This window comes from Prionailurus bengalensis, chromosome A1, assembly GCF_016509475.1.
Source record: "Prionailurus bengalensis isolate Pbe53 chromosome A1, Fcat_Pben_1.1_paternal_pri, whole genome shotgun sequence".
Classification (NCBI taxonomy): Eukaryota; Metazoa; Chordata; class Mammalia; order Carnivora; family Felidae; genus Prionailurus; species Prionailurus bengalensis.
Genome location: NC_057343.1, coordinates 222174965 through 222319143, shown reverse-complemented (window position 1 = coordinate 222319143; position 144179 = coordinate 222174965).

Genomic DNA, 144179 nt, shown 5'->3' with positions numbered 1-144179 from the left:
CCATTCCTTATTTCTTCCTATACTTATTTCACATTTTATCTAAAATACTATGCTCAACATCTGTTAAATATGTAAAAAAAAAAAAGACTTCATAGGACTTGTTTTTTATCCAAATCATTACTTATGTTCCATATTAAATTTCTAATTCTTATTAGGATTCTTAATGTATCAAATGTGAAATCATGAGAATTCTTAAGAAAACTCAGGCCATTATTAAGTCTTTCAACTTGGTGATTCTAATTGTTCTTCTTACTTGCTTTTTCCATTTCCTATTGATGCTGTCTCTTCTCTGATATCCTTCCTCTGCTTCCTCCATCAAAGTGGGCATTTCGCTGGGCAGCAGCACTTGGCTAATGATTAACAGTGGAGAAACACTGATATGTGCCTTTAGGGTCCTGCTTTTAAAATCCAGAAAGCACGCCTCCTTCCTTCCTGGAGGGGGATACTCCCACAGGTAACTTCTCTTCTCCCCGCAGGATGGAGGGTAGGATCTGGGCTCCCAGACCACAGGAGAAGATGAAGACAGCACACCATGAGCCCTGGACCACAGTCTTTGGAACGGCTGTATCTAAGGTATTATTTACGCTGTTTAAATCTTCAAATTGGAGACCTGCAGGAGAGTATTTATCTTGATTAACTGTTTTGGTGGGGTTTTTTGTTGTTGTTGCCATTGTTACAGCAGCTTAGAATTTATATCAACTATTTCCTTGGTGAAGAAAACATAACCCCTAGCGTTCAGGATTAGATCACTTTGATTCACGGTCATATTGATTCACGGTCATATTGCTTCACTTTTCGGAAGAAATTGGTAATGGTTAGTTATGAGTAGTATAAAAAGGTCTTGGTGATTATCAAGTTGTCTTATTAAATACCTTATTAATTAAATTAATTTTCAGATTAAAAATCTGCTATTTTTGTATGTTCAAGTATAAATTCCAAAACACAGAATCTTTCATTAAAACAATTAAAAACTGGGATGCCTGGGTGGCTCAGTCAGTTAAGTATTCAGACTGGCTCAGGTCATGATCTCACAGTTCCTGAGTTCAAGCCTCTCATCAGGCTGTCTGCTGTCAGCAGAGAACTCACTTCAGATACTCTGTCCCCCTCTCTCTCTGCCCTGCTCATGTTCCTGCTCGCTCACCTCTGTCTCTGTCTCTCCTCTCAAAAATAAATAAACATTTAAAAAATAAAATAAAATGAAATAATAAAAACTACTGGGACACCTGAGTGGCTCAGTCGGTTAAGCATCTGATTTCACCTCAGGTCGTGATCTCATGGTTCATGAGTTCAAGCCCCGCATCGGGCTCTGTGCTGACAGCTCAGAGCCTGGAGCCTGCTTCGGATTCAGTGGCTCCCTCTCCCTCTCCCTCTGGCCCTCCCCTGTTCATGCACCCTCTCTCAAAAAAAAAGGGGGGGGGGCGCCTGGGTGGCGCAGTGGGTTAAGCGTCAGACTTCAGCCAGGTCACGATCTCGCTGTCCGTGAGTTCGAGCCCCGCGTCGGGCTCTGGGCTGATGGCTCAGAGCCTGTAGCCTGTTTCCGATTCTGTGTCTCCCTCTCTCTCTGCCCCTCCCCCGTTCATGCTCTGTCTCTCTCTGTCCCAAAACTAAAATAAAAACGTTGAAAAAAAATTAAAAAAAAAATTTAAAAAACATTTTAAAAAGCATCCGACTGTTGATTTCAGCTCAGGGCAGGATCTCATGGTTTGTGAGATTGAGCCGCATGTGGGGCTCTGCACGAACAGTGAGAAGCCTGCTTGGGATTCTATCTCTCACTCTCTCTCTGCCCCTCCTACACCCATGCGCTTGTGCGTGCATGTGTCCACGCTCTTTCTCTCAAAATAAATAAACTTAAAAAATAACAATAAATAAAAACCACCAACATATACTGATATATTTATCTATCTGTTATTTATCTTTCCAGTACTCCACATGCCTTTTTCAGGTACACAATTTTGAACAATTAACTACTAAAATTTATAATTCGTTTGTAGGTTTTCCAATAATCCTTAGTGACCTTGGATTTTCAGCTTTGTCAACTTCTCAATAACCACTGATAAAAGTCAGAAGAAAGAATCGGTCCCTCACGAAATCCCTTAAATGAAGTAAATTTTAAAATCCTTTCATGCATTACACTGCCAATCACTGTGGCTAATCCCATTCAAGCTCCATAATTAGTATCCCAAGGTAGGGATTCCCACCTGTACCATGTTGTACAACATCACGAAATGGGGAGGGGGATATGAAAGAAAGGCTCCCAGCAGACCTCTACATGACAGAATGTGTGAATCAATTTTCATTAATTCTGCCTCTTTAAATCTGTCCGCTCTTTAGGAGAGATTGCTCTCTGCCTCAGACACTATCGCAAGATAATTAACAGAACCACTGCTGGAGACCGATGATAGCACAGGCAGCAGCTGATACCTGTGGCAGGAACTCCCTGCCATCCCAGTGCCATCGAACTGTGAAGGAAAAGGACACGCAGTGCTGTGCAACACTAATTTTACTAAACAAGTGCATTATTTATAGCAGGCATTACAGGGCTGTATGTATCTATCACATAACAGAAATAAAGCAAATGGTTTCTAAAACACTTTCAACTCTTCTGGCAACTATTTTAGACTCTGTGACAAAGTATCTCTAAATAAAATCACCCAGGGTCCCTATGAGCAGCTAGAATAGTGTGCATATTGACTTGAATGCCACCACACAGAAATACTCGAATTCGCTATCACTTTTCCAATTGCAAAGATCTGCTCATCCGTTCAATGACTAAATTTTCATAGTCACAGGAGCCTGATATCTATTTACTTACTTATTTACTTATAGTGGCCAATGGAAGGGCTACACCACTGTAGATTAAACTATCATGATAAAGGTAGCCTCAAATAATCATCTCTATATTCAAGACGCTTCAGTCACTACTTCTTGAGAAATCTATTATTGTCTAGTGTGTCCTAAATTTTCTTTTCCATCATCATTAGATCAGACAACCTCTGAGGAATCTCATACTTACTACATATTCTCCATTTTTTATTATTTATTCAGGAAATAACAGGATTTTAAAATTGAATAAGATCCTGGCCAGGATCCCATACGGAAAGTCAAGAAACTCAAAGATGTTAAAAGACTTACGAAGTCCTTCAGTTAGTGAGACGTGGAATCAGAACTGGCAACCGGGATTTCTGACTTGTGACCCAGCACGTAATTCACTAATGAGACTCCTTTGCAATATCAGAAATAAATACTTATATTGATTTCAAAGAGGCCACCACGAATGGATTCTTGCTGCCAAAGTCTTGTTGGACGCTTCTATTCTCGAACATCTTGTATACACACATAAACTTTAGAAGTGAAATGACATACTTTCCTGTCCTAGTTCTAAACAATTCTGGAAAAACTTTTTTTCCCCTGTTTTTATGCAACAACAAAAAGCCCTGAGATTAGGCAAAATAACTTCACTGCTGCTTCCTGGAGATATTTCCTCCTTGAAGACTTTGAACCAACTGAAATTATGTACCTATTGGGACTAGCAAGTGGCCTATCAGTACCTGCCTCGACTATACCTCCATCAATCCAGAGCTGTTGAGCCATAACCTCTTCCCATTCCAAACAAGCCCCTTGAATTGCAGGACTTGTTTAAAATTATTCAGATTAAGAAATCATTTTTAATGTGATGCTATACATATCTGTCCCTGATTTCTCCCTTCCAAGATGTTCTTTAACCTCCGTCAAGATGGTGTTATCGCTTGTACTGGTCAGGGTCTCTAGAGAAACAAAATCAATAGAATGTGTATTTATATACAGAGAGAGAGATTTATTTTAAGAAGTGGGCTCATGTGACTGGGAAGGCTGCCAAGTCTTAAAACGTCCTGGATGAGCTGCTAGGCTAGAAACCCAGGGAAGAATGATGTTGCAATTCCAGTCCAGAGGCATTCTGCTGGCAGAATTTCCCCTTCCTCAGAGGAGAAAAATCTTTTTTCTTAAACTCTTTAACTGTTTGGGTGAGGCCCACCCACATAATGGAGCCTAATCTGCTCACTCAAAGTCTCCTAATTAAAATGTTAATTGCGTTAAAATACCTTTATAGCAACATTCATAAGTCAACATGTGTCTGGGCACTGTGGCCTCGCCAAATTGACACATAAATTTAACATTACATGCCTTGTAGCAGCCAATTACATACAAGCCTACATCATTTTATTGTGTTTCATGTTATTGCCGTTTGCATATATGGTATGTTTTACAAGTTGACAGTTTGCAAGAACCCTGCACTAAGCAATTCCATCGGCACCATTTTCCAACAGGATCGGTTCACTTTGTGTCTGTGCATCATATTTTGGTAATTCTTTTAACAGTTCAAACAGTTTCATTACTATTGCATGTGTTTTGTTAACTTGTGATCCATAATCTTTGATGTTACTACTGTAATTGTTTTGGGGTGCCATGAACCGTACCCATATAAAACGGCGTACTTAAATGATAAACACAGTATGTGATCTGACCGCTCCACTGACCAATCATTCCCCCATCTCTCTCCCTCTCCTCAGGCCTCCCTATTCCCTCAGATGCAACAATACTGAAATTAGGCCAATTATTAATCTTAAAATGACCACTAAGTACTCAAGTGAAAGGAAGAGTCACACATCTCTCACTTTAAATCAAAAGCTAGAAATGATTAAGTTTAGTGAAGAAGACATACAAAAACCAAGATAGGCCAAAAGCTAGGCTTCTGGCATCACACAAATTAGCTAAGTTGGGAATGCCAAGGAAAAGTTCTTGTAGGAAATGAAAAGTACCAGTCCAGTGAACACAAGAACGATGAGGGAAACAGCCTTTCCGATGATGTGGAAAAGGTTTGACTGGTCTGGATAGAAGTTCAAACCATCCACAACATTCCCAACATTAAGCCAAAACCCAATGCAGAGCAAGGCCCCAACCCTCTTCAATTCTACGAAGGCTGAAAAGACAAGAAAACTACAGGAGAAAAGTCTGAAGTCAGCAGAGGTAGGTTTATGAGGTTGAAGGAAAGAAGCCCATCTCCAGAACATACAGGTTCAGGGTGAAGCAGCAAGTGCTGATGTAGAACCTACAGCAAGTGACCCAGAAGGTCTAGCACAGATAATCAAAGAAGGTTGCTACACTAAACAACCAATGTTCAATGTACATGAAACAGCCTCCTACTGGGCGAAGACACCGTCTAGAACTTTCACAGCTGGAGATGAAATGTCAATGCCTGGCTTCAAAGCTTCAAAGGGCAAACTGACTGTATTGCTGGGGCTAATGCAGCTGGTGACTTTCAGTTGAAGGCAGTGAGCGTGTATTATTCTGGAAGTCCTAGGGCCCTCAAGAATTATGCTAAATCTATTCTGTCTGCTCTATAAATGGAACAACAAAGCCTGGGTGACAACACATCTGTTTACAACATGGTTTACTGAATATTTTAAACCCACCATTGAGATCTACTGATCAGGAAAGATTCTTCTCAAAATATTACTGCTCACTGACAATGTGCCTAGCTACCCAAGAGCTCTGATGGAGATGTACAATGAGATTAATGTTGTTCTCATGTCTGCTAACACAGCATCCATTCCATAGCCCATGAATCAAGGGGTAATTTTGATTTTCAAGCATTGTTATTTAAGAAATGCATTTCACAAAGCTTCAGCTGCCATAGATAGTGGTTTCTCTGATGTATCTGAACAAAGTCAATTGAATAACTTCTGGAAACAAGTCACCATTATAGGTGTCATTAAGAATATTCGTGATTCGTGAAAAGAGACGAAAATGTCAGCATTAATAGCAGTTTGGAAGAAGCTGACTCCAATCCTCCTGGGCAACTTTGAGGGCTTTGAGACTTCAGTGGAGGAAGTAAGTGTAGATGCAAGAGAACTAGATCAGAAATGGAGCCTGAAGATGTGACTGAGTTGCTGCAATTTCATGATAAAACTTTAATGGATGAGAAGTTACTTCCTCTAGGTGAGCAAAGGAAGTGTTTTCTTTGGATGGAATATGCTTCTGGTGAAGATGCTGTGAATATTACTGGAATAACCACAAAGGATTTAAAATATTACAATTTAGTTGATAAAGCAGTGGCAGAGTTTGAGATGACTCAATTTTGAAAGAAATTCTACTCTGGTTAAAATGCTATTGAACAGCATCACATGCTACAGAGAAATTATTTGTGAAAGGAAGAGTCAATTGATGCCAGAAACTTCACTATTGTCCTATTTTAAGAGATTGCCACAGCTACCCCAACCTTCAACAACCACCACCCTGATCAGTCAGCAGCTATCAACATCAAGTCAAGACTCTCCACCAGTAAAAAGATTAGGACTTGCTAAAAGCTCACAAGATAGCTAGCATTATTAAGCAGTAAAATATTTTTTAACTAAGGTCTGTACATTCCTTAGACATAATGATACTGCACGCACACTTAACAGACTACAGTATAAACATAACTTTTATATGCACTAGGAAACCAAAACCTTTATTTGACTCACATTATTGCAATATTCACTTTACTGTGCTGGTATGGAACTGAACCAGCAATATCTCTGAGATATGGCTGTAAACTCAGTTTTGCCTTGATCAAAAATTTTTCCAGTGGTCCTCTGGAAAACTGACAGCTGACACATCCTTTTCAGAAATGCAAACATGCAGAAGTGTCACAGCTGATAAGCCAACCCACTGTCTTAACTCTAAAATCTACTATAAATGTTAAGATTCAGGACGCCTGGGTGGCTCAGTTGGTTGAGGATCCGACTTTGGCTCAGGTCATGATCTCACAGTTCATGCGTTCAAGCCCCGCATCAGGCTCTGTGCTGACAGCTCGGAGCCTGGAGTCTGCTTTGGATTCTCTGTCTCCCTCTCTCTCCGTCCCTCCCCCACTTGCACTCGCTCTTCTCTGTCAAAAATAAACATCAAAAATTTTTTTTAAAAAAAGATAAGATCCCCAAGGGAAAGGAATCTTGTAATATCCTCAGTGCCTAAAACAAAGAGTAACAAACAGCAAGTAACTAACTGAAAAACAGATGAGTGAAAACATAAATTAATAATTCATATATTCTGCTAGATCATTTGCAGAGAAGGAAAACATTGTATTTTCAAAATGATCTCATTATCTAAAAATTACATACTGTAGAAACTCTCTTGCATTTCAGTAATTGAAATTCAATATGTACAAGACATATAATTATAGCATCGTCCTCTATGTGTGTAAAACAAATATCTAGACCCACAAAACAGACAGAAGGCACTCAATATTTTTTACGATGATTGACAATAATTGTGTTCCACACGAGAAATTAAATTTTCAAAATTCTTTTCTTTATTCATGCAAATATCAGTTGCTTTAGTGATTTGGTTTGCATTCTTATATTTCACAAAGAGCTCAAACATGCTGTTATGCCTTAAATATAATATTTTGTTGCCATACTTCTCTTCAATATTTCTATTCATTTCTTAATTAATGACCTTTTAAAGATTGCAGACTTATCATGTGTGTTTACAGGTCTCCATCTCAAAAAGCTCCAGGTGACACAGATAATGGACCACCAGGTTGATATCATTTTGCTCAGGAAGATTGAAGAAGTATTCTGCTTCTTGATTTATATCCCAGGCTTTATATTCACAGCATTTCATCTTTAAAAGATTTTTCACATATGTCATTCTTAAATCTTTATAAAGATTGTTGAAAGCAACCCATTTTTCTTATTTCAGTTAAGAACTGAAACTCCCTGGAAAAGTGGTGCATAGTTTTATAAAGGACAGGCATCCCAAGGCAGGCCATCTAGGACTCCAGGACTCTGGGATGACATGTGAATTATGATCTACAACATTAAGTGCTATGTAAATATTTGTCAAACTGAACTAAATGTCCTAGGAAACATCTTAGAAGATTCACTGTACTAAAAGCTTCTCTACTTTTGACTACACAAGGAAATACTATTTTTCTGGATTCATCCATCTTCCATTCTGGACATTAAGAAGTTCTAGAGAGAGGTTCATGATACAAATGTAAACAATAATTATTCTATGTAGCTTATTGTCAAATGTCCTATGACATTACCAGTCAGAATAGGCTTTACTATTTATACCTGGCATTAGACACGTGTAGCAACTAATAAATATGTTACACTTTGATTGAGGAAATTTGTGGAAACCAATTTATCTACACCTAGACTTTGCTCATCAGAAAAAGCAATGCTTCTATCAGTAAAACTGATGCCTTAATTGGTCATTAAAAATGTCTGCATTATTCTTATGTTAAATTTATAGTTAACTAGAAAATGTGAAGAAATCACCAAAGGGAAAAGGAGTGTTTTTTTTTTTCCATAAAGCTGTTAAAATGCAAACAAAACTTTTTTGTGACCATGTCCTACCTCATATTCTACAGAATTCCAGAATTTGAAATTTTTCAAACACACCACACACACACATACACACACGCATGCATAATCTAGCCTTATAAAATCATGAGGGTAAAAAAGGAACCTTAAAGATTATAGATTTCAATGCCCTAATTTAATTTTTTTTTCAATGTTTATTTATTTTTGGGACAGAGAGAGACAGAGCATGAACGGGGGAGGGGCAGAAAGAGAGGGAGTCACAGAATCGGAAACAGGCTCCAGGCTCTGAGTCATCAGCCCAGAGCCCGACGCGGGGCTGGAACTCATGGACCGCGAGATCGTGACCTGGCTGAAGTCGGACGCTTAACCGACTGCGCCACCCAGGCGCCCCTCAACGCCCTAATTTTAAAGATAGAAAAAAATGGTGTTCTCGGAGAAGTGAATTAGTCAATCACCTAATCCATGGTTAAACTCATACTGAAACTCCAAAACCCAGACTATGCTTCAACAATTCTTATGTGCATCTGTGCGCCTGCAAGTACGTATGCACATGTGTTTAAACTAAATTATTTTGATATATGTATATAAAGAAAATCAGGTTTTTTTAAGTACATGGTTCTTATGTAGAAGGAGCAATAATAATTGTAGGAATAGATTCTTACTAACAGATCTTTCCTTTGGTGTTAGAAGAGAGGAAATTCAATTTTAGCATGCAAATTTACTGGCATTTAGGTTTGCTTCTCAGGCAATGGTTCTTAAAAAAGAGTATTACATCATTGTGTTTTTTTTTTATAAATAATTTGATAGAATAGCACTTTTCATTTAAAATAACACTGGTGAATAATTCATTTTATGTTAAAAATTAGAGTTATTCATCACTCTCAATGATCTAGATTCCAATATCATTTCCTGAGTGAGGCAGAAAGTTATATCATCAATTTCTTATCAAGGGACTCATTTATAACCTTGAATATTGACATGAGACCACTTGAATATACATAGCTTAATGACCAGGATTGAGAACTGAGATCATGTGTATCAAATTGACATAATTATTTGTCCAGAACATTCCTTTCTAGAAAGATAAAGGTGTAAATTAATAATTGTACTGTTTACTTCAGGAAATTCCTATAAACAAATTTATCTGGACAAAGAGTTTATCCATCTAGGCAAACAAGTCTTTTATTAGCACATCAGTTATCTTACCTGAGCAAACAATTTTCTTTTCAAACAACAGCTTGGTTATAATGACTTGCTTTAAGATTCATGCTTTTTCCTGCACACTGTTTGTTATAAACTTTAGTCAATTGCAACCACTTCCTTCTCCCTATGTAAATATCTTCTTTAAACCACTGAAGCCCACATCCCGGAACACCAAAGAGCTAGAACATTAAAAAACATCTATGTTTGTATCTATACTTCCAAGGCACTAATAAGAATCTTCACATTGTTATTCTACTTTCCTGCTGTAAGTATAGTAAACTTAGCTTTACTTTCTGTTTGTGTATGTGTGTGCTTTTTTATAGTCAGGAGTTGACAACTTACTGACTTTTTATCTGTGTTGCAACCTAATAATATAAAAATGTTTTTTTGAAATGTGTTGAAAATTTGAACATTCTTATAACTTAAGTATGTCTCATTAAAGAACAAAAGTCTTGAGAACTGCTTCTCTAGACCTTTATCTATAAAATGATAAAAATATGCCTTATGCTTTATGTAACCCAGTGAGATATATTTCATTTTACCTCCAGTTTAGGTAACACAGTGTTATATTGCTTTAAGGTGTACAATACAGTGATACAGTAATGCATCACTCAGTGCTCATTGTCACAAGTGCCCTCCTTACTCCCCGTCACCCATTTCACCCATTCTCCCACCTAACTCTGCTCTAACAACCATCAGTGAGTTCTCTATAGTTAAGAGTATGTTTCTTGGTTTGTCTCTTTTTTTTCCTTTACTCGTTTGTTTTGTTTCTAAAATTCTACATATGAGTGAAGTCATATGGTATTTGTTTTTCTTGGACTGACTTATTTTGCTTAGTATTATACTCTCTAGCTCACTCCATGTCATTACAATTGGCAAGATTTCACTTTTTTATTATGGCTGAATAATATTCCATTGTGTGTGTGTATACACACATATAGGTATACACACACATGCACACAATTGCACCCACACACCCCCACACCTTCTTTATCCATTCATCTATCAATGGACATTTGGACCACTTCCATAATTTGGCTATTATAAATAATGCTGCAATAAACACAGGGGTGTGTATATCCTTTTGAATTAATGTTTCTCTATTCTTTGGGAAAATACCCGGTAGTGCAATTATTGAATCATAGAGTAGTTCTTTTTTTTTTTTTTTTAACTTTTTGAGGAACCTCCAGTCTGTTTTCCATAGTTGCTGTACCGGTTTGCATTCCCACCAACTGTGCACAAGGGTTTGTCTCTACATCCTCCTTGCCAAAACTTGTTTCTTGTTTGTTGTTGTTGTTGTTCCTTTGTTTTGTCATCATTCTGACAGGCATGAGGTGATATCTCATTGTATTTTGATTTGTATTTCCCCGATGAATGATATTGAGCATCTTTTCATATGTCTATTATCCATCTGTATGTCTTCTTCAGAAAAATGTCTATTCATGTCTTCTGTCCATTTTTTACTTGGATTATTTGGTTTGGCGGTGTTGACTTTTGTAAGTTCTTTATATATTTTGGATACTAATCCTTTATCAGAAAGGTCATCTGCAAATGTCTTTTCCCATTCCATAAACTGCCATTTAGTTTTGTTGATTGTTTCCTTCGTCATGCAGAAGGTTTTGATTTTGATGAAGTCCCAATAGTTTATTTTTGCTTTTGTTTCCATTGCCTCAGGATATATATCAAGTAAGAAGCTGCTACACTTGATGCCAAAGAGGAGCCTGCCTGTGTTCTCCTCTAGGATTTTCATGAAATTGGTCTCACATTTAAGTCTTTAAATCCATTTTGAGTTTGTGTATGTAAGAAATGGTCTAGTATGTAAGTGTATGTAAGAAGTGGTCTAGTTTCAATCTTTTGCATGTGGCTGGCAGGTTTCCCAACACAATCAGTTTAAGAGACTGTCTTTTTCCTACTGGCTATTTTTTACCTACTTTGTCAAAGACTAAGTGACCAAACAATCATGGGTTTATTTCTGGACCTTCTATTCTATTCTGTTGATCGTGTGTCTCTTTTTATGCCAGTACCAAATGTTTTGATCACTACAGCTTTGTAATAGCTTTGTCTAGAATTGTGATACCCCAGCTTTACTTTTTTTTTTTAATTTTTTAACATATATTTATTTTTGAGAGATAGAGACAGAGCACGAGCAGGGGGAGGGGCAGAGAGAGAGAGGGAGACACAGAATCTGAAGCAGGCTACAGGCTCTGAACTGTCAGCACAGAGCCCATCATGGGGCTCAAACCCACAAACTGTGAGATCATGATGTGAGCCTAAGTTGGCACTTAACCAACTGAGCCACCCAGGTGCCCTTTGGTTTTCTTTTTCAAAACTGATTTGCCTATTTGGGGTCTTTTGTGGTTCCACATAAATTTTAGGATTTTTTGTTCTAGTTCTTTGAAAAATGCTGTTGTGATTTTGATAGGGATCACGTTATATCTGTAGATTGTTTTGGGTAGTATAGGCATTTTAACAATATTTGTTCTTCAAATCCATGAGCATGGAATATCTTTCCATTTCTTTGTATCATCTTCAATTCTTTTATAGATTATAGTGTCTTATAGTTTTCAAAGTGTAGATCTTTCACCTCTCTGGTTAGGTTTATTCCTAGGTATCTGAATATTTCTGGTGTAACTATAAATGGGATTATTTTCTGAATTTCTCTTTCTGCTGCCTCATCATTAACAAATACTCTTTATTACTCGGTTGCATAGACATGCAACATATTTCTGCACATTGACTTTGTACCCTGCAACTTTACTGAAATCATGTATCAGTTCTAGTTTTTTGGTGGAGGTTTTAGAGTTTTAGAGATTTAGACTTTTCTATGTATAGTATCATGTCATCTGCAAATAGTTAGTTTTACCTCTTTGTTACCAATTTGGATGACTTTAATTTCTTTTTGTCCTCTGATTGCTGTGACTAGGATGTCCAGTACTACATTGAATAAAAGTGGTGAGAGTAGACATTCTTGCCTTGTTCCTGACCTTAGGGTAAAAACTCTCAGGTTTTCCCCATTGAGAATGATGTTTACTATTGGTTTTTCATATGTAGCCTTTACTATGTTGAAGCCAAAGTCCACACTTAACCAATTGAGCCACCTGGGTGCCCCGATTAACTCTTCTTTAAATGTTTAGTAGAATATGCCTGTGAAGTTGTTGGTACTTGACTTTAGTGTGTTGGGAGTTTTTTGATTAGTGATCCAATATCCTTGCTGGTCTGTTCAAATTTTCTATTTTTCCTTCTTCAGTTTTGGTAGGTTCTGTTTCTAGGAATTTACCCAGTTTTTCTAGGTTGTCTAATTTGTTGGCACATAGTTTTTCATAATATTTTCTTATAATTATTTGTATTTCTGTGGTGTATTTCTCCTCTTTTGCAATATTGTTTATATGAGTCCTTGTTGTGTGTGTGTGTGTGTTTGTGGGTCTGTGTTCTTTTTTTCGGAGTCTGGCTAGTGGGTTATTAATTTTGTTGATCTTTTCAAAGAACTAGCTCCTGGTTTCATTGATCTGTTTTATTGGTTTTTTTGTTTGTTTTTTAGTTTCTATATCATTTATTTCCTTTTTTTATTTTTGTTTTTATTATTTTTTTTATTATTTCCCTTCTACTGGTTTTGAGTTTTGGGTTTTGTTCTTTTTCTAGATCCTTTAGTTGTGAGGTTAGGCTGTTTGAGATTTTTCTTTCTTCTTGAGATAGGCCTGTATTGCTATAAACTTCCCCCTTAGAAGGACTTTTGCTGCATCCCAAAGGTTTTGGACCATTGTGTTTTCATTTCTGTTTATTTCCACGTACCTTTTAATTTCTTCTTTGATTTCTTGGTTGACCCATTCATTGTTTAATAGCGTGTTATTTAACCTCCATGTATTTGTGCTTTTTCCATATTTTTTCTTGGGTTTGATTTCTACTTTCATGGCATTGTGGTCAGAAAAGATGCATGGTATGACTTCAACATTTTGAACTTGTTGAGGCTTCTTTTGTGGCCTAATATGAAATCTATTTCTGGTAAATGTTCTGTGTGCAGTTAAAAAGAATGTTTATTCTACTGTTTTAGGATGGAATTTTCTGAATATATCTGTTTTAAGTCCATCCGGTCCAGGATGTCATTCAAAGCCACTGTTTCCTTGGTTTTCTGTTTGGATGGTCAGTCCATTGATGTAAGTGGCACATTTAAGTCCCTTATTGTATTACTAGTGATTAGTTCTTTTATGCTTATTAACTGTTTTATCTGTTTGGGTGCTTTCATGTTGGGTGCATGTATATTTGTAATTGTTATATCTTCTTGTTGGATTCCCCTCATTACATAGTGTCTTTCTTTGTCTCTTTATAGACTCCATAGTCTCTTTTGACCAATATAAGTATTGCTACTCCAGCTTTCTTTTGACATCCATTTACATGATAAATGTTTCTCTGTCCCCTCACTTTCAATCTGCATGTGTCTTTAGGTCTTCAATGAGACTCCTGTAGGCAGCATATAGATGGGTCTTATTTGTTTGTTTGTTTGTTTGTTTAACCACTCTGTCATCCTATGTCTCTTAATTGGTACATTTAGTCCATTTACACTCAAAGTAATCATTCATAGATATGTATTTATTGCCATTTTGTTACTTGTTTTGTGGTTGTTTTTGTAGTTTTCCTCTGATCCCTTCTTGTCCTTCTTCTATGGTTTGCAGGTTTTCTTTAGTGATATACTTGGATTCCTTACTCTTTACTTTTGCATATCTATTACTGTTTTTTTGATTTGTGGTTACTATTCAGTTTACATATAACATTTTCTGCATATAGCAGTCTATATTACGCTGATGGTTACTTAATATAGAGCTCATTCTTTACTACTCTCGCCTCCAACTTTTGGATATTTGGTATCATATTTTACATCCTTTTATCATGTGCTTCTCTTGACTGAATTTTATCTATTTTAATCTATTCTATTTTTTAATTTCATTTGTTGAGTTATTCACCTCTGATATGTTATCTTTCATCTCTTTGTCAAGGGTCTCACTGATGTCCTCCACCCTTTGCTGAAGTCCAGTGAGTCTCTTTATGATCATTATTTTACATTCTGTATCAAGGTATATTACTTACTTCTGTTTTGCATAGATGGCCTGTGATTTCGTGCTTTCATTTGGGACACATTTCTCTGTCTCCTCATTTTGTCTACCTCTCAGTGTCTGCTTCTGTATTTTAGGAAAGCTAGCTATGTCTTGTGCTCTTAAAAGTAGTGGCTTTATGAGGAAGAGGTCCTGGGGTGCCCTGCAGTGCAGTGTCCCTTGTTTTCTGGAACCTGGAGCTTCAGAGGAGCCTCTTATGTGTGTTGCTTGCATCCTGCTCTGTGTCTGAGTCGCTTTTTCTTTCAGTTCAGATGTCTCACTCTCTGTGGCGTTAGTGAGACCCAAGCATGCCAGTCCTGAGGGGCATGACTTAGAGGGCCAGGGGCTGGGGTGACAGTGTTTGCAAAATTTGCACTGAGCCCCAAGTCCTAGGCCACATACCCCAAAGGCAAAGGTTCAGCCAGGGATAGGCAGTGTCTGTGTGTGTGGTGGCTGAGAAGGGCATGTGCTGTGTGGACAAAATATGTGCTGAGCCAGGGCCCAGGCCAGCAGGCTTGGAATGGGCTAGTTCTCAGGAGAACACAGGGGCCAGGGAACCTGCTAGCAAGTTAAGTAGCAAGTGTCTGCGCAGGACTGCCTCCTGCCAGTAGCTCTGTGTTTACGCGGGTGGGGTAAGGGCACCTGCCAGCTCCTTTGTACCTGGAGAAGTCCCCCAACATGCTCCAAAATCAGTATAAACAGATCTTCCTCCCATGCACAGTGCAAACTCTAGCTTCTGTGTTTCATCTCCAAAGGCTACAGTCTTTCTCGGGGTAAGGACCCAGCCCTCACTGGCCCTCCTTGCTCATCCAATGATGAGTCAGCTGACTTTTAAAGCTCCAGGCTCCAAACACCACTGGTTAAACAAACTGAGGGAATTCAGCCTCTCTGGTTTTCAAAGCCAGTCATTTTGGGGATTTGTCTTCCCTGTGTGGGCTCCCTGGTGCAAGGGACCATTTCTTTCCTCTCTCCATGCCTGCAGCTCCTTCCCTCCTGCAGGCAGTTCCCAACCACCTTTCCGCCCTTCTTAACCTCTCAGAAGTGGCTTCTTCTCTACATTTAGTTGTGCAGTTTGCTCTCCAGTCTTTGGATCACTGTTTATTTACATGGATATGAGTAATATCTAGTTATTAATGGGGGACAGAGTGAGATTAGGGTCCTCCTACTCTACCATTTTCCCCGACACTGCAAGTCAACAATTTTTTCAAGATAATATATTTTTGCATGACATATTTTCTTTTAGTTCAAATAACACAATTGATCCAAAGCTATCGTTAGCAAAATATAAAGGGAAGAACAATACACTTTTGTATCTTCCCATTTGGATTATGATATTAATTTGTGAAATAATGTGAAAGAAAATGGTTATCATAAAGTCATAATTTAATCATGCCACAAGAATGGTAAGCCACTGGCTAAAATGTTCCAAATTTAGATAAAATATTATTATTGTGTTTCTGATCATGAGTGATCTTTTCATTTCTAAATATTAGCTACATTTAATTACCATGTAAAATTCAGTGAACTCTACTTACACAACACAGTATCTAAGAACCACAAAGGACACATAGTGTTTGGGAGTAGACAATGACTAAGATATAGAATGAGTATAAATATAAACATAAATATAAATATAAGTATGTAAGAAAAGTTTTTCCCTTACAGTAGAATTCTAATAAATGTAGAATGAATTGCTAAAGTACACAATGAACCTAGAGGGTAAAAATGAACAATGTGATATTATATAATCTCAAGTAATCTCCCCCTTAATTACTTTTTAAATATAAAGGAAAATACTGACTCCATATTGAAAAATTAATCAAGGACTATCTTAATCACGTTGATGAAGGATCAAAGTGGAGATCACCACTAATGGGACAAACTTTCACCACATTCCTCCTGATATGTTGCCCTGAGAAGGGTACAACCTCATTTCTATGATATTCCTGCCTAAAATGCTTAACCTGAAACTATGAGAAAGTATTTGGAAAACTTGAATTGTGGGTAATTCTACCAAATATCTTGCCTGTGTGCTTCACAAGCATCAAGATCATGAAAGCCAAAGAAGTCTGAGAAATTGGTACAGATTAAAAGATATTAAAAATACATGACAACTGAAGGCACGAATCCTGGGGAGGAATTAGCATATATTTTGTATGCATACTATAAAAACTAACACTAAGGTAATTCTGCTTGTCTTTTTGCTTAAACCAACTAAAAGAAAGTATCATTAATAAAAACAGTGCAAAAGATCCATGGCAATCAAACTTGAATTAAAGAATAACCGTTTTATTTATTATTCTCATGAATAATAACAATGGCTAAGTATAGGTTCACTCTGCTCACCTAATCACTAAGTCTTAGACTGCTTCACGTTCCCCACTATTAAAGGAATCCCACACAAAAAGCACACACCTGAGAAACCAAAGCAGCTGAATGCCACTGATGATACACTAAGGAGTTAATTTTGAAATGTCTGCTAACTACAGAATTTAAGTGCCAGTGGATATGACCATCGTAGAGAAGAATGATATGTCTAGTCTACCACAGTAATTAATTATGTAAGAAAGTCTTCATTCGTATAGATCTAGTGGAGAGAGTCAATCATCTGTTCAAATATGAAAGTTTGCTGTTTTGGACCTGCATAATCCACGAGATTATGAAAGACTGTGAAAGACCATTTGACATGAGTTAGTGAATATTACCAGTATCTTCTAGGGTAGATCATTTTTACCAGTTAAAGTACAGGAAATCTGTCAGCCTGACTACTTTTTGGCTGTCATTCAAACACCTAGCTTTTTGAAAATAGCTTGGTTTTCACTTTGGGTGTGTGTATGCATAACTTCCATTTTACATGGTTAAGCCAGGTAAAATTTATAGGTCAGAGAGGACTGGTTTTGAGGTCTGAGTCTCTTGACACATAAATCTTATAGAAATTATATTTTAAACATTGCATTCAATAGGTTCATCATCACCAAAACACACCACACACACACACACACACACACACACACACACACAAAGCTACTTTATTGTATGCGCATTAAAGTATTAAATATTTTACTAACATGTTTAATCATTTTAAAATCTGTGATGAATGCACTAGGAACTGAATACATCACATATCACAGATTTCTTGTACAAAATTTTATAAGACAATTCCACCTGTAATAGGTTTTTAAAATCTATTTTTGCAATTATATACCACTAAAATAAAGATCTATGTGCATAAAAGCAAATTTTCAAAACTTTTAGAAGCAAAGATAATATATCTATGTCCTTAGAGTATGCATAATTCTTTGTCAAGATACACATATCATGAAGCATAAAAAAATCTCATAAAGTCATCTAAGGTTTAAACATTAAAATAAGGGATTATTAAACTGAGTAAGGGATTTCTCCAAATTTAAAATGAAACATTTGAAAATAAAGTTGAAAAAAATGGGCAAAGAGTATAATAAGGTAATTTAAGAAAGGGGAACCAAAATGGCCAATAAACTTCTGAGAAAATGCTGAATCTTATAATAGTCAGGGAAAGTAAAAATCACAAAAGGATGCAGTTTAACTATCATCAGGGCAAAACAAAAACAAGATAAAACAAAACAAAACAAAAAACACCTGGTTTCCAAGTACTAGCAAGATGTAGAACAATGGGGACTCTTAAACAATGTGAATGAGTGTATCAATTGCCATACCTAATTTAGAGAGTAATTTTAATATATATGCATTTAAAAATGTGCATATCAAGGGCACATGGCTGGATCAGTCCACAGAGCATCTGGACTCTTGATCTCAGGGTCCTGAGTTCAAGCCCCAAGTTGGGCTTGGAGCCTACTTTAAAAATGTACCCATCAGGGTCACCTGGGTGGCTCCACTGGTTAAACGTCCTACTTCAGCTCAGATCATGATCTCACGGCTCCTGGGTTTGAGCCCCAAGTCCGGCCCGTGATGACAGTTCAGAGCCTGGAGCCTGCTTAGGAGTCTGTGTTTACCTCTCTCTCCTTCTGCCCTTCCCCTGCTTGCGCTCTGTCTCTATCTCAAAAATAAACATTAAAAAATATTTTAATAAAATAAAAAAATTTAATGTGCATACCATATATACATAATGCTACTTCTAGGTATCCTAAAAAATGCTTGTACAGATACAGAAAGATATGTGTAAGAACCTTTATAGCAGTTTCATTTGCAGTTAGAAATAAATCAGCAAGTGAATGGCTAAATACCATAATGCATACAATGGAAGTATCCAACAGTCAAAATGTATAAAATTGAACTGCATGTGTAAAATGGATAAATTACTAGAATATTATATTGAATGATAAATCCAGTTTGAAGAAGGATGGGAAAATTAAAAATCCATTTTGTAAACTTTAATATGTTTAAAACAGGAATCTAGAAATGCATTCTGATGGAAAGGGAAGGAGAACATGTAATATGCACTTAGGAGACTTCAACTTAGTATGTAGTATTTTATTCCTTAAGACAGGTGGTGGGTATACAGTACTCATTAAATGTATTTGTATAATTTTATATACACAAGAAATTTCAGAATACACTTACATATTTTTATGCATATCGCATGTATTTGACTACAATTGGAATGTTGAAAAAAACAGACTATGCTGTATCCAGTGTTTGTGGATTTTAAAAAATCCATTTTTTCTAGGAATTGATTTTTTAAGTCATTTTTTTAAATATTTATTTTTGAGAGAGAGAGATTGAGAGCACATGAGTGGTGGAGGGGCAGAGAGAGACACCCACACACAGAATCCGAGGCAGGCTCCGGCTCAGAGCTGTCAGCACAGAGCCCGACGCTGGGCTCGAACCAGGCACCCCTAGGAGTTGATGTTTAATGTAATTTGTATAGAAACACAAGACCTTTTGAATACTAAGTTATTGCATATAAAAAAGACAAAATGAATACCCCATTTTTTTGAAGTCTATAAATGCATCTAAGACTGAAATTAGCTTGGATTCTGAATGTCATTTAGTTGGATATAAACATTAGACTATTAATCAATAGTCATTTTAGGCTGACTCCTTTACAATGGCACTTCAACATGAACACATTATGTTTTTCACTTGATGGAACTATCGTATTTGCATTTTCAACTAAACCTGAAAAAAAATGAATTAAGTCAAAATGCAGCTTCTCAAGAGAATAGTAGATCCACTCAGGGGTAAAATAGATTATTCCAACAGCAACTTTTGTTGTTGTTGTTGTTTATCCATTTTGAGAGAGAGACAGAGAGTGTACACATATACACAAGTGGTGGAGGGGCAGAGAGAGAAAGGGAGAAAGAGGATCCCAAGAAGGCTCCACACCGTCAGCACAGAGCCCAACGCAGGGCTGGATCCCACGAACTGTGACATCATGACCTGAGCGAAACAAAGAGTCAGATGTTTAACCACCTGAGCCACCCAGGCACCCCAAGAATAACCCATTTAAATCACAGTTTATTTTTTTAAAGGAACATTTTATAATACAATAATCACCTAAAGTCTGAAGTGCACAATCACTGTGGAACATTTATTTACCGATCTTTAACGTACCTATCCTGCTTTTTGCAAGGAGCTGTGAATCAAAATTAATAACACTAATTATATCCAGCCACCTGTGATGAGTAGCATTAAACAAAATTATACCTACAATTTCTTTAAAAATATATTGTTTGGAGCCTGGGGAATGACAATCTACTACATTTAAAGAAAATATTATTTTCCTCTTGTATCAAAGCTTTATATAAAAATTTACCTGGGGCTTTAGAATATTGCCATTTTTAAAGGCAGTATTTCTCTTTGACTTCACATTTTCTATATGGAACATAGTCATTTAAACTATGGCCTATGATTTTAAAAAGGAAAGTATTTTTAACAGGCCAATCATATAATTCAATGTGATTATCAGGTAACACAGTTATAAATTTAGTGAATAAATTCCATAAAAATTTGATCTCAGTATTTGGAATTATTATCTAATTGTGCTCTCTATTTCAAGGAGACAACAAAAAGACTGAACTCAAATCAATAGGATAACCACTTAATCTCAGGTTGTGTTTTGCATAAGCCATAGAATTCATATTATCTATTTTCTTCTATAATTTTTAGTCAGGACAACATCAGAAAAGGAAAAATCTTAATTCAATTCTAAGCAAAATGTATTTAGATAATTCTATCACCTAGAAACTAAATATGTACCATAATGTATTCTGAAATAAATAGAACGGACTTTGAATTTTAAAAATCCATTCAAAAACATTGTTATTGAGTGTTTATCATGTTCTAGGAACGGAGCCAAGACAGAAGGACACAATTTTGAAAAGATATGGAAACAACCCTGAAGCATTTACAATCCAAATGGGTTGAAAGTATAGAATGTGATTTTTTCCATATGGTAGTGACTTTATATTAGTATAGTTGTAGAGTAAAGAAAGTTGATGTCTTTTTTTTTTCCTGAGAAGTAAAGGTGATTGGAATTCAGAATACAAACATTTTAGTAGAAACTAAGAGAAGCTGTATTCAGTTAACTTCACCTATTAAGGAAAGAGGGAAAATATTTAGAATATTTGGAAGGGATCACGTGAGATCTAACCTAGTCTTTGCTGTTGACATTCTGTTTGGTCATGAACAATCACTTATATTCCCTGGGCTTCATTTTCTGTTTAAGTGTCTACAAATAAACTGAGGAAGATGAATAAGATAACTGGTTATCCTAGAATTACAAGAAAACCTAATCCCAGTGTAAAATCACAGAATTCAACACAGCTAATTAAGTATTCTTTCTCTAAATCAGTATTTTTAGTAAGATTAAAAATTATAGAAAGAATAAAACTAAAATATTTGAAATATAACTTATTTAAAAGAACTATATACTCTTTTTGCTTAGATTTTTTAAATGTCAGAATTCAATATGATCTTTTGTAGCACTCCCCTCCCCAACCCCCCCCCCCAAAAAATACCTTAAGGATTTCTTTAAACAAAAAATGTTTTTTTCTCATTACCACTAATTTCCATAGGCATGAAGGTATACCTTTCTGGTTTCTCTTTGGAGGAGGAAAATGAAGAGCTAAATAGGTAATATTATGAGGAAATTCCTTAGATTCATGCTTGCCAAATGAGCAGGTTTTGGGACAGAGATAATGAGTAATCAAAAACATTTTAGTATTTTCTTACACTACTCTATGGAAATCCAACAAAGGGTTCTTGATAATTTTTATTGTGTAAAGAACACCCAGTAATCCAATAATTTGTATATTTACTGGATCTTTACTTTGGCTTATATTTCCGCCAGCTGAAAGCCATGGTCTTTCAAAAACTTCTTTGCCTGGATAGACACACACACACACACACACACACACACACAGACAACTTTTTATAACAGAACCCATACAAAATATGTTATACATACTGCATTGTACTGTTGTTTCTTTTCATTTGTCTCAAGATAATTAATACACGTTAATCCTCCATGAGTCACAGGTGTTCGCATGACCACAAGAATGGACTGTTAAAATATTCCAAACTCCTCACAACCATGTGAAGTCTAAAAGCTGATCTTAAAAGGGCCCTTCCCTGGGACTGATAAACAGTATTGGGAGAAAGAAAGCCTAAACCCTCTGTTTCTCATAGACATGTGTGCATGAGGTCTACAAAATAACAATAAGGTAAAGAAAGCAAAAACAGTTAACATACAGGAAAAGAAGGCTTATAGCACTGAATGTTTGACTTTCTATTTTTATCATTTTGATCCTACAAACCTCTGGTGATTGAGAATATACACATTTATTTTAGTCTTCACTTGGCTATAACTGGTGGTTTTGTCCATTCCAACTGTAAAACACAAATGAATAGACTGGTATTTCCATACGGCACATCGCACTGACATCATGCTAATACTGACATATCCTTAGATTAAATAAAAACATTAAAAACAATTTCTGGGACGCCTGGGTGGCTCAGTCGGTTAATCAACCAACTTTGGCTCCTGTCATGATCTCACGATTCATGGGTTTGAGCCCCGCGTCTGGTTCTGTGCTGACAGCTCAGAGCCTGGAGCCTGCTTCAGATTCTGTGTCTCCCTCTCTCTTTGCCCCTCCCCTGCTCACACTGTCTCTCTCTCTCAAAAAATAAAATAAAAATAAAAAAATTATTTAAAGACAATGTCTATTTACTTCCTTTAGTCACACAGTGTCATTTAATGAAAATTTCTAAAACATATCCATACAAGGTACAATTAATGATATTGTAGCAATTTGTTATCAGCTTTAGATTCTATTCTCTATTCTATTTTCTAGTCTTATTATCCAGTTTAACTGACCCTATTTTATTTACTATTATATCGTATTTGATAATTGATGAGTTCATTTCTAAACTTCATATAGATATTTATTACGTGCCTACCACGGGTCATGTGCTTTACCTATATTTTATCTTTAAATATTTCCAGCAACCTTACGTTACTATAATGATAAATTTAAAAAACGATAAAATTTTAAAAAATCATAAAGTAAAAAATGTTCATCTATAAGAGGGAACTTTTCCAATGGGACTGCACCATAGTTGTAAAATAGATAAACTGTGCCATACTAAGTTATAGTGTCTATCACAGGTTATCTAAACTCAAAGTCAACACACAAATTGATAACACTAGCTGATTCAGAGCATAAAGATATTAAGAAAATGTATATAAAACTAACTCCAAATGAGCCCATCTGATATAATGATAATACCTCTTGACTGTTCCAAAAACTCCATGCTTTTTTTCTGTCAAATCCTTGGCAAGATAACTCCATGACTCATTCCATGTCCTGACTCGTACAAATAGTCTACACTAACAACCCCTACTTTCTGAGAAACCCAATGTTTTCTGGGGGTGTAGTCTCCCTTAAGGCAGCAAATAATAAACCCAAATTTGCCAAGTGTATTCCTCAAGGTCTTTAGCTGATGGGATTGATGATAATTATTACACACATTTTATAGTAAAATTATAGCAAAACTGAAAGAAGAAACTGTTTACATAAAAGACTATTATATCCTATTTTTAAGAAATAAAGGGGCGCCTGGACGGCTCAGTCGGTTAAGCGTCCGACTTCGGCTCAGGTCATGATCTCGCAGTCCGTGAGTCTGAGCCCTGCGTCGGGCTCTGTGCTGACAGCTCAGAGCCTGGAGCCTGTTTCAGATTCTGTGTCTCCCTCTCTCTGACCCTCCCCCATTCATGCTCTGTCTCTCTCTGTCTCAAAAATAAATAAACGTTAAAAAAAATTTAAGAAATAAAGGTAATCTAGTTCTTTCTTTCAGTATATAGAAACAACAGATGAAAAGGGAAAATAAGTTACTTGATCTAATTTCAGTTTTTGATTACCGTTAAAGTTTGAATGAGAAACATTTTATCCTATTCTTTTAATTTCTGTTTATAATATAAAATGCTATTGTCACAATAAATATATCAGAAATATCATCAATTTGTATCTGAAGGAACTACAACCTAATTATAATAAAAATTATTTAAGTTGATACAGAAATATTTCAACTTTTGGGGTGCCTGGGTGGCTCAGTTACTTAAATGTCCAACTCTTGATTTTGGCTCAGGTCATGATCTCACAATTTGAGAGCTCGAGCCCCACATCGGGCTCTCTGCTGTCAGCACAGAGCCTGTTTCAGATCCTCTGTCCCCCTCTCTCTCTGATCTTCCTCCGCTGGCTCTCCCTGTTTCTGTCTCAAAAATAATAAACTTTAAAAAAATAGGGGAGCCTGGGTGGCTCAGTCGGTTAACCGGTCTACTTCGGCTCAGGTCATGATCTCGCGGTCCGTGGGTTCAAGCCCCGCATCGGGCTCTGTGCTGGCAGCTCGGAGCCTGGAGCCTGTTTCAGATTCTGTGTCTCCCTCTCTCTGACCCTCCCCCATTCATGCTCTTTCTCTGTCTCAAAAATAAATAAACGTTAAAAAAAATTTAAAATAAATAAATATTCCCACTTTTAATCACTTTTATTTCTTATTTACCAGAACAAAACAGACTCTTACACAATATATCCATATACACCCTTATCAGAAATTAGACCAGTTTTTGTATGGTCTTCGGACTGTCTTTGGATTCAAGCTGCAAATTCAAGTCCCTGGTTATCCAACCTACTAGTCTACCGTCTAGATTTTGAGATGTGGGCCACCAGAATCAAGTAAGCCAATTCCTTAAATCCCTTCCCTTCCTCACCCTTACCTTCTCTTCCCTTCCCTCCCCTCACCTCCCATTCTCTATTTTTCTCTTTCTCTCTTTCTCACACATACATGCACAACGCACACACAGATTCTTTTGTTGTTGTTGTTGTTGTTGTTGTTGTTGCTGTTGTTTGGAAAACTCTGAATTATACAGGGGAAACAAGTGATTAGCTCCAGAGTCACATAAAACTAACAGGTAAACACATCCTTATACAAACATAATTTCAAATGACAGATAAGAAACTAGTGATAGATAAGATATAATAAGAAAGTAGACATAAGGGGATGATGTGTGATATGGTATGGTAGGGGTGCTACTTTAGGTAGGGTAACTGGAGAAAGTCAATTTTAAAAAGTGATCGTTTAGTAGAAACCTGAAAAAACAAATGGAATTGCATAGGAAGTGCTGAGGGATCATTCTGGCACAGGGAACTATGTACAAAGTACAAAATCCCTGAGTCATGTGTATTTAAGGAACAGCAAGAAGGCCCCTGTGATTTGATAAGATGTTTTTTAAAAATGAGAGGGAATAAATTTGGAGAGGAAAGCAGGATAGGCAGTTATTAATAATGCATTCCATCAAGTAAATAGGATGGCCTTTAGCAACAGCGCATGAGGAAGACGGACTCCCAAGTGGTCTCTAATTCTACAGTTATGGGAAATAAACCTGGTGTCTCTAAAATTTACCCCATTAAAAAAGACCACCCAGAAGAACAAGTTGTCTTCAAAAGTGTAGTGGATTGCCAGAAGCCAGGGGTTGAGGCTGAAGAGTTTGGTTGAAATGATCAAATGAGCAAAGCAATGAATTATAAAAGCTGTGGACTCTCCATTGATTTCACTCAAGGGTAAAATGATCAACCCTAAAAATTTGTGGATGGAGAAGTCCCACTGGAAAGGAAAAACAAAGTTTATTTCTGTTTGTATTTGACAAATCCTAGGTCTTTTAATAAACCAGTTACAAATATTCTGTGATAATCTGAACTTAAATTTAGCTGAAAGGGAGAACCACATGTGAGTGAAAAATGCCATGCAAGGTGGGCAGAAATCATGCCTGATTAATATGGATTAAAGATTCATAGTACATCTGCAAAAGTTTATTTAAAGTTATTCATAGATTTAAATAGATTTAAATAATATTTAAATAAAGCTATTTAAAATTTATTTAGTCCTAATGTATTTCACAGCTCAATCCCAAAATACTTCAGGTAGTACTATGAATGATGTTTGATGATGACTTATAAAAATACTAGTACCTAGTAAAAACCCTAATGACATTTAAAGATGCCTGTTTTATTTTTTTTAATATTTTTTTTTAATTTTTATTTATTTTTAAGAGAGAGACAGACAGAGACAGAGTGCCAGGGGTAGAGGTGCAGACAGAGAGAGAGGCACAGAATCTGAAGCATGCTCCAGGCTCTGAGCTGTCAGCACAGAGCCCAATGCAGGGCTTGAACTCAAGAACTGTGAGATCATGACCCGGACTGTGAGGTTGGATGCTTAACTGACTGAACCACCCAGGTGCCCCTAAAGATGCTTGTTTTTAATAACATTGTGGATTGAAAGGGAAATTCAGGCTCAAAATCTGTATACAGGTAAAAATATCAAAAACTAATTGCATTGTGCATTAATTATGCATTGTACACACACACACACACACACACACACACAAATATGTATAGATACTATGCAAATTATGTACATATGTAGATAATATGAATATATATGTATATTTTCCCCATGGGCATTTATTTATTTATTTATTTATTTATTTATTTATTTATTCCCCCCATGGGCAATTATAACTCCAATGTAATAAAGTTATTGTAAATAATATAAATAATGTAAATGTAAATGATATATACAATTGTAATTATATATTACAATGTAAATTACATATAGATATTTAGATATATAATATATAAATATATATATTTATTTCCCCATAGGTAATTATAGCTCCAATGTAATAATGTAATTTTTGTAAATAATGTAAATAATGTAAATGTAAATAATATATATAACTGTAATATATATATCAATGTATATATACATATGTAATATATATGTAATGTGTGTGTGTATATATTTCCCCCCCCATGGGTTATTACAACTCCAATGAATTAAATTGAAAAAGCACAGTTTTCCACAAGGTAAGGAGAAAGCCTTTCTTGGTTGTGTATGGATGGATTAGCCTTGACAACAGGAGGTACATTATAACCTTAAAATTTATCATTGTTACATAGAAGTTACAGGTTAAAGGATGCCACAATCAAAACTAGATTTGTGCCATTTCTGAAATCAATACATCACTGACACAAAATCACAGTCCACAACATTACCTTGGGGTCATCGTGGCTCACAATGATATACTTGAAAATCGCATTTCAAGAACATGGAAGATGCTGGAGTCTGCCATGCCACTAAGCCAAACTGAAAATTATATTTTAAGCAGTCTAATACATTCATTCTAACATATTCATGTTGATTGAATTTAGAGAATTAGAATACCAAAATAATTAAAAGAGTGATTTTAGACTAAAACCAATATATTTGGACAACAGGAAATATTAGTAATATTGAGGTAAATATTACACTTTTTTCTTTTTACTGAATGCATTGTAGACATTGGCTTCATGAGATCTGTGCAGAGGCTGAAAGGAAAAAAGAAAGGCAACTGAAAGGTAAGTAGCATAGTCTACATGCTGAGTATTTTTATCTCATAATTATCCTGAGGATTCATTATCTCTCAATCGGCTTAGCAAGTTCAAGGACACTCAGCAAGTACACAAAATAGCTAAAATATTTATACAGATTTTGGACTAGTTAAAAACCAATAAGCAATAAGCCAACAAATGCACTGCAAATAAATAAATATATAATAACAATAAAGCTCCTCACACTCTACCACTTTACATTATTACATCTCTTGATCCTTTTTATTGTGTAATACAACAAAATCAATATTTAGCATCTACTACTTAAGAAATACTAGTAACACAGGAATAAAGGATCCATTCCCATCCCACAAAGAGCTCACAGCCTCTGTATATATGCGTATGTGCTCACGTGTGTGGAATCAAGAGAGCTGGCAGAGTACGATCTGTTTTCCCTTATGATAATGACTACACAGAGCTTGGTAGGCATCTCAGGACATATTTCTAACCACACTCGGAGACCAGAAGGATTTTCAGAGAGAAGTAGAGTCTAAATTTAGAGGAACAGGATTTTTCTAGGGAAAAAAAAAAGGTGATATGGGGGTTGTGAGATATTTTAGAGCTGTGGGGCGGGAAAAGAATATTTAAAATCAGGAAAATAATTTGTAACCTAGGTGTTAAATGCATGTGTGTGTGTGTGTGTGTGTGTGTGTGTGTGTGTATTACAAATTTACCATAGTGTCCAGTTTATAACTTTATGCCAGAATAGATGTTGTTTTTGCACCTGCTTTTTCATCAAAAACATACTAAATTAGGGGCACCTGGGTAGCTCAGTCACTTAAGATTCCAATTCTTGATTTCAGCTTATGTCATGATCCCATGGTCATGGGATTGAGTCCCGCATCAGGCTCCACACTAAACATGGAAGCCTGCTTAAGATTCTCTGTTCCTCTCTCTTTCTGCCCCTCCCCCCACCACACGCATGCTCTCTCTCTCTAAAATACAAAAAAAAAAAAAAAAAGCTTAAATACTAAATTAACAAACTAAAAGTAGTGATATTTTGACATTATATTTTCAGCCAAAGGCACAACCACCAATTAAGATTGCCAGTTAGAAATACCACATGGAACACATCTGAATTTTGCATCACCCTATTCATATAATCCTAAACACGTGACTTAGCATACACAGGTGGACCAAGTAAAGAGGGTGCAGACTGACATCTCCTACCACACCTTAGTCTTTTGTGTATATGCAAGACTTCCATGTTTCCACCTATTCTAGTCTTTAGCTTTTGTGTTGTCCTAAAGGTGTCTGGTGTGATAACTTTATGTTCAGGTGTAGTGTAAGTGCTAGACAGCCATGAGTTACCCCATTGTCTAGAAACAGAAAAAAAAAAGTGATGAAGGAAATAGTACAGAAAGAGAAAAAATCTTCTAAACAATGATTCTCTCCCAACTTTTTCCACCAACTACTACCCATCATGTCTTCTCTTCATCATGACTAGTATAAACTGTGAATGCTTTACATTTAATGTATCATCACTATTAATTATTAATTTGTCTATCACTTACAGAAACTTTTTTTTTTGCTCAACAGATAATATTTTTCTATAGAGATTGTTCAGGTGTTTTGGTTGAGACAGACACAATTTTTCTCATTAGAATTACTGTTATATTCTTTTACTGAATTGTTTCTCATTTAGTATCAGGACTTTGGGGTGAGTCATTATTAAGGAACAGACATGTATACTAGTTAAGCATGACTTTATTTGAATTATTTGAATCACTGAATTAAATTTCCAATGTCTATGCACGAACACCTTTCATTGGCTTATTGACTGTGTGTGTGAGAAATGTCTGTTTATGTTATTTACTCTTTTTCCTGGTGGTAGAGACTCGGAATGATTTGGCAGAAATTCTTGGATATGAGGAAATTATTCATTCTTTTTTTTTCAGGAAATCATTAATCCTATGTGAGTCAAAAATCTGTTTTCAACTGATCATTTTCCCCTTAAATTTATTTACTTTTTTTGTCATAATAATATTAAATATTTTCCTTTATGATACTAATTACATGTCTGGAAAATTTTTCACATTTGCAAAATTTTAGTAACCTGTATACATGTTTTCACTCAGTTTTGTGTTATTGTGATTTGATTCATGTAACTTCGGTCTTCCAGTTTTGCTGGCTTACATACTGCCATTAATCAACACCCACATTAATAGTCACTGGAAGAATTCACAAAATGGTGGCCCCTTCTCCTGGGGACTGGTTCTTCACAGCATACAAAAAGAGAATTTACATTTGCTAGCAGCAGATATATTTATAAAACAAAGTGAGGAAATGGCTGAAAGGCTGAGACAGCATCCTTTACACTTTTCCACCTTTGGGTCATTCTTGTCCACCCCTGTATTATTCTTTCTTTGTTAGGAAGTGAAAGTAGGCAGGAAGTCAGGATTGTTATTTCAAAGAAGTCCAGATCCACAGAGAAGGACTTGATATTCCTCTCAGTTTTTTTTTAACGTTTATTCATTTTTGAGAGACAGAGAGAGACAGATCACAAGTGGAGGTGGGACAGAGAGAGAGGGAGACACAGAATCTGAAGCAGGCTCTTGAGCTGTCAGCACAGAGCCCCACACAGGGCTTGAACTCACCAACCATGAGTTCATGACCTGAGCCAAAGTTGGTCACCTAACTGACTAAGCCACCCAGGAGCCCCCCCCCCTCCCCAACAAATTAACATACAATGAAAGTGAATAAAAATTAGAAGTGGATTGAGTTATATAGTGTGCTTGGCTTCAATCAAGTATAATATGTAAGTGAAAATATTTGTCACCTTTAAATTTCTTTAATTTTTATTCTTACTCAAGAAGATAGGCCATTTTTAATCAGTATGTAAAACCAATCTCTACTCCTAAATCACTTTCACAGATTGAAAATTTTTAATCATTCTCTAGAGAGCTTGCATTTTAACAGATTTTGCTGAATTGAAATAATTTGGTTACAATATCATTTTCCCAAAGGGAACAAATGTTCCAAAACTGAAGTACTTAAAAGTACATTTCTAAATCCGTTCTTCCGATTTTCTTACTTTCAATTATTGAATGGACACTAAACTACAATTTTACGTTTAGAACAAAAACATTTTTAAAAAAGCATATCTTCAAAGCCAAAGACAGAAAGCTAGTGCATAATTCCTTCTCATTAAACTAATATAGTACACTGATAATTTAAAAAAATATATGCATTTTGGAGGTTTGTCTTATGGTTATAGTTTTCAATGATTTGTATATGCTTCAATTCTTGAGTAAGTTTGTACAAATAAATTACTGTCTACCTTGGGATCTAAATGATTCTACCTCTTTAGCAGCAGCACTTTGATGTTTATCAAAGCCTTCTAGTTGAGAAACAATGAACAAAAAATGCAGAAATGGCTGTCTCCAAATTATTTATATTTAAATATGTTTCAGACATACAGCAGACAATGTTTTCACTGTAAACACATACACTTCACAAGGGACATTTCCTATGTTTGACAATAAATTAAGTGGAGAGTTAGGTCATATGTACTTAGTTTCACAAACTAATAAAACATTGAATTACTTTTTTTATTCTGGGTTGCCCATTTGATGAGAGAACTTCATCAAAACATTAAAAAATCATTATCACAACTTGGGATGATAATTAACCCTATAAATAAAGCCAGGTAAAAGGGTTTTTTTTGTCTTTGTATATCAAGTGTCTCACCTAGAAATTGGATCCTTGCATATAATATACAATCAATACATTTTAAGTTATTGTATTTACATAGTCAAAATCTATCTTATCTATTTCCAAAGTAAAAATTGCTTATAGAAGAATTATAATGGTGGCTTTGGCTTTAAAATATATGATCCATGGACAAATATGTATTTATAACTTTTATAAAGGCGTTTTTCCATAACATTTTAGCAGAAATACTTGCTTTCACAGCTTGTAAACTGTAATTTTAGGAGTAATAGAAACAGTTCACTGTCAGCTTAAACACAATCACAACTGATACAATAAGACTTCTTTGGGCAAAGCAAATACTATGTAACTTTATTCATTCCTATAAATCCTTTCTCTTCCCTATAAATGTGACACACTGATGAAAAGAGTGAATATTTGGATGAACTGTGCATGATCAAGGATCAGTCAGCTGATTATTTCAAATACTCAAGTCGTTCCATTTTTAAATATATTTTGAATTCTCTATAAATATACAGTGTGCATTCCAATTTTGTATGATGTTATGCAAAGTACTGTGCTCCAAAAAGGAAAAAAAAACTGAAGCCGTTTTTTTCTAAGCAGAGCTTTGCTGCTCAAAACTGTGGCAAGAAGAGTGGTCACATTCAATATCATTAATCATTCCAAAGATTAAATATTTTTACATGGCCTGGAATTGATACAAATCTTCTGGTGTAGTACCAAGAATTGAAACTGGAAAGTGCTTAGAGCACAGGGTGAGTGTAATTCATATGCTGAAGCTTTTGCACATGTATTCTTTCTTCCTCCTTCTAGTCCATTTCTTTTCTTTGGCTCTGCAGTTACTAAACTGACATTCTTCAAATCTCTTCCCACCAACCAACTCTTCCTTTCTCATTTCTTCCCTTACCCTGACCTATTTTCCTCCATTTTGACTCCAACCTATCACTGAAGAGCTTTGTCAACGGCTCTTCTCAGCAGCAATGAGCAGCTTTCCCTTGGAAATAACTGCGATTGTGTCTTCATAGACTCTGTACTATTTAGTCTAGGGTAATTGAACCTATTAATGCGCCCTGCTTCTTGGGCCATAATGCGTTTGCAAGGAAAGGATGGTGAGGTGAAGGGGAGTCATATTCTAGGACTATTCTTGAATGTCGGGACATGGATTGAAGAAGATGATGAAATGATTTGTTGGGAAGACTACGTTGGAAGAAATGGTTTTCTTTGAACCTTTAGATATTTACCTATGATCTAGGCTACCTATTCCCTGACACTACACAATCTGAATGCTATTTGATTATATCCTTCTATGAAATATAAAGTTCTAGAATTTCCATTTGTGTGCTTGTGTTTCACCTGCTCTTAACTGGATAGTTCACATGGACCTGTGGACTAGATGTGGTGGAGCGGGATGTGTAGACCATGTGTTATAAGGCATACTTGAAGCCTTCATTCAGTACAAAACAAACCTATGGGTCCAATCATGGAGTGTTAGTTCACATGAGTCCAGTAGGAACTCTCAGTTACATATTCTGTGAACTTCTCTCCAGCAACATTCACTTACATTAAAAAAAGGATTATATCTGGATCTTTTCAGTTGTTGAGGATAAAAAGAATCAAATTGAGGTAAATTTAGATGTTGTGTTCCCATGCTTTAAAAAATAATGAATACCACTTTGCTATTCATAATATGACGTAAATATATAATATAATGTAATATAATATAATGTAAATTAATATAATGTAAAAATAATATATATTTTACATAATATAATGTAAAAATTAAATCTAAGAAATAATTTCATATGAAAATGGATAGATTTTTTTCATTTAGCACAAAATTTCAAAATTAAACCCACATTTTGGACCTTTTAAAAAGTTGAAACAATTCATAAATATATATCTGCCACATTGTCTTATCAAGAGTAAGGTTCATAAAATACCATGGAAAAGTTCATTTCTGTTTATGAATATATGACAGACACTATCCCAGTGAATTTTATCATGAAGTAAAGGTAAAGCTGTGAATAACTAGAGTTTAATAGAAACAAGTTCAACTCAGTTCCTTCATATCTTTGCGGAGTTCCATGACTCATTCAGGTTTTGTTAACCCATGTAGAAAACTGGGTTAGGCAGCCCTCACTGAAGTCAGATGATTCACTGAAAACAAGTTGTCTCACGTAAAGGAATTAAAAATCATAATGTTAATAAAAGTGTTCTCTAGTTACAAAATTGCTACTCAGTACTCTAGAGGGTAAAGGCGGGTGATATCATTCCAGAAATTACTTGGGAAAATATAAAGTACAATATGAAAATGACATATGTTGTGGCTATTGTTAATAATCTTTTAAGCTCGAAGCCTGGAGCTTTCCTCAGATTCTGTGTCTCCCCTCTCTCTCCACCCCTCCCCCACTCATGCTCTGTTTCTTTCTCTCAAAAATAAACACTAAAAATTTTTAATAAAAATATTAATTTAATATTAGAATTTTACGCATATATGCCTGATTCGCTAAAAAAAAAAAAAAAAAAAAAAAAAAAAAAAAGGCACCCGGGGTGACTAGTCCTGGTCCAAAGGAATCATTTTCAAACAATACATGTGCCTGTGAAATAATCTGAAGCAAATGACTTCTTCAGAACCTCAGCTGGAGTCTTCAAATCTCATCTGACTAAGCAAAGTATGTGTCCACACAGCAGTGACATCATCTTGTTGTTTTATAGTGTTCCTCCTCCCTGGTCTGTCCATAGGAATAGAGCAAATCCTCTCACAATAAATCACCCCAAAGGCTTTTAAAATCCCAAGTATATATTTATATGCCATTTACTGCATGATTTTCTCCTGTTTTTGTATATTGGGTACGATAACTTTTTTTCTATATATTTTATTAAGAAATATTTACCTATCTCATGTATTGTCAATATATCTATTGGTATTTATGTTCCTCTTGTTGCAAAAAATTCAACATCTAATTTTTGTGAAAACTTACTACATATAGACCAAGATACTTCTCTTTATTCATCTTCCTATACAAATAGTGTTATAGCAGCAGCAGATTTATGGCTATGATTTACAACCTACCTGCTTCTCTCTACAGTCTAGTATTTTTCTTGATTCTGCAAGCCTCTGTCCTGACTCCAAAACCTTTTCTTCCATTGTATCACTATATTTTGCCACATTCGAGTTCATATTTATACTTTCTTTTTCTTAGCTTCCTTCACTTCTTACATTTCCTACTCAGTTACAGATTCCTTTAGACAACCACTCCCCTCCCTTGCTCACCAACCCACCCTAATTAAATTAGTCACCACTGGGGGCTACGAATTATTCCTCAAACTGTTACTAAAACTGTTTTGATAGACTGTCATCATATCTTAAGCCGGATAAAAAAGCCACTGTCCACTAGCCCATCCTATTTCATTCTCCTCCTCTTCTTCGTCCAAGACCCATTATAATGCATTTTCCTGCTGTACCAAAAAGCAGGTGTTCCGTGTCCCAGGCACTAGCAGGCAGCAATACGTAATTAAAAAATTTAAATACTGCTTCAGTGTACACATTTTGGGGTACACTTTCTAAGTCTGGTGATAAAAATGTAAGTAAATAGTTAGGATGGCATGCCGTTTGTGAAGTACAGGCATGTGAGATAAATTCCATAATCTTTTGCATAGAACAGCTTTTCATTATTCTCTTTGCTCCAGGAAGGGCTTATTCTTACCTTCAGAAAAGTTCTAATTCTCAAGAGTTAATCGGTGTTGTCACTAACTATAACTCTGATCTGTACTTTCAATCTTTTTTTTTATTACATATAAGGTGACAGTGATAGGTGAAAACCTTCTTGGTTCTCAGTGAGCCCATCAGGATTAAAATTTCATTCTAAGAAATCTGTTATTTTCTACTACTGTTTATGTCTGCCAAATAATTTTCTGACATTGGATTAATAGAATTTCTGAGAAAATAATTCTTAACAGATCATTAGTAATTTCCTCCTAATATCTATTTCTTATGATGACAGTGTAAAGGCTGCTGATATTAGATTTTAGGTTTAGAGAAGGCTTAAGTCAATACTACACAAAAGAGTGATTAATATTAATATTAATATTTCTGGGGAAGCTTTGAGAGAAAGAAATGTCATTATATCAAATGGCTTGACAAAGTATCTATGAGAAAAACAAATAACAGTACTGGAATAAAATTTTATTATCAACTGTCATATCTATTTCTTTTATCAATCTTTCATTATCTGAGTATGTTGAATAATTTATTCAAGATTTGAGCAAGCCATTCTTTTTTAACTCAGGGGGTGGCAATTTTGTTCAGTAATGCTTTTGGCTTTGCAAGCCATGAAGTCTCAATTCCAACGACTCAACTCTGGCTGATTGCTAAAACAGCTATTGCCAATACATAAACAAATGGGAGTGGCCATGTTCCATTAAAGCTTTATTTACAAAATTAGTCAAATGGTCCAAATTTACCCACAAGCCACAGTTTGCCAATACCTAGTCAAAGGGAAGGCCTATGTGATGATGCTGTCTGCTCTAAGAGCGCGTTGGGCAGATGAGTATAATGCCTATCGTCACAGAGCACAGGTTATCAAGGCAGGAAGAGTGAAGTCCATGGTAACCGTAAGAATAAGGGCTGTAAGATTCTAACACTGTCACTTATCAACGTGTACATAATTTCATGCAGAAGTTCAGAAACTGAGAAAAACTTCAGAGGTGAAAGATGGACTGATTCTTAAAGAGCAGATAGTATTAAGGGTGTTTTCATTTCAGACCTGATACGAAGAGAAGGGCTGCTGTTGTAGAATATGCAAATATACACATACTGTGCAGGAAAGCATGAGCAGAGAGCACGCCTGACGTTGCTAGCTTCCACAGAGCCCATCCGGGGGCTGGGCTGGCCTTTGGCTGGCAGCTGGGAGCCTAGCTGTTTTACCAGCCTGGGCTGCTCAACACCTCATTTCCTTTCTTGAAGTTTGCAATTCTAACAGTGGTGTTTGGTTGTTGCTCCTACATGACTAGTCCCCAATAAAAAGCTTGGACTCTGAGTGTCAAGCAGGCTCTCCTGGGCTGCACACGTGTTGCTCCCCTTTGCTACTGGAGTAGCTACTGGAGGACTGGAGGAGTGTGTCCTGCGTGACTTCTCTCTGTGGGTGGAGAGAGAGTGGGGGTCTAGATGAACACATGAAGTCTGTGCCTGGATCACTCCAGACTCAGCCTAGTCCATCTGTTCTCCTTGCTGACTGTGTTTATAAAACATGGATGGGAGTACAACTGTCTCTCAGTACTGAGAGTCCTTCCAGCAAATCCCTGAACGTGCACATGTTCTTAGGACCTCTAACACACTCATGCACACACCCAATACTTCCCTGATTACTTCCAAAACAAGCAGATACTTTCTATTGTTTTCTGTCATTTTTTTCCATTCTATCCTAATACATTTAATCTTAATGTAATCAATTCCACTAATGTCAATTAAAAGCCATTTTTATCCTACTATATGATTTCCTGATCCATTCATGGAACACTGCTCTCGGTAGCCTAATGAGCCTAATCTATCTACCTTATATATTTCACCATCATTTGCAAAAAGCACATAGAATCTTTCCTTTTTAAGGACTTCAGTGCTAATCAATGACATGAAAGATATATAGCAGTAGTGTGTTACTTATCCATTACTATATACCAAATTATCCCAAAACTTAGTGGCTTAAAACAAAAAATATTTATTATTTCATAATTTCTATGAGCCCAGGGTCTCTGTCACTAGGTAGGCTGCAATCAGGCATCAGCTGTTATCTACAGAAACTGGAAAATGTGCTCCCAAGTTGATTCACATGGTTTCAGGCATATCCTCACCGGCTACTGTCCAGGGTTATTAGTCCTGCCATCTGGACATCTCTCTAGGGCAGTTAAAAACATGGCTGGTGACTTTTCCCAGGACAGGCAAGACAGGAAAAGAGTACAAGCAATGCAGAAGCCGGAGTCTTTTCTATAACCTAATCTTGGAAATAACACATCAACATTTGTACTGTATTGTACTCATTAGAAGCAAATTAGTAAATTCATCCACAGCTCAAGTAATGGGGATTTACAAGGGCACAAATGGTAGGAGTATCTTTGAGAGCCAACTTAGAATCTGCCCACCATGATAGAAGAAAGAAAATAAACATGATGAAGTTGAAACACTTGTAAGATGTTTCCAGGACACATGGTAAATTTCCCTGTTATTTTAATTTCTCTATACATTCCCATTTCCTTTCTCACAAGATTATTAGCATGTCTCACCTGCAGTAGTCTTTCTATAAAAGATTCATGGTGACTGCCAGTTTATTTTGAAGGCAGCTATTAGCTTTGAAAGCCATTTTAATGTGCCCTAAAGTCATGAACATTTTTTGCTATAATTAACTTGCTTTTCGATCACAAAGGCAAATTTATATATACTCTTATGCAATACAACTTTATTAATGTGCTTGGAACTATGAAGGAGAAAGAGGAAGAACAGGAGAAAGTGGAAAAGGAGGAGCAACCAAAAACTCACAGAGGGGAAACAGGGTGGAAGAAGAGAAGAGAGAGGTGAAGTTGAAGGAAAAAAAGGTCATTATCATAAAATGCAGTGAATACTCAATATACTATTCCAACCACACATACTTATCTAAGTGTATACATACACAAAGATGCATATAACAAAATTATATATATATTATATATACGCACATTCTTCTTTTGAGGAAGGTAATACTACTATTCTTAAGCTACACATATGGAAACTGAACATGGATAAGGTTAAGTTCATCCTGTCAGAACTAGAATTTCAGCCCAGGGTGTCTGGTAATGACCACATTTCTAACTCCTCAATGCTTCCCTACATGGCTCAATCATTGAATCAAGGCTACAACATTTTGGAGGCACCTGGATGGCTCAGCTGGTTAAGCATCTATTGATTTCGCCTCCGGTTATGAACTCATGGTTCATGAGATCAAACCCCTGTCGGGCTTCCCACTGACAGCACGGAGTCTGCTTGGGATTTTGTCTCCCTTTATCTCTGCCCCTCCCCCCACCTCTCTCTCAAAACAAACAAACAAACAAACAAAGAATACAACATTCCTTCCAACTTAATACACACTTTTTTAAAAACACAAGTAAGGGGCTAGCTCTTCAGTGTACATGTTAAGTAATCAACAAATATTTGTTGGCTGAATAAGTAAATATCATAGTTGGAGTTTTCTGCAAATTGGCCTAAAATAATTTTTTAAATGTCAAAATTTAAAGACTTAGTTTGTATATGAGAGAGATAAAAAGAAAAAAGACAAAAGAAAAAAATTACAAAACTTGGGAAGGAATTTTGGAGGAAGAAAAAGAGAAAGGAAGGAATGAAAGAAAAGGGAAAGAGGAAATAAAACTTTAGAGAATGTTAGTTTTAATTTGATATTCCAGTTAAAGAATCAGGATGTGTTTTATGCCAGTTGTATGTCACATATAGTATACAGTTAAATCACAGAACAATGGGATACTTTGAAGTTTAAGAAACAAAATGGTATAATAAAGAACAAAAAGTTTGTACTCTAAGATATGATGTAATTGTACACGGTTCAGGAAAACAAGATTTGTAAATACAAATTAATCACATTTAGATTTTTAAAATGGGGTAGTACTGTGTACTAAAACTTATCAGCATACAAATGTTAATATGAATATTTCTTTTTAGTTAAAAGAGGCAAATTTATAGTTATTTCACTAATGTCTGCAGGGTTCTGAAACAAAGCAACTTACTGGATTTAATATATTTCTCATAAAAGTGTCTCAGAAGTATTAATTTCATGCTTGACACAACTTTTCACAGGCTTTGTGATTTTATATCTCTGATTTACAACAGGCTAGTTTTGTTGGATGATAAACTCTCAAATTGCAGAAATTTTAAAACTGAAAGATTTCTTTTTTAAATATAACAAGGAAGTTTGTTTGATTCAATATGAAAAACGAACCTTTAACTGAGTTCATCCTACCAGTGATAATGTAACTAGAATGGTTGTATATTCATTTGTGAGAATAAAAAAAATATTAGTCTTTTTCAATTTTATACTTATTTCACATATGGACTTATTTGAAAGAGACTAAAGCTTCAGACAGTGAAGTAATCAACAATTTAGGAATCCTTACCTTTTCTATCAGATACAGATCCAAAAATGACACAAAATAGACATTTGTTGGTTGGTGCAACAGCAGTTCCTAAGCTTTTAACAAACACATCACCCATAGAGGCAACAGCCTGATAAGTGACCACTTAAGTAGCCCATTAAGAGAGGTATATCTTCCCAAAGAATTAATATTACAAATGATGCTAAAACTGTTGTAAAGTGATCATTCATTGCATTGCGTTGCATTCTGCTGGGGCAGGTGACAGGTAAGAGAGGAAAAGTTTTCCACTAAAAAAAAAGCACCAGGATGGGGGGAATCTTGTTAAAGTAGGATAGTGACAGCAATTAACAATTAACAAAACGGATAACAGAATCAAGGATGGGTGAAAGATGAATTTGATATTCTTAACATCTGAGAAGGAAAGAATCCATTACAAACCAGTAGTCCTTACAATTCTCCAAAGGTATTCTGTTTGCTAGCCTATACACAGGTCTGTCCGCATAAAAAAATCAGAACTTACAAGTTAGAAAGATAAACTAGCAAAACGATCCATGTAACTTCCATCCTATGAAAACTCTTCCATAGCTGTAATCCCCACACCTAAAACACTGATTACTACATACTGATGCTTAGTACATATGCTATCTGAAACTTAAAACCCCTTTATCGAATTGATCTTGAGATCATCACGTCCAAAAATAGTATTCACTACCACGGCAGATCACTACGTCACTGAGAATTTTAGCTTGTAAATTTCCTTTTTACATAAATTAAGCTTTGGTCTTTAAAAGAAAATCTATCAAATGGTTTCATATTACTCCCTGGAAATACGTGGAATAAAAGTGAATCCCTCCTCTGCTTGGCAAACTTTCAAGTATTTGAAGAAAGATATCTTACAGAAATATTGCAGAGATACTAGCTTATGATTTCTCTTTATCAGGTCTCTGACCCCCTTCACCCCACAATCTGTTTCACAACACTCGTCAGACTTTTGTGGGTAAGGACGTTTGCAGGGCCAAATAAAATTTACCAGAACATACTATCACTTTTCTTCTGTGAAACATCTAAATTAATTAAGCCATTATATGAAATGTCAGAGGCCACGGCCCCCTGCCGGGGGGCAATGACTATTGAGTGTGAACAGGAAGAGACTCACATATCTGCTGGGGCTGGAAGAAAACATCACCTGCCTTGGGGAATCGCAACAGCTTCTCGTAAGAGGCTATGTATGGCAACCATGATGAACTAAATGGAAAATACCTTCCACTCTTCAACAGGTATCACATAAGTATGTCATATTCTTACACGACCCTAAGGAGAAAGCCCCAGTTATGCTCAACATTGGTTTTCCTTCAATCCTTTGGGATGGTGGCTAGATCTGAATTAACCTTAGTCAAGGAACAAAGAAACATGAGCTACCTTGTCCATTTCATTGAAACAATATATTATCAATGACATAGCTACTACAGTATCTTTAAAACAGTGAAACCAGAAGTCTAAGCTTCGCTTGACTCTCCTCCTTGCCTGCTAATCTACAGAGCAAGGAGAGGGAGTCTACTGCCAAAAGAAAAACACATTGTGAAGATCCTTTACCTGAGTCTCAGCGCTTACAGGTATAAAACAGAGTAATGCTATGAGGCACTATTTAGGGGAACGACTATAGAGCTTCTACACCAAAGAACAGGTAGGCAAATAACTCTGCCAGCATGTTTGATCTGTCTTTAATACTGTACAGCAGAGAGGTGGATGGACCCTTTAATAGGAAGAGATATTTCTTCAGGCTGGCAGGACTATATGCAACCTATCTCATCAATTCTAGGACACATCATTTTATTCACATGGCAACATTTCTAAAATTGAGAAGCATCTTCTCATCAATGGTATGTCAGAATTAATCGCGGACATTTTCTTCATTTCAATCATATAAACAGTGGTGTGGTGCCCATAGAAGCACCTTTTAGAAGTGAGGATGGCAGAAATCAGGGCTTTTATTTATAGTTTTATGTCAAATCTACACCCATTAAGGTAATGGATGCATCAAGTTGCCTTCTGATTGCAATTTGGCGTATCATGTGGACAGCGGCAAAATATGCTGTACTGGCCCCTTATCATAAGCCCTTATCAGTTTTAGTTTTGGCTGCTGTTGAAGTAGTGTGGTTTTCTCCCCCTCAGAACGTTTTTTTTTTTAAGTTTAGTTACTTATTCTGAGGCAGAGAGAGCGAACATGTGCAGGTGGGGGAGGGACAGAGAGAGACAGAGACAGAGAATCCCAGACTCCTCACTGAAAGCACGGAGCCCAGTGCAGGGCTGGAACCCACAAATTGTGAGATCCTGTGACCTGAACCCAAGCCGGATGCTTAACTGACTGAGCCACCCAGGTGCCCCTCCCCCTCAGACCTATCAAACTGCCCAAATGGGTAAAATCTGACTTTATGCGTTTGGTGAACTTGAATCAGCCCTGAAAATTATATCCATTGTTGTGATCAAATCCAATCTCTGGCACAGTATGGGGTCAGGAACTAGGTCCTGGATCATCAGCATAACTATCAAAGAGGCCGCTCTGCTGACAAGCAGGTAACTTTGCCTGATGGCACCTATAGATATTTCATGATCAACTACGTCAAGTTTTGTTTTTGTTTTGTTTTTCTGTTTTTTTGTTTTTTTGTTTTTGAGATAAAGGAAGTATCTTCTGAAAAGCAGTTATGAAGTGTTAGGTACCTAAGGGCCCTCAGTAACAATTATTTTCATTCCATGGCTGTCATTCTCCTAATTTAATCTAATCTCACCAAGCACCTCTGGGATGCTACCCAGAACTGAAAAGACTCCTGCATGGCCTAGCTATCATTTCTTCAGTATGGCTACTCTATTTCCTTTTATGAAATAGAAGATCCCATTAGCTCTGTGGGAGCTAATCACACTACTGATTCATAGTGATCTCCCCACCAATTACAATCTGAAATATCTCTGACACATGTTATTGCTAAGTGATCCTACCCTTTGTACAGTTGGCTTTTTTGACCTGGGGACAATACTTTATGTTTACCACTTAAAAATGTTTATTAGTTTTGGTCCTTTACTCTGTTGTGGATTCTTGGGGCACCTGGGTGACGCAGGTCATGATCTCAACCTTTCGTGAGTTCGAGCCCCACACCAGGTTCTGTGCTGACACTTCACAGCCTGCTTGGGATTCTCTCTCTCCCCCTCTGTCTCTGCCACTCCCTCACTTGCACTGTCTCTCTTTCAAAAGCAATCTTTTTTTTAAGAAGGCAAAGATTTTGGATTCTTTATTCTGTAATGTAATGAACCAAGCCTCTCTGCTTTTTGTCACACTGAAATCTGGTGGTTATGACAACCTTATGACAACCAACTTCACTGGTTACAACGACTGAGCTGAAATGTACAGGACTGAACCGAGATCCTGAAGGAATGTGCTAGAAGCCTCCCTTTAGGTAACTGACACTACTGAGTATTTTCTCTCACCTAGTTATAAATCCATATCGTTTACCATCTCGTTCACATGTTTGTGTCTTAGTCACCAAAATCTTAAGAGTAATGCTTTGGTCGAAATCAATCAACTACATTCCTTCGATCAATTTGTCTAACATTTGTGTTTAAAAGGAGGGTAAACTGTTATGGCTTAGTTTTTAAAAATGCTTGTTGAATTCTAAGAAACGTATAAAATCTTAACTCATTTTGTGCCCTCACACTTTAACTGCTTTCCTCGTACATTTCCAATCCCCATTTAGAGAACTAATTGAAAACAGGCAAAAAAAGTTACTGAAACCCCTCCTTCCTTCAGAGGCACTAACTCTATCCTGGCAATGTCTCTTCTTAACAAGTTGTTACACTGAGTACAACGTGTTTCCTATTGCTATTAATGCACTGATTTGATCATTTGCATTTATTTTAACTACTATCACTTTTTTTTTCTAACTGGACTTAATGCCTCTCTCTTATGGTGCATGATTTAAATACTATCATCAGGGGTGCCTAGGTGGCTCATTCGCCGAGCGTCAGACTTCAGCTCCTGGGTTCAAACCCTGCATCCGGCTCTCTGAGGTCAGCGTGGAACCTGCTTTGGATCCTAGGTCTCCTTCTCTCTCTGCCCCTCCCCCACTAGTGTTCACTCTCTCCCCCACCTCCAAAAATAAACATTAAAAAATTACCATCTCCAGGGTGCTGCTAGAATACCCCATCTTTTTAGTTCTAATTCCTGTACCTCTCAAACTCTCCATATCTGGCTTGCCACAATCACCTACATTCCAAAGGACAACCGTACCAAACAGTTCATGTGTCCCAGAAAGTTCCAGACTATTCATGCATCCTTGTTTCCCTCCATGCCCTTTTTTCTGCTTGAAAGCTTCCCCATCAAATCAATCCTCATTTCCGGAGGCAACTGTACAAACAGATAAGGAGGTAACTGGCCAGTCTCGTTAACAAAAGCAAACAAATAAACAAAACAAACAACAACAAAAAAAGTTCTAGTAAAGAATCCACTGGACTCTGAATGTCTGTCCTATCCACAGCTCCGTCAAAAGAAAGTAGCCAATGTAATTTTGCATACAGGTTAACATGCTTTGCATCATTATGGCCTATCAACTGTAACATAGCTGAACCAGGGCCTGGGATCTGAGTCAAGTGAGTCTTCTGTAAGATGAATGAACCATTGAGAGAAATCCACCTAATAATGAGAACAATAAGGAAAGGCCTTGTCTATTTAAAAAAAAAAAGAATCTTTTTTTTTTTTTAAACACAAGACTCACAGAAAGGGACAAAAATTTACAGAGAATTAAAAAAAAAACAGCTATGGAAAAACACAGATAAGGGTGTGGTAAACAGAAAAATCTTACACACACACACACACACACACACACACACACACACACACACACACAGATATCCATGTCCTAATACCCTGAGCCTGCGAATGTGACCTTACAGAGCAAGAGGGACTTTGCAGATGTAATTGAGGTAAGGATCTTGAGATGGGCAGAGTATCCTGGTAACTCCACAGAATCATCAGGGCCCCTAATAAGAGGGAGGTCAGAGAGTCAAAACAAAAGAGAAGAAAAAGAAGGCAGAAAGGGAGTCCAAACTTTGAGGGAGGAGGAAAGGGACACAAACAAAGGAATGCAGATGCCTCCAGAAGCTGAAAAAGACAAGGACATGGATTCTCCACTGGACTCAGAAAGAATGAAACCTTGATTTGAGAATTCTGACCTGCCAGAATACTGGCATATGTATCTTAGGACTTCTGACCTGAAGAAAGTTAGGTGTTGTTTGATGTTAGACGTTACATGTGTGTTGTTTAAGCCACGAGGAAAGTAACAAAGAGGGTTATATTTAAAATCCGAATGGGGTGAAGTCATTTTCACCAGCTCAGACACCAGCTTCATCTCAAAATGCAATACGTACAAAAAAATTGGTCTAACCACACAGGAAGACACTGGCTGACTAGCAACCTTGCTAGAGAAAATAATACAGGAAGGTGTTGCTAGTAGGTAGATAGAGCAGAAGCTAGAAGGTGGGGAAAAAAAGGCAAATCAAAGACTGAGAGATATAAGACACACACGTTACAGCATCTCTGCAAGTATATTTTTCTAAGCACATTTTAACAATTGCATGCAGTCTTGATTTCCTCACCAACATGAAATTGGGATTTAATTCTGAGAAAATATATTTGACACGCATCACATTTTTATAGATTTCCATGGATGTACTTCTTGCTCATATTTATTTATTTTTACTCTTTATCTGTTTTAATGTTTTATTTATTTTTGAGAGAGAAAGAGAGAAGGAGAGAGAGTGTGAGCGGGGGAGGGGAAGAGAAAGAGGGAGACACAGAATGTGAAGCAGGCTCCAGACTCTGAGCTGTGAGCACAGAGCCAGATGAAGGGCTTGAACCCATGAACCACAAGATCTAAGCCAAAGTCTGAAGCTTCAGCTGACTGAGCCACCCAGGTACCTCTTAACTCTTTATTTTAAATTACATTGTCTCGGCTTGTAATTCCCATGCTATTCTTTATGTCTTAAGTGTATGTGAAATAGTAAGGACACATATCTGAGAAGAAACAAGTCTTGGAAGAAAATACTATTTATGTAAAACTGACCTTGTGTCTAATCACACAATGCATTGCAAAGAGTGAAAAAAGCATGCAATCATCCACGCCCGACACAGAAAACAAGAGAGGCCTACTGGGGCAACAGGAAACTATTAGTAGGTGATATCCCAGAGGGACTATGTTCCCTTTTCACCAAGCAAGAAATGTTTGGTCTATATTAATGGGCTTTGGGGTCTAATAATGAAAGATTGCATGAGTAAAGTTAAGAGCTCAGAGAATATTAAACTTGAAATATATTCCTAAAAGCAGAACAAGAAATAAGAATTAAAAAAAAATACATTTCTGGAAGTCATCAGAGAAAAATTTGAGAAGGAATTACCATATGTATAGAAATAAAATATTCTCAGCAGCACTTACAATCAGGAAAATTTCCTTTAGCTTAAATATTAGAGGATTTTACTATTTTATTTCATTTAACTTTTAAGCCTCTGCTTTCACTGGAATATAAGCTCTAGTTAGAGATGGAAATGCCTGGTTTGAAATTTTGAGTTCTTTACTATTTGTGTGAGTTTTAGAAAATGTGAGTCTTTGTTCTTTCATATACAAAATGGGAATAATAGTCATGGATCATAGAGTTGCTTCTGAGGAATAAATAACATAATACATTTTCTCAATACAGTGCTGGACACATTGTTATTTCATCACTCTTAGTTGAACAGTGAACATTTTCCCAGCAGCTTTGTTCAGGAAGCCATAGGCAAACCTATTGGGGGGCGGGGGAAGACTTTTTTCTACCCGCCTACTTTCTCCTAGTTTGGTTTAATGTTACACTTTTATATTCATTTTATCCCCTCCCTCAAAAAAAAAAAAATCCACAGGTCATTCATGCACGCTCAGTTTCACTCTGTTTAATCTAGTAATGTCTTTTTCAGAGAATTCCCCTATATTCAGTCTTCCTACTCTTCAATTTCAATCAAAACCTGGCTACCTTAACATCTTATTTCCTCTGAGATCTACTGGTTATCCTCTGATAATGAATTGGATGAATTGGGTATCACTGGTATCATGCTACTTAAAAACCATAATACCTTATGGGACACCTAGATGGCTCAGTCAGTTGAATGTCCAACTCATGATTTCAGCTCAGGTCATGATCCCAGGGTCATGGGATCAAACCCTGTGTCAGGCTCTGCACTGAGTAAGAAGCCTGCTTAGGATCCTCACTCTCTCTCTCTGGTATCTCCCCCACTCACACTCTCTCAAAAGAACAAAAAAAGTTACAATAGTTTATAAACATTAATTTATTGTTGGACTGTTTAAAATCCAAATATTTATCTACATCCATACATAATCATATGTGCATTTACACATACATATATACACACTTTGAACTTGATTTTTATCATAAAGTATGTTTCTGAATAATATTAGGGATATAAATCTGATACCAGGCCCATCCTAACAACCTCAAAAGTATTCACAATAAGGCGAATACAACACGTATTTAAATGTTAATTTTACACTATCACACAGGTTGTCAGTTTTACATATTCTATATAAATATTTTTATTATAACAATGAAACCTTTCTCAAATAATTAGTGTCTTCTAAATTCCTTCTGTTTGTTGTTCAGTTAAAATTTTCATGAAATGATAAAAATAAACTGTTTACATACGTTAGGTTCATTGAATCAGTAGCTTAAACATTTCTTCTCTCTGAAGAAAATGAATTTGTAATGAGAATGATTATTAGCATTTGATAAAGCATTTAGGGTATACACCATGAAAACAAAAAGATAGGAACATTAAAATCATACAGTAATAAATTATGTTCTTCCCTAAGATGAATAGACTAGTTCAGAGGTTGCTGATGTAAAGGTATTGTAAATAACTTGTAATTTCTATCTTCATAATATATAGTGTTTTCAATATTTTATTTTAATATATAAACATGTTTATATTAATTTGTTAGAATTAATGGATTGGAAACTAATACACTAAAGTGGGGAGACAGGAATATCTATTATTCTTTCATTTTCAAATAGGGGTGATGAGGTATTACAATTAAAAAACTTTCAAGTGAAACACCTTTTAAAAATATCTCTACGCTTTAATTGACTTATTGCAATTCCAAACAACTATCTTCCTGAAAACTCCAACAGGTAATTATACCCATTAATCATAAAGTACTCCCATATATTCATTTAATGAATATTTATTGAACACTTTGAACACTTATTTTATGCTAGAAAATACGTGTGTATATACTCACGTTTTGAAGTACTAAAATACATAGGCATTTGCAAATTACAAGAAAACACAAACATATTAATAAGCATAATTTCTGCTTTCAAAGTTCTATCCCTGGAAATCCTAATAAAAAATGTTTAAACTAAAAGACTACTTAATAATGCATATGTATTTATTGTTAAGAAATTTAATGTAATCATATTTGATTCATAATAATACTTGGATGGATTTTACTGTCAGACACAGTGCATACACTGGTAAATGCACAATAACATAATAACATAAGTATTAGGAGAGAGGTCTGGTGAAAAGGCTTGTTCATCACTGACAGCATAGTAGCTAATTCAACTGTGAGGACTCAAGAATTCAAAACTTGTTGGAGAAGCTATATTTGTACTTGGTAAACTGCCTGCTATAAATATTACTATAAACATAATTTCAGTCTTGACTTATATGTTGTTAGCTGCTGTTAATGATATGGGAAAAGTATCCGCAGCAACAACGACCAATATACTATTGGTCACACTAACCTGAAGTTTCTTGATTAAAAGAAAACTGTTCTTTTTCATACTGTTTAGAACTGGACAAGGTCAGGTTTCTCTTGTTTTTTGATCTCCATAGACTTTTAGTTGCAATACTTCAGTACATCAGAGGACCTAGCCTCTTGGGCCAAACATATTAATTAACAACACAGCCTTCATCAACGAAGCAACGTGCCCGGTTTGGGAAGCCTTTGAAAAGAATTCAGGTCATCAACTTCTAAAAAGAGGTTTGGTTTTGTTTTAAGTCAGTGAATATTTTATGTCCATTTTATATGGCTTTCTAGTTCTCTTTGATTTCCTCTGGCTGCTAAGTTTATTGTCTTTCAATATCCTGTTGATACCCTGTTTCTGCTTTTAATCTTAGCAAACAGTATTTCACTTTCTGGATAGCATTTATAAATAGAATTACCTTCCACAATGTTTATCTATCTATCTTATCTACTGACTTTGTTTAATGGAAAGAGACCTATGATTCCAAATGTTATTCCTGCCTTTTAAAAAAGAGAAGTTTCAAATACTAATGCTCTATGTTTTTTATATATATTAAATATAAATTATTGTCAAATTGGCTTCCATACAACACCCAGTGCTCATCCCAACAGGTGTCCTCCTCAATGCCCATCACCCACTTTCCCCTCTCCCCCACCTCCCAACAACCCTCAGTTTGTTGTCAGTATTTAAGAGTCTCTTATGGTTTGCCTCGCTCCCTATGTGTAACTTCCCCCCCCTTCCCCTCCCCCGGGGTCTTCAGCCCTTCTGGAAAACACAGTGGAGGTTCCTCAAAAAACTAAAAATAGATCCACCCTATGACCCAGCAATAGCACTACTAGGAATTTGTCCAAGGGATATAGGAGTTCTGATGCATAGGGGCACTTGTACCCCAATGTGTATAGCAGCACTTTCAACAATAGCCAAATTATGGAAAGAGCCTAAATGTCCATCAACTGATGAATGGATAAAGAAGTTGTGGTTTATATATACAATGGAATACTACTTGGCAACGAGAAAGAATGAAATCTGGCCATTTGTAGCAATGCGGATGGAACTAGAGGGTATCATGCTATGGTTTTGTTTTGGTTTTGGTTTGGTTTGTTTTTTTTTTTTTTACATGAATATGTTTTTGAAAGCGGGGCAGTTGAGAAAGATAGGAGAAAGTGAGAAACATATTAATGTTAATGTTAATGAAACTTTTGATTTTACTGTTGTTTTAAATACACATCACTTGATTATATTTACCTGTTGTGCATTTATCAGTTCTGCTCACAAAACCATCAGGAATCCTTTATTTCTTTTTTCACCATTTAGTTTTTGCAATTTTGTAACATATCTTTTAATAGCTTTTTCACTTAAGATCAAGTGTAACTTTGCTCAGAATTTTATATTTAAACAGTTTGTTTCATTCTCTAGTCTTAATAATTCTTTGTCAATGAATACTAACCTTTTGCCAATTAATTACTTTTCACATTCTGAAAATAGTTTTCATTTACCCGTGCTGCAACTGCTACTATGGAGAAGGCTGTTGTCATTCTCATGGTCATTCTGTGTATATTATGCATTATTATTAGTTATTAACTGATACTTGGTGTTCTTTTTGTACTTCTGCATTATCTGAGGTTTAAATTTTTTTAATATTTATTTTTTAGAGACCAAGGGACAGAGCATGAGCAGGGGAGAGGCAGAGAGGCACAGAATCAGAGGCAGGTTCCAGGCTCTGAGCTGTCAGCATAGAGGCAGACATAGAGCTCGAACCCATGAATGGTGAGATCATGACCTGAGCCAAAGTCTGACGCTCAACCAACTGAGCCACCCAGGCACCCCTGCATTATCTGACATTTAGATGTGTATTTATTTTAATTCACTCAGCTTAGGCCATTTTTAAAACAATTTCTAAGAAATCCTTGTTCATTTACTCTATCTATACTACCTCTAATTTCCTTGAAATTTTCATCCTGAAATTTCTATTAAATATGTGCATACAGCTGAATTCTCTAATATCTCTTACCTTTTCCATGTCTTAATCTTGCAAGACAGCATTATAAAAGTCATTTCTTAGGATTACTTTTTCTAAATCACTGATACTCTCTTCATCCATGTCTAATTGTACAAGTCAAAATGAATATTAAATTCTAATTCTAAAGACTGTTATTATTTCAAGTTGTTTTATCATAAATTAGATTATTTCTATTTATTGCATCATGGACCATCAGTTACATAAGAAATGTTCTCCTATGCTCATGTGTTTGTCATTTTGAATTATGAGGCAATATTTAATCTGGGAGCAGTCCCTAGATGACAGATTGAGGCTTATATTTTTAGAGTGCCTTTCCCTTTCATTAGAGCAGGTATTTCAGGAATATAATCAATTCTAGATTAATTCTATGTTAATTTCTCATTTTGATGGCTACCAGACCAATAAGCAGTGTAAATTAGGATCCCTACTACACAACAAATAGAAATCTAAGGTCTGAGTTCTCAAGATAAATGTTTTCTTTTCTCCGTAAGCAAAGCTTATGGGGGACAAAAAGTTTGGAATTTTACTCTAGAGAGTACTTTTCAAAAATTTATTTCTAGTCCATGGTTTCATTTAATTTGTTAGCTGCTTCAAGACCACACATTTATGTATAACTTGAAATGGAAACTCATCAAAAATATCCAAGGATTTGGCCTCAAGTGGGCATGAAATCCCAAGTCTCCAGATTTCAAACATCAGCATTTCCTCCCAACCCCCTACTACAGGAAGCTCCATCAACAACTTTCTCACTTATCCCCCTAAATGGTTTTTTATAAGCAGGGAAGCGTTTCTCCCCTCTCAAGTTCTTCTCTGCACTCATAACATTATTTTGTGTTAAATGATTGCATTTACAAAAGTTTCCATCAGGCATCATTTCAAAGTATTTAGTCTGCCAGATTTCCAGAAACAGAAGCTACAATTTTATCTAAAGAATCAATTGGTAGAATTTCACTCTTTTAAACGGTACCTGTGAATGTGAATGTTCTACTACTGATAAAAATATGCACTATAAATTCAGCAAAATTTCCAAAAACTTGGCAAGCACTTTAGTACTACAATTACTCCAGAGAAGCTAAGGCTACAGGAATTATTGATAGTGAAAACCCCTTTAAAATAAATTACAATGGCTTCATCCTATGCTTACTTCCTATATTATGTATGTAATAAAGAGGGCTCTATTAGATTTTATGTTGGACTGTTAGGAGCTCTTAATCCTTATCCCTCCCTCTTCTCCTTGTGCCCCATGACTAAAGAGCTGATAAGAAAGCTGGGACACTACCCTCTTTAGCATTTGCTGGAAATTCAAACTACCTAAGATAAGCCACACTCTGGACATACTGTGTAACCACCACCAACACACACACACACACACACACACACACACACACACACACACGTCTCACTTCCCTGTTCTCCTAAGCCATTTTGGATGTGCTTGGGAGACCCCCTACTGTCCCCAGAAAGTGATAAACCTCTCAAACCCCTTTTGGGTATATACGTGGTATCATCAGTCCTATCATCCAGATAAAATCTGGCGTAGAAGTCTATACAATTTCTGTGTGACAGCTATACAACAGCAGAGTATTTACTTGGCAAAACACTAGAAGATGTAAAACTTGATATGACTTTTTGAGAGTTATTATCAGTCCATATGTTTTTAACAGCAAAAATAATCAAGAGCTATTATCATTTTATATTAAAAATGAAATAAAACCTGCTTGCACATTCTGAATAATGAAATCTATTCAAGCATAGAAAACTAAAAGAGCAATTGCTATATTGTGAAATTTCTATGACCCGATTGAAATTCATCCTATTTCAGAAAGGCTTTTTTTTGGGGCGCCTGGGTGGCGCAGTCGGTTAAGCGTCCGACTTCAGCCAGGTCACGATCTCGCGGTCCGTGAGTTCGAGCCCCGCGTCGGGCTCTGGGCTGATGGCTCAGAGCCTGGAGCCTGTTTCCGATTCTGTGTCTCCCTCTCTCTCTGCCCCTCCCCCATTCATGCTCTGTCTCTCTCTGTCCCAAAAATAAATAAAAACGTTGAAAAAAAAATTAAAAAAAAAAAAGAAAGGCTTTTTTTTAATTCCTGATAATCCAGTGACATTAAATGTGAAACAAAATAGTTACAGCAAAACTGAGAAATATGTTTTAATTTCTACATTTGAATTTGTTGAATAGAAAAAAAGTAAAGTGTGTGGTGTGTGTGTGTGTGTGTGTGTGAGAGAGAGAGAGAGAGAGAGAGAGAGAGAGAGAGAAAGAAGGAGGAGGAGGAGGAGGAGGAGGAGGAGGAGGAGAGAAAGGAAGAGAAAAAAAGATTTTAAGGATTGGTCCATACATCTGGGGGCTGGCAAATCTGAAATCTGTAGTCCAAGCTAGGAGGCTAGAGACTAAGGAAGGAGTGATGTTGCAATCCTGAGTCCAAAATTCAGTCTGTAGGGCAGGCTGGCCTACTGGAAACTCAGGCATTTGATACTGCAGTCGTGAGACAGAATTTCTTCTCTGCGAAACCTGGTTTTGCTCTTAAGACCTTCAACTGACTGGATGAGGCCCACACAAATTATCAAAGGTAGTCTTCTTAAAGTTAACTGAGTATAGATGTTAACTACATCCACAAAACACCTTCTCAAGAAACAACTAAATTAATGACTGACGAAATAATTGGGTATTACAGCCTAGGCAGGTTGATACCCAAAACTAGCATAAGTGGCATACAATTAAGTGCTGTAATTGTGAAATTGTACTACTTGCTTGCTCTTGTTTGCAACACTGAACCTCAGTATGTTGCCTAGAAGTGATTAAAGCTATCAAGTATGGGCAAGAATATGAAGCAGTAAGGATGCTCTACCCTGCCAGTAGGAAGCAGAAATGTAAAATGCTGTGAAAACTTGAGAAAGCAATATAGTGTTACCTGAAACATGTTAAGATGTGCAAATTCATGATGTAACAACTTCCACTCCTAGAAAATCTTTGAATGTATACAGTATCACAGCATTAGGCTAATAGAAAAGGATGTAAATTGACAGAATAGCAGATACACTGAGGCATATCTGTATAATAGTGAACTATACAGTATGAAGTTGAATATGCTATAGCTTCCATGTGTCAATGTTGTTAACCTCCCAATCAGATTATTTGTAACATGATCCCATATATGCAAAAGTGTACTCAAGAGTTAACTAATATAACTTAAGAAAGAAATAAACACCAGAATGGATTATTTAAAAATCAGAATACTAATAACTACATCTAAAGGGGGGGGGGATCTAGAATGCAATTGAGAAATGGCATGACCAAAGTTCCTAAGGCATTTGTCGATTTTCCATCTTTAATGTGAGTTCTGGGTATGTGGTTGGTTAATTTGTGATCATCATATATTCATTTTATATTGTTACATCCTTTTGGACATGGCTTATATATTTCAAAATGAATTTAAAAAAAATAGCAGTTACATTAATTTTACTAAAATGACTTTTTGTGTTTAAAGTAAAGCACTAAGGTAAGTCATGAGCAAAAAGAGTTAAGCATAAGAATATATAGTAGTCTAATTCCAAATCTGTTAAATATTTAATTACCAAATGCATAGGTGAAATAATACAGAGACATTATATGAAAATCTCAAGAGTGATTAACTGGGTGATATAATGACAGGTGGCATTTATTTCACTTTCTGAAATTTCAAACATTCTTCAAAGTACATACATGCACATATTAATATTTATCTATTTTTAGACTATTAACTCACACATGGTATACAGTTAAATAAATCTCAAATATAAGAAATAATAATGGAGGGAGTTTCTTCTTTGGTGCCGATTTTTAAACCATAATGGATGAAAAAAATCCTGCCCTGTGTATACATAACACAATCTTAAAATCACTGCATTAGATAAAAGACGCCACACAATTGTTTAGAGTGATTCACATTATCTAAATAAGGAATTCATTTGAATGTTATAAGAATTAATCACATTCATGCTATCTACTCCATGGTTTCCCTATTCAATACTGAATCGTCTAGTAAACACAATGAAGTCATTTCAAGCAGAGGTAAATGATACTTTAGAGACCAAACTCTGCTTTACAAACTACCTTATTACATACTATAATGGATTCAAATCATGCTTGATGAATAAGAAAGGTGAATGATATCCTTATGGTCCTTTTCCAGAAGTCTTAAAAGGCTCACATTGATGAACATTAAAAAATAGAGTTAAATGAGATTTTAATGGACTTACTTTAAAAGCAAGCGACTTGTTTTAGCATATTTTTTTATTATTACATGTTATGGAACTAGGAATAAGGGAAACAGCCTGCAATGTAGTTACTTTGTTTTAAATATCATAAACTTACAAAGATATGCTAGCAGGCAAATGTTCACAATATTCAACTCCAGGCTGAGGCACATATGGAATATATTAACTTTGGTAATTTTTTGAAGCATATAGTGGTACTGAGAAACAGGTCTTAAAGACCATAAATGTCTAAACAATAGTAATGTAGGGTATATAGTTCAGCCATCTGATGTGCCAAGAAACTGTGTGAAAAAAAATTCTGAGGATCCCATACCTATGTCATTTGATATTTGAGATTAAGATATTGTAACCTGAAGTACAGTCTTTTAAATATACTTAATAAATTGTAATATTTTGTTCATTAAGGCAGATCAGCTGTTAGTTGTTATTCTGAAGTTATTACAAGTTTACCTTTTTCTAAGAAGAGTCAATTATGTGACATAAGACACAAGTATATTTTGACTTCTGAATATAGAATAATTCTGTGTTTTTTTCTCAGTCAAGCCTAACCATGTGATCTAATGTAAAAATGCAAAATAGGGGGATCTTATAAAAGATATATTCTAGAAAGAAATATATGTATGTAAATAAGATCTATCCCTCAAATAAAACAATTTTAAATTTACGTGTATATATATTTTAGAATTATAGATATTCATGTATTCTATGTTCAACCTAAATAAAACATGAAGCAAAATTGAATATAGGCAGACTGATACATATAAAAATATCTAGTACTGGCTCGCCTCGGTGGCTCAGTCAGTTAAGCATCCAACTCTTACTTTTGGCTCAGGTCATGATCTAATGACTCAGGAGATCAGATGCCCCAAGTCCCTCGGGCTCTGCACTGACATCAGGGAGGCGGCTTGGGATTCCCTCTCTCCCTACCCCTCCCCTGTTCTCACAGGGGCTCTCTCTCAAAAATAAATAAATAAACTTTTAAAAAAAGTACTATTATTAAAAAGAAAAAGCTGAAAAAAATTGAAACATTTAGTAGACCAAAATTTAGAACTTATGGCTCTAGTTTGCTGAAAATAAAAAGTTACAGGGAAGCATTTGCGTAGGAACTACAGAAGTGGGGGGTACCTGAGTGGCTCAGGCAATTAAGCTTCCAACTCTTGATTTCAGCGCTGGTCATGACCTCACAGTTTTTGGTTTCGGATTCTCTTTCTCCCTCTCTCTCTGCTCCTTCCCCCCTCAAAATAAACATTTCAGAAAAAAGAACTAGAGAAGTAAATCTTGTTCTTTGAAGAGGATTAATTCTGATATTTGAGAAAATATGACCCGCTTTTTTAAAGTCCAAAAACATGCTCCCAAAGATTTTTAATTATTTGCTGTCTTTTACCAGAGTAGAGATGGAAAATATTTACATGAAATTACCAATGAAATTATTTATTGTTAAGAACAGTTAAAATGTTCTGTGAAAAGCTGATCAAGGTAAACATGTCAATTCATGAACATCTAGAATAGATTTCTTAAATTAACATTTATACTGTTATAGTTTTTTTGGTATTATAAAACTTATTTACGTTGATAGATGGAATTAACACCAGTATTATTTATAATGGATATTTTAAAACAGTATATATTACACTCCTGTATCTTTAATTTAACATAGACAGGATAAACTATATGAGGTTTGTATTTCCCGAATCATTAGCTTTTATTTATTCAACAGCAGTAGACAAAGAAAATGTTGAAACCCAAAAGTAAAGAACTGCCTTTGGGACAAGCTCCAGATTTTAGTGATGAGAAATCTCTGATAATCTTTCTGGTATCTTTTATTCAACAAAGATTTATTAAGCATACCCAAAGGTCAACACGCTGTGTTAATTCCTCAGTATGCATAGATGAATAAAACACAGTCCTAAGCCTCAAGCAGTTTCAGGGCTAATGGTAAAGCTAAAATGTAGAAATTTGCATTGGTGATTATTAATATGAATGTTATTTCTCCCATCTTTTACTTTTTTGAAAAACTCTCATATTCCAAGGGACATTTTCACTCTCACAGTGAACACTAAAACTGAAACAAAAATTCAAAGAACACTTCAACCTAATTGAGAGATGGGGAGTCATTCTTACTCAACAGTATTTTCCCTTTTAAAACCTAAACAAGAGAAGAGAAAAGACAAAAGCAATTAGAAACAGAAGGGGCAGGTTTATTTGAAGAGTTATAAAGTACAAAACCTGGAAAAGAAGAAGAGATTTTTTAGATATAGAGGAAGAGGAGGAGAGGGGAATGGGCTTAAGATTTCAGGTCTTAAATATCTTCCATTCATTGTTCTTGATCCCTTATAAATGCCCAAACTGATGTCACGGGCCACAGACATACATGGGTATTGGTTGTAGAAAGGGATAACATAGGAATCTGCCTAGAATAGATCAGAATCAGTGGGAGTTTCAGAGCTGGGGGATTAATAGACCCACTACTACTGTTACCATGATTTATGGTAACTATTTACTCAGGGATAAAATAGAGGCATATGTGAGGAACTCAACTGAAACAAAGATGGAGATGCAATCTCCTACCTGATAGGAATGAAGGATGTACCTAAGTCAAAAAGCCCACAAGGAGCTGAATGCTGCTGATAACTATGTGAGATTAGAACTAGATCCTTCCCCAGTCGAACTTCAAATGAGACTGAAGCCCCAACCAACACCTTGATTGAAGTTTTGTGAGACCCTAGAGCAGAGAACCCAGATAAGTGTTACCCTAGCTCCTGACTCACAGAACCTGTGAGAAAATACGTGTGTGTTAAGTGTCTAAATCTGTTGTAATACTATTAAGGAACAAAGAGATAATAGATATGATGTCAGAATCCCATTCTCCTAAATATATATATTTACACACACATAAAAGATATATATATGTATATGTATACATATATTCAGTGTGTGTATATATATATATATATATGTATGTATACATATATTTATATATACACACACATATATTCAATAAAAGGCCATTTTTCTGCATTAAACTGTTTGCAGAGATTTTAAGTAATGCTTGAACAGTTGCTCATTTTGCCATTAAAAATAAAGTATGTCTGCAGGGCGCCTGGATGGCTCAGTTGGTTAGGCAACTGACTTCGGCTCAGGTCATGATCTCACAGTTTGTGAGTTCGAGCCCCGCGTCGGGCTCTGGGATGACAGCTCAGTGCCTGGAGCCTGCTTCTGATTCTGTGTCTTTCCCTCTCTCTACACCTCCCCTGCTCACATTCTGTGTCTCTCTCTCAATAATAAATAAATGTCAAAAAAAATTTTTTTTAAATAAAGTATGTCTGGGAACAAAGACTGTTTATTTCCTTACATAACCTAAGTAAATGAATTATTATAAACACTTGGCCCACAGAAAGTACCAGACATAAATCGACCCAGAGATTACTCCATCCGTCAACTTGGAATGTCAAAAATAAACATATGCTTTAGTCACACATTAAAATGCCTCACCTGCCTCACCAAGATAATTTAAATCTAAAATGAAATTTTCATAAGAACTATGTTTTAAATAGACAAATAGTTACTAAGAATTCATTATGTGCCATTTCAATCATTACAGGAATACATGTAAGAAAATTACAAAAAGATTCATGGGATTATGAGTATCTCTGCTTTGACATTTACAAGACAATTCATAAAAACTACTGTGCATTTATTAACTGAACTCTTGCTTTGCAAAGTTTCTTATTTCAATAGATATAAAATCATTCTTTTAAAACAACCTAAGAGAAGGTAAAAACAAATTGTAAGAAAAAAAAAAAGTCTGAAGTTGGTTTAGTTTTAATCACAGCTAAGCATAATTATTTCCTTTTTTTTTTTTTTAAGTTTCTTGTAATTATTACTGCGTTTTCACTTTTCACTCTGTTCTCAGATTTTTTCCACTGGATGTAACTGCAGAATTTTAGTGTTTAATTTGATAGGTCTAACTTAACAGTATACTGTCACAAAGATTAGATCATTTCAACATACAAATAAAATAAATTTTATGTATAAGAGTGGTATTTATGAACAAGACAGGTTTTTTGTTGTTGTTGTTATCTGAGACAGAGAGAGAGTGCAGGGAAGGGGGCAGAGGGAGAGAGAGAGGGAGTGAGAGAGAATCCCAAGCAGGTTCTGTGATGTCAACACAGAGTCCAAACTGGGGCTTGAACCCACAGTGAGATCATGACCTGAGCTGAAATCAAGAGCCAGGCACTTAATCAGGTGCCTAACCAGCTGAGCCACACAGGCGCCCCAAAGGCAGTTTTTTTCCTACAGATTAATAAAATAAAAACCCTACAAATTATACATGATCTTCTGCCAGATGATTTTTAGGAGAGGGATAAAAGGATACAGAAATAAAATATTGGAAGTTGTCAGGCTTGTCAGAAGTATTAACTGTCCAAGTAGGGTTTCTGGCATTGAGAAGAGGGGTCTGACTTCTGCTGAAGAAGGAGAAAATGAGGGGCACCTGGGTGGCTCAGCCGGTTAGGCACCTGATTCTTGGCTTTGGCTCAGATCATGGTTTCACAGTTCGCGGGATTGAGCCCCGTGTGGGGCTCTGTGCTGATAGCGTGGAGCCTGCTTAGGATTCCCTCTCTCCCTCTCTCTCTCTCTCTCTGCCCCTGCTTCCCCCCACCTTTAAAAAATTTAATTAAAAAAAAAAAAGGAGGAGAAAATGAAAGCCAAGTAGAGATGGGTTGGCATTAAATGCTAAAATAATTTGGCGACAATCACATTCACCTTCTGCTCCAGCTAGGACGGACTAACACAAGTGGAGCTGGTTGCACAGAGGGGAACCTATTAATCAGTGGTGAAATTTAACAATTTCTAATGTAGTAGTTGAATAGATTATTCTTCCTTTTGCCACTCTTATATTTCTGGGTCTATCATCTGAGAGGTTTCAGCAGAGAAACTAGAGTTGCTAAAATGAAAATGACTTACGGAGTCTTTTCCTTTATTTAAATTATATTAGAGGAGATACAGATTTCAATGAGTAATTATAATTAAGAATAATGAAGATTATGAGAAGGGAAATAGGGAGATCTAACAGAACAAAGTATATGGAGATGTTCTACTGGAGAGGGAATCTCTAAGGGGAAAACCTGATTGTGCTGTGACTGAAAGAAACTAGGGGGTGCCTGGGTGATTCAGTCAATGAAGCATCCTACTCTTGATCAGGTCATGATCTCACAGTTCCTGAGTTCGAGCCCCACATTAGGCTCCAAGCTAACAGTGCGGAACCTGTTTAGAATTCTCTCTCTCTCAAAATAAATAAACTTTAAAAAAATTAGGATGGTTATAGTATTAGGGGAGAAACAAACTATATTCTAGGCTTGGGGGAAAAAAAGATGTGAAAGTTGTCAATAAGTCCTATATGGTCAGAATGTACAACAGGAAGGGGAGGGAGAAATCTTTCCTCTGAAATAAAATCAGCTTCAGCCCTAGCACCATGCTTCCAGAAGTAAACTCCAGGTTCCTCCCTTGCTAACATTTCTTGAAAGCTCATTTCGAATCTTAAAATGTGTTTAAAGTTGAGAAACTTGAATAAAATTGAATTTTAATGCTTTGTGATGGTGTGGTTCTGTTATTATCCCAAATTAACAGAAGAAAAAACTAAGGATTAGGGAAGTCAATCAACTCTCCTGAGGAAGTCATTCTGACAAGATTCAAACCAGGGACTTGCCCATAAAATTATAGGGTTCTTTCTTCCCGGAGTGCCAAATTCCTTTTCACAAGCTTTATAATAGCTACACTTCTTAGGAGCAGAGAGCTTGCCTAATTAGTGAGGCTGAAAAAGCAAATGAGAATATTTCAGCCAACAGTCCAGGAAAGATCAATTTGTCAGTTTTGACATGAACCATGGAGGAAAACATCTACTTTTCCTGGATGATTAATCCAATATAGCTACTATTGAGTAAAACCACTTACTTGCTGCCATGCAAAATATATAAATTAACATACTAATTTTTCAAACACTTTTAGCATTGATTAGATGTGCCCAGGACAACAAATTGACAACATTTTACCTACCACAGCTATGGCAGAGCCTTCCTCAGCCCGAGTCCCTGAGCGGACTCACTCAGTCCACTCTAATCCACATTTGGAGTCAACGGGGGTAAACTTCTGTCACATCAATGCTCTGATATCTGGGGGAAAGGTGTTCTTTTGTAACAGCAAACTAATATAAAAGGCAGGCATATCTCTCACTAGTTGCCACATAAATAGGAAACAGACAGATATGATGAATGATTCCTCTGAGGAGGATATTTTCATGTCAAATTTTAATCACTTATTTTCTTCTGCCTGATCAACACTGCTACCTGGAGGAACATTTTTCTTTTAAGATGAAACTTACCAAATTCACATCCAAATTGTTATCTCCCTAACTCCCAACAGCCTCTCCCTCGAGTGGTGTCTATACAAAGGAAAATGCTACTACAAGACATAATATTTCTGCTCAAGTGTCCAAATTAATTTTATTCACACTAGACACCTGTGACGTAATGAACTTCCTTATTTACTATTTAAAGCTTTGAAAATAAAACAATGTAATTAAATTTGAAAGACCAAGTATTTCTTGGTCTTTAAATTCAGAGACACCTTTATTGTCAAACAAAAAATTTCAAAAATTTGGCTAATATCTCAATTACATGAAAAAATAATTAAAACATCTGTTACTTATAAAAATGTAGATGACAAATATTTGTCAGTTAAAATTTTAATTGTAGCTTTATGTGTATTCATTTAATTTTTACAAGATATATTGATTTGATTATTTAGCTGGTTTATCTTTGACTCTAGTCAAAAATCTAAATATCATTTCAACTTTCAATGTCTTTCATTGATAAGTTATAAAAACTGTGTGTCATGATTTAAACACAAATCCTTAGTTCTACTCAAGGCAATAATAATTTGACTTAATACACAAGGGCTGTGAAAATTAAAGGGTTTGAAATCTTTAGGACTCCCCAAGGCATTATTGCAGAGATACAGTATCTGCAGTAATAAATGACCAAAAATTCCATATGTAAAAATTACATAACACATCAGACGGCAAATACTTTGGATGTGAAATATTCGTATTTTCCTTCAAATGTATCCTGTTACTTTATCCATGCACACATTTGGTGGTATCAGCGATGGATCCGTGTATAATGTTGGTAGGACTTTAGGATATAGCTTATTAAGTGCTGCATTAATGTTAATGACCATTGTGTTTCAGGGCAGGGACAGCCCTATGAATTTTATGTAAACTGTCAAAGTTTGTTGAACCCATTCATTGACAGAAAAGTTTCAAGGACTGGGCTAACATTCACCAACCCAAAGCAATAAGAATAAAAAATATGTATTGGTAGAAATTTTGCCTAACACTTCTGTGAATTCTGTGACGCCTATCAATAATCTGAAAAAAAAAATCTTGATTTTGAAGTGGTAAACATCCTTTCTCTTTAACACAGTTATGATATCTTATAATTATAAAAACATACCATATCATATGATAGACAGAAACAAATACAAAAATTACAACCCTACTTTATCAAATGTATTTAATAAGTATTCATATTTAAACAAATATTATTAACCAATAACATACATATTAATCTATGCTAGGTGCTATTCCTTACTTTTACATTTTAGTTTGTTTATTTATTTTGAGAGAGAGAGAGTGTGAGAGAGACAGAGCTTGAGCCAGGGAAGGGCAGAGACAGAGAGGGAGAGACAGGATCCAAAGTCAGCTCCAGACTCCAAGCTGCCTGCACAGAGCCCGACATGGGGCTCAAACTCATGAGGCGTGAGATCATGACCTGAGCAGAAGTTGGATGTTTAACCAACTGAGCCACTCAGGGGCCCCTTTTACTTACTTTTAAGGAGTTCATCATCTTAGAGGAGTACCTATATATTTGTTGCTGAAAAACTTATTAAAAAAACAGAAATGCTGAGTCAAACTAACGTGTTTCAAATAGTTTTAATCAAAATAATTTTAACATTTTTATGTATACATTGGTTCAGAAAATTCTGGATGTTACTGCATTCTCTTAAGCAGTAAAAATCTATTTCAATTCTAATAAGATAAACCAGAAGTCCACAGGTCGTGTTTTATATTCTTTTTAAGTCATATGATCTTAATAAACTTACAACTGAGAAGAAATAACCATATATAATGCTGAACACGTTCCTTGTAAGTATAGTTTATTAAGCATCTATCCTATAGAAATGTAAAACTGTATTGCCTAATATCATAACTCATGTATAATAGGAATTGTGAAGCACAAATTTGGTATTCTTGAATTTTAGGACTGTTCATCTTAAATTCACGGGAGGCACGCCGCTAGTTATGTTCCAAGTAAACCCTGAAATAGATTTTGTGGACCATGGAAAGTGAAAGGTATTGAAGAATGAATAGTGAAAGGATTGCGTAGTATGTGGGTTGTGCTTTAAAATAGAACATAAAAATCAAACCGCAGCAAAGCGTGGTATATATTCAACAATGCCTTTTAAATATCAGGAAACTAGACCAGAATCAAAGACCTTCTGTAAATAGCAGTAGCCCCTCCGAAGTCGCATTTTCAATTCAGACAGACACCGCTGTCCCAGTGAAGCTGTAGGAATACACTGTAGGGGCAGCCATTCAAACTCACTGCAAAGTCCAGACTCGGTGTCTTTTTCTCACTCTCTCACAGTCCCAACCAGCTCCATAGACTGTAAGATTTGATTCTACCATAGTTTTATGAGCAAATCGTTCCATTTACTTCACATGGTCTACTATACTTCAGAGTCCCTGCAACCCACCATCACGGCCATGCATTCATTCTCAACCTCTTTCTATCCTTTTCTCTCCCTACAAGAAGTGCTCTTTATTGAAACAGCTCTGCTTAATATCCCTAGGTCTCATATGACTATGTGTGTGCATGTGAGTGTCTGAATGTGTGTATCTTGGCGTGGATGGTAGATGGAGAGCGGTGCTGAAGCTGGAGGAAGATGCCTACGTTAGCAGTCTGTTTGCTCGTTGCTTAGGTTTGTGGCGTGAACAGAAGCAAGCAATAGCATCCTTTGAAATAAAGGATAAGTTCCCTTTACGGTCAGAGACTTGAACAGAAGCAACAGCTAAGTGTGGTTTTAAAGTACAGTAAAACCTTGGTTTGCAAGCATAATTCATTCTGAAAACATTCTTGTAATCCAAAGCACTTGTATATCATAGCGAATTTCCCCCTAAGACATAATGGAAACTCAGAGGATTCGTTCCACAATCCAAAAATATTCATGTAAAAATGATTACCATACTCTAATACGACATAATAAAGAAAATACAAAATAGAAAATACAATAAACAAAGTAACCTGCACTTACCTGTGAAAGCTTTCATGGCTGTTGTAAAGGAGACGAGAGAGAGGAGGGTTACTGTGTACGATGACTTTCACTACGACCAACAGAATCACTGCTATCTGTTAGCTCAATGGGATCTTTTCCTGCATGGGGACCATTGTGTACACTCACACGGCTGGTGACTACAGTACAGTATTGATAAACTCTTGTCATATACTGTATTTAGTGTAACTGGCAATAAGACAGTGGAGGAAAGGGTCTGTATTTGCAGGCAGCCTGACCTAGAATGAAGCAAAGCATTGCTAGGTCACTCTTGTGTGGAAAAGCAAAGGACTGTCCATAGGTGCTTTGAAGTGACAAAAAATACCCTAGTGCCAGTTGTGGGCACCTTCCAATGATCTAAAAAATCACTGATTTCTGTCAAACACCACAGCCTGAGACAGAGCATGGGAGACAATCACCCACAATCTCAGAGAAAAAAAGAGAAAGAGAAGAATCATCGGCTCATTTGCGATCACGTGACATTTGCCATCACATACTACTTGTATTGCAAGACATCACTCGTTTATCAAGCTAAAATTTATTAGAAATGTTTGCTCGTGGGGCACCTGGGTGGCTCAGTTGGTTGAGCATCCAACTTCAGCTCAGGTCATGATCTCACAGTTTGTGCGTTCGAGCCCCACATCAGGCTGTGCTGACTGCTTGCTCAGAGCCTAGAGCCTGCTTCAGATTCCGTGTCTCCTCTCTCTGCCCCTCCCCCGCTCATGCTCTCTCTCACTCTGTTTCTCAAAAATAAATAAATGTTAAAAAAAATTAAAAGAAAATGTTTGCTCGTCTTGTGCAACACTCGCAGAATAAATTACTCGCAATCCAAGGTTTTACTGTACTTTGACATTGTTTCAGAAATACGCCTACAGAGGCACCTGGCTGGTACACATGGAGGAGCACGCGACTTGCTCTTGGGGGACATGAGTTCCAGCCCCACAATGGGTGTAGAGATTACTAAAAAATGAACTTTAATAAATATGCCTAGAAAATACAATCCACTGGTTACTTTAAAGAGCTAACATATTGCTAATAATTTGCTTTCATATTCATATTCATATAGTACCATATTCATATAGTTTGTCAACTGGAGGGACATAATAGGTCTTTAGTGAGAAAAGAGATTGGTTTCAAGGCAATTATTTACCATATGTTTCTAGAAGTAGGATAGTCTAGAAACCATGATTGGCCCACTTGATAAAATTTTTTAAAATTTTTACTAAAAATATTTCAAAAATGAATCAGTGAGTTGGAAACAGAACAACAAGAAATAATCAAATATTAAGAACTAAGTAGTATGCAAGTAGAAAATCGAATCAGACATATACCCTAGTGGTATTGCCACCAGGTGATCTTGAGTCTTCTTGATGCTCATAGGGTTAAAGGTACAGATGACAAAGTGCTCCTGCCTCAGATGACAAGTCTGATAGGAATGTTACTTTTTACATACAAATTGAACTGGAAATTAACCCAACACTTCAGACTCAGCAATGAATCCTGTCTTGAGACCTGGTGCTAATAAGCATGGATAGGAAAGAAAAAGAAAAGGGAAAAGGAAAAGAAAGGAAATAAATCTTTTAAAAATACGTATCCAAAGGCATCCTTTATATAGGTTTGCAGCCATAATAAACTGTGTGGCTCAAAGGGTCTGCAATTGAGAATTTGTTATCATATAGTCTAGGCTGAGTTCCATTAGGCACCTGGAAGAAGGAAATGTAAATTCTCTCTGGAGCAAAGTTACCCCAACAGAGACCCCAGAAAATGCCTATATTTAATACTAAATCACAAATATAACAGCACACACTCACAGGCACTCTACAAGGAAAGAAACCACCATGAGTATAAGCCAGCACAAAGGAGAATCAAACATAAAAAATGTAAAATTATCAAATACACTATAAAATATATGTCCAATGTTTTAAAAATATAAAAAGAGAGAAGAAATAAGACTAATGAAAAACAGAAAATATAACTCGGGAAACCAAAGGGCAAATAAGATATCCAGATATAAAAAATATATGCATTTGAAACTTACAGTAAATAGGTTTATTTCATAGTAATTTCAGACATAAGGGAACAGATATTTAACAAACAAGAAAATATAACTAAAGTCATATGCAATATGGAGCACCTGGGTGACTCAGTCAGTTAAGAGTCTGACTTCAGCTCAGGTCATGATCTCCCAGTTCACGAGTTCGAGCCCCGTGTCGGACCCTGTGCTGACAGCTCAGAGCCTGCTTCAGGTTCTGTGTCTCCCTCTCTCTCTGCCCCTTCCCTGCTCATTCTCATTTCTCATTTCTCTTTCTCTCTCTCTCTCTTTCTCTCTCTCTCTCTCCCCCCTTCTCTCAGAAATAATGATTTTAAAAAATTTAAAAAAACATATTGGAGAGAAATCATAGTTAGAAACATTTGAAAAGTAGATATTTTTTCCAGAAATGATAAAAGTTAACGATCCAAATATCCCAAAGTGAAACAAATCCCAAGTGAAATGAATTAAGACCAGTGCAAATAAATTCATACAATGCTATCATTTCAGAAAACAAGAGATGGAGACGATTATAGTAACTCCAGGAGGCAAAAGTAATCCTTTTCAAAAGGATTGTAATTACAGCTGACTAATCATAGCACCAAAAAAAAAAAAAATACAAACCACTGGAGTAATATCTTCAATGCATTAAGAGAGAATTGTCAATTCATGACTGTATATCCAGCAAAACATTTTTTTCAATAGTGATATTAAAGACATTTTTAAGCAAATGAGAATGGATTGTAAAACCTGTCAATCTTCTCAAATGGATTTCTCAAGGATATATTTAAGATGAAAGAAAGATATCCAGAGGGAATACCTGTCATACAAGAAAGAATGATAAGCTAAGAAATTTGCAAATACGGTGGTTAATTTAAACAAAATTTGACTGTGTGACACAATAATAATAATAATTTCTAGGGGTTCCCGGGTGGCTCAACTGGTTAAGCATCCTAATTTCAGCTCACGTCATGATCTCATGGTCATGAGACTGAGCCCCGTGTTGCGGTCCACACTGGGTATAAAGCCTGTTTAAGATTCTCCGTCTCCCTCTGCCCCTCCCCTGCATGCTAAATAAATAAATAAAATAAAAACACTTAAAAATAATAATTTCTAGTAAGGACAATAGATCACTTTTAAAAAGCAGTAACAAGGGGCGCCTGGGTGGCGCAGTCGGTTAAGCGTCCGACTTCAGCCAGGTCACGATCTCGCGGTCCGGGAGTTCGAGCCCCGCGTCGGGCTCTGGGCTGATGGCTCAGAGCCTGGAGCCTGTTTCTGACTCTGTGTCTCCCTCTCTCTCTGACCCTCCCCCGTTCATGCTCTGTCTCTCTCTGTCCCAAAAATAAATAAATGTTGAAAAAAAAATTTAAAAAAAAAAAGCAGTAACAAATGTAAGTGAAAAATCAATATGATCAGTAAAGTGTTCTAAAGACCTGTATTTTTCAGGCAGATAAACATATAGGATAATTTCAGACATTTTAAGTTATGTATATGTGATAGATTCCTGCCATTAATCATTAAACAACTACAGAGAAGTTTTAAAAATGTGAAAGTGCTAGAGAACAGTGAATTTTAAAAGGAATCAATGCAAAGTATGGCAAGAAGTAGAGATAAATAAACTTTTGAAAGGTTGAGTAAATAAAAATCACAGCATAAGACAGAAAAATAAACGCAAATATGTCAGAAATTACAATCTAAGGCTTTCAAACTGGATTTTAAAATAGCAAGATAGCAACAACATTGGTCCATAAAGTTTACAGTATGCATCTCCAAAGTAAAGTATACAACAAAACAAACAGTTAAAGGATAGAAAAATAGGCAGTGTGAAAATACAAGGAAAAATATTTTGTGGGGACATTAATAAAGGCACTGTGAAGAACTAGCATTACTAAAGATAAAGAGGGTGACAGTAAAAAGATAAAAGTTATACTTCTCCTAGGAGGTTTGGAACTCTACTCACGTGCGTAGCTATCCATACAACAAGCAACTACGGAGAGACAGAGATATATCTATTACACATTCATCCATTCATTCAATAGCTATTTTTGATGTTTACCAGGAGCCATATTCAGTTCTAGATATTGATGATATAAAAAGAAATAAAATAGAAAAAAAGTTCCTGTCTTTATGGCATGTGTTACATGTACCAGACAGGGATGCATAAGATAGATAGACAGACATAGGCATTTTTTTTTTTTTGAAGGATATATTAGGTAACACCTGGGAAAGATTTAGTAACTGGGTTAGGGTTGCCCTTTTATTGGATAGGGTAATCAGGTAAGCCTTCCTGAGCAAGAAGATAATATTTGAATAGAGATCTGAAGAAGGTTAAAGGGTAAGTCAAGCAAATACCTGATGAAAATATGTTCTTAGCACAGGGTGCAGCAATATAAACCACACTGAGCTGGGAATCTGTGTGGCTTGATTAAGAAATAGCAGAGGCCAATACGGTTAGAGGTGAGTTAAAAGGGAGAGTCAGGGAGTCCATAATTAATTGAGGGGAAGGGTAGTTGGAGATTAGGGCAAAAAGGAAAGTGGTCAGGGGCAGATCACGTAGTCTACTAAACCACCGTAAGTCCTCTTAGACAACTGGTTGGACTATGCATAAGATGTTAATTCACTGGAGAACTCTGAGCAGGCTGGTATCAGAACATGGCCTCTCATATTATGAAGGATCAATATACCAGCTGTGTTGAAGATAGATTATAGGGTAACAACGGGCAGAAGAAGGAAGAATACTCCAAAAATTCAGGATAAGGATGGTGGTGACTTGATCTGTAGGTGCTAACAATTGGTTGGTCTGGATATAGATTGTAGGACACAGCTCATTCACTGACTGTAATAAACCAGTAAACATATCAATTCTGGTACGAGGCAAAGAAGCCCATGATTACCATTTTACTGACCTATATACTAAAAGTCCTAGTCCACTCAGAAAGTAAAATGAATAATCATTGGAAGAAAAAAACTCATTATTCACAAATAATATAATTCATTTTTAGAAAATATGAACAATTCTAAATATATAATGGAGATGGGAGAATTTAGCAAGTTTGCTGGTACTAAATTAATATTTAATAATTATTTGGGGCGCTTGGGTGACTCAGTTGGTTGAGTGACCAACTTTGGCCCAGGTCATGATCTTAGGGTTTGTGGGTTCGAGCCCCGTGTCAGGGTCTGTGCTGACAGCTCAGAGCCTAAAGCCTACTTCGGATTTGTTTCTCCCTCTCTCTTTCTGCCCTCCCTCACCCGCATTCTCTCTCTTTCTCAAAAATAAACAAACATTAAAAAAATTAAAAAATAAATAATAATTATGTTTCTATGGGATGCCTGGATGGCTCATTAGGTTGAGTGTTTGACTCCTGATTTTGGCTCAGGTCATGATCTCACAGTTAATGAGTTCAGCACATTGGGCTCTGTGCTGACAACGTGGAGCTTGCTTGGGATTCTCTGTCTTCTTTTTACTCTGCCCCTCCCTTGCTCGCTCTCTCTCCTTCTCTCTCTCAAAAATAAACGTTAAAAAAGAAAGAATTTTTAAAAAGAGAAAAATAATAATAATTGTTTCTACATACAAGCAAATGTTCATAAATATAGTACACACTTTGATGTCATTTAGAGTATAAAATATAAAAGAAAATATTTAGTAATGAATTTAATAAAATAGGTACAACAGCAAATCATATACTTCATTATAATAAATTAATGAGATCTTACATAAGTACAAGTTGTTTTTGATTGAGACTCAGGTAAAAATATATAAATGTTCTTTAACTGTGTCTATAAATCAACAGACTTGAGACTTTTTGTTTTTGTTTTTCTACTGTCTAGAACTTGACAAACTGGGAGACTAAAATTTATGAAGAGCCAAGTTCCAGAATAGCTGTTAGACTCCTATTAAAGACATAGCACAAAGTTGGGACTTGACTTATCAGATATCAAGAATCATATATATTCATATATATAGTCATATATGTTACTGCCACATTGATCAACATGATGAAACTCAAGAACACAGAATTAATCTCAAAATTGAAGCTCGTAGGAATCTCTTACATAGTGTTCACTCTGCCAGCCATTACTCTATACTTATTAAGGATTAAAACTTCTTTAATCCTCTCAACATTATGAGGTGGTTCATTAATTCTCTGTATTTTACAAATTAGGATATTAAGGTGCATAAGTGTTAAGTAATTTGCTAATGAGTAGGGACGCCAGGAGTGCAACTTGGCAGGTTTGTTTGTTTGTTTGTTTTACTGACTCCATGTTCTTTACAACGTCCTGCCTTTCTGAATTATACACACACTCGTCAGAAGGGTACACACAACATCAATCATTATTGTACACCAAAAGAAAAAAAAATAAAAATAATATATGATTTAAAGTTTAGCTATTTGTTAAACCCATCAAGAAAGCAAGACAATGATAAACTCATAGTTCTGAGTAGTAATTGCCTTTATTTTTTTTTTTAATTTTTTTTTCAACGTTTATTTATTTTTGGGACAGAGAGAGACAGAGCATGAATGGGGGAGGGGCAGAGAGAGAGGGAGACACAGAATCGGAAACAGGCTCCAGGCTCTGAGCCATCAGCCCAGAGTCCAACGCGGGGCTCGAACTCCCAGACCGCGAGATCGTGACCTGGCTGAAGTCGGACGCTTAACCGACTGCGCCACCCAGGCGCCCCAGTAATTGCCTTTAAAAGGAGAATGAGGAAAGGAACCTGAAAAGCGTGCCTTGGGTAATTCAGAGTTAATCATACCAATTTTATTCTTTACAACGGTATTCTCTGGGTCCTTATATATTGAGCTTAACTACAGTTTACAAATATTCAATTGGGTCTACTCAATCTTTAATAGAAACTTATTTTAAAAGTAAAATTGCAGAGCACCTGGGTGGCTCAGTCAGTTGAGTGTCCAACTCTTGATTTCAGCTCAGGTCATGATCTCGGTTTATGAGATCGAACCCCACCCAGGACTCTGTGATGACAGTGCAGAGCCTGGTTGGGATTCTCTTTCCCTCTCTGCCCCTCCCCTGCTCACACTCTCTCCTCGCTCTCAAAATAAATAAATAAATAAATAAATAAATAAATAAATAAATAAATAAATAAATAAATAAATAAATAAATAATTTTTTAGGTAAAATTGCAGGGGTATGAATTCTGACATTCCACATTTATAAAACCCATAAACCCTAAATTCTGAGGGAGGCCACCACATATGAATTATATGTAGAAGTCAAATACAGAAAAGAAACTACAGCACCTGAAACTATAGGCAAAGAATTTGACTGGAAACATAAAACAATTTCATTTCAGTGGACATAAATAAGGGTAAATCTTTACTTTAAAAATATTACCAGGCTTATGTGCCAGAGGGTCTGCAAAGAACAAATGGTCTACAAATATTATACCCATAGTTGATAGATTAGTGGACAAATTTAAAGATACTGGGAAAACACACTTTTAAGTTAGATAATTTTCAGCTGAATAAATGGCCTTATCAAAATGACGCAGATTTTTGTTAAAAAGAAACTTGTTAGGTGTTTCCACTGAAATGCCACTGGGATCTGCCATCAATCCTGTGTGATTTAAATGTTACTCTACATATTAAGGTTAGAGGTTATAGACACGCCTCTGGTTCACATGAAGTAGGAAAGAATAGTCGGCAAATCTGAAGTAAACTGAAAAGCTGATCTCAATGACTGAACAATAACAGCATGGGGTAAAAACAGACCTAAGGCTGTTTGGGAGTGGAAGGTAATGAAATACACATTTATGGTTACCAGATAAACTAATATGATCCAAGGACAAATTATTAGATTATAATATTTTAAGTGGATTGAAGTCATAATTTTCACTGTATTCCAGGCTAGAAAACCAGAAGTTGGAAACAGTGAATTTGGTAGGTGTCTGTCTGTCTGTATGTATGTATGTATACACTCATTGAACAAATATTTTATTGATTACCAAAATATTCTGATGGGGGAGGAAGGTGGGGTTTTATTCTTTATTTTCCTAGGGCTCAAACAAGCATTATCAAAAAGAAGCTTAGATGAAGATCATTTGCAACTCCTCTGAAGGTCATAGCACAGCCTCAAGAAGAATCTGGTTCTCATTACTGAAGGAATTGAAGGAAGTTTGGTCAATTTCAGAATGTGTTTACAGTAAGAGGAATTTTAATAATAGATAAGTTATTGGAAAAGATGGGGCATGCTATAGTGAGGAAAAGCACAGATTATTTTTAACACAAACATAAGTAGACTTTAAATTCTATCTTTATTAGCTGGAAGAATTGGGGAAGTTAATTTACCACCTACAATCTTAACTATTATTTTCAGGGTCAGGTAAACTCAGAACTATTTCACACATTATAAAAACTCTTTCATATAATTCACAATATCTCACAAGTTTTTGTATCACCTTCAAGATATGCAACATTTAAATATGAGAAACCCAGGGGCGCCTGGGTGGCTCAGTCGGTTAAGTGTCCAACTTAGGCTCAGGTCATGATCTCATGATTTGTGGGTTTGAGCCCTGCATCAGGCTCTGTGCTGACAGCTCAGAGCCCGGAACCTGCTTCAGATTCTGTGTCACCCTCTCCTGCCCACCCCCCCACCCCCCCGCTTATGCTCTATCTCTGTCTCTCAAAAATAAATAAAAACATTAAAAAAAAGTTTTAAAAGAGAAACCTGAAGTGGCTCTATTTTAAATTTCCTACACAAAATACTGAAATGACTCACTAGATTGAATCAGTGGTCCAAGTAATTTACTCCCTTGTCATAAATTATACAACCACAGCTTTGTCTTGGCTTCATGGGAGGAGGAGCATTCTCTACACCTTGACTGAGGGTTGGCCATGTGTCTTGCTTGGCCAATGGGATATTGGCTACTGTGAAGAGAACAGAAATGCTAAATGTTCTTTTTTTTATTTGGTCTGGCCGTCTTCTGTTTATATTCTCACAACGTGAAGATTCTGACCCAAGTACTCACTGTCATTTACAAGTTCCCAGGATGAAAACATTCATAATGACCTAACCTAGCAAACTAGAACCTGACAGAGTTACCTAGCCAAGGACAGTCTTGATCAACCAAATCATAGTCAACTGGTAGCCACATGAGTATGAGCATAAACGCTTGCTATGGATGGACTCTTTTACAGTAATATGACAGTAGATGACTAACATGGGTGAATCTAAAAAAATCAAAGAGTTTACAACTTTAGTTTTTTTTTTTTTAATATTTACATTTGCATAGAACAATGTGTAAATTAGGATATATAATGTGGTCATTACATCACAACTAATGGGGTTTTTTTAAATGTTAAATCAAAGCCTTATTTTGCAAAAGAAATTGATTTCCAATAAAACATGACTTTCTGTCATGTGAATCTGCAAAATAAATTTTCATCTATTCTAAATATTGTATTAGACAATTAAAAGAGAAAAAAATATTTCTAGTAGGAATGTGAAAATAGCATAATTATTAGTTATGTAGTTTAAAAAACTCTAAAACTAGCAATTTATATAAAACATATATATGACAGACATCTTTTTACATACAATAATGACTGGCTAAGCCTAGCACATAAATATTATCCCACAGTATAAATGGGACCTAATGAGAACTTTGATTTGAGGTATTTACTTATAAAGTTTCAATTATGAGGATTATTTCTGCTTCTCTATTAACACTAAAATAATAGCCAATTGCAAAGAATAAAGAGGCAGTATCTATTTTTAATATTTTCCTTCATGTTCAAATCTGTCAGTCAACTCTTTTTCTTCTATAACTTTTAAGCCGTTTATATACACCCTTCTTATATTTCAACTTCCTAGTTATTTTCTATGAGCCAAAAAAGCAGAGATTTTGAGTGATTTTCCAAATAGTTCTTAGAACTGGATTTAATGTTAAACATTTAAATTTGATTTTAAAATCCAAGTCCAATTATTTCGTTTTATATGACTTTAGTTTTGGGGCGCCTGGGTGGCGCAGTCGGTTAAGCGTCCGACTTCAGCCAGGTCACGATCTCGCGCTCCGTGAGTTCGAGCCCCGCGTCGGGCTCTGGGCTGATGGCTCGGAGCCTGGAGCCTGTTTCCGATTCTGTGACTCCCTCTCTCTCTGCCCCTCCCCCGTTCATGCTCTGTCTCTCTCTGTCCCAAAAATAAATAAACGTTGAAAAAAAAAAAAAACTTTATATGACTTTAGTTTTAATGGATTCCATTAGAGAATTTTTTAAAACCTTATATATTCTCTACTCCTGTCTAGATGTGTATGTACTACATCTTACTCAACCAGTGCTATGTAATATATATGATTAACATTAAATATTAATATCCAAAACATGCTAAAAGCAAAAATGAAATCAATATTAACCATAGCAACAGACTTTTCCTTAAATCATCTACATTACATAATTGGTGTCGTATATTTTGTTCAGTTCAGGCATAACTGAATGTCTATTACATACCAGATACTGCATTGCAAAGATGAATCCATCCCATGGATTCCTTTAAGGGTTTATAATCTAAGTTGAAAGACAAATCAATAAATCAAATATGTTATAAAATGAAGGAGAGAGATACCATAGATTTCCATAAAGGAAGAGATGCTCCCCCGCCTCTTTCTGAAGTTGGAAAGAACTGAAAGGAGGCTTCCTTAGAAAATAATTAAGTTGTGTATTCAAACATGAGTGTGTATCATCAAAGAAAAATGGGAGTCATCCTGAAAACTGAAATAGAAGAGGGAAAGGAATGCATGTGTACATGTGTGTGTGTGCTTCAAATGAGCCTGAAAAAGTAATGGATAGAACATGTCACACAGCATGTTTCGGCCTCCAAACTTCACTGTAAGGCTGATAAAAAGTAAAAACTAAGGAACTCAAACTAAGGGTGAGTTATAAAAACAGAAAAGAAGACCACTTAAGATACTATCTAATTTTGCAGGAAAAAATAATCAGAGCCCATATGAAAACAATAATGGAAGTATCTTTGAAAGACACTGAGAATTTCATTTATCTAGTCTTGGTGACTGATTAGGTGAGGGACTGCAGGAGAAGGACTGGGGAGACTCCCAGGTCAGAGATTTGCATGACTGGATGAAAGATGTTATTACTGCCCGTGGTGAAAAATAGAGGAGGTATCAGTCATAACTAAGAAGATGGACTTTGGCATCAGACACAACTGGCTTCCAGCCTCAGCTATTCCACTTAATAGTTTTGTGACCTTGCCACTAACTTTAGCTCTCTCAGAGATTTGGCATATTCATATGTAAAATGGAAAATATAACAGCCCCGTGGATTATTGAAGCATTAACTGTGATCATGTATGTAAAGTATGTAGTATAGTACCTGACATTAAATAAACATTTAAAAACATTAGTCAATATTTGGGAAACATTTAAAAACATCAGTCAATATTTGGGAAAATATTGAGAGTAAATACAGGAGTATAGGAGCCACAGGCTCATTCTTAGGTCTTGGCGAAGTCTGAATGAAGTTCGAGGGATTGGACAGGGATTTAGATATCCATTTGGGAATATGTAGCATACACGTGTTCACTAAAATTATTAGACTGGTGATATTTCTCACAAAGTATGTATGGGGTAAGATAAGCAAAGAGGTGTGGGAATTGGGGGATTGTTAAGGTCTCAATGGGAAACACGCATGAAGGAAAACAAAGAAATGGGTATAGAAGGGTGTGGAATTATAAGTTTTAATTATGTAAAGTGTAATGACAACAAACTATTCTAAGTATATTTGTTATAAGGACACAATTTAAAATAATAAATTTCCTTCATTTATTCTGTAATTCATTTCAACATTTGACAAGTATGTGGTTTTGCAGGAGACCGAGGGACAACTTTAAAGATAAGAGGAGCCATATCTCAGTTACTAACAAGTATTTTTTATATAAATATTATTTTTGGTCTGGGACTTCAGAGCCAATAATATCCTTATTAAATCTACAATAATTATTCTTTCATATTTCATGAACATCTTTAGTAGCATTTGGGTTTTTTTTTTAATTTAATTATCAAGATCATTATCTTTTTTTTAAATCAGCAAATACTTTATTTGCAAAATTCAAAGTTTAATCCTGAAAATGTAGCTCCCATGCAATTTCTCTCTACCCAACAATGAATTTAGTTGTGCATGACAATTTTTTGTCTTAGTCTGGATGAACCACTTTTTAACCATTCCCCATGCTAGATATCTGGTGGTTTGGATTGTGTTTTTAACTTTAGTTGGAATTTACATGGAATACTTCACAAAACCAAGGAATATAGACAATAGAATCACTGTTACAAGATTCAGAACATTTTCTATATTCTTAACAGTGTCACAATCCACTTTGTTGTCAGGACACTGACTGGAGAGTAGTGCAAAACAAAACAAAACAAAAAGGAAAAAAGAAAAAGAAAAAAACAAACCACAAAACAAAACAGCACCAGAACAAACAACAAAAATCAAACTCCCTCAAAAAAACAGATTAACTGCCTTCATGGCAATCTCTTCAGACCGGAGCATAGCTCTTGCGACAGACCTGAGACCCGGTGAAAATGCCCTGTATTCTATAGATTTTGTGAAATCCCATTCCCACTTCAGAACTATGCAGAATTGGTACTGTGAAAGTCTTAGTACAATTAACAATGACAAACCAACCCTGTTATTGTTAAAGCATTGATCACTGAGCACCTCATTACAAATTGAGTAACAAAATATTTTCACTTAATTATCAAGAATTTGCAAAGTCAGAGTCTGTACAAATGTGGAAATATTCTTATTTCAGAAAACACAGGAACTGTAGGTGACAGTATCTCTAATTTATTCAGAACTTTTCAACAGTTTAAATACTCAGTTTAAATGAGCTATCCTTTCACGGACATATTTTGGGGTTTTCTTTGGCAATGGTCATAATGTATAACATTTCAGTTGGGTCATTTGATGAAATCAAGGCACGTTACGATGTACCAAAATCCCATTGTCATGTTTACAAAATCACTTTCTCACTGACCAGTCAATGCTGTAATATGTGACTATTTTCATAAATCAAGGAAAGGCATCAGGAAATTAGCTTCCACTAAATAAAACTACTCCATATAAAAACATGCAACCATCCTCTAGTTTTGTTTGAACCAAAGGACGTGACCCTCCATTAACTCTGCACTCACTGTTTCCCCACGAGATATGCTGGACAGCATGACTATCAGCTGTTGTAGTTAATAATCTTTGACCTTCAGCTACTGAACACAAAATATTTTTGCTGTGTCAATTGCACTTAATAATTGCAAAATTCTTTGTGCATTAATGAACTCCCCTCATGTTTTGGAACAGAATGGTCAGCATCAGTACCACTTCAGCTGTGCTAGTTAGGGAAGAAGAAAACAGAGTTAAGTGTTTTTTTCCAGGTCCTATGCTTGAAAGCCAGAGTGGTAACTTACAGAGAGCACAATGGGAAAATAAAATAACTAATTTATAATAATTATAGACAAGACAAAGAATGACAAGATACTTACTGAGAAAATTCAAGTAGTTAATTAATTTGACCTCAACACTAACAAAAATATTTCCAAGTACAGCTCTCCCAGGTATGTAGTAATTAAAGAATGTTAATTGTAATGAGAACATCTATTAAAAAATAATGTACTATTTCACCATGATTTTAAAAAAGGTGTAGTTTAAAAGCTCCATTTTCTAACTGTATTCCCTTTCAGCACAAAACCTAGAAAAAGTTTAACATGGCCCCGAATAAAACAGGTTATATTCATTTTATAGAAATCACACACTCAGTAGATCAAAGATCCTTGAAGCCATTAATTTATTGTTGCTATTTTAGGGACAGTGTAAGAAACAGCAATTATTTTCAACTATGTTTCCTATCAAATTTTACTATCATATCAGATTTTACTAGAATACTAGTAAATATTCTAAATGATATTTTTATATATTATGTCTACAAAGAATGAGACATTCACCATATATTGGGGAAGAAAGAAACGGGAGTTATGGCAGATGAAATATGTCCATGTTTTTCATCATTTACTTTCAGTGTAGAATGAGTGGCTGGAAAATAGTAGGTGCTTAATAAGTATGCAATGATTGTATAAGATAAAGATTAAGACACAATATATTAAGTCTTGTGAGAACAACTGTACAGATCTACAAATACAAATAAATATGCCGAAAGAATGGAGATAAATGGGGACACTTTCAGCAAAAATTTAAAAATTAGATAGAGTTTTTGGGGCTGCTGGGTGTTCAGTTGGTTAAGCATCTGACTCTTGGTTTCGCCTCAGGTCATGATACCACGGTTGGTAAGTTCGAGCCCCACATCGGACTCTGTGCTGACAATGCAGAACCTGCTTGGGACTCTCTCTCTCCCTCTTTCTCTGCTCCTCACATTCTCACTTGGTCTCTCTCTCAAAATAAATAAACTTAATTTTTTTTTTTAAATATAAGAATTGGGGTTTTAAATAAGAAATTAGAATTTCAGCCTTTAAAAATAGTATTATTCATTGTGTGGAGAGGTGTGTTCAGGAACCAAGTTAAATTGAATTGACAATGTAAGGACACGACAAATATTTATCAGGGAAAAAAAATGAGGGGCGCCTGGGTGGCTCAGTCAGTTAAGCATCCAACTTTGGCTCAGGTCATGATCTCCCAGTTTATGAGTTCAAGCCCTGCATCAGGCTCTGTGCTGACAGCCCAGAGCCTGGAGTCTGCTTCAGATTCCAGTCACTCATTCTACACTGAAAATAAATGATGAAAAACATGGACATATTTCATCTGCCATAACCCCCTTTTCTTCCCTTTCCAATATATGGTGAATGACTCTTTGTAGACATACTATATGAAAATATAGTCATTTAGAATATTTGCTAGTATTCTAGTAAAACCTGATATGATAGTACAATTTGATAGGAAACATAGTTGAAAATAATTGTTGTTTCTTAGTGTCCCTAAAATAGCAACAATAGGGGCGCCTGGGTGGCGCAGTCGGTTAAGCGTCCGACTTCAGCCAGGTCACGATCTCGCGGTCCATGAGTTCGAGCCCCGCGTCGGGCTCTGGGCTGATGGCTCAGAGCCTGGAGCCTGTTTCCGATTCTATGTCTCCCTCTCTCTCTGCCCCTCCCCCGTTCATGCTCTGTCTCTCTCTGTCCCAAAAATAAATGAACGTTGAAAAAAAAAATTAAAAAAAAAAATAGCAACAATAAATTAATTGGCCTCAAGGATCTTTTATCTACTGAATGTGATTTCTATAAAATCAATATAACCTGTTTCATTCAGATTCTGTGTCTCCTCCTCTCTGCCCTCCCATGCTCATGCTCTGTCTCTTAATAATAAATAAATGTTAAATTTTTTTTAAAAAGAGAAAAAATGAATCCTGATTATGGAGGGCTTAGAATACTTTATTTCAAAAGATGATCTAGAAGAAGGAAGGTAAAGAGAAAAGAAAGGAGGGAAGGAGGGAAGGAAGAAAGGAAAAAGAAAGTCACTACAGAATAAAGCTTAGTATTTCAACAAATTAAAAAGCAGTGAATGTGCTCATAATATAAAGCCACACAATCTTGTAATAAAATTTGCATTTATATTTAGCAAAGTACTGCAATGAGAAGGGATTCTAAAGATTTTTCCTGTAAGAATTTGTTAGTTCTCTGTTAAAATGCACAACTTTTTTAGAGGAACACTCAGTGTGTATCTAATTATCATCTTATTACTATTCTTACCCATAGTCTATTCACACATATTTAATTTTTGCTTTTTCAGGACCAAAATTCTTAGGCCTGTTATATCTTCTAGTTCTTGAATGGGGAAAATATTCTGGAAATGGAAAACAATCACATTATTAATAGATTTATAAATTACTGAAAACCAGAATGTCCTAGAAGGACAAGAACTAGATCAAGGAGAATAATCTTACTAATAAGGAGATGTGTTTATTCAGTGATCATTTTTCAGTTGTCATTATCTCTCTGCAAATGTAACAATTTTCAATAGCGATATTTCACAAGTACCTCTTTCTCTCAAGGGGGCTGTATTTACACTCACTATAGGAACTTCACTAGCAAACCATGAATCTCACCTTCCTTCTCTCTACTTCTCACTTATACAAAGTCAACTGTGGATGCAGGCAAGTCTGTAGGGCAGCTCTCTCAATGCAAAGTTCCAACTTAGCTCTTGCTTCCCTAATTGCTAGTTGAGATGACAGCTGAAGAAAAACTGGAGCGTAAAAGCCCAGTAATTAACTCCTTCCACATAGAAGTGATTGTACCCCATGGGTCAAATTCCATTTGGTAAATAAAGTCAGGGGCCAGCTAATGTCAGTGTTGTTGAAACTACAATCTTCCTTTGTTCCTAGGAAGCAGGGGGGTGGGGGGCTGGTGATAGTTGTTAGTCAATTGCAACAATGTCCTCAAAAGAATTGTGTGATTCTTTCCTTCAAAAGAAATTACATACAAAGTGCCCTGTGTAACCAAAACTTCAAACAGAACAAGAAGAATTAGACCGGAAAAAAGATGCCTAAAGAGAAACCACTGCATGAACTAGGCAGAGAAAAGCGAGATCAGAGAAATACAAATCAAAATCACAATGAGATATGACCTCACACCAGACAGAATGGCTAGTGTGAAAATGCACACACACACACACACACTCACACGAAATCATGAGTGTTGGCAAAGATGTGGAGGAAAGGAAACTCTTGTGCACCACTGATGGGAATGCAAATTGGTACAGCCCCTATAGAAAACAGTAAGGAAGTTCCTCAAAAAGTAAAAAATAGAACCACCATATGATCCAGCAATTCCACTTCTGCATATTTATCTGAAAAAAAGGAAAAAAAAAAAACCTCAGAAATGCTAATTCAAAAAGATATACGCACCCCATGTTCACTGCAGCATTATTTACAAGAAACAAAAGCTAGAAGTAACCAAAGTGTCCATCCACGCAAGAACAAACAAAATGTGCTACATTCAGGCACATCCAGGCACTAGAGTATTATTCAGCCATGAAAAAGAAAGAAATCCTGCCAATTATGACAACATAGATAAACCTTGAGGGTATTATGCTAAGCAAAATAACTGATACAGAAAAAGACAAATGCTACATGATGTGACTTATGTGCAGTCTTAAAACAGCAAGTAAACAAACAAACATGAACTCATAGATACAGAGAACAGATCAGTGGTTGCCATAGCTAGGTGGCTGAGAGGGTTGGCCAAATGGAGGAGGGGGTCAAAAGGTACAAATCTCAGTTATAACACAAATGAGTCCTGAGGATATAAAGTACACCATGGGGACTACAGATGACAAAAGCGTATGCTTGAAAGTTGCTGAGAATAAATCTTAAAGGTTCTTACAACGCATACAAAAAATTCTAAGTGTGTGATGATGTATGTTAACTACACTTAATATGGTGAATCATTTTGCAAATACATTGTAAAATTTAGTAAAGGGAAACCCCATTAAAGTGGTCTTGGGATGCTAGAAGGGGAGGTTGAAGGGGGAGATCTACTACTCAATTTAATTACACAAGAGGGGCACCTAGGCGGCTCAGTAGGTTAAGCCTCTGACCTCGGCTCCGGTCATGATCTCATGGTTTGTGAGTTTGAGCCCAATGTCAGGCTCTGTGCTGACAGCTCAGGGCCTGAAGCCTGTTTCAGATTCTGTGTCTCCCCCCCCCTCTCTCTCTCAAAAATAAGTAAACATTAAAAAAAATTAATTACAGAAGAATTGTCCATTACAGACCCAACAAAAGAATCCTCAAGGGGAAAGAATCATCAATTATAGGACCCAACATGAAAAGATGTACACTGTATCTTCTATAAGAAACTGACCACCTCACCAACTCAGCCAATGAGAAAAGGTCATCACCCTAAACTCTTGATTTTCTCCAAAGGATTTTTGTTCAGAACAACCCCTCCCAACTTCCCCCTTCTTCTCCATAAAAAAATGTTCCCCTCTTTTGTTTGTTGGACTTGCCTATGGTTTTGCATAGCTTGCTCGTCCTAGATTGCCATCTCTGATATTCCCAAATTAACCCACCTTTTGCTGGTAAAATAATTGGCAGTTTTAATTTCTGAGTTAACAATATGCATATGTCATATCACTATACTGTTCTTCTAAAACTAATAAAACATTATATGTCAAATATATTTCAATTTTAAAAAATGTTAAAGCAATATGAACAAAAGCAATAATGGAAATTTATTTTAGGCTTCAGTGGTTATTCAAAAACATAGTAAACAAAAATTGTGTTTCTCTGCAACAAAACTGCCACAATTGTGTGGTAGGAAGTTCTGGAAACTGTAAGTAACCAAATAACTGATGAAGTTACCCCACAAAGGTCACTATTACTATCCCAACTGCTTTCATGGGAACTTCAAAATTGCGACTAATACAGAATACTACACTAGCAAATTTTCTTAAATTTCTTATCTGAACTTCTTCAGCTCCAATGGAGTTATCATTTAATGGGATACGTGGATTAGAGAAGAATGTTGTATCAAGAAAAAATATTGTAAAGAATGTAGACAGGGTTTTGTTGTGTCTGTAGCTATATATATACTGCTTAGAACAGGGTCTGGCATATATTAGATCACTAAATAAATGTTTATTAAATGAAAAACTTGAATGAAAGTAAAACCTCAGTTAATCAGCTTCAGTATAAAAGAATCCCAAATACCTAAGGATAAAATTTTGAAATTTCAGGGATTATTAGGCCTCCGAGCCTGCTGCCACATGTCAGATAAACATCTTGTATTACCCAGAAATATAAGTGAGAATACCAATAGTTTGTTGACATTTTACTCATGTTAAAACATGTTATTATCATGAAGAGGGAAGTGAAAGATCACATCTTTTTCCATGTACATTCTGGATAAGCTCTAGTGATAGACATTTTAATCCATATTGCTTTTTTATTATTCCTATATACTAGAACAGAGTAAAAACAGACTGATTAAATACAATAAGCTACTAAACATTAAAATATAACTTACATGGAAACTGCATTTAGATGTGGAACCATAGCCTTATCAAGTTAGGTAGAAGCCCCATTTTCCTAACTGCTTTATGGGGAATCTAAACATAAAGGTGCGTTTGGATGCCAACGTAAGGAATCACCGGCTATGCTGTGCTCAATCAGCTTGGTAAAGCTGGGAAGAGGTTTCGCAGATTCCCCTTCCAGATGCTACTGATGAGAACCGACTAGAACCACAATTTGGAAGACACGGGTGAAGAAGCAACCATTATTGTCAAAGCCCATTGTGGACAGATATTCGATGAGCAGACCCAGAGGCGAACAAGGGGGCCCAGCTGGTCCTCACCATGCTGAATTCCTCCATTAGCTCTTATTCTTGATGGCTGGCCACAAGGATGAACAGCGACCTCAAGCCCACCCACGCCTATTTTCTTAGCTACAGACCCACAGAGGCAGTTGTTCGCTGGGACTACAGCTCCCCAAAGACCCCTACGGGAGCACCTCATCATGACCCACCTCCTCAGTGGTCCTACTGCTTGGATTCCCCAATTTCCTTGCCAACTGTGACTGATCCACCCCCACTAGTGCTTCAGTCCGAAGGGGTAGAGGCATCTTCTCTCTGAACCTCAATACTCCCCTTCCAGACTCTCAATTCCCCAGCTCACCATCAACTGTGTAAATTCATGCTAAAAATTAATCCCTTGTTCCCATGAAATTTAGAGTCAACTCTGCTTTCATGACTAAAGCCTGATTTAGTACACTGACTCAACAGTTTATCAATATGGAAACAATAGTAACAATACCTTCCATTAAAGGCAGTGCTATATAGAATGAATACTTGTGTCCTTCAGATTCCTATGTTAAAATCCTAACCCTCTATGTGTTGGTATTAAGAGGTAGGGCCTTTGAGGGATGATAGGGTCGTAAGGGTGGAGCCCTCATGAATGGGATTAGTGCCCTTCTAATGAAGATCCCAGAGAGCTCTCTCCCCTCTTACACCATGTGAGGACAGCAAGAAGACCACTGTCCATGAATCAGGAAGTATGGCCTTTACCAAACACTGAACCTTCCAGCACCTGGACTTGGACATCCTCGCCTCTGGAACTGTGAAAAATAAATGTTTGGGATTAAGCCACCTAATTAATGGAATTATCTTATGGTAGCCCAAACAGACTAAGACAGGCATGTCAAGGAGAATTTGCTTCAAGGTCAATAGTCATTTCATTAAATGTATATTTTAGCCTTTTATGGAATTTTTCTATTTAAAGTTTAGGGGGTTGTGGTGGTTGTTTTTATGTTAACATAACATAATGCTGTTCACCAAATGTATTTGGTGGTTTTTTTATTGGTTTTATTTTTTCTAATTCTTTATTCTAAATCCAAGTTAGTTAACATAATGATTTCAGGAGTAGAATTTAGTGATTCATCACTTACATATAACACCCAGTGCTCATCCCAACAAGAGTCCTCCTCAATGCCCATAATCCATTTAGCCCATCCCTCCCCACCCCCCCCCCACCCAACACCCCTCCAGCAACCCTCAAGTTTGTTCTCTGTATTTAAGAAGTCTCTTACGGTTTGCCTCCCTCTCTGTTTTTGTCTTATTTTTCCTTCCCTTCCCCTATGTTCATCTGTTTTGTTTTTTAAATTCCCCATGAGTAAAATCATATGATATTTATCTGTCTCTGGATTATTTTGCTTGGCATAATTTACTCTAGTTCCATCCACATTGTTGCAAATGGCAAAATTTCTTTATTCTTTATTTTATTTTCTTGGTGTGTCCTAGACTGTTTGTAACAAATTAGAAAAATAAGTAGAGGGGTGCCTGGGTGACTCAGTTGGTTAAACGTCTGACTTCGGCTCAGGTCATGATCTCGCGGTTTGTGTGTTTGAGCCCCACATCAGGTTCTATGCTGACAACTCAGAGCCTGGAGCCTGCTTCAGATTCTGTGTCTCCCTCTCTCTCTGCCCCTCCTCCACTCATGTTCTCTCTCACTCTTGTTCTCAAAAATAAACATTTTTTTAATTTAACGAAAAATTACATCAGTAAATATTATATTGATATATTTGTAAATGGAAAATATTTACAATTCATATAAATGCATATAATTCTTATACTTCATAAACATCATTTAAATTTTACTTCTGTCTCTCCCTCCCTCCCCACCCATTGCTCTCTCTCTCTGGATGTATGTGTGTATATATGTAAATGTTTCTATGTCTAGTTTACATTTGAAACGACTTATTCCACAAGGAATTTACAAACTCCACTTAGTAACAACCACGTGGACATATAAGTAGACACTTGTTTGCACACCCACACATTGACCTTGGTTTGTAAGTGGCTGAACACTCAAAAGTGTAAAGAGTAAAGTACATGAAGTACATGAATATCAGATGGAAAAAAACAGCAAATCAAGGTCATTTTTACCTTGTTTATCCTCCTTGAAAAGGAGGATTCAGAAAAAAACAGGTTAAAACTCTGATTTCAGTTCATCAAGTGCAACTGAGACCACAAAATGAAAGTTACACACAAGCCAGAACACAGAAAATGCCACTCAGGTTTCATTTCCAAGTTCTAAGATCCAGCAACATTTCTCTCATTGTAAATGAATATGTAAGATTATTTATAATATTCTTTTTCCTTACAGTGGGTATGTGTGCTCACTCATGAGTGAATGTATGGTCATATAACACACAAAAGTCACGTAACCAATCTGGAGTGATTTGGTCATTCATTTATTTATACACACAAAATCTATTTATGTATATGGCAAGCATTTACTATGTGCTAGTCTGCCAGACACTAGTCTTATCTCCTGAGATATAGATCAGCACATAAGATGTAAAGATCCCTGTTCTCCAAGTGCTTTAAGAAAGAGAAAGTAGCAATAAATAATAATCACGATGTGGAAAATGAACAATGTAAAAGAGGATAAAGCCGGTTTTGTTGTCTGAGGGTTTTGTGCAATTGGCACTACTATTGAAAGAGTGGTAAGGACAGACCTCATAGAGAAGGGCAACTTGCACAAAGACACTTGTGGGCAGCTAGCCTAATAGGCATCCGGTAGGCAGAATTCCAGCCAGAGGGAATGGCTAGCGAAGGTGTGACTTAGCCTGGTCAATTTCAGGAAAGGCCAGGAGAGAGCTGTGTGAGCAGAATGAGACAAGGGAAGAAGGTAGGGAGAACGGATCAGAAATAAAATGAGGCAGCACAGATCACACAGACCCTTGGCATTTCCTCTTGAGGTAAATGGACAGCCGTCAGTTGATTTTGAACACAGTTGTAACATGATCGAACATATTTTCAAAGGAAAGCCCTTGCTTTTGAGGCTCATCTTTGGAGGGCTAGAAGAATTTTTACCACTAGAATCATGGTGATAACAGTGAATCTGCTGGGATTGGTAAGATTCTACATATGCTTTGGAAGTAGAGAGGATTTTCTGGCAGATGAGATGTTCAATGTGAAAGAAATAGAGGATGTGAGAGAGTCTGAGAAATTTTAACTTGAATGAAAGAAAGCATGGAGTTTATCAACAGACATGGTAAAATCTCAGACTGGAATATATATTTGTCAGTGAAGACTGAGAGTTCATTTTGGACATGTGAATTTGAGAGGTCCTTTGGGAACCCAAGTATATCATGTGCCAAGAAAGCAGTTGGGGAGAGGAGATTAGATTTTGGGAGATCTGAGCTATAGATGTATATCTGGGAGTTGTCAACATATGGTGTTTAAAACTATGAACTTGGATTAGATCACTTTCTGTGTGGGTGTAGATAGATAGGAGAAAATGAAAGCTGCCTCAGTATTAAGGGGAGAAGAGAAGATACCAGCAAATAAAACTGAGAAGAGACTGCTAGAGATCAAGGATAAAACCAAAGGTGTGTGGGCATCTGAGAATTCAAGTTTCAAAGGTTGTTTAGGAAAGAGAAATTAACTGGGTCAAATAATCATTGAATAAATTAAGGACAGAGAATAATCTTCTATGTGTTCAGGTTTCTATGAATTGGTATGAGTCTGAAGAATACATAGGAAACCGCTAGTGTGAGCTGTTATCCCTGGGAAGTGAGATAACAGGTGAGCAGGAAGGGAGAGGAAGATTTCAGTTCAACATACTCAGCAATAATTGACTTTCTTCCCCATGGTGTGGATCACACTTATAATGAAATATGAAAATATGCCTAAACTAGAAAAATAATAACCATCTAGGTGACAAAATAAATTAGATAACAACTGATGAAAATATCAAACAGGTTAAACTTGAAAAGTAAAAAAAAAAAAAGAAAAAAGAAAAATACAAATCCTCAAAAGAGCATCCATGGAACCATACCAGAATCTCAAACTCTAGTCAATCATTGCTTGGATTGAACATTACCTCCAGATGACTTCTTTCAAAATGTAAACATGTCACCTCAGATGGACAATGTGTAATAGGTAATCTCAAAAGTAATTTTAAGTGGCAGATGGCTCAAATTATTAAACATACATAGATAGCTAAGAAAAAGCTGTATGGAACGTAAGAGAAATAACTACTCTGTAACTCTGAGAATGGGGAAGATTGGTTGTAGAGTCAAGAGGAGGGCTCTCCAATCCAACACAGGCTGTCAATGAAGGACACAGCCCACAAGAGCTTTTCCCAAGAAGTACTGTAATGCCACTGACCACTGTGGAGACTTATACTAGTTAGAGACCAGAGCCAGGTCAAGTAAATAACCTGGAATCAAGTATGAACCAAGGATCCATTGCCTCTCCAGGCCAAAGGTACATGGTAAATCAGATATAAGGCAAGAGATCTCTAGAGTGGTGAGTTACAAGGTCAGCGGTTGCCCTAAAACTGTAGATGAAATCTCGGAATAAAACCAGAAGTGCTGGGGTGCCTGGGTGGCTCAGTCGGTTAAGCATCAAGACTTCGGCTCAGGTCATGATCTCTCGGTTAGTGAGTTCGAGCCCCACATCAAACTCTCTGCTGACAGCTTGGTGCCTGCTTCAGATTCTTGGTCTCCCTTTCTCTCGCCCCCCCCCCACATTCATTCTCTCTCTCTCTCTCTCTCTCTCTCTCTCTCTCTCTCTACTAAACATTTTTTTTCAATATATGAAATTTATCATCAAATTGGTTTCCATACAACGCCCAGTGCTCATCCCAAAAGGTGCCCTCCTCAATACCCACCACCCACCCTCCCCTCCCTCCCACCCCCCATCAACCCTCAGTTTGTTCTCAGTTTTTAAGAGTCTCTTATGCTTTGGCTCTCTCCCACCCTAACCTCTTTTTTTTTTTCTTCCCCTCCCCCATGGGTTTCTGTTAAGTTTTTCAGGATCCACATAAGAGTGAAACCATATGGTATCTGTCTTTCTTTGTATGGCTTATTTCACTTAGCATCACACTCTCCAGTTCCATCCACTTTGCTACAAAGGGCCATATTTCATTATTTCTCATTGCCACGTAGTACTCCATTGTGTATATAAACCACAATTTCTTTATCCATTCATCAGTTGATGGACATTTAGGCTCTTTCCATAATTTGGCTATTGTTGAGAGTGCTGTTATAAACATTGGGGTACAAGTGCCCCTATGCATCAGTACTCTTGTATCCCTTGGGTAAATTCCTAGCAGTGCTACTGCTGGATCATAGGGTAGGTCTATTTTTAATTTTTTGAGGAACCTCCACACTGTTTTCCAGAGTGGCTAAAATGAACAAATCAGAAGACTATAGATGCTGGAGAGGATGTGGAGAAACGGGAACCCTCTTGCACTGTTGGTGGGAATGCAAACTGGTAAATAAACATTTTAAAAATGTTTAAAAAATAAAAATGGAAAGTGCTAAACTACCAGCATTTTTTTAGTAGGGGACCAGATAAATCTGGTTGAAAATATCTTGAGAACTAAATGATGGGGAATAGAGACTATGAGAGGTCTCTATATTTTTGTAATTAGTCATCAAAACACTCAAATTGACTTGTCAAGATAAAATCTTCTGATACAGTTTAATAAAATGAATTTTAAATCATGAGTAATAAACCAAAGGTAAAGTAAAAAAAAAAATGTCTTCATACATTTTGTAATTTTTTTACATTCCTTTAAGTTCTCTCAGAGACAGGCAGGTATATTTTTTTTGTTTGTTTTTGTAAAGAGAATTTTGGCACTATCTCTGCAGGCTAAACTTATTCTCTTACTTTCATGGAGTTTAAAAAACTTACCCTGGCATTAAAAAATGTAAGAGTAAATGCATTTACAAAAATTGGTTAAGTAACCATTAATGAAAATATCTTGGCTTCTGTGTTTAAGTTATTAGTCATAGCTTTGTGACTAGAAAGCAGAATATAATAATTTTTCAGGGTAGTTCTCTGTGAATCCACAATGCTGGGGAAGTTTTCCCAAGTCTATTTGTAAAAACACTCATAATTTACTAGTTCTCCATGGTGACATGAACTAATGGACCATCTTTAAATAAATTCACTTAGAGATCCAGAATATGGCACAATGCTCTCTTTTTCTGTAGTACTGTAAAATTAGCATCAAACACAGAAGAAGTCACCATTCTTCACCTCCCCCATGGTTGTCATCTCTGCACCGTAAATCACAGAGCAAGAATAAATGAAGTTGTTTTTCTCCTGTCTTTCATATTTCATATAGCTTTCTCTATAGTGTAGAAGTATTTCATTTTTAGGAAGGATTAATGCCAAAGGGTTTATTGCCTTCTATCAGAAACATTTAGCTAGCTTTAGAGATGTTACTGACGAAGTCGCTTTTAACATTTGTGTCTGTGTACACACATGCATACACTGTGATAAACATGCAATGTGAGGGCATCACAAAAACGCTTTAAAATACATTTTAAATATATTTCCAGTGAATTTCCCTTAACTTTCAAGATTTCTTAGCACGGACATGTGCCTGTAAAAAGGAAGCAACCACCATGGCTGGCATTATAAAACAGATCTTTGGCTCCTTGATACAACACTTATAATTGATGTAACTTTTTTTTTTACAGTTAAATTGAATCAGTTAAAGACTGATTCAATGTCCCACTTTTGTCTCTCCGTATGTCTGCATACCTATGTGTATGTGTAAAAGGGAGCAAGTAGATGGTAGACATGAATGTAATTTTAGGGATGCTTAATTGAGGATGGGGAGAAACATAGAGAAAGTCCAGGTTTCTTTTCAAGAAAATACCAAGATGAACTCTTGAATAAGCAGCTGATATTGTCATGATGAAACTGACCCTTAGCTGAAATTTCATACTCTTGGCAAAAATAATTCATCTGCAGTTGTAAGTCATAATGCTTCATGGACTTGCACATTAAGACTTCCTGTAATGACTTGGAAATCCACAGGAACAAGGGAAGGGGTCTAACCCATTATTTGGTTGTGATAACATGACCCACATGAATGTTAGGGGATAATGGGCAACTTAGCTCACTGCAAATCAAACAGCTCCATGATCCATCATTAACCTAAGTGAGCCTTCGTTTATTGAAGTAGCCCTCTAAATGAATAGGTCACAGCCTATATAAAAGCTCAGAGATTTGTTAATGTTCCAAGGACTTAGAGTCTATTAGATCAGACGGCCTGAGCATGTACAAAATTATAGGTGCTTTGGTAACATGCTTTAGCGTATATATACATATTTTAAAGAATATTCTTTGAAAGTTGGTTTAAACAGGGCACGCTGCATTTGTGACATTATCCTGCACAAATGTGGATATGTGTCAAGTTGAAAAGGAAAAGAAAGGACTCTGTAGAGAGATACTCCACAAGAGGAAATAAGTTTCCACTCTAAACCGACTTTCATAATGCAATTAACTCCATTAGGGAGAATGGAATTTTGAATACTGTTCAAATTAAGGCAGTGCAGTTAGAAGCAGCAGCAATTGAGGAAGAATTAGCAATGCCCTTCTGAAGGGAGCTACTGAATTAAACCTTGGAGGGCTTTAAGATTAAGCCATTTAATTGTTACTTTAGGAGCTCTGGACTCTGCATAGACACGAGTCCAGGTGTTAATGCTGATTCTCCTCTGTTCTCTCCAGATAACAAAACTGCATCTCAGAGCCAATTAAGACAAATCCTTAAAGGCCTTTCCCCCTTTTTTTAGTGCATTCTGGGAGGTTTATTTTAATTGTGGACACCATGGGGAATCAGGGACATTATACGCCGTGATACAGTATTGAATCTTGAGTTGAAAAGATAACTAGTACTTGTCCAAATTATTCTGTATTAACTTTAAAACCTTTTTTTTTTTGGTCGGCTGACACTCAAATTCTATTCTTTTATTCCCTTAATAATCTTAACAGAACACGGTTTCCGTACTGAATACGAACAAACGGCAAGCCTAGCAATTATTACACTTACAAGCCAAGTTATATGCATAATACATTACTATAAAAATTCACATAATTCACAAGTATGTCTCCCTCTCCTCCCTAAAGATTACCACTCTTATCATCATGTAAATCATCAAACTCCTCCTAGATGCATGTGTATGCTTAAGTAAATTTATGTACCCATATCCATTCTTTCATTCATTCATTCATTCATTCATTCACCGAAACACTAATGGAGGGCTCCTACGTGCTAAGCACTACTGTATGGCTTCCCTCCTGTGGTCTCCATTTCTTTAGGAAGACAGACGATGTAACACAGTATCATGTAAGCTGAAACAGGTCCTATTTAAAGAAAATTAAATATGGATAAAGGTAAAGATAATTCTGAGAAAGGAAATGCTATTTATAGACCGTAATTAGAAAATGTAGCTCTGAAGTAAGAATATTTAAACCGAGATCTACATAAAGAAAAGGATGAATTGGGTGACTGCAAAGTCCCTGTGGCAGGGATGAACTCAGCATAATGAGAAAGAAAACGGAGGGGTTACACCAGATATTGCCTTTAAAACACAGGAAGTACTTAGTGATATTGGCTGTCTGTACATTGAATTGGGGTCAGGGGAGGAGACAGCAGAAAGACTAGTTAGGAGGCTGCGACGATAGTGGTTGTATCGAAGGCGACTGGTAGAGGTGGCGGTGACTGGATTAAAGATGTACTTAGGCAATAAGGCCATGAAGCCAGCAGATCTAATACTGGCACTGTTCAGGGCGAGGAGAGAAGAAAGCAAGGTCTCGGGGTTGACTCTAATTCTTAAGAAATTAAATGAATAATTACATAATTTACTGAGATGAAGTAGATTAGGAAAATGAAAATATTTAGTTGTCGTGATAAGGAGCAGAAATGAAAAGCTTGGTTTCAAACAAGTTATGTTTAACAGGACTGAAACATGTTGCTATGGACTGCATGTGTTTCCCTGAAGGGCGGGGCATACAGGCTGAATTGCTAACTCCCAATATGATGGTATTTGGAGGTGGGGCCAATGGGAAGTAATTAGGGTGAGATGAGGCCATAAAGGTGGGATCCTCATGATGGGATAACTGCCCTTATAAGAAGGGAGAACACAGAGCCTGCTCCCATGCTCTGTAGCAACATCAAGAAGTCATATGAAGACACAGTGAAAAGAAAGCCATCCACAAGCCAGGAAGAAAGCTGTTGTGGTAGGGTCCCCTTCCTAAGGGAAGGAAAAAAACAAAACAAAACAAACAAACAAACAAAAAAAAACCTGAAGGCAACCAGGTTATACACATATGTGACAACATCCCTCAGGACCTTGTAACATGAAACCACTTCATCAGACTCCATGTTTGTATGTTATCATATATGGGAGACAAAGAAATGAAAAATATATTTTAAAAAACTACACCACATGGCATTCGGGGATCAGTTCTTCCGGTAGGAACCCAACTGAGCAGTGCCGGCAGGAATAAATTGCTTCCTGGAAAGAAAAGCCTCAGGGTCACGACTCTATGCGAGAATCCATCTACACTTTCACCAGGAACCCAATCAGCCAGCACGTCAATTTTGGACTTCTAGCCTCCTGAGTGGTGAGAAAATAAGTTTCTGCTGCTTAAGCCACCCAGGCTGTGGTATTTATTTCTGGCAGCCCAGCCAGCCTAATACAGATGTGCAAGTGGAAACACTGGGTAGGTATCTGGAGATTAAAGTCTGAATTATCAGAACAAAGATTGGAGACAAAGACATACATTTGGAAATGGGCTTTCAAATGGCATTAGAACCTGTACTACGGGATGGCATTACCTGTTCAGTAAGTTTCTAGGTATGTGAGCAGGACCTAAGACTGGGCCCAGGGATACTCTTGACAGTTTCTATTTATAGGTGTAAAGACAGAGAACTCGGCAGAGGAGAATGAGAAAAAGGAGCCCATGAGAAAAGAATAAAATCAGAAGACAATGACAAGCACATGGAAATATTTCTGCAGAAAATAATCCAAGTATGAGAACTGCTAGGTTTTGAATTTTGATGGATGCTGCCTAATTTCCCTGCAAAAAGATCCCATGGTTTATAATTAGACAAAACCCTAGGTGGTGGACCTATGTTTTTGTGGTATGATTGTGTATTCTGAATATGCCTGACATTTTTGTTTTTCAAAAGTAATACCTACATGACACCACTGCTGTGTCTAGGGCAGATCACATCCCATGTATTTTCATTTATACCATTTCTTTCATCACCAGTGTTATATAATCACAGGCATATAAAATTCCTTGTTAAATAAACACATGAAATATTGAGATTTGAATGTATTATGGAATAATTGTTTTTTAATGTTTATTTAATTTTTTTTCAACATTTTTTATTTATTTTTGGGACAGAGAGAGACAGAGCATGAACGGGGGAGGGGCAGAGAGAGAGGGAGACACAGAATCGGAAACAGGCTCCAGGCTCCGAGCCATCAGCCCAGAGCCTGACGCGGGGCTTGAACTCACGGACCGCGAGATCGTGACCTGGCTGAAGTCGGACGCTTAACCGACTGCGCCACCCAGGCGCCCCTAATGTTTATTTACTTTGAGAGAGAGAGAAGGGAGAGAATGCATGCATGAGAGCAGGGAAGGGGCAGAGGCAGAGAGAGAGAGAGAGAGAGAGAGAGAGAGAATCCCAAGCAGACTCTATGCTCAGTGTGAAACTCAATGCAGGGCTCAATCCCACAAACCGTGAGATCATGACCTGAGCAGAAATCAAGAGTTGGACACTTAACCGACTGAGCCACTCAGGCACCCCAGAATAATTGTCTTTTTAATTCTTCATTTAAAATTTATATTATTTATATTTAGTATACACATGAATCTGCTGTGTGTGCCAGATTACTTGACACAACTCTAATTTTGGTTGTAATAGCTACGATTCTAACACGGAACTTCCTTCCATGTAATGATCTTATAGTGGTGACCTTCTAGTAGGCAGTTTAGTACAAATATCAGATAATGATTTAGATAATGAGGTATCTCACTGTGAAACACCCTTATATTTCAGAAAAGTATTCTTGGCTTCCCATTCTTGTCTAAGTAAACATATAACATAAAAACCTTGCCAAGAGCTTATGTTTTCACTTTTTACCCATGATCCTGTTGCTAATAATTAGGGAAAAGTAGAGTTTCAGGAACCATTTTGCTTTTAAAATAGTCTGAAATCACACTTGGAGTAGGCTACCCTTCCTGGAAATAAACATTGACCCACAAAGTCCTAGGAGGACATTTCCTTTCGGATACAATGTTGATTACTTCCTTGTTACTTCAAGTATTCCACATTCTCTCTTCAGAAATAGTTTTAAAAACATCATACTATTCAGTGCTAATGATAACACCCCCAAATTTTTTCCTAGGGGCAGTCTTTTCAAGTTAATTTCCCTTACTTCTCAACATTTACCAAACATCTGAATCTCTTTCAATTAAATTTAAAAGTATTACTTTAGATAAATTAAATTAACATCACAATTTGGTTGATTACTTCCTAACAATCCTTTTTGACATTCAAGACATTAATAAATGCTGAAATGTGAGCTAAAATTATTTGATATTTGGCTTTTGAATACTATTTCACTTGTGTTATTAAAATTAATGATATCTTCTAATTGTATATTCCACCTATGCCCTGGATATTATAAATTTTAATCTTCTCTATATGGCTTCAAAAACTCAGGAGCTTTCTGGGTTAAGTTGAAATTGGCCCTGGACATGGAGGGCAAGGAGAGAGATTGGTATGTGGCAGATTTGGCAAGTAAAGAAACTTCTGCATGAGACTTGTTATGGGTGCCCACAAGATGAGTTAATCTCTGCATCTGCCTGACAGAATCTTAAAAGTTTGTGTAGAGGCCTTAACAGTGTTCAGTCACATCCTCTGTCTAATGGTCTCAACAACACTTTACTTTCTCAAGGTTTTGTCCTTGAAACAACTCCTAGTGTGAGAATGGTGGGCAGAATGCACACTCCAAGGACAGGAAAGAGGATGAGGAATTTCTGATTGTCAGGGTCCAGCTCAGGGGTCAATAGGGGGTCACAGCCTTTTGATAAACTCCTCCAACACTTTAAGTTCTCCATCCATCATTCATTTTCTTTTCTCTTTCTAATGATTCCCATCTCATCTACGCACATGCTCAAATCTCTATATAAAAAAATAATAATAATCCCACAAACTTCCCTTGGCTCTGTGCTTTCTATTTGGTGATTTATTCTCCTTGTTGCTGGACTTGTAAACCTCTTGAAATATGGTTTCATCCTAATCTAAACTTCATTGATTATTTACACTACCAGAAATACCCATGCCTATTCATTAAAAGCATTCTTGCCAAAAATAAGTGGAATTATTTTTAGGTAAGTGACCTGAAAACCACAGACATCCCAACATGACAAGTATATTTTAGCATATGGCAAATGCTGGCCACCACATGTTTTCATCTAACCCAGAGGGCCAGCTCTGGCTGTAGTTAATCTCTACCAATCTAGTACTATGGTCATGGAAATTTCCAAAGACAAAGATCTATTAGTGAGTGTTGTCTATGTGGTAATATTATACTAACCAAGAGAAGAAACCAAGGATCAAAAAAAGCAGAAGTTACAGAACTTACTGAGTATATGGTATACTTCAGGTGTAATCAATCATGCTTGTAACTAGCATCCTACTTTGTGGATAATTCCACAGTCCCAAGCTATGTCCTAATGTTGATTTCTTTGGTACTTTGCACTAAGTATGCACTGGTTCAGGAGTTGATACACAAGTCCTGTATTTCTCTATTGGGTATCTGTGCACAAACTGGGGCCTCACTTTCTCTCAGCAGACTAGCCATACCACGTACATGAGATGTACATGTTTTAAGAAGAATTTCACATTGTTCAAATAGCACATCCCTTATATTCGAGGTAAGATAGATCCTTTTATGGAGTAATGACTTAAATGTTCACAGAGCAAGGAGTATGGAAAAAAAAAAACATAACCCTTAAGTGGAAAAAAAACAAAAAAACAAAACCTGGAACATACTGAAGATTTAAGTTCTCTCTTAATACCAGAGCTATAATATGATAAAGTGATACAATCCTGAATGAAACTAAATTTACAAAAAACAGTAAATACAGGGCCTGTTTTCAACAGTTTAACAAACGCTTATTAAATTAAGTGATAATTAATAGTTGAATAAATAAATTCTTAAAACATTAACCAGCAGCTCACAAAAAATAGAAAACTACTATGAGAAGCTCATCTGTTATTCAATTTTACAAGAGTCATAACTTTCTCTTAGTCTTTTCTAAAAATGTTACTTACCACATATTATTAGTCATCTTATCATGTGATGCTTCAAAATAACTTTGACTAACCACTATGGACATTCAACACGGGCAGCAATATTCACATTCACACACAAATGAGTACACACACACACACACACACACACACACACTCCTTTTTAAAGTTTTGTAATGACAGATCACCCTTTCAGCATAGTAATTCAGGGGGGAAAAAATGCAATTACCTTAAAGTCAAAAGTTAAAATGCTTTCAAAAGCTGTAAGAGTGTAAATTGCTCAATTATCAAGTGTTAGTGAAGGGAAAGTTCCCATGAAAATCATAAATCTTCATTCCTTAATTAATTTTATTTGTCTTGATATGAATTGACCCACTTTGTAAAAGTAAAACTTAATATCTGTTAAACAGGAAAGAGCAAATCATTTCCACCTGTCGTTAGATATAAATGGAATCACGAATTGGTGCAAAATGCTATCTATTGATGTGGTCATACTGACAGGGCGGTACAGGACATAATTACTGTAGAAATAGCTTTGTTAAGAGACTAAAGAAATGATATCTGACCTTAAATGAGACTTCCGTAATCACATTTCCTCTTTGGAAGTATGAAGACGTTTGGAAAAGTCTATTAGTAAGTCATCATATTACACAGGCCTTAGATTTGATATTTTTTTACGTGAAAACATGGCTCACTTCTGAAGAGAACCATCACTGTGTGTATTTTCCTATCACAGTTGTTAGATTTAATGATCTGACATCTAAATGGCACAGGTGTGAAAACACAGCAATATTGCACATCTCATGTAAGAACAGTTTCAGCAGACTATTTGCAGTACTATTTCATCAGCGAGAGTGATTTGATGTTCATCACAATCATTCGAAGAGGTAAGAGTGACAGACATTCTTATTAACCACAAAATGATAAAAGATTGATTTCAATCAATATCACAGCCTAGTACATGAAACACGTTCTGCCAAAATACCAGATGCAAAAGATTCTAAATCCAAGATCAGAGTGTGCTCCATCCTCAAAGGATGCAGTCATACTGAGGTAAAAAATGTCACGTGAAGCATCAGCTGGGATCTTTTCCCATAAACTAAGCACTGCTTTTGCTGTGATAAGATCTTAATATGTATTATCCCACATGTAAAACAGAGGATGCTTCCCTCCCATTATAATTCGGCTCTCTCTCTTTATGGGAATTATCTAAAATGATCACATCACTAAGCAGATCAGTGGAAAGAATCAGGTCCAGTAGGGGAAAAAGCATTCTTGGCTTGAAAACTCCCCCCTAGTGCTAGAAAACGGTACACAGCAGTCGAAGTTAAGAATCCAGAAACTGGAGATTTGCTGAACATAACGGAAAAGAAGATGTGATTTTTTTTTTTTTTAATGAGAAGGCGGTGAATAACGGCAGAGTTAAACCTAGAAGTTAGTCTTCAAAATACAAGCCATTAATAAAGGAGAAAATATATTCTGGAATTGATTTTCAAGTACATGGAAGACCTCTTTTTGATACAGCAGTTTCTATAGCAGGTGGAGGCAATGTCCCCAGATCTCGTCACTGAACGAGCGGATGTGCCCCTTAGTTAAATTACTTCAGTGGAAGCTTCTACTTTGTGTGTGGCTAAGCTCGCAGCATTCCAAAACAATTTGTCAATCAACTGCTCATGGCTTGGGAAGAGTAAACATTTGCCTTTCAATTCTGAAGAGACCTTCTGCTGGAATAATGGAAATATTTGTAAGAAAAACCTACTCAGGTAATTGCCTTCCTAGAAATAATAATGAAGATGTATAAATTAAAGGGATTCTCAAATTGATTTTGATAATTGAATGAATAAATGATGCCACTGAATGAGGAGGTTCAATATTTCTGGACAGCCATGCACCTGGGTTTTAGAAATCTTGAAACCAGTCAGGTATGCTGAAAAGACCAAGCAAACTAATACCTGCTTGGCATGGTTGGATTTCCACGTTTTGGTCATGTAGAGTGTAATTTAAAACTGTAAACACATTTTCATAACCTGCTCTATTACATTTTTCCCCCTCAGTATGTAAGGTGATTTTCTAGCTAAGCAGTTTGAGAATGAGCTTCAAAATACCGGATGAGAAATTGAGAATCATGAAATGGTCACAGAATCACCCAAAAGTATGTCAGTTCTCTCTCCAGAGAGTGCAGAGAAATGTCTATAAGAGACATCATGTACTGTGAACTATAGAGGTGCTGAAGCCACTATGATTTCCATGTGCAAAGAATGATGTTTAAGAGGGAGAAAATATTTATAAACTACAGAATGTCTCTTTGGAAAAATGATTTGCTAGCATGACCTTCTACTGCAAATAGTTCTTTCTTTTTGAATGTACCACCAAATGTTTAATACCTTTAAGATAATTTTTGAAATGCATATTATATAACCCACAGATCTGGTAATATCTCCTCCACTTGTCCCAAATTAGTTTTGTTGTAGGAAACTCAGCTGTATACTGAGAGACTAGCTATTAAAGCATTGCATTGCTTTACAGTTTTCTTTAGTGAAGAATGAAGTTTTTAAATATATGTGTCTTAGTAAGTGTCAGTGGAGAAGGATGTAGAGATGTTAATGTATTTTAACAAAAATCAGGAGAGATGGGTATTTTCAGAATTTTTTGAAAATAAAGCATTAATTACTTTCTAGTAAAAAAAACAGATCAATAAAGCCATTTATAAAATAACCAGTTGAACACCTCCCTAAACATAATTATTTCCATTTGAAAATTCAACCACGCTAAGCAAGGTACAGGAGTGGTTAAAACATTTCTTTCCCTCCCCTTTTAATTCAACCTCTCGCTCTCAAGACTAGAGACTTGTTTAGAACTTACTGAAGTTTCCCAAAGCAAAACCACGCACCAGTTCCTAATTCAGATGCCAGGTCTGTGTGCAGCCTCGTTCAGCTTCTGACGACGCCAGGCAACACTTTATTAATCATGTATGAATTTCTGTGCGTATATCCTGAAGCGATCACACACGATGCAATCCCAATAAAAAAGAAAAAGAAAAAAAGGAGCCTTACCTGATGGCAGAAAAGGCAGCTGCAGGAACAGAATCAGAAGCAGCAGCAGCAGGATGCAATAAACCAGCCTTGCACCGAAGGTGAGACCCTTTTCTCCTCTCCCTCTCCTTCCTCTCTCTCTCTCTCTCTCTCTTTTTCTTCTAAAATCACTGTAGCAACAAACTGCCTTGCATTTCGTCCTCTCTCATTCACAGAAGATCCTCCAAGCCGGGCAGCCAGCAGACACCACTTTCTTCCTGGAAGCGGTCTGCCTCTCTTCTCAGAAACGCCTGGACCCCTCTCTGTGGCTCCCTCCACGTTTACCCTACGGATCAATAATGCTCGAGGAGCGGCTGGAGCTCAACTGCAGCGGCGAGCGGCCAGCCAATGGGGGCCCAGGATTCCCTCCCAGTCATCTCCCCGCCCTCAAAACAAAACACAGCGTGCCTTTGACACATCACCGAGTTGTGAAAAGTAATTGAATCTTGTATTCGGAACGTATCTTGTTTGTTCTTTTTCCCCCCTAGCGTTCATTGTACAGTGCTGTGAATGAATGGAAGGACTCCATAGTTCTCAGGACACTCATTAGAGGAGCTTAGTGGAGGGGGAAGCGTGGGCGCGGGCAAAGTGACAGCACCTGGTTTCCTTTGCACCTGGAGCTTTGCTATTAAAAGGCTTTGAGGACTGTTGAAAATCAGGGAATTGGGAGGCAAAGGCTGGAGTCCTGCTTCTCACTCCGCTAAGTAGCTTGATTGTTTTTATCTTGTGGAACCCGAGGATAAAGTCCATTTCACCTGGAAGCCATCTCCTTCTCGGAACGTGGTCTGAACAAGAATCAGTTGCTAGTTGGTGATAACCTTAGCCAAGAAATTTCTACTAATCCATTTACCTGCTTCTGTGCTGGCTGAACCTGGTCAGGTTTTTATGAGGAGCTAAAATCTGTTCAGGTTATATGTTGGGCTTGTTTCTTTAATTTTGCATGTTTATGTCTTGTAAGATTTCTTTAATTAACATTAATTTGTGTTAGGAAATCTCTTAGTGATTACCTGCAACGGTAGAGGATATTACAAGGATTTTTAAAATCCTATAATGAAAAGGAGCGCTATTGGAAACAATACTACTACATCCGTCCAAATTCCATGATAATCGTTCTTTACATTTTTGTTGATTCACAACTTCAGGAGTTCCTGTGGATGAAATTTGAAACAAACCGTATACAGTGAGGGCAAGCAGAGACCAAAGCAAGAGTCTGGCTGCTCTGGATTGATAGGCGGCAGTGTTAATAAGAGAACTTAAATACAAGGCTTGCCTTAGGTGGCCACAGACTAGTAGATCTCAGCATCTGCTCTCCTAGAATCTTAAACGTTTATGTGAAGGTGTTGATGGGGTTCACCTATGTCTACAGTCCAGATGCTCTCAGTAACACATAACTGTCTCAAGCTCTTGAAGTGGCTCCTAGTATGGGAACAGTGCACCTAATGTACATTCCAAGGACGGGGGAGGCAGTGAGGAGCCTCTGATTGCCTGCGTCTGGCTTTCTGGTCAACTGGAGGTCACGTCCTCCTATTGACCTCTTCCAACAATTTCACTATCGAAGTACTAAGTACTGACATTAAGTTCACGGGAATCATTTATTTTCTCTCCAAGAATCTGTCACTTTATCATTTATGAGTCAAGAATGCAGCAATATTTGGGATAATCATTTAATCTAAGTATATCAAAACCCTCAAGAGCACAGCATCTCTGCTGTTTTAAACATATGTATAAATACAAGGAGGCTTGGTAGCTCAAACAGCTGCACAAATAGGAATGTCTCTTCAATGTAATTGTTGAATGAGAATAAAATTAATGTGTCTTTCTGAAATCTCTTTGTTCCACTGAAGTAATACAAATGGGTTGATGCATTTGGTGTATGTAGCCAAGCTTTGTGTGTCGTGACAAGTTGAAATAGCTTGGGGAGACTTTACAAACAAAACAATTTTGTTACCTGTCCATCATGTGAAGGAGCCATGGAAAAGTGCGATATTTACAGCACTGTATGCTGTGTTGCTATAAAAAGGTGAAAGCTAACTTTATTGTAACTCACTCATGTAACCAGTAAAATTTTATTCAGGACATTCTCTGGTTAACAGTAGTCACCTGGCTTTTGTGAAGAAAGGAATGCACTAAAAAAAAATGATCATTATAAACGTTTGTTTTATTTCTTTTTTTTTTAATTTTTAATGTTGATTTATTTTTGAGAGAGACAGAGACAGAGTGTGAGCAGGAGAGGGGCAGAGACAAAGGGAAGGGGAATCCGGAACAGGCTCCAGGCTCCAAGGCTCCAGGTAAGCTGTCAGCACAGAGCCCTGCCACGTGGCTTGATATAGAAAATCACAAACAGTGAGGTCATGACCTGAGCCGAAGTCTGACTCGTAACTGACTGAGCCACCCAGGCACCCCTGTTTTATTTCTTAATTGCATAATAACAAAGGGGGACCTGGCTGGCTCAGTAGATTCAGGTCATGATCTCGCTGTTCATGAGTTCAAGCCCCACATCTGGCTCTGTGCTGGAAGCTCAGATCCTGGAGCTTGTTTCAGATTCTGTCTCCTTCTCTCCCCCCTTCCCCACTCGTGTTCTGTCTCTCTCTCAAAAATACATAAACATTAAAAAATATATATAATAACATGTATTCATGTATTTGAATTCATTTGTTGATCACAAATAACAAGTGACTGAATATAGATTATTCTCTTTGTTCTGCAGCTCAATGGTTTTCAGTGTGTTATCCCCAGACCACTAGCAAAGGTATCACCTGGGAACTTGATGAGACGGCAAATTCTCAAGCCCTTTACTATTCCTATTGAATTGGAAACTCTAAAAGTGGTATCCAGAAATCTATGTTTTAACATCCCTTCAGATGACTCCAATGCACACTCAACTCTGGGGGTTGTTGCTCGAAGGAAGGTATGTGCAAACTACTGCAGAAGACCAGCACCTATTTTTGTATCAATAAATCGATAAATCATTTATTTATCAATAAATCAATAAATCAATAAATCGTTTTCTGAGTTTGACCCCAGCATTGGGCTCTGCACTGTCAGCATGAGGCCTGCTTGGGATTCTCTCTCTCTCTCTCTCTCTCTCTCTCTCTCTCTGCCCCTCCCCTACTTGGGCTGTCTCTGTCTCTCTCAAAATAAATAAATAACAGAAAGAAAAAAGAAAGAAAGAAAGAAAGAAAGAAAGAAAGAAAGAAAGAAAGAAAGAAAGAAAGAAGAAAGAAAGAAAGAAAGAAAATTCTGTCACCCTCTGCTGAGGTCATTGGGCATTACAAGATGTGCTATATAATTCATATTCGTGCCAAGAGTTGAGAAAACAGTAACATTTGAAGATGGGGTGGACAAGATTCGATTAATGAAATCAATGGGATTTGGAATCGATTGGAAATGATGATATGGTAACTTACATTATTCTATGTCTTCTATAGATTTTTCCTACTCCACCCTGGTGGACGGATACACTTCTCCATTCTAGCCTTGGTTATATGACTTGCTTCAAAATATGGATAGAGAGAACATTATCATGTTCAAGCAGAATACTGACGAACAAATACAGTTTGTGCTCATTTCATGCAGAAGCTTTTCCTTCACCCTGGGCTGTTAAATGAAGAGAACAATGGAGTCTTAGCTGTCCTAGGATGGACATGTAGTTTGAGAGGTTAATAAAGCTTGTATTTGTAAGCCACTGGGATTTTTAAGGTCATACGTCACCACATGGGAACCTAATCTATCCTGACTAAAAATAAGTAAGTAGAATTCAAAGTAATTTGAAGTGAAGAAGTGCTAAAGCAAAAGTAATGACTGGGACAAGGCATTTAACTGGAAACTCAAAAATCATTTTTGAGGAAAGAACAACAAAACTAGTAGAGTTTCTTTAAGGAAAGAATGGCCTGAAAAGTGGGAAATAAATATTAAAAAGAGTTATGACAGCGATTAAGGCAAAGTTCTTTAGCAATGGGGAGCCATGGAGACTGTTTAGAAGAGGAATGGCATCATCAAAATTGTGCGATAAGATGATTACTCTGTTGGCAAGAAAGAAACAAAAAGACAAAGGAAAATTCACCACAAGGATGTGAAAAATCAAAACACGATGTAATATGGGCCAGGGACAGAAGTATTGTCACCCTTACACCTGTATTCATGAGTTAACAAGTTTCATCAACCTGACTTCCTAAATATCACTTAAATCATCATTTATTGTTTATTTGGTCCACAACTATTATCGTTTCGGTTCAGGCTTTTACCCTTCCTCCCTAGACATTTGTGGCCAATTCTTAATCAGTATCTCTGTCTCTTTGATATATCTGTTATTAGTCTACAATAATTGGTCAACTTTGCTTCACATCTTTAATTCAGGATTCACCTAGGCTGATGGGGCATTCCCAATCTTATGGAAGAGGGAAAGGAGATACAGGAGAATCTCATTCAAATAACAAAAACAACAATAAATGTTGCTCGGAAGTGATGAACATCACTTCTGTTTGTATTTCTTTGGTCAAGGAATGTCAAGGACACAATACTAAGTGTGATGTCAATGTAACCAAAATGCATAGTCTTCCTAGTGGAAAAGAAGCATAGGGAGGGCCAGTGATTATTTTTAAGAATAGTGTGGTCTACCTCATTCTTCTCTAACGCTAAAACAACAAAATCTGAGGTTACCTGCCAGGAGGTTTGCATATCTAGGGTAAAGATCCTTTACCTTCCTTTATCTTTGTTTTGTCATTTCATATGTAATGCTTATTGTTAAACTGACATGATTTCAAACCTAAAGAAAAACAATGTAAAAAATCGCTTAAGCGTAATGTAGAGGACTCTATTAGGCTGTAGATGTAGGTGGCAGAGAGAAGAAAATTCAGAGTGTTCAGTGTTTTAAATCTTGTAGAGTATACATCCTTGCTTGTATTTTATTTATTTTTAATTTTTTTAATGTTTATTTATTTTTGAGACAGAGAGAGACAGAGCATGAGTGGGGGAGGGTCAGAGAGAGGGAGACACAGAATCTGAAGCAGGCTCCAGGCTCTGAGCTGTCAGCACAGAGCCTGACGCGGGGCTCGAACTCACGGACTGTGAAATCATGACCTGAGCCAAAGTCAGACGCTTAACTGACTGAGCCACCCAGGAGCCCCGCTTGTATTTTATTTAAACCAGAGGAGGAATGAAAGGACCATGTGCACATAGCATATGTACCGGTTGATCAACCAGAACCAGTGTAACGGGGCCTGATCAAAGTGGCCCCTGTGAGCAACATGGCTTGATTCCACTGGGATTTCTAGAGAAGTATACAGAATGCCTCCAAGAGTTTTTCAATTAAAAGGCCACAAGCTTGTTTCCCTTATTGCTCTAGATTGTCACTCTTTTGAGATGTATACACATGTAGGCACAGTGACTCCTACTATTCTTTGCAGTGTAAAGGAAGCCCGAGAGCTGTAAGTAAAGACAAGACATGGGCACTTGAGGGATCCACCATGAACAAGGAAGTGGATCACATCCACATGGATCTGGTCCTCTCGGCTGCAGCTGAAATCAGAGGGTCTGAGAAAACGTAAGCTTGTCACCTGATATCCAACAATAGCAGTTAGGTCAATGACAAGGAGTAGGATAAGAAGACAAATTTACAAAACTGTGAGGTCAGATATTTTGGGATACAGATTAAGGCGGAATGCCCAGATGGCCTCGGGTGAGCTGATGATTTGAAAATAGCTGGACAGAAACTACTGACACAGAGTAGGAAATAAGAGATTTGGGCACTCATGCAATAGCAATATAAACACTACAACTATTAGTACTAATAAGTGGATTAATATTTACTGAATATTTACTAGATGTCAGACATAGGGCTAAATATTTCACTTATATTTCCATAGTACGAAGGTGGCAACATTATTTTCTTCAGTTCAGAAATGAGAAAACAAAGTCACAGGGAAGTTAAATAACATATAGTGGTCATAAACATAGTAACCAGTGGAGTCAGGATTTGAATCAAGGCAGCTGAACTCCAGAGACCATTTTGATAGTCACCAAACTCCAATGCTTGCCTTTAATATTTCTTTACTGTCATATAAATACAAAATCTGAATATAGCAGTTCTATAGTTATGGATATCCATGATGGAAAAAATCTTGATTATTAAAAAATAACATTTTTTACTACATGAATTGACTGGTATTTTAATAATCCATTGAACAAATAATTGTTGAATTCTACAATATGCATTGCTTTGTGTTGGGGTGAATCATAAATGCAAAATAATAAACATTATAATCTCTAGAGACAAAAAAACAGTCTTTGGCCCTCATGAATTTATAGCACCTACGTATTTTATCACCAACTATATATTAACTAAGTATTCTTACAATGAAATATTGTTTTGTCTTATGGAGATTATATACATCTCCATTAGGAACAGAAATAAATGTTAACATTTGAGGGGCACTTGGGTGGCTGAGTCGGTTGAATGTCCAACTGGAGCTCAGGTCATGATCTCACGGTTTGTGGGTTCGAGCCCCGCATGGGGCTCTGCACTGACAGCACAGAGCCTGAAGCCTACTTCAGAATCTGTGTCTTCCTATCTCTCTGCCCCTCCTCTGCTTGTGCCCTCTCTCTCTCTCTTTCTCTGTCTCTGTGTCTCTCTGTCTCTCTCAAAAATAAATAAACATCAACAATAAGAAATAAACATAACATTTGAAAAGGAAAAGATGCAACTAGCAAAAAGCTTTGTCACAAAACCATGAACCTCAGTTTCAGCAGAGTTGCAAACAGAGATCATACCCACTTCAGTAATTTTCTCATTGTCTTGATTAGAAATGCACATGGGACTTAGCCTTATATGGGAAGAACTAATTTTTAAAGACCATGTGTGCGTTTGACATTAAACATTATCTCACTTAAATGTCACAGCAGTAATGTAAAAAGATATTTCCATTGCCATTTTATGGATAATATAACTGAGGCTCAGAGAATATCCTCTGCTCAAGGTCAAAATGATAATCAGTATCAGGATTTAGGATCATGATTCACACTCAGTAGATCTCACTCTAATGTCATTCTTTTTTTTCCCCCCTCAAAATGAGACCTACCCAAACTGAATTATCTATTTACTTGCAATAGTTTCTCCTTAGCCTGTGGGCTGCCATCAATCAGTAGAATCTCAATTCTCACCTTCCTACAAACTTCTACTCCCTGTAATAGGAAAAATTCTGGTGAGGCATATTTTGGGAACAGCCATGGGTACTAGTGAATATGTGAAAATTAAAACCACAAGAAATATGAGCAATAGTAATATGTCCTGAGGTTGTTTGAAAAGACCACAAAACATAGCTTGTTTTAAACTGGTTGCTACAAGATCAGTATAATTTGGATATGTAGAAAGATTTACATATTCAAGCTTGAAGCTTCTGTAAAGCTAGACTAGTCAGGGTCTAGGACTTGTGTTATGGAAAATTGATAAATTTATGAAGTCAATATATATTAGATCAACTATAAAATTAACAATTGTTTATTTCTGGGGTGTCTGGTTGGCTTGGTCATTAGAGCAGGCGACTCTTGATCTCGGGGTTGTGAGTTTGAGACCCACCTTAAGGGTAAGGATTGCTTAAAAATAAAATCTTAAAAAAAAGGTTATTTATTTCTTTTTAATTTACTGGGAAGAAGAGTCCAATTTAATATTCATTTTTACAAAGAAAATTTAAGTGACAAAAATTTTTTGACGCTCTTTGATACAAATTACATACCTGGGTGTCAATTTCATGGTAAAAATAATAACATTAACAACAACAAATTAAGTGTAAACGAATCATAAAATAAGCATATAAATACATTAAACTTCACTGCCACCAGAGAATATGCACTCGAAAAATTCAAGCTGGGGCGCCTGGGTGGCGCAGTCGGTTAAGCGTCCGACTTCAGCCAGGTCACGATCTCGCGGTCCGTGAGTTTGAGCCCCGCGTCGGGCTCTGGGCTGATGGCTCGGAGCCTGGAGCCTGTTTCCGATTCTGTGTCTCCCTCTCTCTCTGCCCCTCTCCCGTTCATGCTCTGTCTCTCTCTATCTCAAAAATAAATAAACGTTAAAAAAAATTTTTTTTAAATATACCTAAATAAAACAACTTTCTTTTTTTTTTTCTTTTTTGTAAGTAGGCTTCACGCCCAGCATGGAGCCCAACGCAGGGCTTGAATTCATGACCCTGAGATCAAGACCTGAGCTAAGATCAAGCACCCAATGCTTAACTGACTGAGCCACCCAGCTGCCCCAAAGCAACTTATTTTAGAGTTTGCTGTGATGTTAGGTTTTATGGTCAAATGTCTGCCATTGAAATAGAATAATCATAATGGAGGAAATCAGGTTTTTACAAAACCACACACAAGTAGAGAAGAACAAAAAGCAAAAAGAAATGAAAAGAGGCTATATCGGTGTATATCGGTCTATGAGCTCAAAGGAGGAACCTGCATCAACTTGGCCTTTCCTACGTATGTTACTTATTTGCTCCTGCAACTCAGTCTGATTCAGAATTATAAACAATTATAAAGTGATTCCAGTCTGCAGAAACCCACAACGAGCTGTTGGAGGAGTTCAGAAAGAACGTAACTTCTAGTTGTGGGAGCTGGATTGGACAGTCAGAGGCTCCTCACCAACTTCCTGTCCTTGGAACTTGTGGTCTGCCTACAGTTCCCACAATTTTTCAAGAACATAGTTCATCTATTTTTGAGAGCACGGTCTTGAGAACGCCATGTGTTGTTGCAACCATCTGAGGATACATGTGACTGAATCCAGGTAAGGCCTCTGTACACACTTTTAAGATTCTGGTGAGCCCTGGGAATGTTAAGATCGACTCTTGTAGCCAAGGGAGACTGGCCTCTTCTGTAAGTTACCTTGCTTTTTAAACCTGCAAGCTTGCAATCAGGAATGGCCTGCCTCTTTCTTAGGTCTCTCCTTGTTCTCCATGTATGGGGTCAGTTTCAAATTTTACCTGGGAAACTCCTGATGTTGTGACCCTAAAACAACTAATCTTGGATAAGGTTAAATTTATAAATAAAAAGAACATGAAGGCAGTGGGCAAGTAAAGGTCATTTTCCTTGTTTAGTAATATTATCCACTCATCTTGGTATAATATTATTATAGTAATATATTACTATATATTATTATATGTAATATTATAATAATGTTATCCACTCCTCTTGTAAATAATAAAATCTTGAAGTAGGGAAAGATGGATAATTGTGCCTCATCATGAAACAACAACAAAATAAAGGCATAAAAGTAAACCAAAACAATACAAAGATACAGCATCATTCTAGTCAATCCTAGAGTGGACATACTGGACTTTTAGCTGAATAAGACAATATATAAAGCTAGTCTTCTCTGAGATCTCTGGGTGCTGTACATGATAAATAGTCCATTTAGAACTAGCATAATTATCAAGGGTACTCAAATATAGGCATAATTTCTGATAAATGACCAAGCAAATTTCATTCCATTTGCAATAAAGTGGTGATTAGAGCAAAGTTTTAAGGGACACTGAATATCATTACCTTGCAAAATAACAAATTTTAGGATACTGAATTTTTTGACTGTTGCTTAACTAACTAAGATCTACAAGTCCTGGGTAAAGAAGACCTGTCTAAATAGTTTCATGCATGAGTATAAGCAAAAGTTTATTTCGCTATAAGCTCTGTATGATTAAAGAAAAATACGGCTGCCAAAAATACAGACAATCTAAAGTTAAATGAATAGAAATATTCAGAGATAAAATATCCAAACATATTTGAAATATTGAATATTTAAAATATTCAAAATTATAAAGAGAAATACTGCATGTTTAGAAAGTTCCAAGACTATAATGGAAAAGTTGGGGAAAACTTACTTGAGGCAAAAAACACTATAAATTTATGTGTCTTTATGTTGAAGACACATCCAACTAGGCCTGCTTCGTTTCAAGGTCAAAAATGGTAACAAGTGGCAGAAGTTACAGCTTAAAGTCCACCTTCCAACACTTGGAATAGTTGAAAGGTATGGTCATTTGTGTGAAAACACAGAAGTTGCCTAAAACTAGAAGTACCTAATCAATGTATATTTAACTGAACATTTTTATGCTTATAGAAGAGTAGACTGACAGGGAAGGTTAAAATACTCATGCTAAATTGACATTATGAAAGAAAGAAAAATATTATCTTATTCTCTCTTACTGCTATTATAGATGGTATGAACCATGGATGGTTTTTAGAGGAGAAAAGATTTGTTTTTCCACTAATACCAGATTAATAACATGCCAATGCCAGTTCTCATTTCATTGACAGTTCCATTTTGAAAAAATCCTCACAATTCCCAATATTCTTTATTTTTATTACCTTCATTGAATTACAATTTACAAACCATAAAATCCACTCATTTTAATGTGTTTTATTTTTATTTTTATTTGAGAGAGAGAGAGAGACAGAGAGAGCACACATGAGCTTGGGAGGGACAAAGAGAGAGAGGGAGACTTAGAATCTGAAGCAGGCTCCAAGCTGTCAGCAGAGAGCCCCATGTGGGGCTCAAACTCACAAATCATGAGATCATGACCTGAACCCAAGTCGACGCTTAACCAACTGAGCCACCTAGACACCCCCCACTCATTTTAGATGTACAATTCAATGAGTTGTAATATATTTGTACGGTTATGGCACCATCACCTCAATCCAATTTTAAAATATTCAAATCAGAGGCATCTGGCTAGCTCAGTCAGTACAGCATGATACTCTTGATCTCAGGGTTGTTAAATTCGAGCCCCACATTCGGTGTAGAGATTACTTAGAAATAAAATATTTACTAAAATATTCAAATCACTTAAAATGGTTCCTCAAATCAGTTTACAGTTATTCAGTCTTTAATTTTAACCCAATCCCAAGCAACCACTTATTTACCTCTGTAGATTTGTCAATTTCTGTACATTTAGTATAAATGAACTCCTATAATATGTGATCTTTTGATTTGGTTTCTTGTAATTAGCATATTTTTGAGCTTCATAATTTTTATAGAATCCACAATCCATTCTATATATGTTGCTAAATAGAATTTTATTGTTTGCATGTATCATATTCTGCTTATCCATTCACCAGTTGATAAACATTTGGATTTTTTTTTCACTTTTTGACTATTAGAAATAATGCTGTCGAATACAGGTCTTTGCGTGGACATATGTTTTCATTATCTTAGAAATATCCCTAGGAATGCAATCATTTTTTTATATGTTACACTTATTACTTTTTTGAAAGAAACTGCCACATTCGTGCCAGCAGTATAAGAGGTCTCCAGTTTTCCACATGTATTTATCAACCATTCATGTTGTCTGTGTTTTTTTATTATAATTATTCTAGCAGGAAGAAGTGGTATCTTACTGTGGTTTTAATTTTCATTTCATTGTGGTTGAATGTGAGCATCTTTTCATGTAACTATTAGCCATTCATAAATATTTTTTGGTGAAATGACTGTTCCAATTTTTGCCTCATTTTAATTGGAGTTTGTCTTCTTACAATTGTTAGATTTCTCCACATTTTCAGAAAGTTGAGAGAAATACAATTTGCAAATATTTTATTCCAGTACTTTAATTTTTAATGGTGTCTTTTGAAGTGGAAAATTTGTTTTCTTTTTAATTTTGAAGAATTCCAATTTAGGGGCACCTGGGTGGCTCAGTTGGTTAGACGTCTGACTCTGGATTTTGGCTCAGGTCATGATCTCAAGGTTGTGAGATCAAGCCCTGCATTGTGCTCCACACTGGTCATGGAGGCTGCTTAAGAATCTCTCTCTCTGTCTCTCTCTCTCTCCCTGCCCTTACCTACCCCTCTGTCTCTCCCTCTGCCCATCCCCCCTCTCTCAAAAGGAAAAAAGGAAATGAAGAATTCAAATTTATCTATTTTTTTTAAATATGGGTTGTGCTACTGGTACTATTATCTGAACATTGGACATACCATGTCACATGGCAGGTAGAGTAGATGGGGACTATTGAAGGAATGAATACAGAAAGAAGTGAACAAACTGGAAATCAGACAACCTCAATCTACCACAGTTGTAGAATTCATACAATTGCCAATTATTGTGGCTGGTTTATTTTCATTTCTTCTTTTTTCTTTCCGAATTTTCTTCCCTTTTTCTTTCTTTACTTTTATTTTCTCATTTCACCTAGCTTTATTTGGCTTCTTTACTGGTCTAACCCTTGCATTTGATTTCACATGTAAATTTTTATTTCTCTTGTGTTTTGAATGCTAAGATTTCAGCTAATGAAATCAGCTTATTTTTATTTCTCTCTTTAGTTGATTTTTATGTATAGCATTCAATTTATTCTCTGTATCAGTGAATGACTGATTCTGAACAAGTTCTTTACACATGACATGGGTGCAAGCATGACTTTTCCCAAATCAGCATGTGAGAAATAAATCCTGTAACTATCTCCCACTGGGAACCATTAAGCTGCTATAACAGTAGTTCAGAGTCAGCTTTCTCGCCTGTAATATTAAGGATCACCCTCCACTCCCAGAGGAATGTCTTAAGATGGGTACTATCTCTCACTTGGCAGCCATAAGTAGCAGCTCTTAGCAAAAATATTTTAAAAGGCACTCTCCAAAATACCCTGTCCTATTACCACGTGGACCACAACTCTTATTGCAAAATGTGTCAACACATAATTAACCTACTGAATGGTAAAGGCAGGAAGGAAACAGTGAAATATAGTAAAAACTCAGGCATTTTAATAAAAGTATACTGTATTTCTAAAACACTGAAGCAGAAAAAAAAAAGAACGAAGAGAAACTTCAGACTAAAAGGGACATTCGAAAGAACATGACTTTAGTGCCTGGCTGGCTCAGTTGGTAGAGCTTGTGACACTCGATCTTGGAGTCTCATGTACCAGCCCCATGTGTACAGTAGAGTTTACTTAAAAAAAAAAAAAAAGATCATGACTTACCAGAAATTTATTTTTCTGATTTCAACACCAAACAATTAATGCCAAAAAACGAAGCATTAAATTTTTATTATGCTGGCTTTTATATATATCCTAGGCTTCTGTGGCATACGAGGAACCGTGGATATATGAGAAGGAATACTGCTGATTCATTAATTTTCTTCATTTGTTCCTGAAAGATAGAGCTTATATTTACAAGGGAAAATAATGCTAAGATATTCATAGTGTGTAGAATTTGGCATCTTCTGCTTCAACGGATTTTCCACCAAGTTGCCAAGCCAGTTCAATGAGAAAAGGATAGCTTCTTTCAACAAGTGGTGTTGGGGAGATTGAATATCCTCACACAATAAGATGAATTTACCATTTACTTCATATGACAAAATTATTTTTTAATTCAAAACGGATCATACTTTAAAGTGTGATATCTAAAACAGTAAAAAGATTAGAAGAAAATCTAGGAAAAATCTTTGTTGCCGCAAGTTAGGTGGAAAGTTCTGAGATAATGGTGACATGATATGTCCAATGGTCAGTACTAAATATGACACAGGTAATTGTTTGAAAAGCATTGCACACTGGAGCTTGTTCACTTCGGCTTTTGGGGACTCTGACAACTCTTCCACATAAAATATATATATTTAGTTTTCTGGTGAACAGAAACCACATGAAGAAGACATGTGCCATCTCAGCTAAGTCATGTTACACAAGCCATCCATGACTGATTCACCAGTATACCATAAACTTATGAGCAACCTTGACCACAATCAGCAGAGCCTATCCCAGACTAGAGGAACCAAGAACACCCTAACTTACCCCAGAACAAATTTCTGACCTACAGAATTATGACCTAGGTAAATGGTTGTTGCTTTAAGCCACTGTGATAATTAAGCCACCATGATTTTTTATGTAGCACATGCTAACATGGTTTTCTTACTTTAGGTAAATATGTTAGGATATCGTAGGTATTGTTAAAGCAGATGTTTAGTAGCTTATATGCGTATTTTGATAAATTATCGTTTTTGATATTATCTATGTATTTGATAATTCGATTGATGACTTTAATATTGACTGCATAGTAACGATGTAGTAAGAGCAAAAGATAGCACTTTTAATTTAGAATATTTGCAGCTCCTATATAAATAAAATGATAATTTAATAATACTAACTAAGCAATCATAGGATTTCATGCCCAAGCACCATTGGCTTGCAGGAGAATTCCCATTGGCAAGCTTTAAATACATGATCAAAACAATAATGGTGGTAACTACATACCACATTGTTCCTTTTATGTGTTTCAAATATCAACTCAATTATATTCAGCCTGAAAGTACATCATCATCATTTTTATTTAATCACATATTGATGCATGTATTTGAAAAGAAAATTATTACTTGAATTTTTCCAGCCAACTGGAATTATATGGAATGGGAAAAAATTGTGTATTTACAAAAGTAGAGGGAGTGGGAAAGCATAGCAGTATGTATTTGGTACACCAGCTATTTTAGATGTGTAGAATGGCATCAAAACAAATAATCTCTTTGTGTATTATGAAATGGCAGCGCGTTTTTCTCAAGTCTGATCACGTTCAGTTTACACTTGTACTTTGGCAATAAATCACCTTCTTTAGAGTGTACCTTTTCTTTTCATTTTCCCACACTACTTACATTCACTCGGAAGTGCCTCCTTGAAAATCATTTCCAATCTCTTGAATTTTAGGGTAGACTCTACTAATTAGTTATTTTCTATGAGAAACTACTTGTGGAATAGAATAATTTCAGAAAAATAGTAAAGAGACATAAGGAAAGAGAACAGGAAAAGAACAGAAATTAAAAATTAAAAAAAAAACATTTTTTGTGGAACTTTAATAAGAAATACAACTGATTACTAACAACTATCATTTCTCTGCTATCAAAGCGAAAGATTACAATGAATAGAAAGATGGGAGATATAAAGAAAAGAGCTTCTGGAAGTATATAATTCAATGTAGGTGTTAACTTGTTTTTCTGTGTTTTGAACAGGTAATGCAGGTAGACAGGGAATTACTGAAAAGGCACAGAATGGTATGCAGGAAAGGACATTCCCTTCAACTCTGAATCCTAATATTCAGATTTGTCTCCCAAAAAGCAAGCAGTGTCACTATCTTTGATATTATTTTTTATAGAGATGTCTGAGTTCTCATAGTTCAGATTTTCTCCTTATCTATCCAAAGGATAGCTTTTTGTACAAAGAAGGCAAACTTATGTTTTTTCAGTAGGATTTTGATGGAACAAAAATCATAGGAGTTCTATGTTTTTGATCTAATAGAAAATAGAAAAAATGAACTTCGCTAACATCTTTGATGTTTATAAAATCCATCTAGCAAGGGTTCCAGAGCCCTACAAGGAATCTATATCTCTCAGGTCATTCAATTTTTGACCTCAAGAACTAAAAGAAACCTAGAAGCTTTCAAAATAAGCTTCCCCATGAAGTCAATTTTAAGACCTTTGGTTTCATATGAATACCTTAATAGTTTCTTTAGGTTTTGAAGAACAAACATTGAAAATGAAATATTCCATACATGTTTTCTTATAGTGAAGCCATTTTTATGTGGCTTTTATAGAAATTCATGAAGGTGTACTTTTTAAAATATTTATTTATAAACAAACTGTTCCAAATCGTGCTTTCCTCAGATGTCAGAGGATTGTACATCTCTTCCCACTGCCATATGACATGCGGTGCTCCCATTGGGAAGAAGCTATCTTGTCATGCCATTGTTGTCAAGCTTGCTCATGTGACTCTTTCTGGCCAATAGGATACGAGTAGAAATTATGTGTGCTGCATACAAGTAGGAGTTTAAAGGAGCAGCACAATGTTTTGGTCCGTGGTTTTTCCCTCTCCTTATGAAAATCACATTACATGATCCATATAGAGCCTGTTAGTTCAGTCTGGTTTCTGATTTGTAGACACAGAACAGAGTTAAAACTGATTTGGAGGTAACAATGACACTTCACAAGTAAGACACTGAAATGTGGGGAATGCTTATAAGCACAACACAATGTAGCAAAAGCTATAACTGATGAAAAATAATATAAAAATGCAACTTCTAGAAAATTGGTTTTGCATATTTTAAATGATACTGATTTTATGGGTCAATATGTATCAATTAATATTTTTAATAAAAATCATTCTTTTCAATAAAAACAAAACCATGGAATTTACTTCACCTTATTTAACCTCACTTAACCAGCTACACAAAGAAAAACGTGTGCATACCCCTGTGTTTTATTATGTAGAGATTGCATACAATATGTAATGTATCTAAAATAAATTAGGAAACACTCTTTAAATGGGGACAAATGATATGATAAAGGCAATCTAAAAGTGTATCTGTTGTCAATCACATCCTAACCAAGAAAAAACAATGTTACTGTATATATTTACAACTACACTTAAAAAAATTATTACTCTCATTTTGGAATCTAAATAGGAATGTTAAAGGTCATTGTTGACTGTAAACCTAGTTTGACACACAGTATTTGGTTGTCTACATCATGGCTTACACTTAACATTTGCATGGGCCTCTCTTCCAAAATGAAATCTCATAAGTTATGCATTGACACTTAAGAAAAATTCGAAAGCAGTGAAATAAACATATAGCCTCTGAGAAATAAAATGGTGACACTCAGGGTATATATGAGTCATTCAAACCAATATTCCCCCAGTGATCTACCTTAGTGTTTCCTATCCATTTTGAAGGAAATACCAAAATCATGTATGCTGATTATATTCAGGAAATTGTCAAAATCTCATTATATCATTGTAAATTTTATTGAGGAATAAGAGTTGAGGTTATTTAACTGTATGTGTTAACTATATTTGTAGTTAAATAATCATTTCAAATGGAGTTTATTAACTAGATAAGTACAATTTGAATATTTATCAATATTTTTCAATACATATTTACTATATGCCTGTGCCTGTGTTGGTACAGCTATGAAAAGTTTAGAGACACTGAGATATATTTGGGTGTCTCTAAACTAGGTGTTGCGAGTGAGGGACAAGTGTGGCAGGTAATGAATATTCAAACTATGTGGAGACTGGAATGATGGAACATGTAGCAGAAAGGCCAGGACCTTGTCAATTCACTGTACCTCCAACAAAGCACTAAGTGGACAATCAGCTAAGTTTGACAATAGTGTCTGGACAGGTATTTTGGAGTTTATTTCCATTATTCGTTAGAAAAGATATTCAAGAGTAGGGCAGAAATGGAGATCAGCTGAGAGGATTTGAAACAGTTTGGAGAAAAAAGGGTTCTGAGTGTGTGGCTCTTGCCTTTACAGACCAAGGATTGGATCACAGACTAATTCAGTTGGAGATGTATCCCCAAGTGCCTATCAAGACCAACACATAAGTAATACTAATAACAATATCCAAAAACTGGGTGTCCGCATGGATGTCAGGGAGAATAGATTAACCATTGATAGACCACTGACGCCCTGTTCTTTTTTCCTCCTGCTATGCTCAGAAATTTGTCCGGAGAGGAGGACCCAAGGAAGGCTTAAAAGAAAATATGTGATTATGATGTGAAGTTTGAACTTGACTGATTTTAAATTGTCTTGAAATAGATGTGTATAGGAGTGCCTGGCTGGCTCAGTCAGTAGGGCGTGCAACTCTTGATCTCAGGGTTGTGGGTTTGAACCCCCCATTGAATGCAGAGATTACTTAACAATAAAATATTTTAAAAATATATAAAATTAAAAAAAAATAAAATAAAACAGATGCATCTTGTGTCCTGTGCATGCAGGATTAAATCATACCCATACTCTCATCTATTAGCCCTTAGCCACACCAACCTACTTCAGAAACAGAGAAGTGGGTTCCTGAATTAGTCGAATTTACTGAAAAAAATAAAAATACATTTAGCTACATCTGAATTGATACTCTAAAATGTGAATCTTGATCACGATAAATATTTTGAATGCCTGCTTTATGTCAGGAATTGTGATAAGCTCGAAGAATAGAGAAGTGAACACAGTTCCTTCACATAGCTCAAACTGATTTTCTTTTCAGTCAATAAGTACTTATTGAATAACTTGAAAACTATTTTGCATACTACTTGACTTAAAATAGACAATGTCTCACGAGACAGTCTCACTTCATGACCATTTTTCCCTTGGGCTCATGCTCACCTATTGTATTCCATTCTAGGAAATTGTATGAACAATCTATTAATGCAGCTTGTGGATGTGATTTCTATTTCTTCTGGCTGAGGCCCTTTCTAGATTCAATACTGAAATTACAATTAAATAGTGGAGCTACTCATAAGGCTTATGGCATATATTTGGCAGGAATAAGCATAAGTAAGTGGGTTAGTAGCAGTTAGCGCAACCCTTGCACGTACTTCTTAGCTGGGTCAGTGACCCTCTGTCTAATGGATCCTGTATGGCATCGAGATACTCATGTCTCCTTCGTTGGGTTGAAACACTTATTCCTCCAGTGACTGCAAGGATGGGCACTCAACAGATCTCAACTGAGTCTTTTCTTTAGGAGATAGCCTGAGCAGAAGTGAGCCATCTAGTGCATTTGGCAGCCCACATCCCATGACTGGTCATGGAGGTGTAGAAAAGCCTGACCTACTTGCCTCACTTGGTTTACTTTTGAAGAATGATTCCAGCTCCAGAGTTCTTCAGGTGCTCAACTCTGACTTAAGTCGTTGTGTGAATTCACTTTTCCCACTGCTCAATCCTACTGCCCACCACCCCAATAGATGTTAAGCTTAAGAGTACTTTTCAATAAATTTCTTCAGGCAAGGAAATTTATTTATGAGGAGAAGGGGGTGTGCAGTTGCCATTCTCAGAACTGACAGAGTTGACAGAGTTGAGCTGGTAGAAAATATTGACCTACTTTCTCCCTCCTAATTTGTATATGCTACCATTCCTAACCCCTATCAGTTAGATGACCCTATAGCCTTTAGGTTCAGACCAGACATTCTCCCAGGGCCACAGTTTTATGGGCCTCTTCTCAATGATCTAACATAACTAGGATTGGAGGGAAAATTATACTTAATGGCTATTGTTTTATGAACTTTCTTCACTTCGCTTGTTTACTTCAACCTTGAATTATTTAAGGTAAGTTAACATACTGTGAAATAGAAACCCAAACATATAATGTTGCAAGCACAAAAGGTTTTTTCTTCTTTGCAATCTTCAACATGTGGCTTCCAATTACTCTAAAGGCATTACATACCAATCAGTTAGATGGGTGAAGAGACATTGCAGAGAGTGCTGGGAGTTTTCCATGCACTGGGCTTGCAATTAGACTACGATTAACCTCTACTTATATGGCATTGGATAAAATTCAGTTACATGGGCATGTCTAATTGCAAGGAAGGCTGGGGCTGTGTCCAGGAGAAAGGGGAGAACAGTTCTTGGGGGACAACTACTATTTACATCATACAACTCTACCTGAGAACATTAAATTTGTTAATGAGTTACCAATCTAAAAACACCTTGGGTAGTAAACACAAAGAATATTTCAAATTAGAAAAGTGTCAAATGAGAACCAACGTATTTTCAATGTCTGTTATCACAATGCCAGAATACTACGTGCTAATATATTTCTGTTTTCTGGCATATATGAGCATTTATCAAGGGGTAACTTTAAGCCTCTTCTTAAATAGACTAGGTCCTTGAAGTATTACTGTCCATCTTCTTTCAATTTACCATTAAAACAAATAGGTAATATTACAATTCCAGGCAATTTACAATTATAATGACCGTTTCTGTTGATTATAGAGTGCAAGAAAGCCTGGGAGAGTGTGGAAGTACTTTTCTCTGGAGTTTATAAAATGTGTATACTGAAAGGGCACATACATTGACCTACCTTTATGGGATGGCTGAGTGATTCAGCAGATTTGTTATCAAGTTGTATAGGAGACTTGATTTTACACTGAAACGGAAAAGAAGGTGAACATTTTACACAGTGCTGTCAAGAGTTTGGAGGAGCAAGATATATATTTTTTATGGTAAAATCACATAAAATAAAATTTACTATCTTCACCATTTCTAAATGTACAGTTCAGTAATGTTAAGTATATTCACATTATTATGCAACCAATCTCCCAAACTTTTTCATGTTGCAAAATTGAAACTCTAAACCATTAAACAACAAATCTCCATTTCCTCCACTCCCCAGCCCCTAGCAACCACCATTCTACTTTCTGCTTAAATGATTTTGACTATTCCAGATACCTCATAAAAGAGGGTATATTGTATTATATTTGTCTTTATGTGACTGGTTTATTATAGTTCAAAAAATTGTTTGTGGAATAGACATTTTCTGGCTGACTTTATCCAAAAAGAAAATACATAATCAGAAAATTTTAAACTATGTATAAGGAAGATAGAGAACAGGGAACAGGTCTAAGGAAATTATAAAGAAATGGGAAATTGGAGCTGCCATTGTCACAGGTGAAATTAAAACTCACTGATCTACTAGACTTAGTCTCTTAACTACAGGGAGAATCAGAGGAAGAGACAAGAATGTACACTTGTGGATGTGATACGAGACATGAGGGCTGGCCACCCACGTACCAGCGCTCTCGCCAATTTCACTTCAGGGAAGATGGAGCTCCAGTGTTTACTCTAGGAAATCCTGTGTCTGTGTTTTAAATCAGTAACTCTCACACTTGAGGTTGTACCTATTGCTCTTTGTGAAAATCTCCATGTGTTTTCTAAGGGCCAGTGACTTTCACATCTTCTCTTTCAGGTTATTGAGTTGCTGGGATAGACTAATCCACCCCAAGACTATTGCCTTTGTTCAGTTATTCTGCATTCCCATTGGAAGGACAAGTGTGTGAATAGCACTCTTAGGTTCAAAGGCAATTGCATTTTAGTTATCTTGTGAGCTACTTTCTCAGCTCTAGTCTCCATTCATATCCTCTTCTTCCTCAGAATCATTGTTATGCCTCCAAACTCAGGATCCATAAATTTGAGTGAGATATTCCATTTGTAGGGTTTTTTTTGGAAAGAATGTGGGAGCACATTTTCTTCTTTGGCACCTTGTACCTTGAAGTTATTGTTTTGTATCCAGAGTTTGAGTGGATTTTAGAAATATTCTAAAAATCTGCTCTGTGGATTCAACGAGTGCCATGACACAGAGAACAGAGACAAAGGTCCTATGTATGAAACCAAAAGCTAGTCTATAGAACATTTGCCCAATCATTAGTCATAGAACATTCCCACATGAGGGCTTAATTATCACAGATGCCTGATGAAAATGGAAGCTTCCTTCTGTTAGAAACATATTAAATAAAGCCCCACAGCTTACAGCTGATAAATGACATTTCTTATTTTTTGCCCCATTTTAACACAAATTATAACATTTTACATAAGGTATCATCAATGAATTGTGTAGCTAAAAGTTAATTTTCTAAACTACAAACTATCCAAAAGGAAATATTGTGTAATATGCCTATTATTTTTTCCATTTTTATTGAGATATAACTGGCATAGATCACTTTTTGCCTTTAAGGTGTGCAGTATAATGACTTACCTTACATATATTGTGAAGTGATTACCACAGTAAGTTTAGTTAACATCCATCATCTCATATATGCATAGATAGATAGATAGATAGGTACAAAAAAAAAAAGAAAGACAAAACAGAGCTCTTAGGATCTATTATTTTGGCAGTTGATCAAGAATTCCTTAACCCTTGATATCAAATTAAGCCCTTCTTCCTCCACCCACCCTTGATATCTAATCAAGTTTCTCTCTCCCTCATCGCTGATACATCACCAAGTTTCTTGTAGTAATTTTTCATCAACTGACACCTCACCATACCTGTGGATATAAATCCCCAAATGTCCCTGTTGAATTTGGAATTGAGTTCACTCTCTCCTCTATTGCTATGGTCTTGAAGAAAGTCTCCCTTGCCTGTCTAAATAGTCTGATGTGATTTTTCTTTTATAGTAGCCACTAATCACAAGTAACACATAGATTGGGATTCATGCTTGAAACCAAGCCCCCAACTGATCTGCAGACCTACCATCTGAAGCTGATGGTTCAGTTATGAGTGTAAAAAAGTTATGAGTGTAAAAAAGAAACAAAAATATTTGTTACATGCCATTGAGTTTTGGTGGCTTTGTTACTCAGCAGTAGCTCACTGACATAGACATCTGATGTATTGATGAGGATATGATCAAAATGGAATTTAAAAAAATGATATTGGGGATTTATTTACCAGATGGTATTACAAAGAATACTTATTACTGTTACATGAATATATAGATAGCTAAGTAATACCATTATATATACACATATATATGTATATGTATATACACACACATTGTATATATATAGTATATGTAATATATATATATGTATGTATTCCATTCCATTATATTCCATTATATTTATATAATAAATATTTCCAATATTTATATGTTTATATGTATTTTGCAGCCTTAAAAAAAGATAAGATCTTGCCATTGGTGCCAACATAAATCGACCTAGAAAATATTATGCTAAGTGAATTGAGTCAAACAGAGAAAGACAAATACCATATGATTTCACTTATATATAAAATCTAAAAAATAGATGAACAAACAAACAAAAAATGTAGAATTAGAGCCATAAATATGGAGAACAAATTGGTGGTTGCCAGAGGGAAGGGGAATGAGGGGATGGGTAAGATGGGTAAAGGGGAGTGGGAGGTACAGGCTTCTTCCTAGTTATGGACTTAATGAGTCATGGGGATGAAAAGCACAGCATAGGGGATATAGTCAATGGTATTGTAATAGTGTTGTATGGTGACAAATGGTGGTGACATTTGTGGTGAGAACAGCATAATGTATAGAGACATTGAATCATAATGTTGTATGCCTGAAACTAATGTAACACAGTAAGTTAACTACTGTAAAACTTTGAATTGAGAGTAACTTTTTCTGCAAGGGTTCTGCAAGATGAGCAAACATTTCTAATAAATTTTAACTTGATAAATGAGTGATGTCTTGCAATACACATAGTACGATGATGCCAAACATCACATGATCACAACTGAGCTAATGGTTCCTCTCTCTCTCTTTGTCTCTCTGTCTCTCTTTCTCTCTCTTGCTACAGGATTGTGGGTAATTTTCTCCCATGTTTGGATGCTGTGTCTTATGTGGTTTTGGGAGAAATCAGTGATTTTTCAGACTGTTGGAAGATGCCCAAAACTGGCACTAGTGTATTTTTTGTCACTTCAAAGCACCTATGGTGCTTTTCTATACAAGAGTAAGTTTATTCTTACGCTTTATTCTAGGTCATCAGATAGGTTCCTTGTTAAAGTTGCACAAAAAGAAAAAGATTCCATTGAGCCAATAGATAGCAGTGATTCTGTTAGTGATAGTGAAAGTTGTCCTACACAAGAACCCTCCCCTCTCTTGTCTCCCTCACACCAGCCATGAAGGTTTTCAAAGGTAAGTGCAGGTTAATTTTTTTTAAAAAATTAATATTTTTATTTTATTTGTTATTTTGTATTATATTACAGTATTGTAATAATTTAATATGAATATTTTTGCGTTGTGGAATGAATCATTTGAGTTTCCATTATTTATTATGGGGAAATGTGCTTTGATATACAAGTGCTTTGGATTACAAGTGTGTTTCCAGAACGAATTATGCTCACAAACCAAGGTTTTACTGTATTCTCCTATAATAAAATGATGATAATAATAATAATAATATACAGATTAATGCCAAAAATAAATGTTTTTGAGCAATAGTTTTGTTTCCTTTTTAATTTTTTTTTAGTTTATTTATTTTGAGAGAGACAGAGACAGCACGAGTGGGGGAGGGGTAGAAAGAGATGGGGAGAGAGAGAATTCCAAGCAGTCTCCACGCTGTCAATGCAGAACCCAGTGTGGGTCTTGAACTTACAAACCATGAAATCATGACCTGAGCCAAGATCAAGAGTCAGACGCTTAACCAACTGAGCCACCCAGGTGCCCCAGCAATAGTTGTTTAATGAGGACTACTTGGAGAATTTTGTTTCAAATCTTTAATTCTTGAAAATTCTGGATATTTCAGTAAATATTTCGTGAGATAAATGAAGATCATTTCATTGCATCATTCGTGCATTGTTTCATTGACACATCATGATTTTGCACATTGGTTTTAAAGTATCTAGGTAAGCTCTTAAGGAAAAGTACAATTCATTTGAATTTTATTTTGGTAAGAGTATAATCAGTCAGAAAAAAAACCTCATTAGTCTTTAGTAAATACCTTAAATTACTGGTCTCAGGTTTTCATGGGGAAGACGAGGGAAGTTGGACAGTTTTATTTCATAATCCTTTCCAGGTCAAGAAATTTGTGGATCTTCATACTTATTCTGCACACTACCCGAGCACAGAATCATAGGTTCTAGGTGGATGCAAAGGTTTATAATCTCTGACCCTAAAGGGTTAGTGCACGGTTAGGCACGAACAAAAATCTGTATACAAGATAATGAATAATATGTGTTAAATTGTGTGGAATGGAAAAGACTATCTATATATGTCTTTTGTGTCCTGAGAAGGGAAAGATCCATGTGGGAAAGCATAAAAGAATAAATCACAATGACAAAAATCCTCCGCATTCACCTTAGGAAGATAAAATAAGAATGGCTAATGTTTGAACAGTGCTCCCTTGGCTGACAGGAAGGTTTCTCTACATCCATGCGGGGTTGGTAGCATACCTGGAATTTTAATACATCACAGCCAAACAGCCCTATTGATGTTTCTGCTTAATGAAGTGCCCTTTATTGAGAATCCTGCCCCTTGCAGTCTCAGGTAAAAAGAAAGATAAATTCAATTCCTATATTTGAAGAACAAGGTTATTACCTTTTCTTCTAAAAACTTGTTAGGATAACATACTGCTCAATAGGACTAAAGTAATGAGTTTCTCATTTTTTCTGTGATGTGTGATATCAGTCATTGTAAACTATTTTCCTAGTGTAGTCTTGTCGTCACGATATAAGTAGAGGAATACGGAAGCGATTGAAAAGCCATTGATTGATGCTCATATTGTGAATTACTTATAGTACGTATGATGGGAAGGATGCTTCTATTTTTTTTTTTCTGTCAGCACTTAGCACAAAATCTATATAGTACTTAATAAATTAATTTAGGGTGCTGATACATGTTCATCAAAAAGAAATGAGGATAGAGGCACCTGGGTGGCTCAGTCAGTTAAGTGTCCGAATTTGGCTTGGGTCATGATCTTGAGGTTTGTGAGTTCGAGCCCTGCAGCAGGTTCTGTGCTGACTGCTCAGAGCCTGGAGCCTACTTTGGATTCTGTGTCTCCCGCTCTTTCTACACCACCCTTGCTTGTGCTCTGTCTTTCTCTCAAAAATAAACATTAAAAAATGTTTAAATAAAAAAGAAACAAAGAAACGATGATATAATTTGCTGTCCATGATTTTTGCATGTATATTTCATGGCTAAAACTCCCTTACATATATAGTTGTATGTTTATTTCTGTTTAATTCTGTCACATTGTCCAAAGGTCATTTATTCCCATATGTCAGAAGTATAGAACTTCTGTAGAACTTCTCAAATCCCATTTATGCAAATCCTCAGAAACTATTATTTTTCTAATAATTTTATTGCTGATTATTTTTCAATATAGCCTTATAAAAATACACTTCTGACTTAATTAGTTTCTTTTAAATTGTGTCATAATATACATATTATTCTGCATTGTACTTTCTCACTTGTAAAATATATTTGGGCCTCAACTTGGCAATACCAGTAGACTGTATAAATATTTCTCAAAGGTATAAACTAGAAAGTGGTCTTTTAATCAAGTACAATTTATGTATGAATAAATGCAGTCAAGTAGCTCTCCAATATGGCTTATAAATATACACTGCCACTGGGATATATGCTCTGAAAGGGGCATGGAGCCTGCTTAAGATTCTCTCTCTCTCTCTCTCTCTCTCTCTCTCTCTCCCTCTCTGCCCCTCTCCCACTCTCTCTTACTCTCTCTCGCTCTCTCAAAAAAGAAAACGATAAAGACAATGGCATTGGATGGATATGAATACACTGAACCAATACTAGAAAAAAAATATGAAAGGCTACAGTAATTAGCAAGCAACTTAATACCAAATATGAAAGTCAAGAAGTCTCTATGGCATAAAGGGGCTCTCATCTCTTTTCTAGTGAGAAGAGCGGCAAATTGAGGACTAGGTTCAAAACTTATTTTTGAGTTAAAGTATAAAAGGCCAAATCAAGTTGATTATGGCAAAGTCAACAACCTGTTGCGAGATGGATATATCGATGTTAAGTCCCTGCCAATCAATTTACAACAACAGAGACAAATACTGAGTCCTGAAATAATATTCTTCGTGAAATCTATTTGACCGTAGGGTGGGCAAGATGAGTCCTTTACACCTTGGAAGGGTCAAGGGTTTACGCTGAGAGGAATTAACAGCCTTTCCATGTATGGATTTTCTTTTCAGGATGCTACTATTTGAGGATTTGCTAATGTTTATTCCTTTGGAACAAGATCTTATATCACATAACATCAGAGAACACATTTTTTCAGAAAAGGAAGAATAGAAGCAAGTCCAATACCACTGGTTCCATTAGCTGTAACCCGTAGCAACTGCTAAGGAGATGCCAGTCTAATAGATGGCTGAAACATCTTATTGAAAGCACATTTGACACAGTATCTCAGATGTATCAGAAGTGATAAAACAATGATGAGCCATCCTCCAGAAGTCAGTATACACATCAAATAAAAAACCTTTATAAGGTATGGTGTCTTCCATAGGAAGAATATATAATTCCATGAACCAAGAATTGGAAGGAGTGTGCCTTCTGAAGTATCCCTGTCCATCATCCACTTGGAGAATGTTTGTTCTCTGTCCCAGAATTCTGGTTGCTACAGATTTAGAGCTTGTGGGCCACAGAGGAGAAAACACTTCCACCAGGAGACATGAGACCCAATTAACTTTCAACTGCCTCAAGGGTGTTTGGGGCACCTTGTATTTAAGGAGAAGAAAATATTGTCTTCAAATCTGGTGTTGATCCTGATCATCACAAAGAGAATGAACTGCTGTTCAAAAATGGTGACAGGGATAATACATTTAAAACAGACAGTCCACTGGGGGTCTTTTACTCCTTCCTTGTCTTGTTGTCATGCTAAACAGGCTTGTGCGGGAACTCTACCTTGAGAAGGACATGGTAATGACATGAAGCTCAATCCTTCAGAACTAAAGGTCTGTGTCAGTCTGGAAGGTAGGACACAGAAATGAGAAGAGATGTTATCTAAGCACAAGAGCCATCTAGATTAGAGAGTGGAGGAAGGAGATGGTGAGCACCTGTTGCAGTGCCAACATCAGTTGTAGCAGTGGGAATGTTTTCCATCTACTACCGCCTGTGCCCCGGAAAGTTCCATCCACTACCTGTGGCCTGGAAAGGGAGGCCCACTTGAATCTTGCAGGAGCTGTCCTCCAAAGTATGTTGAAAAGTGGAGTCAAGAATCAGAGGAGAGAGATGCCTGGGGGCTTAGTCGGTTACGTGAGATCAGGTCATGATCTCACTATTTATGAATTAGAGTCCCGCATTGGGCTCCCTGCTGTCAGCAAAGAGCCTCTGGATCCTCTGTCTCCCTCTCTCTGCCCCTCCCCTGCTTGTTCTCTCTCTCTCTCTCTCTCTCTCTCTCTCTCTCTCAAAAATAAATAAATATTTGAAAAAAAGAATCATAAGGGAGGACTGTGGTAGGAATGAAGATGTACCACCCAATCCTCCTCAAATCCTCCTTCAAGGAAAAACTTATCTGGGAGTGATGCTAGGAGATAACCTTTGGCTGTCAGCCCCTTCAGGTATGGCCTCAACTACAAATCCACTTCACCCAAGGTCATACCTTTCCTGAACAGCCCAAATGCAATGACTAATTGAGGCAGGTATCCAAAGACCAGGACATTTCAGTCCAATACAAGATAGCTGAGATAGAATATTTAGCTCCAGAGCACCCCATCAATTCACCTGAGTTTGTAGTTCACATGTACATCATAGCTCATCCTCTTTCTCTGCTAAAACCTCCCCTCCCATAGATATTGATCCCAAGATCATATTCTCTAATAAACCTCCTCCTTGCCAAACACCATTTCAGAGTCACTTCCTGAAGAATCCAATTAACCACAAAGACAATGATCTATATTTATTTTCCTTTGTTGTTCAACTCCAGTTTCCTTTTCTGCATATTTAATAGTTTTATTGCAGAAAATATGAAGCATATAAAAAAGAAACTAAATAGAGTAATTAACTACCATATGCCCATTATCTAGTATCAAAATTATCAACATTGTCACACCCTTTGAAAACATATATACTTCTAGTCATCTTCTCCTGTTTTGTTATTATGAGTATTGTACCTTTATGAAATGAAGTGGGTAATTTCTCTTTTTTCTGTACTTTAAAAGTATTTGTGTAAGATAATGACATAGACTGAATTGTGTCTCCTCAGTATTCGTAAGTTGAAGGTCTAACCCCCAATGTGATTATATACGGAGATAGAGCCTATGAGGCTATAATTAAAGTTAAAGGAGGTTATTAAGGTGGGGCCTTGGTTCAATAGGATTAATCTCCCTATAAGAAGAGACACCAGAGAGTTGTGTGTAAGGATGTGTGTGTGTGTGTGTGTGTGTGTGTGCATGTATGTATGCACGCTGAGGAAAGGCCATGTGATAACAGAATAAGAAGGTGGCCATCTGCAAGCCAGGATAGGGGCTCTCACTGGAAACTGGCTGACACCCTGTTCTCAGAATTTCAGCCTACAGAACTGTGAGAAAATACATTTCTATTGTTTAAGTCACATAGTCTTTGGAATAGTGTTATGGCAGTTTGAGCTGACTAATACGGATTTTGGTACATAGAAGTGCTATGACAAATACCTAACAATGTAGAAGTGGATTTGCAGCTGAGTAAGGTATAGAGGCTGTAACAGTTTTGAGACACATGCCAGTAAAAAAAACAACTCTGGTTTGTTGCAAAATTATTGCGGGTAGAATATAGATGTTAAAGGTCCGTGTTCTAATGAGAGCTCAGAAAATAAAGGGTAGTGGGGGATGGAGGTGTTGAGAAAGACTCCATTTTCTTAAAGACTTCATAAATAATTATGTACTTAATACTGGTAGAAATATGGAAGTTATAGACCTTTGTGGTGAAGCCTCAGATGAAAATAAGGACAGGATATTGGAAAATGGAGAAAAGACGATCCCTGTTGTAAGTGGCAAAAAACTTGTGTAATTCGTGTTGTTGTGTTTTGTGGATGATAGAATTTATGAACCAGGAGATGGTATATTTACCTGAGAAGATTGCTAAGCAAGATATTGAAGGCTTAGCCTGGGTCTTCCTGACTGCTATTTGTAAAATATCAGAGGAGAAAGATGAATTGAAAAGGAATTGTTAAGCAAGAAGTAACAAGAACTTGAAGAACTAGAAAACCCTCAGCCTACTCATGTTGCAAATTACTGAAAAAACTTGTTCTGAAGAGGTGTGTGAACAAAAGGTGTAGTTGGACAATCATTTGGTAAGGAGATTAGTGTATCAACTATGAATTTAATCAGTTACTTCACCAGAAGCCAGGAATAGAGATGGGATTATACCAGCAGAAATACTGCCACTCTCGACCTCAGCAACAGTCTTCCAATTTGGACCAAAGGGAACAGAATGAAATGGTAGAGCTATTTGACAGCAAATATGCTTCATCCTTCAAGAAAGGGGAAGACTGACCCCAAAGGTGATGCAGAGACCGTCAAGACTGCCAATCACACCACAGTCCCTGGGGACTAGACTTTCACATCCTCTGTTTCAGTGAGCCAGGTGGACCTTGAGCCATGTGGCCCTTGCAGTAAGCCCCAGAAGCAGAACCACACTACACACCCCAAGGTGGGGAGGCAGCAACCCAGAGACACCATATTGGATCTGGAAGGCAAAACATTGAACCAAACAGGATTATTCTCTGACCTTAAGATCTAATGGAATTTGCCTGCTAGGATTTGGACATGTTTGGGATCCATTATCCCCTTTTTTCCTTCCAGTCTCTCCCTTTTGTAAGGGGAATGTCTATCCTATGCCTGCTCATCATTGGTTTTTTGTAAACACATAACTTGTCTAGTTTCAGGGGTTCACAACAGGAAAGAAATTTTGCCTCAGAAGGTATCAGACCTCAGTTCTCATCCATGTGTGATTTAGAAGGTATGTAAACTCCATACTTCGGGGCTATTGGAAGGGATGAATGTATTTTGCATGTGAGGATATGAATTTAGGGGGCAGGAATGAGTACAATGGACTGGACTGTGTCCCCCGCAAGTTCACATGTTGAAGTCCTAACACCCAATGTGACTGTGTTTAGAGATAGGATCTTTAAGAAGGTAATAAAGGTTATATGAGGTCATAAGGGTGGTTTTATAAGAAGAGACACAAGATACCTTGTTTCCTTTCTCTCCATGCACATGCACCCATAAAATGTCATGTGGAAGTCCAGTAAGAAGGCAAACTGGGAAGAGAGTGCTCACCAAAAACTGACCTTCATGCACCTTGATCTCAGACCTCCAGTCTTCAGAACTGTGAGAAAGTAAATTTCTGTTGTTTAAGCCATCTAGTCTGTTGTACTAAATTATGTACTACATGATGAGAGTTCCGACTGACTAATAGAGATTAGAACTATCCTTCAATCTTATAGAGAATGTTCCCATAACTCTGGAGATAGCTTCCCTTGGGGAAGCTGAGACCTTTGCTTCTATTCAATTTTGCAATTTTTACACATTATCCTCCTTACTTTCTTTGTTGTATATTTATTGAAATCAAATTATAAATAAAATCAAATTTTATTTTTAAATCCCTCAGCATCATTACTATGCCCCACTCTGTTCTCTGCACTCTCACTATCATTGCCAATATTATTAATATGTGTTTATTTTTGCCCCTTCTTGGACTTTTTGCCATGATTATTATTTAATATTTTGACATTCATTAATATTTCTTTTTTTTTTAATTTTTTTTCAACGTTTATTTATTTTGGGGACAGAGAGAGACAGAGCATGAACGGGGGAGGGGCAGAGAGAGAGGGAGACACAGAATGGGAAACAGGCTCCAGGCTCTGAGCCATCAGCCCAGAGCCTGATGCGGGGCTCGAACTCACGGACCGCGAGATCGTGACCTGGCTGAAGTCGGACACCTAACCGACTGCGCCACCCAGGCGCCCCAATATTTCAAAGAACTATGATTGTACCACTGAACAATTTTAGTGTTCTTTTCTTGCTTGCTTGTTTATTGCATTGGTATCTGTTTTATCCTTTAATTCATTTCTTCTTTGCTTCTGCTTTCAAATTTATTGTTGATATCTTCCTATTTTAATTGAGAGTTTAATTTATTAGTATAACTCATCCTTGTTTTTTAATTAATTTACTTGGACATATGTTTTCTTAGAGTACCATTTAAGAATTTCCCTTTTGTATTGTGGCAAGCTGAAACTCATTGCATATTCACCCTAAACATATTCTACTTTCAGTTCCTATTTTTAATGATTCTTTAATTATTTATTTAAAGTTTATTTACTTACTTAGAGACAGAGAGAGCTGGGAGGGGCAGGAAAGAAAGAGAGGGGGGGAGAGAGAGAGAGAATCCCAAGCAGACTATACAATGCCAGCACAGCACAGTGTGGGGCTCAAACTCATGAACCATGAGATCTTGACCTGAGCCAAAATCCAGAGTCAGACATTCAACCGACTGAGCCAGCCAGGTGCCCCAATCTTGATTTCCTTTTTAAGATACACATTTCTCAGTAGGTTTTTCCTGACACCCAGATTTTTTAAAAATATAACTTTTTTTTAATATCTTATTTCATTACATTGATCAACTAATACAAATCATAGGGGAATGCTTGATTGATTTTTTTTTTTTAAGATTTAATGACAACCTAAAGCATGGCCAAGTTATATGAATGGTGTTTTTGTTTTTGTTTTTGTTTTTGTTTTGAGTCTGTAAGTTAAGGTTTCATACTTTGTTTGGTGTCTAAATACACATATATTAATTTAAGCAAAATATAAACACTATGTATTCTTAATTATTTTTCCTGTTACCATCACAAGATTGTTAAAGGCTGTTGCAAAAATGGATTTAGCACATCAGAAAAGAATATCCTTTGTGGAAGCAGCTGTCTTTAGGTGTCAAACTCTGGATTGGAGTTGGCTTTCGATGGCTGATGAATTGCTAAACATTGACAGGACAGAAGTTAAAAGTTTTGTCCCTGAAGTGAATCATTCCTATGTTACAGGATCATTGCTGGAAAAGGGAATTAAAACACACATTATAATCACTGGGAATAGGAGATAATCACATCCAGGAAAAATCCGGAGGTGAGAGGCAGTTACCAAAGATGAGTCCAGCAAGAGAGGATGAATAAGGGGAAAATAAACAAGAACTAATGAAGTAAAATTTTAGGAACCAACAGATGGACCCAGCTTAAGGGGTTAATATGCCCAAAGGAACTATATATCAAGAAATGGCTTGAAGCCAGGACTAGAGCAACTTTGAGAGAGAGGGTAGAGGGCAGATTAGAGGTTCGGCAAAAGGTCAGCGTATAAAGTGGCAAGCGGGGTTGTCCCAGTGGGTTTTTTGACATTAGAGATCACATCTATATGTATTTGTCCCATGGGGATATCACCAGTGCTTCTCAAACTTTATTTTGAATATGAATCTCCTGGGGATCACCTTGAAATTCAGATTCTGATTCTGTAGGTAAGAGTTGGGCACTGAGAGTCTGAATTCCTAAAACACTCCCAGGAGATGGCTGTCCCTCTGGTCTGCAGGCACTCTCGAGTGGCGGGACATTGACTCTACCCCCATGTCTTGGCAGCACTTGACCGACATGTAGAAAATCAGGAAGGGGTAGATAAGAGCAGCCTGTACCCTGGGGAGCATTTGGGGGTACAAAGATTAATTTGTAGATTCTGGATCTTGACTTTTTCAACATTGAGAAAGAAACATCCTGAGAGATATGCTGGCGGGACGTGGATTCGTTAGAGAAGTCTACTGTTTCTCATTTCTCTGTTAGAAAAAACTGGAATCAGAGGCAACTCTCCATTCCACCCACAGAACATGTGTTCCTCTGAGTGAGAAAGAGGCTTAAGCTCCGTGTTCCTTAGTTATAGTGTTAAAAACCTCGTGATCTAAAATAAATCCTGAAATATACTACAATTTACAGAAGGAACAATACAGCCGCACTCCCTTGTGAAGTAATACAAGCCACTGGTAAAAAAATCAAGATAGTCAAAAGAATTAACAATATAAAAAAAATCATTTCTCATATTTCATTTCTCTATTGAATATTATTACCTTTATACTCAAATCACCACATGCCAATTTATTTATTTTCAGTTTTCTCATGTTTATGAAATTTTTTTTCTTCGCTAGGATTATTCAGAAAATATGTTGATAATTTTCTTAAATTTTTTTATTGTTTATTTATTTTTGAGAGAGAGAGACAGAGTGTGAGTGGGGGAGGGGCAGAGAGAGAGAGGGAGACAGAATCTGAAGCAGGCTCCAGGCTCTGAGCTGTCAGCACAGAGCCCAAAGAGGGGCTTGAACTCGTGAACCGCGAGATCATGACCTGAGCTGAAGTCTGATGTTTAACCGACTGAGCCACCCAGGCACCCCAATAATCTCTTTTTTTAAAAAAAGATAGTTTTGAAACATTTTTAGGAAATGAGATCACTAGATTTTTTATGTGAATCATCAACTATACACCTATAGCACATTTCCTGAAACATCCTGGAATGTCTCTTACATTGGGCTCCTAATTCAAGAGGACATGTTACAGATAATAATAATGCACCTTGTTCTTTAGACACTTACAAGAAAACTATGTATATCAAGCTGCATTTCATTAACAGAGAATCTTAAGTGTATATTTATAAAGAAACAAAATGATATAATTTAAAACGGCTCTAACATCTATCTATCTGAGATGCTTCCTAAAGATACTAAATGCCTTTTACAATCCACAGATGCTTTGCTCTGGAGGAATCCTAATAAATATGAAGGTACTTTCAAGATAGAATAGTGAAAGGTGATACTGAACACCTCAGCATGCACAGTTAATCTCGTACATCCTGAAATCTACTGCCTTTTTTTTTATATTGTATGTTTATTTGTTTTTGAGGGGCGGGAGGGGCAAATAGAGAGGGAGAGAGAAGATCCGAAGCAGACTCTGCATTGACAGCAGAGAGCCCAATGTGAGATCATGACCTGAGCAAAAGTCTGACGTTTAACCGACTGAGCCGCCCAGGCGTCCCTCTACTGCCTTTTCTATTTCAGTGTGAGGCTAAGATAGAATCATCATTCAGCTGTCTAGACTCAAGTTTCCCAGTGGACATGTTACATATTCCCAGTGTCCATTCTCTAAAGTGTCATGTGATCCACGCAGTAAATAATTTCATCCGAGCTTCCCTAGCCACCACTAAGAACTCCCCCCATATATTTAATTCTGCATGTGAGAGAGAAAGGTGATGGGAATAAAATCCGGTGTGTGTCCTCTTTGATGAGCCACTGTAATTTCTATCTCAAATTCTTTTATCTGTGGATAACTTTTTGTTATTCTGATCCTCTCTTGTTTAGGCTCTCTAGCTTTTTTTCAGAATGATTATCTCAAGTCAATCCTTTATCTAGAGCATTAATATTGCACATTTTATTTGTTATATACAGTTGTCTTCTATAAAAGCAAAAACCTTCTTCTGCACTGTTATCTGGTTCTAGATAATTGTTGTTGTGTTTTGTTGTTTCAGTATGGTAGTTACCAGCAAGGAAACTGAATCTGAGCTCTTTTACCTACTAGTAATATGAAAGACAGGCTATTTAATCATTCTCTGCCTTAATTTCCCCCTCTGTATAATAAGGATAATGAGATTTTTCATGTAGTGTTTTTGTGAGGACAAAATAAAGTAGGAAGATATTAGTGTAGAGTTGGTGCCTTACCAGTGTAAAGTTTCTTGTCTTTCCGTATCTCTTCTGTTTGTGTGGAGGACTACGGGTTACATTAGCTTTTGCATATATGTGCTCAGAGAACCTGGGCTCGGTGAACTCTCCAAAGTTAGGAATCCAGGGCCTCTACAATGAATACCTAATGAGTTGATATAAACTACAAATATTGGTTCAATTAAATTACCCTACTGGACTAATCCAGTTTACCCTGATTACATTTTTGACCAAAAATATCAAATCAATCTATCACTTAGATAATTCTTCTAAACACTCGGAACTGAGTCAGCAGGAAAGAGTGAGACTTCTGATTTTTAAGATTTAATGAAGACAGCGGTGATTTCTGTATTTCCACATTAATGTATGTGCATGCAAGAGTGGATATGTCGCCATTCTATTCCATACAAATATCAAATTGGGTGAAAAAAATGCGTGAGAATCGACTAATGACCACTTGGACTATTTCCTAAGTAATGTGATTTTTTTTTGTTGTCATTTTTACTCATTAAAAAAAATTGAACCTATTTTCTATTACAATGCAATTAATTTAAATCAAACTCAATATATATTTACCATATAAATACTGGTTTTACACTCTCTGTTAAGATCAGTTAAGGTATGGAGGATATCAAGGCCCAAATTTAAAATGTCCTATTTTTATGAGACATAATTAAACTGAACACTAGAGGGCACTCATACGTAGAACTGAATCCAATGAGGGCATCTTAGAAGATTTTACTACTGCGGTAGAATCCAAAAGGACCAATTTATGGACACCTCCAGATTGTCGTATGATACCACAATCTATAACTCACTGCCAAAATGAAATTCAATTTCCTCTTACTCAAGGTTCTCCTCAAAAAGATCACCAATACCAACTCCTGGAAATGTCTTGTTTTGTTTCCCAATTCACATTAATTACTCTGTTCAGAATATTTTCCCTCACCACTCTGAATACCTTCCTATACCCAGATTTCACACAGTCGAAGCCATTGTTCCATATGACATTTTCTGAAGCATTTTCAGAAGAGTTTTGTTTGTTTTTTAAGTCTTTCCTTTTGCATCAAAAGCTTTTCACCTTGGGGCGCCTGGGTGGAGCAGTCGGTTAAGCGTCCGACTTCAGCCAGGTCACGATCTCGCGGCCCGTGAGTTCGAGCCCCGCGTCAGGCTCTGGGCTGATGGCTCAGAGCCTGGAGCCTGTTTCCGATTCTGTGTCTCCCTCTTTCTGCCCCTCCCCCGTTCATGCTCCGTCTCTCTCTGTCCCAAAAATAAATAAACGTTGAAAAAAAAAATTAAAAAAAAAAAAAAAAAGCTTTTCACCTTGGAATCTCACCATTCTTATGTCAAATGAGGTAGCTTGGTATGAGATTTGAAAAGGTGTGATTGCTCCATAGCTCTATAACTTCGTGGATGTGCTACCTGTTGAATTACACAGAGGCCTGCACTTAGAATGGTCATCATTGGTATAATGTACTCCTGTCACTGTCTCGAAATTAATAATATGTACCCATAATTTTGACCCTGAAGTTTCATTTTGCATTGTGCCCCACAAATTGTTTGACCAGTCTTCATGGGTGCAATATTAGATTCGAATTCAAAAACATTGTTTCTTTCTTTTTCTTTTTTTCAAAAACATTTTTTCTAATTGCTAAGGTAATACGGGATAGGCATGCCACAATGAAGACACTATAAATCATATAAATCATCATTGTGTTTCTTTGAACTGATAGCTATGAAGCTCATACCTGAATTCATCACTTAGTTCTTAGAGCTGCGCCGTAATTTTAAATAATACATTTCTATGTACTAATTTCACCATAAGCCTTTTCTTATTTTTATATTATCTCCATATTAACTTGATATTTTGTTATATTTATTATATGTTTGTATAAAAGCTTTCTTTAAAGCTCCTCAGAATGAGACAATTGAAAAAAAATATTGATTAATATACCTTTTATAATTTTTTTTTCATTTTAAGACATATATCTATATATGTACATCTATATCTATATTAGACTGCCTCTCTCCTCCAAATTTTTTCTTTACCATATTTCAAATAACTTAATTTTTCAAAGGTACAAATAAAGTAAGTCCATATGAAAGATCCTAATGAATCTGAGGTAAGTGTAAATCTGTGCTCTGGTGTTGATCAGTACCCCAAATAGTCCACGGCTTGAATGACAAAAAAAAAAAAAAATAGTCAGTGTATTTTCTTTTAATCAGGTCATCAATTTGTTCACAATAAATAGATATGAGTGAAAGAAACTTGAGACTTACACCCCTTCTCCCCCATCTAGGAAAGGTACTTTTTTTTTTGTAACTTTATTGACTAAGTACACTAAATGGAACAGCCTTCCCTAAATTCCCTTAAGAGCCATCTAGCTCACTAGTGAGGTCCTTGAATCTTATTCTATTCTCAGGAAAGCATTATTGTGTAACAAAATAATATTTAGCTTATGTATCATCCTAAAATATATTATTACTAATCTAGTATTTTTTAAAGCAAGGATCAGCAAACTTTTTTTCTGTAAAACTTTAGATAGTGAATATTTTAGATTTTGTTCCACAGACTACTTATGTCTCAACTAAGCTCTGCTTTTGAAGGACAAAAGCCCCCCATACACAATATATGAATGAAAGGAAATGAATGTGTTCCAATAAAACTTTATTTGTAAAAACAGATGCCTGAAAAATGAATCCTGGTTGGCAATGAATGATCAATTAATCAATCCCTCTACTAAAGGATTTGTATTACTGTGCAAGGCAAGAATATAAAATAATGGATATATGAAAGGCAATTAGAACTTAGAAATCTTTTTTGTTCTTGGCATTAGTCATTTGAGTAAGATATGTATGTATATATGTCTATTTTCACAATAGCCATAGCTCAGAACAAATTTGGGACTCCTAATTTGGAATTCAAAATAGAATCAATTTGTGAATCACTCAAGAAAATCCATTTCACTACTTTATAGTAAAGCTACATTTGGGGCAGAAAATACTATTACCCAGCTTAATGACACATCTCATTATCCAAAATTGGCTAGAATGAATTTGTCCAATTTCAAAAATCAAGTCTACCATGGAAAGATAAAGACTGATTACTACTGAATCTTTAAAGAGAAGTTTCAGTTTAAAATCAATCCAATGTAATTTAGAGGCACATCTTGTTTATTCCTTATTTGCATATATTCAGTTGGAAACAGTGGCAATCCATTCACAGCTATTTTCACGGCAGAGGCAAGGGACAGTGATATCCATATTGGTAATGTAAGGTTAACATGTGACATGGCTGGTAAAAGTGACTGTAGTTGCATAGGTCATAAGAAATAATGCCAAGACATGCAGAATAAGTGCAATTTTAACATTTTTTTCCCTATGAAGAAGGTTTGGGGTAAGTTTTTTTGGCTTCATGTCTGAACTGGCAAATGAAAGAATTGACAAGGTTTTAAAGATATTTCAAAAGACAGAAATGACAGAGGACTATGTGGAAAACAAGGGACAATTGACAGGAAGCACGTGAAGAAGCGTTGTTTAGAATATGTCAAAATTGATGTTTACTAAATGGCTTTATTTCACAAGAAAACAATTGGCTTGTGAGCGACCAATTTCCCTAAAATTATTTTCTAAGTCCTTTGGGTTTCAATTATTTAAAGAAATGACTTGATTCTCAGCAAGCTTTTCTTGACAAAAACATTCTTCCAGCTTGCCAGATGTGTTACATATTTGAATTAGTGGTTTTTATTTTTTATTAATGTTTATTTATTCTTGAGAGAGAGAGAGAGAGAGAGAGGAGGGGGAGAGAGGACAGAGGGAAACACAGAATCCTAAGAAGGCTCCAGACTCCGAGCTGTCAGCACAGAGCTTGAACATGGGGCTTGAACTCATAAACTGTGAGATCATGACCTGAGCTGAAGTCAGACACTTAACTGACTGAGCCACCCAGGGGACCCTGAATTAATGGTTTTTATTCAAGAAGTATCCCAGTCCCCATTGTTGCTTCCAAAAGAGGTGTGTGTATGGCAGGGGGGTGGAGGTAAGGGGTGGGATATTTGGGGGTAAAGGGAGAAGTAGGAAAAAATTCTAAAGATAATGGAGAAAATAAATGATTTTTCAGATTCTAGTAGCATAATCTCAGAGTTTGTATTTGTCACTTTAATTTTGTTCCACAGATATTCTATGAGTGACTTTAAGATTGAACCTTCTTCTTCACTGAAACTCACACAAAGTATCTATTGCAGAACACACATTTGAAAACATATTTTTATTGACTCTAAATAACAACAACAAAAACCAACCAAACAAACAAACAAACAAAACAAAACAAAAATCAAAAACCACCTGGTGACTTTCTTTGTTAGAAAAATGTGTATTTAAAGGTAAAACTCCAAATTCTGTTCCTCAAGCATGGGATCCTAAAATAAGTCTCAGAATTTTCTCTCCTTCTGTGCTCCATTTCAGTAGACTTTTACTCAGCCAGCAAAATCTCTGAATTTTTTTTAAATCTCTTTCCCCTTAGTGGTCTCTAGTCAAAGACATTCCACTCAGAATATTCTATGAATTCACACTCTGATTCCAAACATTTTTCTACAACATGACTGAATTTTAAGGTCCCAATGGACCCCACAATCACAATCTCAATTCTGTGACTACATGCTTAGATTTTATATTCAACAGACTATAGTTATAAGGCTATCATCTGTTTCATTCATTAACATGAATCCTTCCCTATGATCGCATACCTTTTCAATATTTTCAGGTTTCTCCTCTATATTGTACTATTATTTATAACCTATTCCAGAAAACCAGCTGATAGAAAGGAAGAATTTTAAGTACTTCATATCATTGAAAATTTATGGTGATATGGAAGCACTTTGCACTATTATTAATTAAATAGAATTATATTTCTGCATGTTTGAAACAGGAATGAACCAATCATCTTCATTTTTTAACTCATCTGCTAAATATGTTCGTTGCATTTCCTTCTGAAAACATCTATTTACTTACATCAAGCAGAGCAGTTTTGCTTACTAAATAACAATAAGATGAAATTGTGTGTGTGTGTGTGTGTGTGTGTGTGTGTGTGTGTGTTGGGGTTTGTGTGTGTGTTTACACAAAATGGTCTAGGATATGCAATGGTAACTTACTTCCTGATGAGGCAAGCATTAATGTTTGTCATTTAAATCTTAACCTGCCCTGTTTGTGATTGAGAGTTTAAAAATTTTTGCAGTATAAGACAGTAATACCATCTTACTACGTTAAAGACACCTATTAGTCATGTCCCAGGCAAATTGGGATTTATGACTCAGACATAATTCTTCCAAATATGCCTGCTGTTCATAAAAAGGCAGAGATATATGACTCAAAAATAACACCAAGACAGAAATAATTCTGCACTTCGCTTTGCCACATTGACTTTCCTCTGGAATGTATGGCAAAATCTCCACGTTTTATGAATAGGCTCTTTCCAATACTACAGATGTATATTCCCAACTTCTAAATCAAGCAAATCCCTGAGACAAATAAAACAAATGATCAGCTCCAGCACAGGCAAGGGGAGATGTATATAGAAGAACTATGCACTAAAGATTGATGGGGACCCACACATACTTTAAATATCCCACTGTTGATGTTGACTGTGCCTTGAAGAGAAGGTTAAGAATGTCATGTATCACTTGAAAATGATTAAGTTGTTCTAGTCATCTGACCGAGTGTCATTCCATGTGATCAATTGTGGATTGGCGCATTAAATTTTTGAGGGGAGGTGGAGAAGATATGGACAGAATATAGCACAGATAATATAAATGTCTCCCCCTCAAATCTGTACAAATATTGCCAAGACCATGGCATATCATCATGCTTTGTGAACACTGATTGCTGAAGGTAACTTATGTAAAGATACCAAAGTTCATTAAGGATGGCAGCAATACAATCCTCCTTTCTCTGTGGACTATGAAATCTTTCAACTTAAATATTTTGGGATTTTTGCAGGCATCAAAGATGCATATGAAATATTGCCTCCAAGAGACATTTTTTGCCCTCGAAGAATAATCAAAGTTCTACTTATGTTTATAACTTAAAATCAAATAGTTTTTCTAAACTCCCGTGGCAATAATTCTATCATCTCCGTGGTCCTGTCTTTTTAAATCATCTATAAAAATCAAAGATATCCATTTTTTCCCCAGTGAAACATAAGCATTGTATTCAGTGAATATTAAAATGTGGATCTTAAAAGGCACAAATTTTATTGTAACTGAATGATTTACTTAATACCCCATGCCAGGAATTGTCCAGAAGGGATTATTCTGTTAAAAAGAAAAACAACATGCACTTATAATGTTGTTGAAGACCATCATCGATTTCCAATTAAGCATATTAATATTATACTCTCATTACGTTTCAAAATAAGAGATTTCTTCTTATTCCAAGAATCCTAGGAAAGAATCCATGTAGAATAAATGGCATTTGTTCTCTGAACACTCTTCACTCCCCTGTTATGATGGATAGCCTCAAACAGTTGTGTTTTTATCATTAATTTCCCTCATAAATTTTTCCAGAGAATTTGAAAATGGGGTTAGACGAACAATCAGGATATGACGGAAGGTTTTTCTCTGTGTAAGGAGAGTAGACACTGATTCAGTTCCATGCTATTTGCTGTGCAGTATCCACTTGCCTCCGTCAAAGTGTGGATTAATTTTAATTTGATTGTAATAATGGATACCATATATTGGAAGCATGATTGCCACCTGACATTTATTCCCCAGTGTTCTTGTTTACAGATCCTTGATTCTGTCTGGGTTGACTGTGTGCCTAAGCCACATATGATGATTATGGTATCATGTTGTGTCTCCATCAATAATGACAGATCTGTCAATCACCTGCCAGTTCTTTAATTTATCCAGCTCCTTGGTAGCTTGATATTCAGGGTAACCCAGATATCATCTATGAGGTATCAGGGGGAATCCTGTTGGGAACATCTTAAAAAATATATATTTCTAGTAAAAAGGGAGAGATAATAATTGGTGATATTCCTTCTCCTCTTTTTTTCTGCCTGGAACCTGATCATGATACTTGGAGCTGCAGGGCCTATATTTTGACCATGAGGTCACATGAATTAGATCAAACCACAACGTGGAAGGGTCTGTAGCTAGAAAAAAAGTCTTTGTGCTCTGATAACACTCTTAGCTGCTACACCGTGGACAGCAACCATGATCTCTAGATTTCTTTTAAAGTGACAAAAATCACCTTTTACTAATTGAAGCCCATTACATAGATTTTCAGTACTTTGCTATTGTAAGCATTCCCAACTCCTAGAGTCTTTAGTTAGAAACTAAAACAAAATGAACTTTAGATGAAAACAGTTATCTGAGGATAAAAGACAATGGCCATCTTTAGCATAGGTATGACAACTTTATATAATATTGTTTTGGGTTCCTGGGCCCCATCCAGTGGGTGTGCCAGGGGGCTTTCCATGCAGCACCAAGCTATTCTCAGATACCCGTAGGGTAACAATTCTGACATTATCTACCTGAAGATAGCGTAGATTCCCCAGGTGAAGCTTTCTGTCTTACAAGATGGCCCACCCTACCTTCATTTGCCAGTCATAAGCCCAGATTGTTCCCTGACCTCCTGACTGACTCCCTGTAAATCTGAGGTTCCCCCTACCTCATCCCTGGGTTCAATTCATTTGCTACAGCAGCTCTGGAAACTCAGAGACCCATTTTGTTTACTAGATTACCAGTTTACCAGATTGCCTGTTTACTATAAAAGGATATAACTCAGTAGCAGCCGGATGGAAGACACGCATATGGCGAAATATGGGAACAGGGTAAAAAGTTTCCTTGTCCCCTCCAGTTGTGTCAGTGTCCCCCAGATCCCCTCATGTTCCTCACAAAAGCTCTCCACACCTGGTCCTTTTGAATTGTGTGGAGGCTTCATTACTTAGGCATAGTTGATTAAATCATTGGCAATTGGTGATTGACTCAACCTCCAGCCTTTCTTCCCTCCACCAGAGAGAGATCAAGGAATGAGACTACAAGTCCCATGGTTTGCTCCACTGGTAAACAGCCCCCACCTTTAGGTGCTTTCCAAAGGTCACCTGATTAATATAACAAAAGGATATTTTTAACACTCTCTGTCCTTAAGAAATTCTAAGGTTGTTTGGGAGTTGTAAGCGAGGAATCTTGGAAGAAGACCAAATATATATGTGAATATATGTACATATATGATCAAATATATATATATGTATACATATTTTTCATAAATCACAACATTGCACATATAAACAATGTGCTTTGCTAGTAGTCATCTCTGTCAAATATTGAATCATAATATGCAAAATTACAGTGTATGTAAAACAAAAATAAGTTATGTTATTAGTGTGTCAAGAATAAACTTCTAGGAATTAAAAATGAGGTAAGATTGGATATACAGAATGAGAGACTTTCAGTGCTTATTACACACAGTCAAGTTGTTTTAAGAGTTAACTTTGCATTCATTGCTTTTCTTTTTGTGTTTCCTAAGTTAATTTTATTTATTGAAATTCCTTCATTGGTTGATAGCATTTTATTTTCACAAATAACTCACTGTAGAACAGAAGCAACAGACAAATCAGAGTCACCAAGGAAGGCTCCAGAATGTTTTTACATTTTCTCTAATTTGTATTAGTAAATGATGTAGGGTCTGTTGTACTGAATAATGTGATTGTGTGTGTGCGTTAGTAGACATAACTAAATGATGTATCATTTGGAGAGAGGGTTTGAACACAAGCTTTATGCTGGAATGCAATCTTTTTAAGCCAGCACAAACATACTTGGCTTTTAAATCGTTCTAGTTCCAGGATTATTGTTCTTTTTTATTTTAAAAAAAAATTTTTTTTCAACATTTATTTATTTTTGGGACAGAGAGAGACAGAGCATGAACGGGGGAGGAGCAGAGAGAGAGGGAGACACAGAATGGGAAACAGGCTCCAGGCTCTGAGCCATCAGCCCAGAGCCCGACGCGGGGCTCGAACTCACGGACCGCGAGATCGTGACCTGGTTGAAGTCGGACGCTTAACCGACTGCGCCACCCAGGCGCCCCCAGGATTATTGTTCTTAAGCAATAAACCCCAAGGGTAGAGAAATGGATAAAGAATAGAAGGCAGTTAGGAACAAGTAACAAGTATTAAGTCATCATCGTATATAATTTCCAGGAGACTCAGGATATTAATAAATTAAATGTTAACTTCATACGTTTACTTCTCACAAGGTCACGGGTAGAAAAGGAGACAGCAGAGGCCTATCTTGGAGATTCTAACCATGTAGCCATGGTCCAGACCAAATGTGTTTTGTGCGTGTGTGTGTGTGTTTCTTGAGAGAGAGAGAGAGTGCATGAGCAAGTGGGGGGGAGGGGCAGAGGAAGAAAGAGAGGTAATCTGAAGTAGATTCCATACTCAGTGCAGAGCCTCTGCGGGGCTGGATCCCAGGACCCCAGTCTGATGCTCAACGACTGAGCCACCCAAGTGCCCCATACCTAATTTGTAATTTAACCCTTAGTTTTAGTTATCCTTTGCCGGTACTTATCACAAAGCATTTCCTAGTAGTAAAGAGAAAACTTTCCGGAAGACCAAAATACCCAAGCTATTTTTTGAGCTTATGATCACTAACAGGCAATCTTGATAATGTTTCCTGGATAAATTTTCACCCATACCT